General features: G+C 44.5%; 7 protein-coding genes, 5 non-coding genes and 1 pseudogene across 17 annotated transcripts; 8 read left to right on the plus strand and 5 right to left on the minus strand.

Moving 5' to 3' along the window:
- The first annotated feature begins 6092 nt into the window (after window positions 1–6092).
- LOC115141971 (calcium-binding protein 39-like) lies at window positions 6093–17942 on the plus strand. Of its 4 annotated transcripts, none has more exons than XM_029681408.2 (9): window positions 6093–6278; window positions 9632–9791; window positions 10718–10882; window positions 11501–11619; window positions 14178–14346; window positions 14489–14548; window positions 14982–15047; window positions 15431–15574; window positions 15678–17942. In XM_029681408.2, exons 2-9 carry the CDS (start codon window positions 9678–9680, stop codon window positions 15864–15866), a joined length of 1026 nt encoding a protein of 341 aa, XP_029537268.1. In that variant the 5' UTR covers window positions 6093–6278; window positions 9632–9677; the 3' UTR covers window positions 15867–17942. The 4 variants fall into 4 exon arrangements, with proteins under 4 accessions (XP_029537268.1, XP_029537270.1, XP_029537269.1 ...); XM_029681410.2 differs by having other exon boundaries at window positions 6093–6273; XM_029681409.2 differs by having other exon boundaries at window positions 6093–6220.
- Window positions 17943–18288: 346 nt separating this feature from the next.
- Window positions 18289–24639, plus strand: LOC115141973 (integral membrane protein 2C-like). Its single transcript, XM_029681411.2, has 6 exons — window positions 18289–18509; window positions 20350–20496; window positions 21956–22144; window positions 22255–22365; window positions 22956–23103; window positions 23220–24639. The coding sequence occupies exons 1-6, from the start codon at window positions 18414–18416 to the stop codon at window positions 23309–23311; spliced, it is 783 nt and encodes a 260-aa protein (XP_029537271.1). The 5' UTR covers window positions 18289–18413; the 3' UTR covers window positions 23312–24639.
- A 1235-nt stretch (window positions 24640–25874) lies between these two features.
- On the minus strand, window positions 25875–27271 carry LOC115141314 (lysophosphatidic acid receptor 6-like; annotated as a pseudogene).
- A 274-nt stretch (window positions 27272–27545) lies between these two features.
- Window positions 27546–31403, minus strand: LOC115141970 (lysophosphatidic acid receptor 6-like). Its single transcript, XM_029681407.2, has 2 exons — window positions 31013–31403; window positions 27546–28775 (listed from the first exon to the last, which is right to left on the minus strand). The coding sequence occupies exon 2, from the start codon at window positions 28769–28771 to the stop codon at window positions 27668–27670; it is 1104 nt and encodes a 367-aa protein (XP_029537267.2). The 5' UTR covers window positions 28772–28775; window positions 31013–31403; the 3' UTR covers window positions 27546–27667.
- A 9511-nt stretch (window positions 31404–40914) lies between these two features.
- Window positions 40915–64140, plus strand: LOC115141969 (ephexin-1-like). The gene is made up of 15 exons (XM_029681406.2): window positions 40915–41412; window positions 45642–45756; window positions 46154–46528; window positions 47257–47342; window positions 48628–48863; window positions 49009–49169; window positions 49385–49537; window positions 53627–53756; window positions 53915–53989; window positions 56643–56732; window positions 58073–58236; window positions 58431–58589; window positions 58727–58806; window positions 62334–62438; window positions 62625–64140. Exons 1-15 carry the CDS (start codon window positions 41211–41213, stop codon window positions 62873–62875), a joined length of 2382 nt encoding a protein of 793 aa, XP_029537266.1. The 5' UTR covers window positions 40915–41210; the 3' UTR covers window positions 62876–64140.
- Window positions 64141–73243: 9103 nt separating this feature from the next.
- On the plus strand, window positions 73244–73317 carry trnai-aau (transfer RNA isoleucine (anticodon AAU)). Its single transcript has one exon. It is a non-coding gene; the product is annotated as a tRNA-Ile (tRNA).
- Window positions 73318–73736: 419 nt separating this feature from the next.
- On the minus strand, window positions 73737–73808 carry trnap-ugg (transfer RNA proline (anticodon UGG)). Its single transcript has one exon. It is a non-coding gene; the product is annotated as a tRNA-Pro (tRNA).
- A 3148-nt stretch (window positions 73809–76956) lies between these two features.
- Window positions 76957–78468, plus strand: LOC135559697 (uncharacterized). Its single transcript, XM_065000496.1, has one exon. It carries the CDS (start codon window positions 77022–77024, stop codon window positions 78390–78392), a length of 1371 nt encoding a protein of 456 aa, XP_064856568.1. The 5' UTR covers window positions 76957–77021; the 3' UTR covers window positions 78393–78468.
- Window positions 78469–81260: 2792 nt separating this feature from the next.
- On the plus strand, window positions 81261–81332 carry trnap-agg (transfer RNA proline (anticodon AGG)). The gene has a single exon. It is a non-coding gene; the product is annotated as a tRNA-Pro (tRNA).
- Window positions 81333–81665: 333 nt separating this feature from the next.
- On the minus strand, window positions 81666–81737 carry trnaw-cca (transfer RNA tryptophan (anticodon CCA)). Its single transcript has one exon. It is a non-coding gene; the product is annotated as a tRNA-Trp (tRNA).
- A 4477-nt stretch (window positions 81738–86214) lies between these two features.
- Window positions 86215–86286, plus strand: trnag-ucc (transfer RNA glycine (anticodon UCC)). Its single transcript has one exon. It is a non-coding gene; the product is annotated as a tRNA-Gly (tRNA).
- Window positions 86287–86518: 232 nt separating this feature from the next.
- LOC115141968 (EF-hand domain-containing protein D1-like) lies at window positions 86519–109172 on the plus strand. 2 transcript variants are annotated; one of them, XM_029681405.2, is made up of 4 exons: window positions 86575–86994; window positions 100051–100198; window positions 106467–106601; window positions 108280–109172. In XM_029681405.2, the coding sequence occupies exons 1-4, from the start codon at window positions 86687–86689 to the stop codon at window positions 108409–108411; spliced, it is 723 nt and encodes a 240-aa protein (XP_029537265.1). In that variant the 5' UTR covers window positions 86575–86686; the 3' UTR covers window positions 108412–109172. The 2 variants fall into 2 exon arrangements, with proteins under 2 accessions (XP_064856569.1, XP_029537265.1); XM_065000497.1 differs by lacking the exons at window positions 106467–106601; window positions 108280–109172 and adding an exon at window positions 105858–106460 and having other exon boundaries at window positions 86519–86994.
- A 1858-nt stretch (window positions 109173–111030) lies between these two features.
- On the minus strand, window positions 111031–119033 carry LOC115142211 (inward rectifier potassium channel 13-like). 2 transcript variants are annotated; one of them, XM_029681669.2, is made up of 4 exons: window positions 118734–119033; window positions 115096–115354; window positions 114499–114835; window positions 111031–114250 (listed from the first exon to the last, which is right to left on the minus strand). In XM_029681669.2, the coding sequence occupies exons 2-4, from the start codon at window positions 115294–115296 to the stop codon at window positions 113676–113678; spliced, it is 1113 nt and encodes a 370-aa protein (XP_029537529.1). In that variant the 5' UTR covers window positions 115297–115354; window positions 118734–119033; the 3' UTR covers window positions 111031–113675. The 2 variants fall into 2 exon arrangements, with proteins under 2 accessions (XP_029537529.1, XP_064856570.1); XM_065000498.1 differs by lacking the exon at window positions 118734–119033 and having other exon boundaries at window positions 115096–116518.
- Window positions 119034–142016: the final 22983 nt, after the last annotated feature.

The following is a 142016-nucleotide window of genomic DNA, read 5'->3' on the forward strand; positions in this document are numbered from 1 at the left end:
GCATATGTTTTAAAGGCATTTTCAATCGGTGCTTGAAATCACTTTGAGCCTTTGGTCCGCACTCCAAGGCACAGCCTAACTACATAGCCGTCACAGTTAGCATCTATTCACGTCTATTCACCACGCTGTTTTCTGCATTGAAACCCAAAATATATTTATTTCCCGTGCCTATTGTAGGTGGTCTCTTTTTTTATTGATTCCATAAATACACATTGAACTTGTAAATAGTCATTCATTTCTGTTGTAATATATAGGCCAGCCTAGAACAGCCCTGACCCAGTAAACTTGAAATTAGGTTTACATAATTTATCCATTAGCCTATCAGAGTCAGCTGTCCATTATTTAGAAGATGCACACAGAAATGTAATACATTGTTGCATGTTCCTGTGTTGGCCAAAACTCAGCCATGTGATGACACTGCATCTGTGCATAATAAATACATTATTCAAGAGTGTCATAATAACAAGTAGAACATTACAAGAGTTCTAGAACACTACATTGTAGGTTACTTGCTTGATTTGTGATGGCAGTAGAGAGGGTCAATTTTAAAGTAAGGCAGTGAATGTATTATTTGTTGCCAAATTTGAACAAGGTGTCTTTAGAGAATATTTAAGTAAGCAAATGTTGTTGTTTTTTCATTAACAAATTTTGTCTGTCCGGAATGTAATTTGGGGCCTTCTTCTTCCCTCCAGTGATGCAGACAGATGCTTGTAAGGAAGGGTACTGTAAGTCAGTGCGCAGACCCCGTCGTCGCTATATGGTAATTAAGAGCAATATAACGTGGCATATAGGCCTACAACTACCTGCCTATGTTCTAAATGTATGTTGTTTTTGTTGTATATCATTTCTGTAATGTTTTTCCTTAGTAGAGCTTTGAGATAACTCTGTAATGAAAGTGCTATCCTATTTAAATATAGCCTACTATTATTATTATTATTATTATTATTGAACATGTGTCATTTACACATGGATTTCCTTATTACCCTATCAGGTAAGCGGACCTATGCTATGGCTTAAAAACAAAAAAATGGTGTTCAAATGCTAGATACATGGATTTGAGTGTAATGTTCTCATGTCATTGTGTTCCCAGTTAGGTCATCTGGTCAGGAACCCAGACTTTGAACCCAGACAGTGTGTGTCCAGAAACAGGAACAGGAGACCTCAGGTGACTATGACACCAACGGGTGTTCTGCAGCCCATCGCTAAGAACCGAGACCCAGGGGAACAGAGCCCGAGACCACCCTCACCTGACAGGACCACCATCAACTGCCTGCCACACACACAGGTAGGACTCCAGTCCTGCAGCATGACCTTATAGTTTGTGTGTGTGTGTGTTCCACTGTGTTCGTCAACTTTAATGTGGCTGTAACTATTTGCATAATACCATAGTAATGTGTATGATTGAGTATTTTTATTTTATTTTGTTATATCCACCTCATTATAATAATTTGTACATTGCAAATTGACCACAACCAAACCCTAAATAGATTTTATTTGAAAAGAACAGTAATTTCATACCTTGATTACATTGAGACACAATCACATACAGTATGTCTCTTATTTTATTAGTGGGAATAGTTGGGAACAAATTCCCTGAATTAAACACATTTTTAGCTGAATTCCTGATGATTTTAGTATTTTTCACCAAAAACTAAACTACCTGTTGCTGACCCCTGTGTGTGTGTGTGTGTGTGTGTGTGTGTGTGTGTGTGTGTGTGTGTGTGTGTGTGTGTGTGTGTGTGTGTGTGTGTGTGTGTGTGTGTGTGTGTGTGTGTGTGTGTGTGTGTGTGTGTGTGTGTGTGAATGATACAGACAGTCCCCCTATGTGAGGAGAAGGAGAAAGAGAAGGCCCTGTTGGTTAAAGCCAGAGAGAGAACCATGAGATACTTGAAGGAGGATGTGGCGTACTACCATGAGAAGGTCACCAAAGACCTGGGATCCCTAGGCCAGACCCTGGACAGAGCTCTGGAGGTGAACAAAAATGAAGAGGAAGCTAAGCTGGAGGAGAGGATTGATTTTGAAAGGATGGTTAGGAGGTTTGGGAAGGGTGAGAGATTGATGAAGCCAGCGCTAGAGGTTGCAGGAAGAATAGAGAGAAAAAGATCAAGACACCCAAAAGTAAAGAAGGTAATGAATGGGAGAAGAGCTGGCCAAATAGTGAAGGTGGCAGAAGACGAAGAGAGTGAAGCAGGTCAAAATGCGCAGCCAGTGAAAATTGACAAGGAAACGGCTGCGGAGTTCATGGACAAAGTCCAAAATGTGTTTGTAGGTTTTGAGAAAGTACAAGACATCGACATGTGTCACATGATCAGAAAGCAGATCAAGCAAGACCAGATGATGTTGGATGCTTGGAAGCTCCAGCAGGAGTTAGTCGTGGGCTCTTTCAGAAACTACTGGAGAGAGCTGGAGGAGGGCATCGAACCCATGCTGGACAGAGTGCAGGAAATAGCCACTGTGGAAGTTGAGGTAACACCACACACCACAGCATGCTGTAGGTCAGCTGGCATAATGGCAAGAACAAGGAGGGAAGAATAGCATTCAGGTTTCTTTACAATTCACATTGTGAACTATAATAGCCTTCAGTATTGCAGCAGTATTTTGGATAGGGTTAACTCACAGCCTTCAGTATTGCAGCAGTATTTTGGATTGGGTTAACTCATAGCCTTCAGTATTGCAGCAGTATTTTGGATTGGGTTAACTCATAGCCTTCAGTATTGCAGCAGTATTTTGGATTGGGTTAACTCATAGCCTTCTGTATTGCAGCAGTATTTTGGATTGGGTTAACTCATAGCCTTCTGTATTGCAGCAGTATTTTGGATTGGGTTAACTCATAGCCTTCTGTATTGCAGCAGTATTTTGGATTGGGTTAACTCATAGCCTTCAGTATTGCAGCAGTATTTTAGATTGGGTTAACTCATAGCCTTCAGTATTGCAACAGTATTTTGGATTGGGTTAACTCATAGCCTTCAGTATTGCAACACTATTTTGGATTGGGTTAACTCATGTTGGAGGCTTGTTAGGTTTTTATAAATATGCATTGTGCATGTTATGTTTAGCCCAGCCAGGTCACCCATTATACAAGTTAGTATTCAATGTCCATCCATGTCTGAGGATGTCAGGAGATGACGTGGAAACCAGCCACTAGAGGCAACATTGATCACTGTTACCTTCAACTAGGTTTCGGTTTTGCTAGGGTGTTGCGGACAGGAATGGCAGATAGGTGTAAGCATCTGATTCCGAAGGTTGCAAGTTTGAATCCAGCGATAGAAAGTTGTTTTTTATATTTTTGTTTTAAGCCTATCCCAAACTTTACCCTTACCTTAACCGTTTGGAGTTAATGCCTTACCTTAACCATTTGGAGTTAATGCCTTACCTTAACCGTTTGGAGTTAATGCCTAAACTTAACCTTAAACATTTCAAAATGTGACATTTGGAACAACTTTGAAAGTTGACGTTTGATAAACATGGATGAACGTCTAATTCTGACGTGAGACTGTGAGAGTTGGTAGGTTTAGCCACATAATCTAACCCTGCACCTCTGTCTCGCCTCTCATGCAGAATGACTTCGCTACACTTGAGTCAGTGGTAGGTTGTTTACTGGATTCATACAGTATTAATACAGACATATATTAATGACTGGTTCATTACTGCAGCTACAATATTCTCCCAGCATGTGAGACCTGTTAGGTTTTGATACACATGTACTCCCACTGGACACACACTGGTTAAATTACCGTTGTTTCCATGTCATTTCAAGACAATTATGTTGAACCAACATGGAGTAGATGTTGAACTGACGTCTGTGTCCAGTGGGCTGTATCTTGTCACTGTGATCTTGTGATTAATAATGTGAACTAATCTTATACCTCTAATCTTCCCATCAAGAGTCAGAACTACAGGTCACCTACTCCAGTGACTATGACCTCCTTGACCTCTGTCTCTCTGACCGCTGCACCACGGACCGCTACTACAGCCACTGCCCCCCTCTTCCTCCCCGTTATCATCCCTCCTTCTAGCCTCCAGACCACCGCCGCTCCACCCCTCCCTCTCCCCCATCGCCTGCCCCCACTGAAGGTTCCACTGTCCACCCTGGCATGGCCACAGACCACGCATCTGCCACCCATTTCCACCCAGACTGAGGGAGGGCAGACAGGCAACACCGACAGGACTGAAACCCCGGTACTGGTAAGACGCCTGATAAGAACCAGGCTCCCACTCTCTCTGTCAGTCAGATCCACACACATGGTGTCACGTAGAGGAAAGCTAGTGTAGATTGTCAGATTATAGCTGCACTGGAAAGATGTTTCAATGTTGTATTGTGTTTCTCAGGACACTAATGGAGATCTGACAGGAGAAACCAATGAGATTGATGTTGAGGTAAAGGAGATTATCATCCTGCCTGATGAGATTGATTATGTTGAGGTAAAGGAGATGATCATCCTGCCTAATGAGACTGATTATGTTGAGGTAAAGGAGATTATCATCCTGCCTGATGAGGAAAGGTTCCAAGTGAAGCAAGAGAAGAAGGAAGAAGTGAAGGTAAAGGAGAAGAAGGAACAGGAGAATGAGACAGAGGAGCGGAAGAAATGCCGCAAGACCCTCGAGAAGAAGTGAGATTTAAGTAGACAGAAGATAATTATATAGTGGAGGGAGGGAAAGATAGCAGACAGACAGACACATAAAAGGAGGTCGTAAAGGATGGTGTGACCACAGGAAACGGCACGGGAGGACAGGCTTGAGTTAATGGTTGGAGCAGAATCAGTGGAATGGTATCAAATAAATAAAACACAAGGTTTCCATGTGTTTGATGCCATTCGATTCGCTCCGTTCCAGACATTATTATGAACCGTCCTCCCTTCAGCAACCTCCACTGGGTGTGACTCACAATTTTGAAGTGTTGTAGTAGTGTCCGTATTGTTACATTCATGTCAGTGGTTACTGTCTCCCTCACAGCTTTATCAGATGTCTGAGGAAGATGTTTTGCTGTGGAGGCTGCTCTCAGAAATGTTGCAACTGAAATCTTCATCACACTGCAACCAGAGACCCAAAAACATGCACACACACACACACACAAATGTGCGCACACAGACATACACACACACACACACATACACACCAGGGATTTATTTCATCCTATTTTTCAATAAACATAAAATCCCATCCTGTTGTTTGTTTTGTTCAGATTGGCAGGTCTTGTCAATTTGTTTTTTTTTGTCCAGGGTTGGTTTTGGGAAGGCTCCAAAGCTAGTAGAATAGAGTGGTCCTATTCATTCATTACAACTTTATAAGATTTAGCCTCTTCACTCTGGGAGACCTGTACACATTTGTCTCCTGGAGCCAAGAGGCTTTATAAGGTTGTGCCTGAAGGGAAAGACAAGTATGAAGAGAAAAAGCTTGCATGCAGAATTGCTCACCAAACATACTTTTTGTCTAGGGTGTGTGGATTCAACATAGCCCTCTTTAGTTGTGCGTGGATTCCAATCATTTATATATACACCACAGGAGGTTGGTGGCACCTTAATTTGGGAGGATGGACTTGTGGTAATCAAATCAAATTTATTTATATAGCCCTTCGTACATCAACTGATATCTCAAAGTGCTGTACAGAAACCCAGCCTAAAACCCCAAACAGCAAGCAATGCAGGTGTAGAAGCACGGTGGCTAGGAAAAACTCCCTAGAAAGGCCAAAACCTAGGAAGAAACCTAGAGAGGAACCAGGCTATGTGGGTTGGCCAGTCCTCTTCTGGCTGTGCCGGGTGGAGATTATAACAGAACATGGCCAAGATGTTCAAATGTTCATAAATGACCAGCATGGTCGAATAATAATAATGGCTGGAGCGGAATGGTACCAAATGCATCAAACACATGGTTTCCATGTGCTTGACACCATTCCATTAGCGCCGTTCCAGCTATTATTATGAGCCATCCTCCCCTCAGCAGCCTCCTATGATATACATACAGTATGTTTATATACATAATTGGAGTCATTCATGCACTCTTCCTTGTGCATGAGCGCCTCCCTGTGGACACTCGCGAGGCCCCATGTGCAGATGTTATAGCGTTACACGACCAGCGTGGGGCGGTAGACCTCGATGCCCAACACATTGCTAAACCAGTCGCACTCGTACACATAAAGGACTAGGAAATATACAACATTTCAAACAAGGGGAGGCGACAAATAAGGAAAACAAAGGAGCCTCTAATCCAACAAGACGAACCGGTACATAGTCGTTAGCGTTTCAGACATCCGTGGAGAGTGATAAGATCGAGTTTGTAAGGTTTGATATTGTATTTGTCATTTGGATGACACAATTAGCTGGCCTGCCTGCATTGGCCAATGATGTTCGCTAACTCCAGGCAGTTATCTGTCTAACTATCGACGTTAGCCAGCTAGCGGAGGCCTGTTAAAGCTTTCAAGCGTATCACGTTATTTGTTAGCTGCTACACGAGACCTTGAATTTAAAAAATAGCAAGCAAATTTTGTGATCTTCCTAACTATCTTCAACTACAGTAGTTAATACAGTAACTAGCTAGCTGGCGCTGTTATAGCCAACTAACTAGATGTATGGTTAACGTTAGCTAGTCAGACAGCATTGCCGTTGTGGTAGTTAAGTTAGCAAGCGAGCTAACTAGTACTATTTAAAGGCCTGTTGTGTATTTAGGCCTCCCGTATGGACCACAATATGAGACGTCAGTTGGCAGGATTGCACGACTTTGTGGACACTACCGAGCAGTTTACAATTAGCCAACACGAAATACTGTGCGCAGACGCTGGCTGACATCTGCACCACACACCCTATTTTGAGGCTCCATGGCATGGATAACGAGGGCGGTTCCCTGTTTTAGGGCTTGCTGATGTTAGCTAAGTTACATTAGCAATGAGCGAGTGATGCAAGAATGTTTTGGTAGTTCATAGTTAGTTCGCAACTGCACACGTTGTCTTCCAACTTGCTAGCTACACTACTCTTCTTTCCAATGTCTATCTCCAATGCTAGCCCGTACTACTAGTTAAATTAGGGACCAATACCAGTCTAGTAGGCTACCATTATCGCACGAGTTGAACGTACTATTAACGTTACCAAAATCATAATGGAAATGCACCATGATCGTTTCCAAAGACACTCGGCTTGCTAGTTGGCTATGTATGCAATCTGCACAGATACAATTGTGAATTCGTTATTCTCTATCTAGTACTTAACCAACAGCCTTAAACATTTTACATCGGTGTTGTCCGCTTATCTACATCATTCTAATAACTAAAGGGGGTCACGTTGGAATAGAGCAGGGTTGGCCAAATTCGGATCTGGGGCCTCCCCTTCATCCACGTTTTGGTTTCTGACCTAACACTACACAGCTGATTAAAATAACCAACTAACCAAGGTTTGATTATCTGAATCCACTGTGTAGTGTTAGGGCAAAAACCAAAACGTTTGGGAAACCCTGGAGTAGAGGAGTGCTGCCTACATTAATTAACTTTAGCCTGCGAGTGAAATATGGATTGACCACTTGGTGAAGTTGAAAGGTGCCCAGAGATTCAGTTCAAACCAGGGGCGGGTGTCTGTGTTTCTATTTTAATCTGTTAACATGGGACACATCAGATATGACCAGGCTAGGTCTTGCTTTAGTGCTGGTTGGTTATATTCTTGGCTCCAGTGCTGGGTTCTAATTCTAAATGTAGATGCCAAGACAGGTCAGAGACTGAGCAAGACTGTGCCAGAGTTTGGGTTCACAGGTCAGGGGAAGATCACATCTGGAAACAGGTTGCCAAAGTAGACTGACTGGTCTGGTACATCACCCTGTGTCTCGTTCATTAACTGCTATATTCTGGGAGTAACTTCACTGGTCTTGGCTGTACACATAACAGTGCTATTGGAATCCATGTTGGGTTTTGATAGCTGAGGAATGCTCAACTCTTCTCTTTTATATCGAGGAGAAGTTGATTATTGATAACATGTTGTGTGATTTGACGGCAACAACTGAGTTGCCATCAATATTTTTATTGACTACAACCACCTACTTTCCTGATTTGTTTTGCTCAACTCTGTGTGAAAGCGCTTGTGCCAACTGAATCTGTTTTACGTAGTACATCAAGGCTGTTGCGTCTCCAGTTAAGCAACAACGAGGAGAAATTAGGTTGTATTCAATGAAAGTATGAATTTCAGTGTTCCCCGTGAAAGGACCACAGTTAGTTACAAACTTAGGTACATTTAAAAACGCCTACAAGTATCGACTGACGGGACTATTTATTTATTTTGCTCCTTTGCACCCCATTATTTTTATTTCTACTTTGCACATTCTTCCATTGCAAAACTACCATTCCAGTGTTTTACTTGCTATATTGTATTTACTTTGCCACCATGGCCTTTTTTGCCTTTACCTCCCTTCTCACCTAATTTGCTCACATTGTATATAGACTTGTTTTTTTACTGTATTATTGACTGTATGTTTGTTTTACTCCATGTGTAACTCTGTGTCGTTGTATGTGTCGAACTGCTTTGCTTTATCTTGGCCAGGTCGCAATTGTAAATGAGAACTTGTTCTCAACTTGCTTACCTGGTTAAATAAAGGTGAAATAAAAAATAAAAAAATAAACTCAATGGTGTTGCTATCAAATCAAGCAACCTGCTATTAATAACTCAACTCCATAATATAAGGGACTTGAGTGTTGTCATTGCATTGTCATGGATGTTCTAAAATGGGGGACATTTCCATTGAAAATAAGAATTTGTTCTTAACTGACTTGCCTGGTTAAATCTGGGAATTCGAGGGCCGCCAGTTGCCCATCCCTTGCCCTAGATAAAAGCTCAGTGAGAGAAGGTCTGACGTGTCCCACTGGGGGGCTCATGTATTCCCCCGGCTCTCACTGCTCTAGATACGGTTATAAGCACCTTACAGTTTGTCTGGGGAGGGGTGTGTGAGAGGATATGTGGTGGGTTTGTGTTTACACTAGTGGGGAGAGGCTGGAAAAGGGGAGAAGTACCAGTAAATGGAGGTTTCTGTGACCTTAACAACACTAGAAGGGGTCATGTAGAGTCCCCTTTGGAGTAGGATAGGGCAGTGGACGTTCTACCTCTGTAATCATTGACTACCACTGACCAATCAGTCATGTCTCCATGTCACCTCCTCTTATGATGCAACTGGTCAGTAAACCAATCAATTTGATCCATAGTTAAAGTAAAAACAACCCCCGCAGTTAGCCTGCCCTTTCAACAACCTTATGCACAATTAGAGTAATGCTTAATATCAAATCTCAGTATGGATCAACATTTTGCTTCCACCTCTTTTAGCTGTTTCCTGTCTTCAGATCAATCTGTTTAGCCTGCCCCTCTACATCCTGTTGTTTCTTAGCACTATGAATCTTGGTGTCAGTGTGACTTATGAATTGTGAGTCAGTAGGTTATGAATTGTGGGTGAGTAGTATCTTTGTATCAGTATGATTCATGATGAATAGTGAGTCACATTGTTAGTGCCTTTACTGATTTGGCTCCTCCTCACTGAGCTCTCTGAGTCTGTACTGATGCAGTTTGAACAACTGTCACAGTTTGGTTTAGTCTTTCTCTGCAGAGCCCTTTCTTTCTCTCTTTCTCATTTATCATCTCCAGTTTATATTTTCTCTCTCCTCTGTGGATAGGTAGGACTGTGCACTCGCTGCTTGGTCGACCACGGTAACCACCACCATGCCGTTCCCCTTTGGCAAGTCCCACAAGTCGCCGGCGGACATCGTCAAGAACCTGAAGGACAACATGACTGTGTTGGAGAAACACGACATCTCTGACAAGAAGGCTGAGAAGGTAAACACAAAGACAGACAGTACCTCCTAGTTACACCTCTCTCCCACTACTCTAACTTGATTAGTGAGCTCAGAAATTCTATGGAAGCGATGGAGTGGGGAATTTCAAACCCCTCCCTCTAAGAGTTTGAATTGACTACAGTGTAAATAAATGAATAGGCAGGCCTCTCCAACTCTGTTCCTGGAGAGCTACCCTTCTGTAGGTTTTCATTCCAACCCTAGCTGTAACTAACCTGATTCAGCTTATCAACCAACTAATTATTAGAATCAAGTGTGGTAGATTAGGGTTGGAGTGAACCTACAGGACGGTCGATCTCTGGGAACAGGGTTGGAGTGTGAACCTACAGGACGGTCGCTCTCTGGGAACAGGGTTGAAGAGTGAACCTACAGGACGGTCGCTCTCTGGGAACAGGGTTGGAGTGAGAACCTACAGGACGGTCGCTCTCTGGGAACAGGGTTGGAGTGTGAACCTACAGGACGGTCGCTCTCTGGGAACAGGGTTGGAGTGTGAACCTACCGGACGGTCGCTCTCTGGGAACAGGGTTGGAGTGTGAACCTACCGGACGGTCGCTCTCTGGGAACAGGGTTGGAGTGAGAACCTACAGGACGGTCGCTCTCTGGGAACAGGGTTGGAGACCCCAGGTGTAATATGGTATCTGTGTTTCGAAAATATATATGAACAAAAAAAATTGCCTGTCATGTTTGACTAGAGACATTGGTCCCAACAACCTGTTGAGGGTTTCCTTTCATAACAAGCCATCTCTACACTCTGAAGAAAGTGTATGATGGGATAATCTCAGTGTACCATGGGATGGTGGGTGTTAAGGGTTAGCTAGGTCAGAGGAAACAGTATGGTGACTGATGGAGAGCTAGCTTATATAATGTAGAGAGCTCATTTCATCTGTGTCTGGCTCTGTGTGTGTCCAGGCCACGGAGGAGGTGTCTAAGAGCCTCGTGGCGATGAAGGAGATTCTGTATGGCACCAATGAGAAGGAGCCCCAGACAGAGGCGGTGGCCCAGCTGGCCCAGGAGCTTTACAACAGCGGCCTGCTCAGCACCCTCGTAGCTGACCTGCAGCTCATCGACTTTGAGGTGAAACACTTTTACACTGTGTTTGTTTGTCTTTGGGACAGATGCAGGAATATGAGAGATTTCTTTTGAGATGCTGACTAGAAAGGTGGGTCTCCTTTGGGAGGAGTGATATAGATGAGAGAGACCGATTTGTGTCGCTGTACAGAAAGAGTCAAGACTGACTGTGTTCAGTTTCTTCTACTGGCACATGGACATGCTTTCACAGGGACATGTTTTTTTCCTCACTGCAATGTGTGTGTGTGTGTGTGTGTGTGTGTGTGTGTATGTGTGTAGACTTCACTGGGTCAATGTGGTGTGATTCTCCTCTTCCTCTGACACGCTCAACCTCCACATCCTTCAGTTGGTCTGGGTCATTTTCACCCATCAGAAGAGACATCTGTCTTAGCTATTCCTGCTATAGGGAGGCTGAAATTGATAATGGGTGCAAAAACAACGCAATGATACTAATATGAAATGTTACAATTCACCAATGGTGCTAATAGGTGAATGTTTTTATCACCATAACATGTATAAGAACATTGAATTCAGAATTTCGGTTCAGAAAACCTTTCTGGCTGACCCTTTGTGATTTTTAACCCTTTTCTGACATTGCTTCATGTCATTTCTGTACAACATCAGGGTAAGAAGGATGTGGCTCAGATCTTCAACAACATCTTGAGGCGTCAGATCGGGACACGGACGCCCACGGTGGAGTACCTCTGTACTCAGCAGAACATCCTCTTCGTGCTGCTCAAAGGGTGAGGCCTGGGGTGCCCAAACTCACACTACAACCTGTCATTTACAATGTTGGGGTGTCGTGTTTTTGTGTTGGTTACCACATTGTCTCAATACAAAATAATTAAATGCATCGAAATAGAAAGATAACTATTGCAGAAGTTGACAGAAAGCCGATATTGATAGTAATAACTGGAGACTTAACAAAGTCCTATATCAGGGATCATCAACTAGATTCAGCCATGGGTAGATTTCTTTATTTTTTATTGAGTGGATGGTCGGGGGTCAGAACATACTTACAAATCATTTCTAGACTGCAAATTTACTGAAAGAAACCCAAACAGATGTGTGTGACTAATACACAATCATTTCAAACCTTGCTTACATTTGTATACGATGTGTCTCTATTATGTGTGGGAATACTTAAACAGATTTCTTATAGTAAAATCACTTGGAACTGATTTTCTGGTGTTTTTACAGTCAGAATGGATCATTATTTTTTGAAGTACCGGACACTCCTGAACTATCTTGTGCTTAGCTGTTTTTAAAAAGATTAGCCTGTATTCTCTTCTCTTTCTCCATTTGATAGGCTATATGAATGACTTTTGGCAATGCTTCATTGTTTTATGTATGGCTTTCTCCCGATCAAACAATGAATGTGAAGGAGTTCCATTTCAAAGTAATTTTTCTCGCCTAATAACACAAGTTAGCCAGAGGACTAATAATGAGGGAGAACAAAGCATATCAATATCCTATAGAAACATCTAATAACCAGTTTAAGCTTAAGTAATGATCAGTGCAGACCATGAATATCCCTCCAAGCGAGGTTTAAACGCTTTACGACAACTTAGTTAGAAACACCAGCTTATTTCCCAAATATTCTAGCCTACGAAGGAGTTGTCCTAAAGTTGTGTCTTTCATAAATAACACAAATGAATGTCTATAGCCTAAGACTAGGCATAGGCTATTTTCAATCACAGCTTTATGATAGATAGAAGAAACAATGTTTATTTTCCTATTTTATGAGGCAATTATTATCCAGTTGTGAAGACGGTAGACTGTTTCTATCCAGCCCATGTTGTAGTCCTATAACCTACACTACATGACCAAAGTATGTGGACACCTGCTCGTTGAACATCTCATTCCAAAATCATGGGCATTAATATGGAGTTGGTCCCCCTTTGCTGCTATAACAGTATCCAGTCTTCTGGGAAGGCTTTCCACTAGATGTTGGAACATTGCTGCAGGGACTTCAGCCACAAGAGCATTAGTGAGGCCGAGCACTGATGTTAGGCCTGGCTCAAAGGCGGCGTTCCAATTCATCCCAAAGGTGTTCGATGGGGTTGAGGTCAGGGCTCTGCAGGCCAATCAAGTTCTTCCACACTAATCTCAACAAACCTTTTCTGTATGGACGTCGTGTTGTACACGGGAGCATTGTCACGGTGAAACAGGAAAGGGCCTTCTCCAAACTGTTACCACAAAGTTGTAAGCACAGAATCATCTAGAATGTCTTTGTATGTTGTAGCATTTAAGATTTCCCTTCACTGGAACTAAGGGGCCTAGCCCGAACCATGAGAAACAGCCCCAGAACGTTATTCCTCTTCCACCAAACTTTACAGTTGGCACTATGCATTGGGGCAGGTGTTTCCACTGCTCCAGAGTCCAATGGCGCCGAGCTTTACACCACTCCAGCCGATGCTTGGAATTGCGCTTGGTGATCTTAGGCTTGTGTGCTGCTGCTTGGCCATGGAAACCCATTTCATGAAGCTCCCGACGAACAGTTCTTGTGCTGACGTTGCTCCCAGAGTCCGGTTGGAACTCTGTAGTGAGTGTTGCGCTTCAGCACTCGGCGGTCTTGTTCTGTGTGGCCTACCACTTTACAACTGAGCTGTTGTTGCTACTAGACATTTCCACTTCACAATAACATAACTTGTGCCCCAGTTGACCGGGGCAGCTCCTGCAGGGCAGAAATTTGACGAACTGACTTGTTCGGAAGGTGGCATCCTATGACGATGTCATGTTGAAAGTCACGGAGCTCTTCAGTACGGGCCACTCTACTGCCAGTGTTTGTCTATGAAGATTGCATGTCTGTGTGCTCAATATTTATATACCTGTCAGCAATGGGGGTGGTTGAAATAGCTGAATCCACTAATTTGAAGGAGTTTCCACATACTAGTGTAGCTCACTACAGTAAGACAGCCCGTTCCTCATGACAGTCAGTCACTGCTCCATCACAGCACACACACCTGCTCCTTGCTAGAGCTCCTCCACAATAAAGGAATGTTAGAAAAGATGTACCTGCTATTAGCCTCTGTCCAGGCGTTCAATAACATTCTCTTTTGTCATGATTCATCCCGTTGTATTGGATTTCACGCTGTAGCCCGACTGTCGTTTTAACTGTTTTCTTTTTCCAACAAGATTTTTTTGTTGTTGGGGGGGGTTGGCCAATAGGGGGCGATAGCATCGTATGTCAATGTTTTATGGGTACATAATTACGTTAGGACAAAGGTTGACATCGCCCAACCCTACTTGCGTCTTAATAACGGGATACCTCCTTCCTATTCAAATGTCCACCTGGTAGGTACGAGTCTCCAGAGATCGCTTTGAACTGTGGCATCATGCTGAGGGAGTGTATCAGGCACGAGCCGCTGGCCAAGATCACTCTGGGGGCCGAGCAGTTCTACGACTTCTTCAGATACGTGGAGATGTCCACGTTCGACATCGCTTCAGACGCATTCGCCACTTTTAAAGTGAGTTTTCCAAAATGACTGCTGTTTTTCTCAGAACTGTAACATCTCAGACCCCCTAGGACCGTGGGTTTCTTGGGACCTAAATAGAGGGCCTGCATTTTTAGCTCATTGGTTAAAATACCTGTATATTTTCCTCTTCCAGGACTTGCTAACGAGACACAAGATTCTGAGTGCAGAGTTCCTGGAGCAGCATTACGACAGGGTAAGTCCTCCACATCGTGCTGAGGTGTCCTCGCCGGGTTACATATCTCCATGACGCGTTTCTTTGAATTCTCCTTTTTCTGAATAGCAACCTGTCCTGGTTAACGGAGCTTTTTAAGACTGAGGTCACGCCAGGATAAGCTGAGTTTATTTGCGCTAAACCCCAGCCTGACAACGGAGTATTTCAGAGACATCTGAGATCCATGAAAAGTATACCAGGGAATATGGAAATTACCTTGGCAGCACAGTACTCAGTACCTAACAACAAAAAAACAGGCATTCGACACTGTGGCTGTTTTGAATACAAGGCAGCTCCCTGTCTATCGGTGTGAGAATGTCACTAGTTGGCTTGTCACCGAGTTTGCAAACAAGCAGATGCACTCTGAAATAGCGCTTGACATTCATTATGATTCTTTCTCCTCCCCTCCCTCCAGTTCTTCAGTGAATATGAGAAGTTACTCCACTCTGAGAACTACGTGACTAAAAGGCAATCCCTCAAGGTAAGAACGTTGGTTCTGTTGTCGTAAACCGCTGTCAATTGTATTTGGATGTATACCTGTTTTTCAGGGCTAAGTATAGATGGTCTCTTACATGGTGTTTGGTTACTGAATATCACCAAGCTGACTGATATCGCATCAGTCTGTAGATGTAGTAGGTTTTAGTTACATTTCATCTGCCTGGTAACGTCCTCTTATTTTTGCCAATGCATAGCAGTATCTTCACTTTGCCTTGTGTAAACCCAACTATAATGACTATCTGTTTATATAGTTTTAGCTGAATCTTGTTTCAAACCTGGAATTTAAATGAATTATTACTTTATCACCTACCACAGACTAATTGCAATTATTCCTTCATGTTTTTTTGTCACACTGAAACAATCTAGTTGCTGGGAGAGCTTCTTCTCGATCGACACAATTTCACCATCATGACGAAATATATCAGCAAGCCAGAGAATCTCAAGCTAATGATGAACCTTCTTCGAGACAAAAGCCGCAACATCCAGTTTGAGGCCTTCCATGTCTTCAAGGTAAAATAAAAAAACGAGAGACTAGCATAAGGCTATAGCAGGCGGTGCAATTTGACGAGTTTAATTAGATTGTAAGAATAATTTGTCCTTCCTTCCCCTGTAGGTGTTTGTGGCCAACCCCAACAAGACACAGCCCATCTTGGACATTCTTCTGAAGAACCAGACCAAACTCATCGAGTTCCTCTCCAAGTTCCAGAACGACAGGACGGAGGACGAACAGTTCAATGATGAAAAGACGTACCTGATCAAACAGATCAGAGATCTGAAGAGGCCGTCCCCCCAGGAGGCCTGAGGGAGGGGCTTAAGGGGTCCAGACAACATCTGGATAACGGACTCATCAGCAGCCGCTGCTGTTCTGGTTTTTCCACCATTTTGAGGAAGAAAAAAAATAACGCGCCCACATCAAGTCATCAGGAAGTCTCCCGCTCATTCTGCTGTTCAACGCAATGGACATTAGATGTATTTTTTTCTATTTTTATTTCTAGTATCTCCTTTTAAAAAGATGAACATAATAGATGATGCTTGTTTCTTCCACATTAAGACATGTGGAAGGGTAACATCAACAACACAACAAAGGTCATTCAAACATAGTAACATCGAAATCTACATTTGAGTGCTATGCAGACTTCTGACACACACGTAGTGCTATAATATCAACATAAACCTTGAGGTGAAAAGGTACTAGCAAAGTGAGCATGGTTGCATGCCTTGTTCGAATGTGACAGATCAATCGCTGTACTTGGCTAAACGCTGGCCCTGTCTACTTAGTGTCACAGTCTGCAAAAAGCACGTACCAGCTACAACTCTTATCTATGCTTTCATCGTATACAGCAGCAACAGTGATACATTTTCAAATGGGCTCTCCAATGGCCTCATACCAAACCATGCAGCTATTGGTGTGTTGTGAAACAGCACAAAGCGAATGATATGGGTAAAATGCTAGATATTATTTCGGTACAGGCCTGACTTGTTCTGGGACAGGGTGAACATGTACATATTACTTTTATTTTTGCTTTGTAGATTTTGTTGAAACATTGACAAATGAATATATATATTTTACCTTAAATCAAGTTTTACGGTAATTCTAATCAAATTCATTTTTAAGAGGAAAAGTCTGTCTTTTTTTTTTTTTTGCATTTAATTTGACTGCTGAATTTAAATGGTGGCTGGTTTTTCTTTGTACATAATGTCCAGCCAGGGCCAGCTCTTACATTGTTAACCTAGAGGACATTACTAATAATTAGTACAGCTGGGGAATGTAATGGTATTAGCCCAGATCTCTTAATCCTCTTATCTTTCCGTCTGTATTTCAGTAACTCGGACGACTAAAATGTGCTGGGGTGCCAGGACAGTGGGGTGGAGGGGAGGCCTGGAGGGAATGGGATGGGGCAAGGTGATAACTAAAACATCAAGCCTGTGTGTTTGTGCTGAGCAGCCAGCCAATGGTCACCTTCCCCTGCTCAGACATTGCATGTATCAACCAATGGTTGCATGCCACGTCATCCACTGAGAGATTGCTATAACATATGTGGTTAGCTGATACGTAAAATATATCCTATACAAGCATTGTAAGATCTGGCAGGTGTCAGCAATGCCTGGGTAGAGGAACACGCCCTCCATCACCCAACTGGAATCTGATCCGGGAGGGGGATTTCAGAGGATCACATCATTCTTCCCCCCCACTCATCCACTCTGGTTTATTATGATATTCACTGCTTTCTGGTGGTGTTGCACCATATCTAGTGAGCTTCAGGAGTTGACAATTATTTGGCACATTCAAATATTTCCCCTTTACCACCCAGTTTGAGCCTTTTTCATTGGGGTTGAAATTCCAGTACAATTCCAGAGCATTAAGTATGTTCTTTGGAGATTGTTTAAATGTTTACTTTACACTGACTGAGCTAATCTGCCATTTGAAACACCGTATTTATTTGAGGGATGGAGTTGATTGGATAATATGAATATATTGCATATATACCACTCAAAAGACATGTTTACTTGCAGTGAAGGATATGTTCCGAGAGTGATGTTGAGCCAAGTGCTTTTGACTGAAAGCTCAAGATATCCCAATAGATGGCAGATCAACCATTTCATTGTGCAAACCAACAGAGACCAGTATTCCTCAATGCATACTTAAATTGCATGTTCCTCTACTGGCTGCATGGTACTCTCTACAAGCAATGTTGTACTGGAATTTTCTTCCAAAAATAACAAATGACCATTTGAGAGAGCTTGAAATTATTTGGCTATGTCTAACCTTTGACTCTAGTCCCAGCACATTGAGTGTGTGGGTGCTTTCAGTAGTGTCAAAGGCTTTGGCCTTACCATCTAAACATAAATAAATGAAAAACATTTGGAATAAATTTAACCATTGCTCAGTGTTAATTGTTTCTCATTGTCCTTTCCTGTATCTGTCTGCTGAATGTATGGAAGAGTAAAATCTTTATTTTTATTTTTTTATCCAGCACTCAATTTACGGTATATACCCTATCCTGGATGTTGACGACGTGTGCGTTATTTAGCTATATGGATACTTGGCTATTGTAGCCTTTTCTTTTTATAAACAGAATGTGCTAATGATACCGCATAATTATCAGTTCCCCTTTTCTCTATTTTTTTCACAGGCGGTACTCTTCACACACTACTCATCATCACGTAGACGTAACTCATTCCAGTGCCTGTGCCTTTAAGTGGGCTTAAAAGTCAAACTTCCGGTAGATTGATACCACCAGCTATATTGTATCAGTAACAACAGAAGAGGCTCGCATACGAAAGGGGATCTAGCTGCTGTAGCTAGAAGAATCGAAACCCACCCGAACAGTCTTTGACAGGGACAGCCATGGTCAAGATCACTTTCCAGCCCGTCGCGGGACAGAAAGCCGAGAAAGAGCAGAATGATGGCGACAAGACCGACATTCTCATAACCCATCCAATGGTAAATTAGTGATGCATTTCTCTGTTGTGGTTGGCAACATATATCGCTTTCTGTGCTGTGCCCTTCGATAAAAACATAGCTAGCTAGCGCTACCTCCAGCAATTATGAAGTTACGCGCGGTGGGCTGTCAAGCGTCTGCAGGGCATTTTACCGGTACAATCATCGACGTAACAGGAGCATTTTTAACGTTATTTGTCAGCAGAGCAGCCATTGTCATTTATAAGGAAATAAAACGATGCTGTGCGGCTAACGAGCTCTTAGTGGACATTTTGCCAAATAGTCTACGGATAAAGGGGAACTGCTAACATTACTATTGAACATAGTTAAGTGGATGTTCTTAGACCGATTAGCTTTATTGACATAAATTATTTAGGCCATCGTTAGCCTCTGAGAATTTAACTCTAATGTTGTCAATATTGGAGTTATATTCTTAGCTGTAAGAACCTAAACCAAGAAGGATCAAATTGTTATTTAAGCATAGGCCTATAATGTTGGCTGTGGGTTATGAATAATTATTATATCTCTTGGGAAATGTGAATGGATTACAATAAAAACATGTTTACCAAACGCAGACAAAATGGCAGATGGAGGTTACTGCTGGCCATGCAAGTTCATATTTAATAAGTAGCATCACTGCCAGCAGTAGGCTACATTTCTAAACTTGTGATGCAGTCGTTCAAGGAAAGCTTGGCTTCTCAGCATCCTGCTGTTTCAAATCCAATAAAATAATGAAATATGCGTTTCTTTCAGTCAGCCCCTGCATTCAGTAATGAACTACAATGAAAGCCTGAGACAAGTATTTGATCAAATCAAATCAAATTTATTTATATAGCCCTTCATACATCAGCTGATATCTCAAAGTGCTGTACAGAAGGTTTGAAATCTGCATCTTCACCAATTAGGCTGTATGTGTGCCTGTTTTTATCTCAAGGGTAAGTTGGCAGTGACCTTCTATAATATAGTGTTTGTTGGAAATGTAGACAGACTATCGTCGCATTTTCAGTCAACCTAAGGCCCTCCTATCTCAATCAGCAGGGAAGAACACTGGTAAAAATCTGTCACACACAGACAGTGAAAATGATGCCTAGTCTATCCCTTCATCCTTGTGCATCTTATCTCCTAGTTTATCCTTCACCACAGGTTGTCATAACACTTAAGATTTTTGCTTTGATAGTCTGTGAGCTGTTTTCATACATAGGCAATAGCTGCGTCAGGAGATTTTTCAAGTACCAGCTAAGAATAGCTTGCTTTGTTGTCTCCTATGCACAGAGCTCATCCTCCAGGATAAATGTACCTGTACACCCACCTATCCACCCACGTAGTTGCACATATACGGTAGAAAGGATTTCCGTTCACATCCGTCACATGTTATGTTAATTATCATAAATGGTTACGTGAGCGGTGTAGGCTACAATCGTGCGCCTATTGCCAAGCCGTGCCACCCTGCCAACAAACAGGTTGAGCGTGTGACAGAGGCAGATGGGGTGAGAGACTGGGGGTGGTGTTACTCTCTGTCTTTAGAAGTGCCATGTTACTAGCCACTCTGTTATCCATCTCTGCCTCCCACGTTGCTGTTCCCCTGCTAAAACATGCAGATTTATTCTATCTAAGACCAGGAACATAATGCACTCTTAACCCCACCTGACTTAGTCTACCCTGTTCTGATGTGCCTCCATATAATATCTGTGAAACACTAGCTTTTCACCAAGTACCAAAGCCTTACCAGTAAGATTTGTCTGAGCTTCTTCTGTAGTGTGAGGCAGCCTGCTGTAGAAGTACACTGCCTGGACAGGACACTAGCCTGTGTTTAAGTATGTGGCCCTGTGTCTCTCCCTGTCAGGAGGATGAGGAGGAGCTGGTTCTGCCTCTGCGCTCAGGGAGATCTCCTCTGAATGGCCTATGCTGCTTGACCTTTGGCCTGGTGGTCTTCATGTCTGGTCTGGTGTTGGCCTCCATCTATGTCTACCGCTACTACTTCATACCCCAGGTACCTAGAATCTACATCCAGTGACGGCATGAGACAATACTCTGATATCGCTCTGTCCTCTATGGTCCTACACTATATATACTATATATACAAAAGTATGTGGACACCCCTTCAAAATTGTGGATTTGGTTATTTCAGCCACCCCGTTGCTGACTGGTGTATCAAATGGAGCACACAGCAATGCAATCTCCATAGACCAACATTGGCAGTAGAATGGCCTTACTGAAGAGCTCAAGGACTTTGAACGTGGCGTCTTCAGAGGATGCCACCTTTCCAACAAGTCAGTTCGTCAAATTTCTGCCCTGCTAGAACTGCAACGATCAGCTGTAGTGCTGTTATTGTGAAGTGGAAACGTCTGGGAGCAACAGCGGCTCAGCCAAAAAAGTGGTAGGCCACACAAGCTCACAGAACGGGCCGCTAGAGCGCATGGCATGTAAAAATTGTCCGTCCTCGGTTGCAACACTCACTACCGAGTTACAAACTGCCTCTGGAAGCAACATCAGCACAATAACTGTTCGTCGGGAGCTTCATGAAATGGGTTTCCATGACCGAGCAGCCGCAGACAAGCCTAAGATCACCATGCACAATGCCATGTGTTGGGTGGCGTAAAGCTCACAGCCATTGGACTCTGTAGCAGTGGAAAGTCCGACGGACAAATCTGGGTTTGGCAGATGCCAGGAGAACGTTTCCTTCCGACTGCATTGTGCCAACTGTAAAGTTTGTTGGAGGAGAAATGGTGGTCTGGGGCTGTTTTTCATAGTTCAAGCTAGGCCCTTTAGTTCCAGTGAAGGGAAATCTTAACGCTACAGCATACAGTACGATGACATTCCAGAGGATTCTGTGCTCTCAACTTTGTGGCAACAGTTTGGGGAACGCCTTTTCCTGTTTCAGCATGACAATGCCCCTGTGCACAAAGCGAGGTGTGTACAGAAATGGTTTGTCGAGATCAGTGTGGAAGAACTTGATTGGCCTGCACAGAGCCCTGACCTCAACCCCATCAAACACTTTTGGGATGAATTGGAACACCGACTGTGAGCCAGGCTTAATCGCCCAACAGCAGTGCCCGACCTCACTAATGCTCTTGTGGCTGAATGGAAGCAAGTCCCTGCAGTAATGTTCCAACATCTATTGTAAAGCCTTCCCAGAAGAGTGGAGGCTGTTATAACAGCAAAGGGAGACAAACTCCATATGAATGATTTTGGAATGAGTTGTTGATCGAGCAGGTGTCCACATACTTCACATGTAGTGGGTCTTCTGATGTTGAATTTCTAAAGGTGCATCCTGGTTTAACTGTCTCTGGTGGTGGTATAACGTACATTTTGAGGTCAGTTGTTTATCAGACATTGGTCCTTCTTTCCCAGTCTGAGATCATGAAACGTTCAATAATAGCAGTGACTGTGATAATGCGGATGGTAGTTAGTGATAGCCTTGCTAACGGTTCCCCTGGGCCTTGACCTAGATCCCAGAGGAGAGTCTGTTCCACTGCAGGGTTCGTTATGAGGACTCTGTGTACGCCCCTCTGAGAGGCAGACAGGAGCTGGAGGAGAACGTGGGCATCTACCTGGAAGACAACTATGAGCAGATCAGCGTGCCTGTGCCCCACTTTGGAGGAAGCGACCCTGCTGACATCATCCACGACTTTCACAGGGTGAGGAGGACTAGGCACATCCACGCACGTACCCACACACCTGATGTAGTCAATCGGCCAGGTTTTTGACATGCATAGTTTTATTTAGTTTAGTTTCTGTCTGTCACCAGGGACTGACTGCCTACCATGACATCGCTCTGGACAAATGCTATGTCATCGAGCTCAACACCACCATCGTTATGCCCCCACGGAACCTCTGGGAACTGCTGGTCAATGTTAAGGTAACATAAAGCCTGTCTCTCTCACTTTCTGTTTGAGATGCCATCTCCCATTTTCCACAGCTTATTATTCCCTCTTTGTCCCTGTCTCTCTCTGCCTCTGTCTTTCTGTCTCTCTCAATTCAAGGGGGTTTAATGGCATGGGAAACATGTTTACAAAGGGCTTTATTGGCATGGGAAACATGTTTACAAAGGGCTTTATTGGCATGGGAAACATGTTTACAAAGGGCTTTATTGGCATGGGAAACATGTTTACAAAGGGCTTTATTGGCATGGGAAACATGTTTACAAAGGGCTTTATTGGCATGGGAGGCATGTTTACAAAGGGCTTTATTGGCATGTTTACAAAGGGCTTTATTGGCATGTTTACAAAGGGCTTTATTGGCATGTTTACAAAGGGCTTTATTGGCATGGGAAGTGAAATGGATTATAAACTAAAGTGAAATAAACAATAAAAAATGAACAGTAAACATTACACACAAGTTTCAAAGGAATGGAGCCATTTGAAATGTCATTGTGGCTATATACAGTGTTATAATGTGTAAATAGTCTCTCATTCTCTCTAACCCTGTCCACCCCCCCTCTGTGTTTAGAAGGGGACATACCTGCCCCAGACCTACATTATCCAGGAGGAGATGTTTGTGACAGGGAAGGTTCACAACATGCGCCAGCTGGGGCCCTTCATCTACCGCCTGTGTAACGGCAAGGACACATACCGCCTGAAACGCCGCGCCCGCAGACGTGAGTCGGGGAGGGGGCGGTTCAGAGCTTTGTATAAGGTTGTGTGGGTCATTCAGGGTCTGAATGGTCTACCTATTCTCTTGTCTAATAAAAGTCTTTCACTGTCTGACCTGTAGGCATCAACAAACGGGAAGTGGCGAACTGCCATCGCATCCGCCACTTTGAGAACACGTTTGTGGTTGAGACAGTCATCTGTGATGGAGTGTAAACTGTTACCTCAGCATGACCTTCTGGCACGACACCTTAAGGCACAGCCACCTCTCCAGCCACTGTAGCGCATCCCTGTGTAGATACTTAGAATGACCTTTCAGTTGCACTTTAACTATGGTTTTGTTATTTTTTCCATATGTTTAACTCTCCTCTTTATAAACTATTTTAGGAATTGTCAGTAGTGAGGTTTTCCTTATGTTTCCTGGCTGCAATAATACATGTTTTTCTCTGTAATTTACCTTGGATGAAATAGTTTCATGTAGCAGAACCACTAAGCCAATTATGATGGGGAGGTTTTTCCACTTAAGAGAACTGTGACGGCCTTGGTTGTCAGGGAAGACAACAGTTTCCATGTGTTGTCATGGCGACTACTTGATTTCCCTGCTCTTGAAATTACTGGGCGTGTGAAATCCTGCTACTGTCAGCCACCACCTGACCTAATGTTGTCGCATCGCCCTCCGCTTTCTCTTGCTCGCACTGTTTGTCTGTCACAACCCCCCCAGCACACCTCATGCTTCTCTTTTGTATTTCTTCATCTTTAGCTCAGTCACCCTATCAAAGTAAAGGAAAACATGAATGTGAGTTTAAGAACCCTACAAAGTGAGTTAAGAACCAGTGTCCCTACAAAGTGAAGTAGACAAATTGGCCATTATTAGTCTTTGTGTGTGTTTGCACCTGTATGTAAGGCCTCAAAAGTATAGAATCATGTACATGACACTTAATGTAGTTCTGTAATATTATAGCAGATTATTTCCAGCCAAGCTGCCCTTCTCCCTGTGAACGTGTCAGACTGTTTCTCCCTCCTTATTGATGCCCCTCTCATCACCTCTTCTTGTTTATATTTCAGGGGAGGTCGAGCTTCTCCCTGTGAACGTGTCAGACTGTTTCTCCCTCCTTATTGATGCCCCTCATCACCTCTTCTTGTTTATATTTCAGGGGAGGTCGAGCTTCTCCCTGTGAACGTGTCAGACTGTTTCTCCCTCCTTATTGATGCCCCTCTCATCACCTCTTCTTGTTTATATTTCAGGGGAGGTTGAGCTTCTCCCCCTTCATTTGCACTCTTTATCAATGCTTTTGTGAGTCATTCTAGTAGAATTCTGTCATCTATTTTTCACCCTGCATGTGTGTTTCTCTAAGGATAAACCGCAATGTTAGAATCTTTTCTAAGAGCACGTTTAAAGCCTTGGTCCAGAGTCAGAGACTGGACTAAAGTAATGATTGCTGTGAGGGAGTTTATTATATCATATGCTAATATATACCTTAGACAGGTCTGTATATTTTGTCTGCTGGTGAAGTCTTATCTGTGAATAAAGTAGTTAAAACACCCAGGGGCTTCTATCCCTTGTTCTTTCTAAATAACTGTTACCACAAGGCACTACAGAGGGTATTGCGTACGTCCCAGTACATCACTGGGACTCATTTTCCTACCATCCAGCACCTCTATACCAGGCGGTGTCAGAGGAAGGCTCTAAAATTGTCAGACTCCAGCCACGCTAATCATACTGTTCTCTCTGCCACCGCATGGCAAGTGGTACCGGAGGGCCAAGTCTAGGTCCAAGAGGCTTCTAAACAGCTTCTACCCCCACAAGCCATAAGACTCCAGAACATCTAATCAAATGGCTACCCAGACTATTTTCATTTGCCCCCCCCCCCCCCCCCCTTTTAACGCTGCTGCTACTCTGTTACTACTATGCATATAGTCACTTTAATATCTCTACTGCACATTGACTGTGTACCGTATATAGCCTCGCTATTGTTATTTTACTGCTGCTGTTCAATTATTTGTTACTTTAATTTCTTATGTTTTATTTTAAAACTGCATTGTTGGTTAAGGGCTTGTAAGTAAGCATTTCACTGTTGTATGTGACACAACATTTGATTCGTTGCGGGCCTTCATGGAACATTTCGCTGTCCCGATTCTCTTTGGTTCTGTGTGTGTGTCACCAGCCTTGTTTCAGTGTCTTGACTCTAGAGGTAACGGATCATATTTTTAAGTGTTAGTGGGTGAAAGTGTGAATCTAGGTTACTTAAAGTGGAGAGTTGTGGTATGCTCTGAGCTGTCTTTTAGTAAGGGAAGGTGTAAATAATCTCATGCACTGACCTGGTTTGGGCATAGTGGAAAAGCAACTTTGTTTTGCACACAGTTAAGTGTCGCATAGGAGAGGTGCCACCTGTCGGAAGACAATGACTCATTGGATGAATTTATTTGAATGGCACCTTTACACTGGCTTTCCCATACTAGACTCCATAGTGACTTTTTATGTCCTGTCTGCCATATAGCCTGTGCACAGATGTCCCTCCATATGGCAGGGCTCTGAGCCACAGAGCTGTTGGATGGCTGCTGCTGGCTCTTCAGCCAGAAACTTCATGAATTATCAACAAAGTCACATGACTATCTGATGGTCGAACCAATCAACAAAGGGAACTGTTGGGCACCCGGCTCCGCATGTGAATGAAAGCCTTAGTAAATCTTAGTACTTTTGGGGAAATGACAGTGTGGTCGCTGTACAAAACCTATATACAGTAAATGTCAATGACTTCAGTCTTATTAACCATCAAAATCACGATAAGAGGTAAAATGTTTATTCTATAAAACAATTGTATTGGCACATCTTAAAAGTACAGATGAGCTCAATTCATCTTACAGAAGAAGAGATGAACTGTTACCACAAAAAAACTATAACATGTCATTTGACAAAATATCATTCTATATTTAACTATAAATTGTGGTATATTTAGGGACCCATTTTGATGCTGTTACCTCAAACTTTCTCCACTGGTAGTGGTTTCTCACTGTGTTCTCACCTTTCATCTACTTTCATGTGATGTGTCCTGAGAAACCTCCATGTCAGAACCCTCTTCTTTCAGAAAGCATCTAAAGAGAAGTACTACAACAGTGGATCTAGACAACAGTTGACGCTGGCCAGACAGAACATGGGCATGATAGCCTGCCTGATTTTGAACGTCACGACGATGGAGGAGGGCAGGAAGAAGACAAACAGAAGGGTGATGGTGAAGATCAGCATGACGTTCATCTTGTTGACCCTGGCGGCATCACAGACGTTAGTGGCATCACAGCTCTGAATCTAACTGATTTGGTAGAGGCTCTCTGGAATGATGCCTGCCACTATCAGGACCCAGATGAAGACGCAGGCCTTCCAGGCGTTGGTGGTGGTGCGGAGGCTGCAGGACCTCAGAGGGTGGACCACAGCCTGTCCAGGCCAATGAAGGTGATGAAGACGGTGCTGGAGCGGATGTTGTTGTGGAACAGCATGGTGGTGGCTGTACAGGCCTGGATGCCCAGGGGCCAGGTGCCCGTGACGTAGAAGTAGACCCGGGTGGGCAGGGACAGGACCAGCAGCAGGTCGGACAGAGCCAGGTGGCTCATGGAGACAGCGCTGGAGGATTTGAAGCCATGGCGGCAGAGCAGAACCCACAGTGACACGGCATTGAGCGGCAGGCCCAGCACCACCACGCAATGGCAGAGACTGTCACATAACTCCCCTCATAGGAGAGGGCTCCTAAACTATCATTGTTGTTGTTCATGGTGTCTGTGCGTGTAATTTGAAAAGAGACAGAAACCACTCCCAAACCACTCACTCAATATTCTGGTTGCCACTTCCTGTCAGAACAGTCTGCATAGAGGTTGAGCTGTTCTTAACTTCCGGAATGAAAGTGTTGAAACAGGAAGTTAGGCATATTTTTTTTCTCAGGAAGGTCCTCCCATCCTCTCTGCTGATAAGGTTGAAGACTCTTGACAACATGAATCATGTCTGAGTAACAAACTATCAACATGAATAATCTCCGATCTCTGACCTATACAGACAGTCTGATCATTTTTTTAAACGAAAAGTTAGTTATTTGTAGTGAATAGTTATAAACAAACATGTTGATCAAGAGCAACTGTCTAAAAAATGTAAATACCGTTTTATATTTGAAATGGTCTGGATGTACACATCTTTACTGTCTAGATTGAGAGTGGGTGGATTGCATCTAAACAGTCCATATCTGAACAGTGTATAATTATGTAGAAGCTTCTATTCAGTATGAATAAATTACAAGACTCAGGGTTGTAAATCCCATGCCTTTTGTTGATCAGATCAGTTAGTGTTAGAATGTGCCCTCTGAGATATTCTGTGGAACCTCTGAATCTCAGCCTCCTAAAGGTAAGAGGTAAGACTAGGACCAAAGGCCACGTGTGATGAGTGAGAATACAACGGAAGGCTGGATGATTGATTTAAAAACATTTATTCCAGGTGCTGGCCATTCATTCAATCTTCGAGCAACTTGTCTCCTCTGTCTGCTGTGGGGATCTGAGTTTTCCATTTCCCAGGTAGAGGTGATAGCCATCCATCTACAGGGGAAATGTCTCCACCCTGCTCTCTACTCTGCAGGCACCAAGAGGGGATAAGCCACATCTATCTAGCAAGTCCAATTGATCTCCATTGACCTGGGTGTCTGATCCTGTCTCTCCAGGTTCCTTGACCTTGATGTTGTCCATTGGATGCTGGTTGATTTCCCTGAGCCTCGCCACTGCGTTTCCTCTAGTGGACATCCTCCTCCTCTCCTTGCTGGCAGTCAGCAGGTTCTCCTTCAGGATGAAGTAGTAGCAGACCCCGTCCGTCAGACAGTTGATGCTGCCCAGACACATGCTGATATGGACGAAGTCTCTGAGGGGGTTGATGACGTTCGGGTCCTCCGTGCGGTTCTTGGCCAGGAAGTAGACGACTGCGGCCACGTGGTAGGGGATGAAGCACAGCAGGAAGGCCACCAGGTTGCTCAGGACGATTTTCACAGACTTGTTGTTCCTCAGCTTATCGTCCAGCGGGTTCAGTCGCCGCATGCCACTCAGGATCTGCATCACGCGCACCGAGAAGAACACCATGGCAACCGTGCTGATTGAGAACACTGTCTCTATGGCGATGATGATCCATTTCTTCTTCCAGGTTTCGCTGGAGAACTTCTGGAAACACTTGGTTTCGTTGCCTTTGTGCATTCTGGTGTCGTTGTTGTTTTTGTTGTGGAGCTCATAGACGGGTGTGGTGAAAGCGAATACCATCACCCACACGGCCAGGCATACCAGGGCAGCCTTCCGTGGTGAGTGCAGACGCTTGCCATTGATTGGAAATCGCAAATAAACATAGCGGTCGCCAGAGATGCACACGATCAGTATGATGCTCCCATAGATGTTGACGAACACCAGGCTCTCCAGGAAGGTGCAGAATCCCATGCTCAAGCCCCAGTTGTGTTCGTAGGCGTACATCTTGAAGGGCAGAGAGAAGATGAGAAGGCTGTCGTTGATGATCAGACTGCTGAGGTACACCGTGGACTCAGTCCATCGACGCATCCTGAAGAGGAGGAGCCACAGAGCGGCCAGGTTGAGGGGAAGACCCACCATGAACGTGGGGACATAGACAATCCACTGTATATAGCACACTTTGCTGTCACACTGTACCATTTTACTGCAAACAGAGAGGGAAATACATACACATGAATGTAATTTCACTTATGACTCAATCATTTTTAACCAATACTAGAGGCATCAATCGGGATGGTCACTGTGCAAGAGTAAAGAGATGTATAGGGATAGCTCGGGATTTTGACAGTCTTCAGGAACCACATGCTAGCTGTTAATTAGCTAATTAGCAACTTACTTCTAACTGAGCACAGAGACATAAAAATTGAAATATATCATTCTCTATACTATTATTCTGACATTTCACATTCTTAAAATAAAGTGGTGATCCTAACTGACCTAAAACAGGGAATTTTTACTGGGATTAAACGTCTGGAAGTGTGAAAAACTGAGTTTAAATGTATTTGGCTAGGGTATATGTAAACTTCCGACTTCAACTGTATGTCCACTGTTGACATGGAAACAAGGAAATAGTTGCCCACCAAGAGGTTAAAGGAAAACTCCACCCAAAAACAATATTTTGGTGTTTGTTTTATAAGTCCATTGTTGACATAGTCCCAAAAGGTTGTGTAACTTTTAAAACACAGAAATCGTCCCTGATGATGTATTTTGCATCATATGATGTAAAACGCAGCATCATATGGTGCTTCCGAGTGGCGCAGCGGTCTAAGAGGCGTCACTACAGACGCTGGTTCAGCGGTCTAAGGCACTGCATCTCAGTGCAAGAGGTGTCACTACAGACCCTGGTTCAGCGGTCTAAGGCACTGCATCTCAGTGCAAGAGGCGTCACTACAGACCCTGGTTCAGCGGTCTAAGGCACTGCATCTCAGTGGAAGAGGCGTCACTACAGACCCTGGTTCAGCGGTCTAAGGCACTGCATCTCAGTGCAAGAGGCGTCACTACAGACCCTGGTTCAGCGGTCTAAGGCACTGCATCTCAGTGCTAGAGGCGTCACTACAGACCCTGGTTCAGCGGTCTAAGGCACTGCATCTCAGTGCTAGAGGCGTCACTACAGACCCTGGTTCAGCGGTCTAAGGCACTGCATCTCAGTGCAAGAGGCGTCACTACAGACCCTGGTTCAGCGGTCTAAGGCACTGCATCTCAGTGTTAGAGGCGTCACTACAGACCCTGGTTCAGCGGTCTAAGGCACTGCATCTCAGTGTTAGAGGCGTCACTACAGACTCTGGTTCAGCGGTCTAAGGCACTGCATCTCAGTGCTAGAGGCGTCACTACAGACCCTGGTTCAGCGGTCTAAGGCACTGCATCTCAGTGTTAGAGGCGTCACTACAGACCCTGGTTCAGCGGTCTAAGGCACTGCATCTCAGTGCTAGAGGCGTCACTACAGACCCTGGTTCAGCGGTCTAAGGCACTGCATCTCAGTGTTAGAGGCGTCACTACAGACCCTGGTTCAGCGGTCTAAGGCACTGCATCTCAGTGCAAGAGGTGTCACTACAGACCCTGGTTCAGCGGTCTAAGGCACTGCATCTCAGTGCAAGAGGCGTCACTACAGACCCTGGCTTGATTCCACACCCGGCCGTGATTAGGAGTCCCATAGGGCGGCGCACAATTGGCCCAGCGTCATCCGGGTTAGGGTTAGGCTGGGGTAGGCCACCATTGTAAATAAGAATGTGTTCTTAATTGACTTGCCTGGTTAAAAAAAAAAAAAATGTTGCAAAATGCATCATAAAAGGGTGATTTAGAGCTACATACCTTGAAAACTTGAGTGCTGACAAGCTAAATATTTTGGGACTATGTCAACAATGGGCGAATGAAACAAATACCAAAAGATCGTTTTTGGGTGGAATTATCCTTTAAAGCGTGATGGTCTGCTATAACTGTTTATTCAACACAATAAGAAAATGATCAAATACATTGTTTGTTTGCATCCTACTAAGATGAACATTTACTGTATATTAAAGTAATAATGAGTTCAAATCCATTGTTGATATACATACGTTTTTTAAAAACTAATTTGAATGTCGCAGGTTTAAATTTAACATGTCTGAACCAATGACTGTATAGGTCTGAACAGTGTGATTTTTTCCCCCCCTTTGTAGAATGTGCATGAGTTTAAAATGTGTTTCCATTGTTGTAGGGATCATGACATATGAATTTGTCTAGATGATTTACGATTATATGGCACAGTATCTCACAACAGCATGGCAGAAACCTCAGGTGATTGTAAAGATAAAATTAGGTTAACTAAGGCATGCACAGTGAAGAACTGGGTGCAAAACTCCAGTCCAAAACCATTACAGTAGGCTACTTTAAAAAAACACTCACCGAAATCGCTTGGGATAATTGTCTCCTCTCAACTGGAGCCGAACCTCGTGTCTTTGAGTCCTTGTTTGGTAAAACAGACTTTAACCTACAGTAAATAGCCTATGTCGTGCCAATATGTATTCCTCTGATTGATAGTGAAACCCGTTGTGCACGCTGTTTTCCAAAGAGCACTACACAAACCACACTGGACCTGCAATCTGCTCGAGGCTAGTACCGCTTTGATTGACTAGTTTGCATTGACTAGGTTAAACGAAGCAGTGTATTTTAAATGAAACTAATATAATCAGATATACACATACAGTAGCTAAAAGAAGACACTCTTCACTTGTTGTGTGTATTGCACACACACATACCCACCACTTCTGCTTAGGCCACAGACGTGGTTAATCACGCTCAGTTTTTTTTGTATGTAAAACTTTTCACTACCTTTGTTAGATATGTAGGTTAACAGAAGGCGTTTCCCCTTTGACATATATACGTTTCCCACGCAGGTTTGAGGTTTTCATTTCGTCTTTTCTAGAAAGAACCAAGCTGTAGATTCAATTGTAAATCTTTTTAATCATGATTCCATCAACTGTCATTGCTCATGCACACATTCACATACGAGTGGGTGACTGTCTGGAAAATAGTCTGAAACAGTGAAATATAATGTCGCTGTTTCGTATAAAGTTGCACTAGACGGTCCCCAGTAAGGGCACATTTTGAGTACTCTGTCAGGAGCCAATTCAAATTCATGTGTGTGTGTTTGAAATATCATTACTAGTGGTGAAATCTAGCTCTCTGGAAACTGCCCCTTGTTCTTGCCTGAAAGTACAAGTAGACTTTTGACTGTGAAGTCTGTCTGATAATGTAGGCCAGAGAAAAAATGTCGTTATGGCATAGAGTACAGTACATCACCACCACAGCCACATCCTCAGTTCTTTTCCATCTTCACTTTTCATACTTTGAATGAGTGATCTTCCAGTCATTGTCAAACTAGTCATCATTGCCTGGGCCCCCCGTACTTTTTAATGAATCCTCTACAGATCAGTAATCCATATTTGGTCTAGAAAAGCAATTAAGGCCTACTCTACATGTCTCATGTCACATTTCCTCTCAGCCTAGTGTACAGTGCATTCGGAAAGTATTCATACCCCTTCACTTTTTCCACATTTTGTTACTTTACAGGCTTATTCTAACATGGATTAAATCGTTTTTTCCCCCCAAATCAACCTACACACAATACCATATAATAACAAAGAAAAAACAGGTTTTTAGAAATTTTGGACAAATGTATAAAAAAAAAGTAATATCACATTTACATAGGTATTCAGACTCTTTACTCAGTAATTTGTTAAAGCACCTTTGGCAGCGATTACAGCCTTGAGCCATCTTGGCTATGTCACAACAAGTTTGGCACACCTGTATATGGGGCGTTTCTCCCATTCTTCTCTGCAGATCCTCTCTAGATCTGTCAGGTTGGATGGGGAGTGTCTCTGCACACCTACATTCAGGTCTCACCAGAGATGTTCGAACGGGTTCAAGTCCGGGCTCTGGCTGGGCCACTCAAGGTCATTCAGAGACTTGTACCGAAGCTACTCCTGCGTTGTCTTGGCTGTGTGCTTAGGGTCATTGTCCTGTTGGAAGGTAAACATTCGCCCCAGTCAGGTCCTGAGCGCTCTGGAGCTGGTTTTCATCAAGTATCTCTCTGTACTTTACACCGTTCATCTTTCCCTCGATCCTGACTAGTCTCCCGGTCCCTGCCGCTGAAAAACATCCCCACAGTATGACACTGCCACCACCATCCTTCACTGTAGGGATACTATTGGCCAGGTGATGAGCAATGGCCACTCTACCATAAAGGCCTGATTGCTGGAGTGATGGTTGTCCTTCTGGAAGGTTCTCCCATCTCCACAGAGTAACTCTGGAGCTCTGTCAGAGTGACCATTGGGTTCTTGGTCACCTCCCTGACCAAGGCCCTTCTCCTCTGATTGCTCAGTTTGGAACCACCAAGAAGAGTCTTGTTGGCTCCAAACTTCTTCCATTTAATAATGATGGAGGCCACTGTGCTTTTGGGAACCTTCAATGCTGCAGACATTTTTTGGTACCCTTCCCCAGATCTGTGCCTTGACACAATCATGTCTCTGAGCTCTACGGACAATTCCTTTAACCTCATGGCTTGGTTTTTGCTCTGACACGCACTGTGAACTGTGGGACCATTATAGTCCAGGCTGTATCACATCCGGCCATGGTTGGGAGTCCCATAGGGTGGCGCACAATTGACACAGCGTCGTCCAGGTTTGACCGGGGTAGGCCATCATTGTAAATAAGAATGTGTTCTTCACTGACTTGCCTAATTAAATTAAGGTAAAACATTTTTTTAAATTAAATAGTCAGGTGTGTGCCTTTCCATATCCGAATCAATTAAATTTACCACAGGTGGTCCAATCAAGTTGTAGAAACATCTCAAGGAGGATCAATTGAAACTGGATGGACCTGAGCTCAATTTCAAGTCTCATAGCAAAGGGTCTGAATACTTATGTAAATAAGGTATTTTTAGTATTTTATTTATTTATTTATTTTCAAAATTTTTCTAAAAACCTGTTTTTGCTTTGTCATTATGGTGTATTGTGTGTAGATTGATGAGGAAATAAAATCATTTGATACATTTTAGTATAAGGCTGTAATGTAACAAAATGTGGAAAAAGTGAAGGGGTCTGAATACTTTCCTAATGCACTGTATGTGTGCATTGTGCAATAGATACAATATACTGAATGTGGTAACACATTTGTCAAATTAATGAAGCAAGCTGTAAGCCTACGGTCATATTGCAAGACCATGTACAACACAGACAGCGATTGAGAGACCTACTGAGTTTTTGTCACCTGCGGTGATACTTGAACTTTAACACGATTAACCAAACATTTTGTTTGATTAGCTACGGTACATAACCAAGTTAACACTCCTTGTGTCACAGTTCCACACAGGCTGCCAAGACTGTGACATTAATAACATGATCCACCTGCCTCCTGTTACAGGAGCAATGGATGCAGGTGGAAGGTAAACAGTAAATTAGGCTTAATTATATTTAATTAACTAATTATCACCAGGGGTTTGCCAATATATTACTCTATTTTTATTTTATTAATATTTTAATGTCATGTAATATTATTTTATGTTGTTCTTGTCCGTAACTGGTCCTTACTCAATCATGTGTTTGTACATTTTATGTGGACCCCAGGAAGAGTAGCTGCTGCATGTTCAATAGCTAATGGGGATCCTAATTCAATTATAGTGAGCTTCAAAAGTATTGGGACAGTGACACATTTTTTTGTTGTTTTGGCTCTGTACTCCAGCCTTTTGGATTTGAAATGATACAATGACGATGAGGTTCAAGTGCAGACTGACATTTGAGAGTATTTTCATCCATATCAGGTGAACCGTTTAGAAATTACACCACTTTTTGTACATAGTCCCCCCATTTTAGGGAACCAAAAGTATTGGGACCAAAAGTTTAGTATTTGGTCCCATATTCCTAGCAAGCAATGATTATGTTAAGCTTGTAACATTACAAACTTGTTGGATGCGTTTGCGGTTTTTTGTATTTCAAATTATTTTGTACCCAGTAGAAAATAATGGTAAATAATGTATTGGGTCAATTTGGAGTCACTTTTACTGTAAATAAGAATAATATATGTTTCTAAACACTTCTACATTCATGTAGATACCATCATGATTAAGACAAAACATCAGCTATGCTGGTTAATGCTTGACCTGATTGAATCCAGGCCTGAATTTAACCAATAGTAATGCTTTTTGGTTAGTCAATAGCATATGGAAATTGTGACTTTAATCTTTAATGATTGTAAAAAACTGTTTTGCACAATAAGATTATTTAACAGATGTGTCTGTTGGGGAAAGGTTTCCCTTTGGTGGATAGATTAGTAAATCAGATCAGAATAAATTAGGTTTCCCTTTGGTGGATAGATTAGTAAATCAGATCAGAATAAATTAGGTTTCCCTCTAGTGGATAGATTAGTAAATCAGATCAGGATAAATTAGGTTTCCCTTTGGTGGATAGATTAGTAAATCAGATCAGAATAAATTAGGTTTCCCTTTGGTGGATAGATTAGTAAATCAGATCAGGATAAATTAGGTTTCCCTCTAGTGGAAGGATTAGGAAATCAGATCAGAATAAATTAGGTTTCCCTTTGGTGGATAGATTAGTAAATCAGATCAGAATAAATTAGGTTTCCCTCTAGTGGATAGATTAGTAAATCAGATCAGGATAAATTAGGTTTCCCTCTCATGGATAGATTAGTAAATCAGATTAGGATTAATTAGGTTTCCCTCTAGTAGATAGATTAGTAAATCAGATCAGAATAAATTAGGTTTCCCTCTAGTAGATAGATTAGTAAATCATATTAGGATAAATTAGGTTTCCCTCTAGTGGGCAGATTAGTAAATCAGATTAGGATGAATTAGGTTTCCCTCTAGTGGATAGTTTAATAAATCAGATTACAGTAGGATAAATGAGGTTTCCCTCTAGTGGATATATTAGTAAATCAGATTAGAACAAATTAGCTTTCCCTCGTGTGAATAGATTGGTAATGAGATTAGGATAAATGAGATTTCGCTCTAGTGAATATATTAGTATATCAGATTAGAATAAATTAGATTTCTCTCTAGTAGATAGATTAGTAAATCAGATTAGGATAAATGGGAGTGACAATCCCTCATATTAGTAGGGGAGAGTGGGGTAAATTGTGCAAAAGGGTTCAATTGTGCTAAAGGGGTAAATTGAGGGTCCCTTCCCACTGGGCACAGACGTCAGTTTAAAGGGGTAAATTGAGGGTCCCTTCCCACTGGGCACAGACGTCAGTTTAAAGGGGTAAATTGAGGGTCCCTTCCCACTGGGCACAGACGTCAGTTTAAAGGGGTACATTGAGGGTCCCTTCCCACTGGGCACAGACGTCAGTTTAAAGGGGTACATTGAGGGTCCCTTCCCACTGGACACAGACGTCAGTTTAAAGGGGTAAATTGAGGGTCCCTTCCCACTGGACACAGACGTCAGTTTAAAGGGGTAAATTGAGGGTCCCTTCCCACTGGACACAGACGTCAGTTTAAAGGGGTAAATTGAGGGTCCCTTCCCACTGGGCACAGACGTCAGTTTAAAGGGGTAAATTGAGGGTCCCTTCCCACTGGGCACAGACGTCAGTTTAAAGGGGTAAATTGAGGGTCCCTTCCCACTGGGCACAGACGTCAGTTTAAAGGGGTAAATTGAGGGTCCCTTCCCACTGGACACAGACGTCAGTTTAAAGGGGTAAATTGAGGGTCCCTTCCCACTGGACACAGACGTCAGTTTAAAGGGGTAAATTGAGGGTCCCTTCCCACTGGGCACAAACGTCAGTTTAAAGGGGTAAATTGAGGGTCCCTTCCCACTGGACACAGATGTCAGTTTAAAGGGGTAAATTGAGGGTCCCTTCCCACTGGGCACAGACGTCAGTTTAAAGGGGTAAATTGAGGGTCCCTTCCCACTGAACACAGACGTCAGTTTAAAGGGGTAAATTGAGGGTCCCTTCCCACTGGACACAGACGTCAGTTTAAAGGGGTAAATTGAGGGTCCCTTCACACTGGGCACAGACATCAGTTTAAAGGGGTAAATTGAGGGTCCCTTCCCACTGGACACAGACGTCAGTTTAAAGGGGTAAATTGAGGGTCCCTTCCCACTGGGCACAGACATCAGTTTAAAGGGGTAAATTGAGGGTCCCTTCCCACTGGGCACAGATGTCAGTTTAAAGGGGTAAATTGAAGGTCCCTTCCCACTGGACAGAGACGTCAGTTTAAAGGGGTAAATTGAGGGTCCCTTCCCACTGGACACAGACGTCAGTTTAAAGGGGTAAATTGAGGGTCCCTTCCCACTGGACACAGACGTCAGTTTAAAGGGGTAAATTGAGGGTCCCTTCCCACTGGGCACAGACGTCAGTTTAAAGGGGTAAATTGAGGGTCCCTTCCCACTGGGCACAGACGTCAGTTTAAAGGGGTAAATTGAGGGTCCCTTCCCACTGGACACAGACGTCAGTTTAAAGGGGTAAATTGAGGGTCCCTTCCCACTGGACACAGACGTCAGTTTAAAGGGGTAAATTGAGGGTCCCTTCCCACTGGACACAGACGTCAGTTTAAAGGGGTAAATTGAGGGTCCCTTCCCACTGGACACAGACGCCAGTTTAAAGCACAGGGTTTAAATTGAGGGTCCCTTCCCACTGGGCACAGACGTCAGTTTAAAGGGGTAAATTGAGGGTCCCTTCCCACTGGGCACAGACGTCAGTTTAAAGGGGTAAATTGAGGGTCCCTTCCCACTGGACACAGACGTCAGTTTAAAGGGGTAAATTGAGGGTCCCTTCCCACTGGCACAGACGTCAGTTTAAAGGGGTAAATTGAGGGTCCCTTCCCACTGGGCACAGACGTCAGTTTAAAGGGGTAAATTGAGGGTCCCTTCCCACTGGACACAGACGTCAGTTTAAAGGGGTAAATTGAGGGTCCCTTCCCACTGGGCACAGACGTCAGTTTAAAGGGGTAAATTGAGGGTCCCTTCCCACTGGACACAGACGTCAGTTTAAAGGGGTAAATTGAGGGTCCCTTCCCACTGGGCACAGACGTCAGTTTAAAGGGGTAAATTGAGGGTCCCTTCCCACTGGACACAGACGTCAGTTTAAAGGGGTAAATTGAGGGTCCCTTCCCACTGGACACAGACGTCAGTTTAAAGGGGTAAATTGAGGGTCCCTTCCCACTGGGCACAGACGTCAGTTTAAAGGGGTAAATTGAGGGTCCCTTCCCACTGGGCACAGACGTCAGTTTAAAGGGGTAAATTGAGGGTCCCTTCTCACTGGACTCAGACGTCAGTTTAAAGGGGTAAATTGAGGGTCCCTTCTCACTGGACTCAGACGTCAGTTTAAAGGGGTAAATTGAGCCAAAGGGGTACATTGAGGGTCCCTTCCCACTGGACACAGACGTCAGTTTAAAGGGGTAAATTGAGCCAAAGGGGTACATTGAGGGTCCCTTCCCACTGGACACAGACGTCAGTTAAAAAAAAAGGTTACGTATAAAGTGTGTGTTAGGTGTTAAATCTGTATTAAAATTGGCTTAAAATTAGAGGATTGCGATTGTGTTGAATTGTGTTTTGGAAATAAAGAAGACATGTTTTTAAAAAGGTAGTGGAAATATTTAATTCAGTACAGAAATGTGTAGGCGGCTTAACTTACCCTTTCCCGTTGTGCCACTAAGACCACTTGCTTTGGACAAGCTATGTTTGTTAGAAAGAATACTACATTTCCCTTGATGGAGTGATTCTGAATGTAAAAATGGCTCAACTAAGCCCACTCTCCCTTACAGCTTTGATTGAGTTTAATTATTTCAGTCCCTTGTGAGGTGAAACACTAGCAAGCATCTCTCTCTCTCTCTCTCTCTCTCTCTCTCTCTCTCTCTCTCTCTCCTCTTCCTCCCCACTTCTCACCTATACAAAAAGCTGATACGACACTTTAGCCAGAGGAGTTGATATATATTATGACTGAGTCCATAAAAGCACTTTGTAGACATGTTCTATCCTGGAGCATAAGTTAATAGTTAACCAGTAGGTGTCATATTATTATCAACAGGCTTCAGGTGTGGAATTTTAACAATGCCTTGAGCAGGCAGATTAAATCCATCGCTCGACTCAGATAACCACACTGTGGTTGGAGTTTACAAACGGCACTCTTAACCTGTGAACTAGAAAGACAGGGCTTGGAGAGTGAGAGCAGAAATATGTCCAACCAGGTTACACAATACTGCATCCTCAGGGAGGGACATATTGCATACCTCAGATGTCTGACTTGAGCTCAAGGAAAATTCTCAGTGGACAAAACGCATTCCGCCCCGAAACCCATCAACTCTCTCTCTCTCTCTCTCTCTCGCTCTCTGTCTCTCTCTCTCTCTCTCTCTGCCTCTGCCTCTGTCTCTCTCTCTCTCTCTCTCTCTCTCTGTCTCTCTCTCTCTCTCTCTCTCTCTCTGCCTCTGTCTCTCTCTCTCTCTCTCTCTCTCTCTCTCTCTCTCTCTCTCTCTCTCTCTGCCTCTGTCTCTGTCTCTCTCTCTCTCTCTCTCTCTCTCTCTCGCTCTCTGTCTCTCTCTCTCTCTCTCTCTCTCTGCCTCTGTCTCTGTCTCTCTCTCTCTCTCTCTCTCTCTCTCTCTCTCTCTCTCTCTCTCTCTCTCTCTCTCTCTCTCTCTCTCTCTCTCTCTCTCTCTCTCTGTGTGTGTTCAGAAACCAACCTGTTCAATATACTGTTGACAAAGGGAGAATAAGAGTACTGATACAGTCACTATAAGTAAACATTCCTATTTTGATCACTGATTTGAGAAATCCTTTACACTTTCACTTCTCTCTCTTTTCTTTCTACTGTACCTCTCCTCCCTATACACGTTCTCTATACTGAAACATTACTGTAATAGAGATCTATCTGATTGGTTGGGTAGATCCAGTCAACAAAGCTGTGTGAATCACACAAACACGCCCGTCTGAGGAGAGGAGTCAGTAGGGTGAGTCTGGAAAAGTGTGGTGCCTTGCTCAATCTGCATTGTTATTTTGTCAGTGTGACGTGAGATTGTTTCTGTTGTTATTGAGATGTCAAGAAGATCTGTGTGCCTTATTGCGCCTCTAATATATTATTAGATATGAGAATCTTTCCCATTGTAGTTGGATGATCAAGACAGAAACAGTTCTGTATAAGACATGCAGCTTCAGAGAGCTTGTGTTGTTACTCTGTCAGCATCCCTCGATTATCTTTTGGATGTTGTGTAAATGTGTTTGACCCCCAGACCCTCTCCATCTGGTCTGATTAGAGGGAAGGAGTTTGATGGTGCGAGGCGAACACTCTGCTCATACAACGAGGCCTCACTTAACCATTCTCTGCATAAAGGAGCCCTGGAATTCTCTCTCCAGCTGCTGCATGAACTGTACTGATCAGACAGCGGGGCGCAGGTTTACAGAGACCATCATCCACCACAGACAAGCAGGACAACAGGCTACATATCATCTGAACACACAGTTCTGTACCACACTGGATGACCTACAGGAGAACTGGCAGGTGTACTGGCTTTTAGTGTGTTCTCTGAGGTGTGACTAACCCCTATACAGGAGAATACAAGGTATACACCACTGGGGAACACACTGAAGATCTTGAGAGGAGGGATATAAAGAAAAGGAGTACTAAAGGAGTGATCAGTGATCGCCATGAGGCTGAATTCCCTGGCACAGGTAAGTGGCTTTTCTGGTTCTCCAGAGCACAGAAGAGCAGAGCAGAGAGAGATGGCATGCAGGTGAGGCCAGGCCGGGCTCTGGAATATCTTTCAGCAGGCCCCATACAGACAGTACAGCAGTGTTATTCAAAGTCGGGGTCTGCAGTGGGGTCAGCAAATTAAAAATTAAGAGAACAGATTGTTGTATGGGACAATATACAAATGTTTTTGAGAAAGATTATTAGAAAAAAAACATGTTGAGTAAGTGTATTATTTGGTTTCTTTTCATTTTGATAAGAGATGAAAATGTAATTAATTAAAGGATATTTGTTGATGTAAAAATAGAAATGTAACTATTTTAAGGTTGTGTCATTATATTTGGAGTGAGGTGGGATCATGAGAAAGAAATGGTGTTCCCAGAAATTCTGGTGGAAGAAATGTGGTCCCTGCTGCAAAAGTTTGAATACCACTGCAGTGCAAGGCGGTACACAGAGGGTGAGAGGGAGGGAGAGGGCGAGTCATACACAGAATCATTACAGCTTAGGGAGAGAGAGGGGGCTGACTCTGATTGGCTCCATGGCTGTTTGAGTAACTAACAACACTCCTGCCCCCCAGGCAGGGGGTGGAGGAAGAGGGAGGAGTAGAGAGAGAGGGGAGAGGAGAGAGAGGAGGAGGGACTAGGGAGAGCTACTTTGGCCTCACTGTGCCGGGCAGTCGCTAACCTATGTGAGACTGAGCCCTGAAGTGTGTGTTGTGTTGTTGTTGTTGTGTTGCCTCGCTGGGACGTGAGATTGACAGAAATGGATTTTCTCCTGGATTCTGGCTAACATTTGATGGATTCTACGCTCTCCTCTGCCCTGAAGCCAAACCCGACAGGAACTACCACACCATCCCGGATCTGAGAACAGGAGGGGGGGACACACCCCACGGAGCCTGGAGCCCATTGCCATGGCGATGACGGCCCTGTTCAGGGGCAAGTGGGGACAAAAGTCGCAGGAGCCACCTGAGAAGCAGCCCGCAGCATCGGTGCACTCCACCAACCACGAGGAAGAAGAGGAGGATGACAGGGTCATCGCCCCCATCCGCAGGAACTCCCGCTTCTACCGTTCCATGAGGAAGAAGAGGCTGGCCTCGTCAGAACAACTTGAAAGTAAGAATAGAATACCCCCCTCTTCCCTTCCGCTCTGAATTTCACCAAGCAGAGGCTACCTGAGGCAGCAGGGAGCCTAGAGTGGTTAGAGTGTTGGGCTAGTAACTGAAAGTTTGTTAGATCGAATTCCCGAGCTGACAAGGTACAAATCTGTCGTTCTGCCCCTGAACAAGGCATTTAACCTACTGTTCCTAGGCCGTCATTGAAAATAAGAATTTGTTCTTAACTGACTTGCCTAGTTAAATAAAGGTTAAAAAATCTGTCTTTTGTCTGCTACAGTAGAGTGTCATTAAGTTTGAGAATACAATAAAGCATTCAGTTTGAAAATATCTGTGATTCAGGTAGCATGGAATGCTGATAATCTATGTGTACAGCAGTTTTACCACAAAAAAATGACTTCAAAGTATTTTTACTTAGTTACTTTACACCACAGATCTTTATATCCCATTGATGGACACAGGAACCCCTGACCTCTTTCCTAAAATCATCCAGCCAGTCTGTCTGGGGTATCATTGTTGTTATTCTGTGGTGTTTTATAGACCGCAGAACAGCAGCGGTTGTATTGTTCCACAGAGAACATAGGCTTGACGGTCGGACGGTCCTGAGAGCTAATGAAAGCTAATGAAACCAGAGGAACCGGTTCCATTGTTTTATAATATGTGTTGTTTTAACAAATCTGTATGAGCGATGCCTGTTCTTCTAGCCAACCACCTTTAACCTCCAGCCTACACACTTCATATAGCCTGAGGCTGGAGAAGAGGAGAGCTGCCGTCACGGAAATACACCCTTCCCACTGTGCATAAACTGGTTGAATCAACATTGTTTCCACATCATTTCAATGTGATGACGTTGAATCAACTTGGAAAAGTGATTGGACTCTCAAAAAGTCAGCAACCCGGAAGGGTGAAATGTTTTGTTGATTTCACGTTCAATTCACATTAGTTGACAACTCAACCAAGTGAAAATCAAAACTAGACGTTGAACTGACATCTGTGCTCAGTGGGTTGTTACACACCCTAATATATCGCTATTGTCAACAAAGTATTCAGATACATGAATGTATAGGCCAATGGACTAAGAACTGTGTGACTACACCAGTGCATTCTACCACAGTTATGGTATGCTGTTTTTATTTCAGCCATTCCCCTTTTTGTTTTTTTACCCCAAATAAAGGTGACACCTGTACATGGTGCAGGCTTCCAAGAATAGACACAGACAGTTCATTTCTCCAGGACTCTTTCCTGGTCCCTGGTAGACTTTGCCCAGCCTGTGAGATAGGCTTTTAGGGTGTGAGGGACATTTCTTTATATATGACCAGTTAGGTCCGGAGAGTCAAGCGCCCTAGTTAAACAAGAGCACGTTGTAAAATTTTGTGGGACCATTATAAAACAGGATGAAAAGAGATGATGCTCTTCAAAGACTGTAACCCTTGATATTTTTTGGAGTCAAAGTCAAACCAGTATTCAACCTCTAGTGAAAGCTGTTTACATTTTATTTTAATTTAACTACGCAAGTCAGTTAAGAACAAATTGTTATTTACAATGACGGTCTAGGAACAGTGGGTTAACTGCCTTGTTCAGGGGCAGAACAACAGATTTTTACCTTGTCTGCTCAAGGATTCGATCTTGCAACCTTTGCGGTTACTGGCCCAACGCTCTAACCACTAGGCTACCTGCTGCCCCAAAGTTGGTTACAACTTTCAGTTTGGTAGATAACCTTATCTTATCTGATCAATTGCTTTTTCTTATAGGAATAGTACAATTGTTGATTAACTTTTTCATTCCTCATACTCTCTCAAAACAATCTTGAATCTACAGGAATGATATACAGTAATGGGTCGATGAGTTTAAAAAGATAAGTAGATTTTTGTGTAAACGACCTACATGAGGTGTATGGGACTGGATTGGCTGTTCCATAGTTATTGAGGTGTATGGACTGGATTGGCTGTTCCATAGTTATTGAGGTGTATGGACTGGATTGGCTGTTCCATAGTTATTGAGGTGTATGGGACTGGATTGGCTGTTCCATAACTACTGAGGTGTATGGGACTGGATTGGCTGTTCCATAGTTATTGAGGTGTATGGACTGGATTGGCTGTTCCATAGTTATTGAGGTGTATGGGACTGGATTGGCTGTTCCATAGTTATTGAGGTGTATGGGACTGGATTGGCTGTTCCATAGTTATTGAGGTGTATGGGACTGGATTGACTGTTCCATAGCTATTGAGGTGTATGGGACTGGATTGGCTGTTCCATAGTTATTGAGGAGTATGGGACTGGATTGGCAGTTCCATAGCTACTGAGGTGTATGGGACTGGATTGGCTGTTCCATAGCTACTGAGGTGTATGGGACTGGATTGGCTGTTCCATAGTTATTGAGGTGTATGGGACTGGATTGGCTGTTCCATAGTTATTGAGGTGTATGGGACTGGATTGGCTGTTCCATAGTTATTGAGGTGTATGGGACTGGATTGGCTGTTCCATAGTTATTGAGGTGTATGGACTGGATTGGCTGTTCCATAGTTATTGAGGTGTATGGGACTGGATTGGCTGTTCCATAGCTACTGAAGTGTATGGGACTGGATTGGCTGTTCCATAACTACTGAAGTGTATGGGACTGGATTGGCTGTTCCATAGCTACTGAGGTGTATGGGACTGGATTGGCTGTTCCATAACTACTGAGGTGTATGGGACTGGATTGGCTGTTCCATAGCTACTGAAGTGTATGGGACTGGATTGGCTGTTCCATAACTACTGAGGTGTATGGGACTGGATTGGCTGTTCCAAAGCTACTGAAGTGTATGGGACTGGATTGGCTGTTCCATAGTTATTGAGGTGTATGGGACTGGATTGGCTGTTCCAAAGCTACTGAAGTGTATGGGACTGGATTGGCTGTTCCATAACTACTGAAGTATATGGGACTGGATTGGCTGTTCCATAGCTACTGAGGAGTGTGAATGTAAACTGAACTCGCTGTTCTGTGGGTGTAATAAATACAACAGATGTTCAGTGGAGTGTGTGGTAGATGTGTGCCCATAGTATTAAATGGCCTTATTTTGCTATTGCATCACAACTTATTAGAAGACTAATGGCCAATGTAATGCATAATACCTCCAGCAGTCTTTAAGTACAAAGTCTGTTTTGAAATATTTTTTTATTTTTCACTGGAATCCTGCTACAAATACCTGAACAGGGATAGATTATCTCAAAGGATTCTATTATATTTTATATATAGAACATCATGTGACTTTGGCCAATGTGGTGTTAGATCAGCAGAAAAGGGTGGCGCTTTGCAACTCCGCTGAACTGAAGCATATAATTCCTGACTTAATGGGTGGGTAGATCTTCTGTTACAACAATAACATTGAGCATATGGAAGCACTTGCCCCCGAATAAACAGGTGGTCATCTCAGAAAAGCAGAGGGGAATTTACCTGAGTTTGAAGGCTAGCTATCTCCATCGGTCATATCTTTGGGACATCCCTACCCCATTGAAGTTGAAATTTAAAATGGTTAAGGTAAGGGTTAAGATTATGGTTAAGGTCAGGGTAAGGGTAGAGGATTCACACAGCTGTTTATCAAGAGCTTATAACTGACTAATTCAAATGTCACTGTGTGAGTGTTCTCATGAGATAATCAGTCTCTTAACTCGCCCTCTTAATGCCAGTTTGCCAGAGGGAAATCAAGTGCTTGCAGGTCTGGGCGGTGTTAGTCAGTGGTGCAGGAGCTTATATAGAACCAGAATGGAGCTGCCAGGCAAACAGTGCCATTGAAAAACAATTCCTAAGTAGACTAGTTTAGCACTGGGAGGAAAACCCAGTTATTCACGTGTCCCAGGGTACAGTAATCTGCTGAAAACACACTCTCTCTCAATCCAACTCAGGAGACTCCCCTAGCAACACATTCTTCTGTCTAAAGTGGGTTTCAAAGTCATGACTACCTGCATATCAGCCCTGTACTCTAAATAGTCACTGTGTGTGTGTGTCTGTGTTTAATATAGGAAAATAGAGATACATTTAATTTCCTTGTCCCTAACTCATTGTTCACTCTTTGCCCACTTACCCTTTCCCTTAAACCCTTAAACCCTTACTTATCATCTCTCTCTCTCTCTCTCTCTCTCTCTCTCTCTCTCTCTCTTTCTCTCTCTCACACACCATCTCTTCTCTCTATCTCTCTCTCTCTCTCTCTCTCTCTCTCTCACCATCTCTTTTTCTCTCTCTCCCTCTTCCAGGCCCTGCAGTCTCTCTGAGGCCTGGTCCAGAGCCCAGCCCAGGCAGCAGGTCAAGCAGCAGCTCCCTCTGTGTCCCTGATCTCCAGAAACCTTCGCAATCTCCCCGGGCACAGCGGTGAGCCTTGCCGTAACCCAGCCCAGACTGATTCAAACACACACACACAGACACACACTCAAACTGAGGAGCAACCAGGAGCAACCATTGTCTTTTATGAGCTGCTTTTCCATTGAGTGACATGTGAGCCTAGAGCAAGACAATACAGGACACTGTTCTTTGTTGCATATATTGTGTAAAGGAATATCAGTGTTCTGAATGCGCTACAGTTATATTTACATGTTAGTCATTTAGCAGACACTCTAATCTAGAGCAATTTACAGTATTTAGTGCATACATTTTCATACTATTCCGTTACTCTAATACAGTTAAATTTGCCTCCTCATCTTCAAGAAGAGATATCACTCTTGCTTATTGTTATTGCAGCTGCTTATTACTGTGTACCTCTTTTATGTAGTATGCCAACCTCTCCACGCCAACTCCATTCCGGAACTGCGTTGCCGAGCAACGGGGAGCTCAGGAGCCCACACACACTTACTAGCGCGGCCTCTTCCCCTCTTTGGACTAGGAGAGGAGGAGGAGGGGGAGGAGGAGGGAGGAAGGGTGCAGATGCTTCTCCAGCTAGTGGTCAGTGTGGAGGGGGCTCCACTTCCTCCTCCTCTGTTTCTAGCGCTCGGTTGTACCGGACACACGGCATGCACACACACACTGAAGACATGGAGAGCCTCTCAGAACGCACTGCAACCGCCTGCTCCGTACGGGAGCCCGGAGGGGGGACACAGTCACCGCAACCAGCGGAGGAGGAAGTCAATGAAGAGGGCGTCAAACTCAGGTAAAAATATGTGGAGTGGGGTGGGGGAGAGAGGAACTGTTGGGTTCCGCAATAGTTGATAAGTGGTAATTATGTGCTAATTGGTAATTGATTATTGAAAGTGCACTATGTTGCAGGTGATGTATTTCTGTGTAATAATATGCTGAAGAGGGTGAGCTTTTTGAAGAGGTGCTCAGTGAAGTACTAACAGTGTGTAGTGAGCTAGGCAGGCTGGAGATAGATGTGTAGTCCTCTCATTTTTCTTTCCGCATTTCAACAAGTGTGTCGAGAATGAGAGGAAGTGGGAGTTGCAGCATTTCTGCACCTTCTATCAAACCCATCTTGGTAGAAAAAAGGAGTCCCTGGTTAAAATATTGGGCCATGAATATATGTCTTGTTTTATGAGAACGTGTCTTTTAAAACACATATTAATGATCTTGAGTATGGACTCTCTCATAATATAAGGAAGGGGGAGAACCAGAATTTCTGATAGTCTGTTGAGATGTGAATATCTAATATTTCTAATGTGGTGTTAGTCAGCCCACACAAAATTAACAGATGATATTTGACAATGTGAAATGAAGTGCTCTCAATCTGACTCCCATAGACCTCCGCATGATCCAATGAGTGTCCTTGAATTGTTGTAAATTATAGGATGAATAGTGGTTTGTCGTTGACTTCAAGGCATCTCCTTGCTCATCTCTCATCTTCATTTTTCTATCTTTCTTTCTCTCATTCTCTCTACTCAGGTTGGTGAGCAACAGGGAAAGAGCGAGCTCAACACCATTGAAAGTAGAACCCATCTGCTACAGTCTCAACATTGTCAAGAACGTTGGTGAGAAAAATATAGCCAGTAGAACTGTCAATTCCATGCAAGGTGGAGGCAACGTATGTATTCCACCCACACTACAGTCTCCAGAGCTGCTGCTGCTGCACTGACATAATGATCTTCTCTGTTCCACCACCTACACACGCACAGGTGGTGGTACACACAAACATATGCAGGCACATACACACACACACACACTGCTGTTAACAACAACATATCCCATAATATTGCCTTAAAAAGAACAAGATTTGCCTGAAGTTGCATCCATCTATCACTTAAAACTTCACTGTGCATCCGTCAAGGTTGAAGGCTGAGTTTAGTGTGTGGTGGGCTCTGTTCTCTGTACTTACAGTAATGGGTATAGATGAGTTGAGATACTGATGTTCAGAGCAGTGTCACACCTAATCTGTGGATGTAAATAAATGGATGTCCTTTGAAAGGATGCATTAATGGAATAACTCAGCAGAAAGTGCTTTTTGTCAACATGTTGGTTCAAGCATGCCTCCCTCTTTCTCCTCTCTCAATCTCACCCTCTCTCCATCTCTCGCTCGCCCTGTCTTCTATATCCCTCTTTCTTTTCTTTCTCTCCCTCTCTTATGTAAGTGTCAATACCATACACCCACCTACAGTAGGTGAGCATTTGAATTTGACTGAGGGGGCTTATGCAACCATTTCCTGTTGTTCAACATGACCTTAACGTCTATGTAGTGTGAGAGGACAGAACATACACATGCACACACGCACAGTGCTAATGTTCTCCTCCGCAACTAACCACCCTGCTTATCAATGTGCAAGTATCCAGCCCTCTTTCACCTGAAACTGGCTGAGAGAGAGGTAAAGAGAAATAAAGGAGAGGACTGATAGAGAAATGTGAAGGAGATGAGATCCATTATTTCAAATGAGATGAGATCCATTCTTTCCAAATTGACTCTACACAATAACTAATGTAGTTACAACTCCACAATGTCACACAAATATGAAGGGAACGTTTTAGTTCTGGGTCACGGGGGTCAGTGTAAAGACAACAAAGAGTGGTTGTGAGTTATAAGTTTGATTCCCCCATGGGCCACATATACTGTGTGATGTGGCCTCAGAATAAAGTTCTGCTAAATAACCCTAATCATATTTTATTGTTATCAAACAAACATGACCATGTGCTCAGACTAAAGTTCTGCTAAATAACCCTAATCATATTTTATTGTTATCAAACAAACATGACCATGTGCTCAGACTAAAGTTGTCTTGCTCCTGTCCTTTTTCATTTCTATTTTGTCCCTTTTTGTCCCTCCAGCCTTCCTGTACCAGGAGTACCGGGACACATCCAAGCAGCAGGAAATCGAGCAGCGACGGCAGCAGGATGGGTTGACCTCGGGGGTCAGCGCGGGGTTAGGGGTGACGTCCCCACCGGCCCTGCAGCTGCAGCTGAGGAACAACTCTCGCTCTCTGAGTCTGTGGCAGAACCTGGAGGTCGTGCAGCAGAGCGGCCTGCTCACCCAGCTACCGCAGAGAGAGGTCATCATACAAGAGGTGAGGGGTAAAGGCCATACAGTAGAGAGAGAGAGAGAGAGAGTTAAAAGGTTATACTGGAGGGTGAAAGGTCAGAGAGGTCTTACTGGATGGTGAATGGTAAGTGAGAGCCTTACATGACCTGTGTCCTTGCTCTGTTCTCAAGGCCATGTTTGAGCTGGTGACCTCAGAGGCATCCTACTACAAGAGTCTGGAGGTGCTGGAGACCCACTTCCTGAAGAACCCTATGCTGGTCAACACACTCAGCCAATCAGACATGCACTTCCTGTTCTCCAACATTGAGGAGGTGATGAAGGCCAGTGAAAGGTAAGAGAAGCCTGTGTGTGTGACTAATCAGCCCCCCTATCCTCTCTGCAACGTGTGATTACTGATCCCTCTAAACTGCTGTGTTAAGCTTCCTGAAAGTAAAAGGTAAACAAGTCCTTATTCATCTTTCATTCCAGATCATACTGTAATACTTGTATGGTGACCTTTATTCAACTGTCCCCTGCTGATGATGTCATACTATACATCTTCCTTAGGTTCCTGATGGACCTGGAGAACCGCATCGAACAGTCCCTCCAGATCTCAGACGTGTGTGACATCGTCCACGACCACGCAGTCAATCACTTCCACGTCTTTATCACCTACGTCATCAACCAGGTGTATCAGGAGAAGAACTACCGACGCATTCTGTGAGTACCCCTCTAACTAATGTCTACAGTAGCATGATATGTGGGTTAACCTCTCTGTGAGTACCCCTCCAACTAATGTCTACAGTAGCATGATATGTGGGTTAACCTCTCTGTGAGTACCCCTCCAACTAATGTCTACAGTAGCATGATATGTGGGTTAACCTCTCTGTGAGTACCCCTCCAACTAATGTCTACAGTAGCATGATATGTGGGTTAACCTCTCTGTGAGTACCCCTCCAACTAATGTCTACAGTAGCATGATATGTGGGTTAACCTCTCTGTGAGTACCCCTCCAACTAATGTCTACAGTAGCATGATATGTGGGTTAACCTCTCTGTGAGTACCCCTCCAACTAATGTCTACAGTAGTACCATATATGTTGTGTAACCTCTCTGTGGGTACCCCTCCAACTAATGTCTACAGTAGTACCATATATGTTGTGTAACCTCTCTGTGAGTACCGCTCCAACTAATGTCTACAGTAGCATGATATGTGGGTTAACCTCTCTGTGAGTACCCCTCCAACTAATGTCTACAGTAGTACCATATATGTTGTGTAACCTCTCTGTGGGTACCCCTCCAACTAATGTCTACAGTAGTACCATATATGTTGTGTAACCTCTCTGTGAGTACCCCTCCAACTAATGTCTACAGTAGTACCATATATGTTGTGTAACCTCTCTGTGAGTACCGCTCCAACTAATGTCTACAGTAGCATGATATGTGGGTTAACCTCTCTGTGAGTACCCCTCCAACTAATGTCTACAGTAGTACCATATGTTGTGTTACCTCTCTGTGGGTACCCCTCCAACTAATGTCTACAGTAGCATGATATGTGGGTTAACCTCTCTGTGAGTACCCCTCCAACTAATGTCTACAGTAGTATGATATGTGGGTTAACCTCTCTGTGAGTACCGCTCCAACTGTCATCTACAGTAGCATGATATGTGGGTTAACCTCTCTGTGAGTACCGCTCCAACTAATGTCTACAGTAGCATGATATGTGGGTTAACCTCTCTGTGAGAACCCCTCCAACTAATGTCTACAGTAGCATGATATGTGGGTTAACCTCTCTGTGAGTACCCCTCCAACTAATGTCTACAGTAGCATGATATGTGGGTTAACCTCTCTGTGCAGTAGTACAATAGGGATGGTGTTGTGGTTGGTATTGTAGCTGTGCTAAACTGTTGCCCATCACAGATCATTATCAATTTAGAATTGACAGTTCAAATCATGCTTTAACTGAGTAAGACCATCTATGTGATTTATGCACAGTAGGCCTATGTACTGTGTGTACTGACTGAATAAGATGAAGGTCTGTGAGTTGTATGACAGCATACCTGACAGACTAACATGTGACTTTCAGCACAATGGGAAGTGGCTGTCTATCAAAGTAACTGAACAGAAAGAACCTTAAGAACCTTGAGCTGTGGCTATGATAACAACAGAACACCTCTGCATTGAATAACATTATGTTCACCTGTCCTGATCTGGGTGAAGCACACATTTCCCTCTATATGTGTATATATCTGTGTGTGTGTGTGTGTGTGTGTGTGTGTGTGTGTGTGTGTGTGTGTGTGTGTGTGTGTGTGTGTGTGTGTGTGTGTGTGCGTATATATGTCTCTGTGTATGTATACGTACAATATGTGTCCCTGCTTGTGTCTGGGTGGATTTGTCTCTGTGCCTATATATGTACAATATGTGTGTGGGTCAGCCTGTATTAGTGTTTTTAATGAGAGAACACAACAGGGTTTGTATTGATAATGATGGCAGGTTGATCGTGTGTGTGTGTGTGTGTGTGTGTGTGTGTGTGTGTTTGTGTGTGTGTCAGCCTGTATTAGTGTTTTTAATGAGAGAACAGAACAGGGTTTGTATTGATAACGATGGCAGGTTGATTGTGTGTGTGTGTGCGTGTGTGTGTGTGTGTGTCAGCCTGCATTAGTGTTTTTAATGAGAGAACAGAACAGGGTTTGTATTGATAACGATGGCAGGTTGATTGTGTGTGTGTATTAGTGTTTTTAATGAGAGAACAGAACAGGGTTTGTATTGATAACGATGGCAGGTTGATTGTGTGTGTGTATTAGTGTTTTTAATGAGAGAACAGAACAGGGTTTGTATTGATAACGTTGGCAGGTTGATTGTGTGTGTGTATTAGTGTTTTTAATGAGAGAACAGAACAGGGTTTGTATTGATAACGTTGGCAGGTTGATTGTGTGTGTGTATTAGTGTTTTTAATGAGAGACCAGTACTGGGTTTGTATTGATAACGATGGCAGGTTGATTGTGTGTGTGTATTAGTGTTTTTAATGAGAGACCAGTACTGGGTTTGTATTGATAACGATGGCAGGTTGATTGTGTGTGTGTATTAGTGCTTTTAATGAGAGAACAGAACAGGGTTTGTATTGATAATGATGGCAGGCTGATTGTGTTGCGTAGTAGCAGCAGAAGGGTGTGGTTGTTTGTCAACGTAGATGTCTGTCCTGTCCCTCACCACCATCACCACATACCTGAGAGAAAGACTGTGACGTTCCCACGCAGGCAGCCCTACAGGACAGACCGCATGGATGGTAGAGACGCACTGAGAGCTAAGCCAGTTACCAAACACCAGACGCCCACTGGAAAAAACATACCATGGAGTTTAGAGCTGTGAAGCAATTCCAAAATATGACACACTGTAGGTCTGTATCAAGAGATTTATGGTAGGAAACTCCATGGCATTGGGGCCAGATTTGAGGAACTCCATCACCTACATCACCTAACATATCATTACATTTACTCACACCTTAGTGATGTACATGTAACTGCCAAAATAAAGGAAACACCAACATAAGTATCTTAATAGCACATTGGGCCAACAGGAAACAGAACAGCTTCAATGCACCTTGGCATAGATTCTACATGTGTCTGGAACTCTATTGGAGGGACGCGACACCATTCTTCCACAAGAAACTCCACCATTTGGTGTTCTGTTGATGGTGCTGGAAAACGCTGTCTCAAATGCCGCCCCCGAATCTCCCATAAGTGTTCAATTGGGTTGAGGTCTGGTGACTGGATGGCCATGACGACATATGGTTTGCATCGTTTTCATACTCATCAAACCATTCAGTGACCACTCGTGGCCTGTGGATGGGAGCATTTGTCGTCCTATGGGGGCATACCATGGTAGCCCAAATAATGGCCTGCCCAGCATTTTTATACATGACCCTAGGCACGATGGGATGTTAATTGCTTAGTTAACTCACCAACCACACCTGTGTGGAAACACCTGCTTTCAATATACATTGTATCCCTCATTTACTCAAGTGTTTCCATTATTTTGTCAGTTACCTGTATGTACTGTGCTGACGTGTTCCATATAATGTGATATAGCGATCATCGGCATAGCATTAATAACCATTAACAACAGAGAGTCAGTGACGGTGCTGTGAGTCACCTAGGTATTGGTGACAGTGTGAGCAGCTGTTTTGCTCTGCAGTGAGTGCATTCTCCCCTCAAGGCTGGCTGGGAGATTCTTAAGACATTTTCACTGCTGCTTCTCATTCCTAATCAGATTATTGATAGACTCCACACAGAGAGGGCAACAATCGCAAAGTCGATGCCAAAAAACACCTCTCATTCTTATAAAACACTATGGGAAAGAACTAAAGTTGCTGAGCTCGAGATAAGGCTAACTTTAGAGAGGGAGACCTCTGCTGGGCAGTTGGTTGTACTGTCAAGACAGGGTGACATCATAGTCAACAGGCGGCTGTGGTTTTTCGCAGGACACATGGCATTGATGGATGGATCTGTGTGGTCGGTGTGTTTGGACCTGCCTGGATGACGTCAGTGTGGTGATTTGTTGCTCTGAGTAAAAGTTCCGCTAACATCATAAAGCATTAGTAATAGTAGTCTGCTGCAACATCTAGCAGTTCTGTGAAGCGTGTCTACTCTCTGCGTAGAATGTCTGTGGTCAGACAACCTCATTGATTCAGTCTGTGGTGGTTTTAACATGCATGTGTTTTGTGTTGGCTGTCTTTGTGGTGGTTCGAACATGCCTGTGTTTTGAGTTGGCTGTCTTTGTGGTGGTTCGAACATGCCTGTGTTTTGTCCAGACAGGGAAACCAGTCATTCCGTGAGGCCATGGCTCATCTGGAGAACCAGCCGCATGTCCGAGGCCTCTCCTTCACCTCCTTCCTCATCCTCCCCTTCCAGAGGATCACACGACTCAAAATGCTGGTCCAGGTAAGTAGAGCAAGAGAGTGGGCTGAACCAAGATGGGGGAGCATAGCATTTCTGAATCAGGAATAATAGTTATGATAATGCTTTACTCTGTGCTAATATATTGCAGTATCCAGGATGTAAGTTTTGCGTTGAGCTTCTGCTGCTGTGTTTGCTTGTAGAACATTCTGAAGAGGGCAGAGGAGAATTCAGATATGGAGGCCAATGCCATCAAGGCTCACCATCAGCTGGAGCAGGTACGGTAACAGTACCAAACCGTTTACAGTACTAAACCAGTTTACAGCACTAAACCAGTCTGGGAGAGATGACAGAGTACTGGATTTGGTTCAGTACTGCGGGTTGTGATTATGGGCTCAGGGCCTGTCATGGTGTTGAGTGTTGCATTAAAAACAATCATCACCATCATCATGTTGGGAAGACTTAGTCTTGCCACGACTCTCTACGCTTTGTAAGGAATGATGACTGTCATGATGAGGTTAGTTGTAGTTGCCACAAACAAAGGAATGTGGTTTTAATTGGAGCATCAAGTATAGCCTCTACATAAATATTTGGTTCTCTCTAAAACAGGTCTAGCACTCTTTCCTTTGGACTCACAATCTGAATATATTCTTTGCCTCCCAGTAATGTTTGTTAAAGAGATTCTCTGGTACTTTTATATAATATTTTGGAAGTAGTTCTGAAAGTGGCACTCATGAGCCACTCAACCTCGTCCCGGGCCTAACACCTGTGCCAATACATCCTCCAAACACCGGCTTCTTGGGCATGATCGCTTAATTATACCATGTCATTGTTGAATACTCCTTTCTGATTGACATGAATGTCATTCTAGAATGTGCATTATTTCCCTATAACGCATGGTCTATTTGCACGGTAGAATTCAATGGCTATAGTTCATTTTTACATGTTTTGTTTGAGCTGCTTTTGAAAGCAAAAGTATAATTGAAAACATATTGGTATTATTGAATTTGATTTTCTTAATAGAAAGCTAGAACTGATGATTTGGTTAAGCAAGTCTGTTTGTTGGGTTACCACGGCAACTACTGTAGCTACAGTTGAAGTCAGAAGTTTACATACACCTTAGCAAAATACATTTAAACTCAGTTTTTCACAATTCCTGACATTTAATCCTAGTAAAAGTGTCATGTCTTAGGTCAGTTAGGATCACCACTTTATTTTAGGAATGTGAAATGTCAGAATAATAGTAGAGAGAATGATTTATTTCAGCTTTACCTTCTTTCATCACATTCCCAGTGGGTCAGAAGTTTACATACACTCAATTAGTATTTGGTAGCATTGCCTTTAAATTGTTTAACTTGGGTCAAACATTTCAGGTTGCCTTCCACAAGCTTCCCACAATAAGTTGGGTGAATTTTGGCCCATTCCTCCTGACAGGGCTGGTGTAACTGAGTCGGGTTTGTAGGCCTCCTTGATCGCACACACTTTTTCAGTTCTGCCCACAAATTTTCTCTAGGGTTGAGGTCAGGGCTTTGTGATGGCCACACCAATACCTTGACTTTGTTGTCCTTAAACCATTTTGACACAACTTTGGAAGTATGCTTGGGGTCATTGTCCATTTGGAAGACCAATTTGCGACCAAGTTTTAACTTCCTGACTGATGTCTTGAGATGTTGCTTCAATATATCCACATAATTTCCGTCCTCATGATGCCATCTATTTTGTGAAGTGTTCTTCGGCATTGCAAGCCTCCCCCTTTTTTCCCTACAAACATAACGATGGTCATTATGGCCAAACAGTTCTATTTTTGTTTCATCAGACCAGAGGACATTTAAAAAAAACGTACAATCTTTGCCCCCATGTGCAATTGCAAACCATCTGGCTTTTTTCCTTGCTGAGCGGCCTTTCAGGTTATGTCGATATAGAACTCGTTTTACTGTGGATATATACTATTGTACCTGTTTCCTCCAGCATCTTCACAAGGTCCTTTGCTGTTGTTCTGAGATTGATTTGCACTCTTCGCACCAAAGACAGAACGCGTCTCCTTCCTGAGCGGTATGATGGCTGCGTGATCCCATGATGTTTATACTTGCATACTATTGTTTGTACAGGTGAACGTAGTACCTTCAGGTGTTTGGAAATTGCTCCCAAGGATGAACCAGACTTGTGGAGGTCTTCAATTGTTTTTCTGAGGTCTTGGCTGATTTATTTTGATTTTCCCAAGATGTCAAGAAAAGAGGCACTGAGTTTGAAGGTAGACCTTGAAATACATCCACAGGTACACCTCCAATTGACTCAAATGATGTCAATTGGCCTATCAGAAGCTTCTAAAGCCATGACACAATTTTCTGGAATTTTCCAAGCTGTTTAAAGGCACAGTCAACTTAGTGTATGTACATTTCTGACCCACTGGAATTGTGATACAGTTAATTATCAATTAAATAATCTGTCTGTAAACAAAACTATAGTTTGTTAGTGGTTGAAAACGAGTTTTAATGACTCCAACCTAAGTGTATGTAAACTTCCGACTTCAACTGTATATAGTAGACTTGCTAGCTACTTCAGTGGATGTTGAACAAATTTCTATTGGCAAATGAACACATTTCTAGTAGCAAATGTGATAAATTATAGCCAAGGTATAAAAGGGATAATCAACTTGGGGCTCTTTGTGTTCTCTGGAAAATAATGCAACTCTGTAGGTCAGTTCCGAACACACCTTCTACGTCGTTCATTATTTTCCATAGAGCGCATAACCCTCGTTGATTATCCTTTACATAAACTACACATTGACACATCCAGCCCAAAGTGGGTGATTTAAAAAACACTTACTAGTCGCCAAAGTTTCGGAGCATGTCTTTAACATATACAATATACAATTCCAAGGGAGTGTTGGGATGTGTTCCTTATATAATGGTTTGTTTGCCCGATTGTCAGATTGTGAAGGAGTGCAACGAGGGTGTGAGGAAGATGAGTCGTACAGAGGAACTCATCAGCATTGAGAAAACACTGGAGTTCAAGTCTAAGGTACCTGCAGTCACCAGTCATGTGACAACATGTCTATATTCTATATAGTCAGTGAAATTGCCAGACCGGCACAGACAGACTTGGTCAAAGGTTATCTATCTCAGTTAGGTTCCAAGCATTTGGCGACACCCTCAGTAACATCTGCTAAATATATGTATGTGAACTATGAAATTTGATTTGATTGCTTGTTTGATTCCTTTAACCTTTCTGGGAAGCGGGTTCCGCTAGCGGAACACCTGGCCTACAGCCAGTGAAATTGCAGGGCGCCAAATTCAAACAGAAATCTCATAATTAAAATTCCTCAAACACAAGTATTATACACCATTTTAAAGATAAACTTCTTGTTAATCCAACCACAGTGTCTGATTTCAAAAAGGCTTTACGGCGAAAGCACACCATGCGATTATGGTAGGACAGCGCCTAGCCACAAAAACCAAACAGACATTTTCCAGCCAAGGAGAGGTGTCACAAAAGTCAGAAATAGCGTTAAAATTAATCACTTACCTTTGATAATCTTCATCTGGTGGCACTCCCAGGACTCCATGTTACACAATAAATGTTTGTTTTGTTCGATAAAGTTAATCTTTATGTCCAAAAACTTCCTTTTTGTTCATGCGTTTAGTTCAGTAATCGGTATGCACAAAATCCAGATGAAAAGTAAAAAAAGTTCCATTTAAGTTCATAGAAACATGTCAAACGATGTTTCTAATCAATCCTTAGGGTGTTTTTATCATAAATATTCAGTAATGTTTCAACAGGACAATGCTGTTTTCATTAGAAAGGAAAGGGAACGAATGTCGCGCTCACGGCCACCCGCGATAAACAACTCATGCTTTCGACTGAGCCACTTACTCTGAGTGCTTGTATTCTCTCCCCTTTCACAATAGAAGCCTCAAACAACTTCTAAAGACTGTTGACATCTACTGGAAGCCTTAGGAAGTGCAATCTGACCCCACAGACACTGGATATTCGATAGGCATTCACTTGAAAACTACAAACCTCAGAATTCCCACTTCCTGGTTGGATTTTTCTCAGGTTTTCGCCTGCCATATGACTTTTGTTATACTCACAGACATTATTTTAACAGTTTTGGAACCGTTAGAGTGTTTTCTATCCAAATATAAGAATTATATGCATATTCTAGCTTCTGGGCCTGAGTAACAGGCAGTTTACTCTGGGCACGCTTTTCATCCAAACTTCCCAATGCTGCCCCCTATCCCAAATTAAGGAGGTCGAAAGACCAAAATGTTGGCATTTCAACAGCAAATAAACGGATGTAAAAAAGAGATCTCTATGATCTATAATAACCCTGAGTTGAACCTGTGACCCTCTCCCTCCAGTCGGTGCCGGTGATCTCCCACTCCCGCTGGCTGCTGAAGAAGGGTGAGGTGCAGCAGATGGCCGGGCCAAAGAGCACTAGGACCATGCGGAGCAAGAAGCTCCACCACCCTGTCTACCTGTTCCTCTTCAACAACCTGCTGCTCATCACCAAGCGCAGCTCCAGGTCAGCACATGACATCACCACACAGAGACAGCTAGTGGTCATTGGGGGTCGCAGTGCACAACCACTTTCAGTCTGGGACTTTCTATTGCCCTCCCCAACACATCATTTTGTATACAGGCTGTTTTGAAGTCTACTACCTGCCAAACTGCCCTTTGTCACATGAGGCTTTGTATATGTGTGTGTCTCTTCGTCAGTGGTGAGAAGTTCCAGGTGCTGGACTCGTGCACGCGGGCCATGCTGAGGACTGAGGACATGGAAGACCAGGGTCAGATGCTGGCTAATGTGTTCAACCTGAAACTTCTGGAGAACCAGGAGGAGAGGCATGTCAGCTACATGCTCAAGACCTCCAGCATGTAAGTGACTACAACTAACAGCATTATTTAAGAGTCTCAAGCCCCCTCGGCACCTAGTGTACTCAGTACAGTACTTCTCTGTATGTAATTGATCTGTTATTAACAATCTCCAATGTGTTCCTGTGTGCTGCTGCTAGGAGTGACAAGCTGCGCTGGATATGTGCTCTCACGCCAAACCGCCGCACGCGATTCATGTCCACCAGCGCCCACCAACCAGGTGAGACGTACACAAAGATGACACACACAGACACAGAGATGACATCCACTACTAACAGCTGAACTTTTAGGTACCAAATAACAGGTGGTAAACACTACCACTCAAAAGTTTGGGGTCACTTAGAAATGTCCTTGTTTTCCATGAAATGATTTGCAATATGAATAGGAAATACAGTCAAGAGGTTGACAAGGGTTTCCCATGATGTCAAGCAAAGAGGCAGTGAGTTTGAAGGTAGGCCTTGAAATACATCCACAGGTACACCTCCAGCCTATCAGAAGCTTCTAAAGCCTTGACATAATTTTCTGGAATTTTCCAAGCTGTCTAAAGGCATAGTCAATTTAGTGTATGTAAACCTCTGACCCACTGGAATTGTGATACAGTGAATTATAAATTAAATAATCTGTCTGCAAACAATTGTTGGCAAAATTACTTGTGTCAGGCGCAAAGTAGATGTCCTAACCGACTTGCCAAAACTATAGTTTGTTAACAAGAAATGTGTGGAGTGGTTGAAAAACGAGTTTTAATGACTCCAGCCTAAGTGAATGTAAACTTCCCACTTCAACTGTATCTAGTAAACTTGCTAGCTACTTCATTGGATGTTAAACACATTTCTATTGGCAAATGAACACATTTCTAGTAGCAATTGTGCTAAATTATAGCCAATTAACATTCCTCAAACATACAAGTATTAAACACAATTTTAAAGATAAACTTCTTGTTAATCCAACTATATTGTCCAATTTCAAAAATGCTTTATGGCGAAAGCACACCATGCGATTATGTTAGGACAGCGCCTAGCCACAAAAACCAAACAGACATTTTCCAGCCAGGGAGAGGTGTCACAAAAGTCAGAAATAGCGTTAAAATTAATCACTTACCTTTGATAATCTTCATCTGATGGCACTCCCAGGACTCCATGTTACACAATAAATGTTTGTTTTGTTCGATAAAGTTAATCTTTATGTCCAAAAACCTCCTTTTTGGAAAAAAGGGATAATCAACTCGGGGCTCTTTGCGTTATCTCTGGAAAATAATGCAACTCTGTAGGTCAGTTCTGAACACACCTTCTACGTTGTTTCTTATTTTCCATAGAACGCATAACCCTCGTTGATTATCCCTTACATAAATTACACATTCACACATCCAGCCCAAAGCGGGAGATTTAAAAAATACTTACTAGTCGCCAAAGTTCCGGAGCATGTCTTTAACTGCCTATATACAATTCCAAGGGAGTGTTGGGATGTGTTCCTTATATAATGGTTTGTTTGCCCGATTGTGAAGGAGTGCAAAGAGGTTGAGTTTGAGTTTATTTTTATTTTTACAGGGACAGTGCACATTAATCAACGTTTCAGTAAAAGTGCCGGTTTTAGCCAGCCGGCTAATTTTCAACCGCAGTCCCTGGGCAGGTTATTAAAAACAATTACAATATAGACAATAGCAACATAGAACAAGCAAGACATAGCAACATAGGACAAGCAAGACATAGCATACAGACAGAGCAACATAGGACAAGCAAGACGTAGCATACAGACAGAGCAACATAGAACAAAAAGCAGCAAGACAAAATTCATAAAAGCAACAAAGTGTTTCCACAAGCTACAGACAACAGACAACATGGAAAGCGGCAATACACAGCTAGGGACCATGTTCACAAATCTGATTGACCTTTAGCCATGTCTTCAAGCATTTTGTGAAAGTGTGATATGTGGTGCAGTTATGTGTGTCTGATGGCAGTGTATTCCAGACATGGGAAGCTCTCACAGAGAATGCAGATTTACTAAAGGTGCTTTTCCTTGGGGGAACTATACAGTCACCTCTCATGGCAGACCTTGTGGATCTGCTGCCATATGTCTGGGTTTTCTGTTTAACAAAAATATTGAGTGGAGGGGGGGTTGTGAGGAGGATGAGTCGTACCTAGGAAATCATCAGCATTGAGAAAACACTGGAGTTCAAGTCTAAGAAATGTCCTTGTTCTCCATGAAAGCATACATGAAATGAGTTAAAAAATTAATAAGAAATATAGTCAAGATGTTGACAAGGTTATAGATAATGATTTTTAATTTAAATAATAATTGTGTCCTTCAAAATTGCTTTTGTCAAAGAATCCTTCATTTGCAGGAATTACATTTTTGCAGAACTTTGGCATTCCAGTTGTCAATTTGTTGAGGTAATCTGAAGAGATTTCACCCCATGCTTCCTGAAGCACCTCCCACAAATTGGATTGGCTTATTGGGCACTTCTTATGTACCACAACAGCTCAATAGGGTTGAGATCCGGTGACTGCTGGCTACTTCATTATAGACAGAATACCAGCTGACTGCTTCTTCCCTAAATAGTTATTGCATAGTTTGGAGCTGTGCTTTGGGTCATTGTCCTGTTGTAGGAGGAAATTGTCTCCAATTTTAAGCGCTGTCCACAGGGTATGGCATGGCATTGCAAAATGGAGTGATGGCCTTCCTTCTTCAAGATCCCTTTTATCCTGTACAAATCTCCCACTTAACCACCACCAAACCATCCCCAGACCATCACATTGCCTCCACCATGCTTGACAGATGAGGTCAAGCACTTCTCCAGCATCTTTTCATTTTTTCTGCGTCTCACGAATGTTCTTCTTTGTGATCCGAACACCTCAAACTTAGATTCGTCTGTCAATTTAAAAAAAATCTGTCCAGTGTCTGTGTTTTTGCCCATCTTAATCTTTTCTTTTTGTTGGCCAGTCTGAGATATGGCTGTTTCTTTGCAACTCTGCCTAGAAGGCCAGAATCCCGGAGTCGCCTCTTCACTGTTGACATTGAGACTGGTGTTTTGCGGGTACTGTTTAATGAAGCTGCCAGTTGAGGAGTTGTGAGGCGTCTGTTTCTCAAACTAGACACTCTAATGTACTTGTCCTCTTTCTCAGTTGTGCACCGGGGCCTCCCACTCCTCTTTCTATTCTGGTTAGGGCCAGTTTGCCCTGTTCTGTGAAAGGAGTAGTACACAGCGTTGTACGAGATCTTCAGTTTCTTGGCAATTTCTCGCATGGAATAGCCTTCATTTCTCAGAACAAGCATAGACTGACGAGTTTCAGAATAAAGTGCTTTGTTTCTTGCCATTTTGAGCCTGTAATTATACCCATAAATGCTGATGCTCCAGATACTCAACTAGTCTAAAGAAGGCCAGTTTTATTGCTTCTTTAATCAAAACAACCGTTTTTAGCTGTGCTAACATAATTGCAAAAAGGTTTTCTAATGATCAATTAGCCTTTTCAAATGATAAACTTGCCATTGGAACACAGGAGTGATGGTTGCTGATAATGAGTCTCTGTACACCTATGTAGATATTCCATTAAAAATCAGCCGTTTACAGCTACAATAGTCATTTACAACATTAACAATGTCTACACTGTATTTCTGATCAATTTTATGTTAATGGTAAAAAAAAAGTGTTTTTCTTTAAAAAACAAGGACATTTCTAAGTGACCTCACACTTTTGAATGGTAGTGTGTATGTTCTTAATGTTCCTGTGTGTGTGCCTGCGTGTGTGGTCAGCCTCTCCTCAGGTCCAGTGTATTCAGTCGTATTCGTCTCAGGAGCCAGATGAGCTGTCCATTGAGATGGCTGATGTGTTGAACATCCTGGAGAGGACAGATGACGGTGAGATCAGACAACATATCTCCTGGGAGATCTTAGTACTAGGAGCTCTAGTGTAGATTCAACAGGCTGCCTGTTAGTTAATATCTCTCCCTTTACTCCCTCTCTTTCTTTACCTACACTCCTCTTCCACTCTTCCCTCTCTCTCCCCCTCTCTCTCTCTCTTGCTCCTCTCTATCACCCCCTCAGGCTGGATGATGGGTGAGAGGCTCCATGATGGAGAGAAGGGCTGGTTCCCTTGTCGGGTAGTAGAGGAGATCAAGAACCAGGAAGTGCGGGCCCAGAACCTCAGGGAGTGCCAGAGGATCCACTTGGCCCAGGAAGGGGGCGCTTCCTCAGGGTCCAGGCTGGGCTCCAGGGGTGGCAGACGCACCCCCAAAACCCCCAAAGTCTCAAATTTCTTCGGTACCTGGACTGACCAGTCAGAGGAGGAACAGTGAAGCACATGATATTCCACACTGAAAGTGATTGGTTGGAACCCCCTGGCATCGATTTTTACTGGACCACATGGATCAAATGACAGAGATCATGTGATTTGAGCATGGGATTGCATTGGAAGAAAGTGACATCATGCAATGACATTATTTCCTATTAACTGTTTCCCTTTCTCAAGTGGTTTTGGTGTGCCAGGGTTTAGGGTTCCAGGCTCCATGGTTTAGGGTCCCAGGCCCCAGAGTCCCAGGCTCCAGGGTTTAGGGTCCCAGGCTCAATGGTTTAGAGTACCAGGCCCCAGGGTCCCAGGCTCCAGGGTTTAGGGTCCCAGGCTCCAATGTTTATGGTCCCAGGCTCCAGGGTCCCAGGCTCCAGGGTCCCAGGCTCCCAGGCCCCAGGGTTTAGGGTCCCAGGCTCCCCTGATCGGTCCTACGATCAGAGCACTTCTTCCATAACTCCAACAAACTGCATGTCTTACAGTACTTCCAGTGGAATGATTCAGCACTACCAGTCTAACTGAAACAAGGCTCCGGTGGAACAGGAGCTATGCATGTGATGGGAGAAGATGACAACCACAGAAACAGTTCTCAAGGGGATGGTAACATGTGAATACATCGTAACCTTGCCTCAACTGCATGGGCCAATTTTTTTCTTAATTTTTTTAAAGCGCTTCTGTGCTAGAGATTTAATTACCCCAGAACAACGGCTTGACGATCCACCCTTTTGTAAAGAGCAACTCCTCCATTGAAACCATACAAGAAGCACGTTTTAAAATCCACCCACTAGCACTGAATGGAAATTAACCGTGAATGTTTCATGATTCTGTACAGTAAATAGAACAATCACATGACAGAGTGCTCAGTATTGGGCAGGAAGTAATTGACTGGAGAAGACGAGCCCTACAGAATCACAGGCCTTGCTTAATCAAGGCCAATACTGATATGCCACTTACACATGCACACTGACATACGCGCGCGCACACACACACACACACACACACACACTTGGGGAAATCTAGCACAACTTCTCCAACTTGAAAAACCCTCCACAGACACCTGGTCCTGAAGCATCTGCACAGAATGTGCCAACACACCGACAGCACTGGAATGGCATGCGAGTGACAAAACATGTGGGTGTATGATGAGTATGTGTACGTGTGCATACTGTATGCCTTGAATGTTCAATATACAATTAAATAATTACTGAAACATTGTGTAATTTAATTATGTAAGAAGTAATTTATTGTTAATAAAATCTAAATCTGAAATTGAAATGGACATGATTTGTGTATTATGTTGACAACTGGTTTGACTGGTATTTAACCCACCTGTTAAGCCCTGATTTAGGTTCATCTCTGAATGAATCCCTGGTAATATGGAGATGTCATTTAACCTGCATAAAGGTTGGTGAATAAGAACCCTGTCTTGCTGACACAATATTCTTGTTTACAAAACATTAGATTAAACATTAAACCATCTTTTAACATATTACCTGAAAAATTGAGCATTACTATATATACACTACATGAACAAAAAGTATGTGGACACCTGCTTGTCGAACATCTCATTGCAAAATCGTGAGCATTAATATGGAGTTGGTCCCCCCTTTGCTGTTATAACAGCCTCCACTCTTCTGGGAAGCATTTCCACTAGATGTTTTGAACATTGCTGCAGGGACTTACTTCCATTCAGCCACAATAGCATTAGTGAGGTCGGGCACTGATGTTGGGCGATTAGGCCTGGCCTGCAGTCGGCGTTCCAATTCATCCCAAAGGTGTTCGATGGGATTGAGGTCAGGGCTCTGTGCAGGCCAGTCAAGTTCCTCCACACAGATCTCAAGCCATTTCTGTATGGAATTCGCTTTGTGCATGGGGGCATTGTCATGCTAAAACAGGAAAGGGCCTTCCCCAAACTGTTGCCACAAAGTTGGAAGCACAGAATCATCTAGAATGTCATTGTATGCTGTAGCGTTAAGATTCCCCTTCACTGGAACTAAGGGGCCAAGCCCGAACCATGAAAAACAGCCTCAGACTATTATTCCTCCTCCACCACACTTTACAGTTGGCACTATGCATTTGGGCAGGAAGTGTTCTCCTGGCATCCGACAAACCCAGATTCGTCTGTCAGACTACCAGATGGTGAAGCATAATGAATCACTCCAGAGAACACATCCACTGCTCTAGAGTCCAATGGCGGCGAGTTTTACACCACTCCCACCAATGCTTGGCATTGTGCATCATGATCTTAGGCTTGTGTGCGGCTGCTCTGCCATGGAAACCCAGTTCATGAAGCTCCCGACTAACAGTTCTTGTGCTTCCAGAGATTTTTACGTGATATGTACTTTAGCACTTGGCGGTCCCGTTCTGTTAGCTTGTGTGGCCTACCACATTGCGGCTGAGCCGTTATTGCTCCTAGACGTTTCCACTTCACAATAACAGCACTTACCGTTGACCGGGGCAGCACTAGCACGGCAGAAATTTGACGAACTGACTTGTTGGAAAGGTGACATCCTATGATGGTGCCATGTTGAAAGTCACTGAGCTGTTCAGTACAGGCCACTCTACTGCCAATGTTTGTCTATGGAGATTGCATGACTGTGTGCTCGATTTTACACATCTGTCAGCAACGGGTGTGGCTGACATAGCCAAATCCACTCATTTGAAGGGCTGTCCACATACTGCTGTATATATAGGGTATATAATAGGGTGGCACTGAATTACATTTACGTAAGTATTCCGACCCTTTACTCAGTACTTTGTTAAAGCAACGATTACAGACTCGACTCATCTTGGGTATGACGCTAAAAGCTTGGCACACCTGTATTTGGGGAGTTTCTCCCATTCTTCTCTGCAGATCCTCTCAAGCTCTGTCAGGTTGGATGGGGAGCGTCGCTGCACAGCTATTTTCAGGTCTCTCCAGAGATGCTCGATTGGGTTCAAGTCTGGGCTCTGGCTGGGCTACTCAAGGACATTCAGAGATTTGTCCCGAAGCCACTCCTGTGTTTTCTTGGCTGTGTGCTTAGGGTCGTTGTCCTGTTGGAAGGTGAACCTTCGCCCCAGTCTGAGGCCCTGAGCACTCTGGAGCAGGTTTTCATCAAGGATCTCTCTGTACTTTGCTCTGTTCATCTTTCCTTCGATCCTGACTAGTCTCCCAGTCCCTACCACTGAAAAATATCCTCACAGAATGATGCTGTCACCACCATGCTTCACTGTAGGCACTGGTGGAAAAAGTACTCAATCTCATAATTGAGGAAAAGTAAAGATGCCTTGATAGAAAATGACTCAAGTAAAAGTGAAAGTCACCCAGTAAAATATTACTTCAGTAAAAGTCTAAAAGTATTTGGTTTTAAATATACTTAAGTATCAAAAGTAAATGTAGTGCTTAAATATACTTAGGTATCAAAACTACAAATAATTTAAAATTCCTTATATTAAGCAAACCAGACGGAACAATTTTCTTGTTTTTTATTTACATTTACGGATAGCCAGGGTCCCACTACAACACTCAGACATAATTTAAAAATAAAGCATTTGTGTTTAGTGAGTCCACCAGATCAGAGAAGTATCCCAAATGTACCCAAGTGGCCAAATTGGTGAAGGTATACATTTTGAAACAAATAACTATATACAAAATACCAAAATGGTATTCTAACACAACCCCCCCAAACAAAATTGAGAAAAAAAATGAAATAAACAAACATTTACACATTTACAAAATAACATGGGTAACTATTTACACACTTTCAATATTTGGAAGACCCTCAGTCCTCTATCAAATCAAATCAATTTATATAGCCCCAGCTTAAAACCCCAAACAGCAAGCAATGCAGGTGTAGATGCACGGTGGCTAGGAAAATCTCCCTAGAAAGGCAAAAACCTAGGAAGAACCAGGCTATGAGGGGTGGCCAGTCCTCTTCTGGCTGTCCCGGGTGGAGATCACAGTGGTTGTAGAGGGTGCAACAGGACAGCACCTCAAGAGTAAAAATTAACAGTTTAGGGTTCCATAGCTGCAGGCTGAACAGTTGAAACTGTAACAGCAGCATGGCCGGGTGGACTGGGGACAGCAAGGAGTCATCATGGCAGGTAGTCCTGAAGCATGGTCCAAGGGCTCAGGTCCTCAGAGAGAAAGAAGGAGAGAAAGAGAGAGCAGACTTAAATTCACACAAGACACCGGATAAGACAGGAAAAGTACTCCAGATATAACATACTGACCCTAGCCCCCACCCACTTTGCCATATAACCCCACCAACTTTGCCAAAACTTTAGACAATATATATATATTTTTTCACCTTTACTTAACCAGGTAGGCTAGTTGAGAACAAGTTCTCATTTGCAACTGCGACCTGGCCAAGATAAAGCATAGCTGTGTGAACAGACAACACAGAGTTACACATGGAGTAAACAATTAACAAGTCAATAATACAGTAGAAAAAAGGAGAGTCTATATACATTGTGTGCAAAAGGCATGAGGAGGTAGGCGAATAATTACAATTTTGCAGATTAACACTGGAGTGATAAATGATCAGATGGTCATGTACAGGTAGAGATATTGGTGTGCAAAAGAGCATAAAATAAAATAAAAAACAGTATGGGGATGAGGTAGGTAAAAATGGGTGGGCTATTTACCGATAGACTATGTACAGCGGCAGCGATCGGTTAGCTGCTCAGATAGCAGATGTTTGAAGTTGGTGAGGGAGATAAAAGTCTCCAACTTCAGCGATTTTTGCAATTCGTTCCAGTCACAGGCAGCAGAGAACTGGAACGAAAGGCGGCCAAATGAGGTGTTGGCTTTAGGGATGATCAGTGAGATACACCAGCTGGAGCGCATGTTGCCATCGTGACCAGTGAACTGAGATAAGGCGGAGCTTTACCTAGCATGGACTTGTAGATGACCTGGAGCCAGTGGGTCTGGCGACGAATATGTAGCGAGGGCCAGCCGACTAGAGCATACAGGTCGCAGTGGTGGGTGGAATAAGGTGCTTTAGTGACAAAACGGATGGCACTGTGATAAACTGCATCCAGTTTGCTGAGTAGAGTGTTGGAAGCAATTTTGTAGATGACATCGCCGAAGTCGAGGATCGGTAGGATAGTCAGTTTTACTAGGGTATGTTTGGCGGCGTGAGTGAAGGAGGCTTTGTTGCGGAATAGAAAGCTGACTCTTGATTTGATTTTCGATTGGAGATGTTTGATATGAGTCTGGAAGGAGAGTTTACAGTCTAGCCAGACACCTAGGTACTTATAGATGTCCACATATTCAAGGTCGGAACCATCCAGGGTGGTGATGCTGGTCAGGCGTGCGGGTGCAGGCAGCGAACGGTTGAAAATCATGCATTTGGTTTTACTAGCGTTTAAGAGCAGTTGGAGGCCACGGAAGGAGTGTTGTATGGCATTGAAGCTCGTTTGGAGGTTAGATAGCACAGTGTCCAAGGACGGGCCGGAAGTATATAGAATGGTGTCGTCTGCGCGAGAGGTGGATCAGGGAATCGCCCGCAGCAAGAGCAACATCATTGATATATACAGAGAAAAGAGTCGGCCCGAGAATTGAACCCTATGGCACCCCCATAGAGACTGCCAGAGGACCGGACAGCATGCCCTCCGATTTGACACACTGAACTCTGTCTGCAAAGTAATTGGTGAACCAGGCAAGGCAGTCATCCGAAAAACCGAGGCTACTGAGTCTGCCGATAAGAATATGGTGATTGACAGAGTCGAAAGCCTTGGCAAGGTCGATGAAGACGGCTGCACAGTACTGTCTTTTATCGATGGCGGTTATGATATCGTTTAGTACCTTGAGCGTGGCTGAGGTGCACCCGTGACCGGCTCGGAAACCAGATTGCACAGCGGAGAAGGTACGGTGGGATTCGAGATGGTCAGTGACCTGTTTGTTGACTTGGCTTTCAAGACCTTAGATAGGCAGGGCAGGATGGATATAGGTCTGTAACAGTTTGGGTCCAGGGTGTCTCCCCCTTTGAAGAGGGGGATGACTGCGGCAGCTTTCAATCCTTGGGGATCTCAGACGATATGAAAGAGAGGTTGAACAGGCTGGTAATAGGGGTTGCGACAATGGCGGCGGATAGTTTCAGAAATAGAGGGTCCAGATTGTCAAGCCCAGCTGATTTGTACAGGTCCAGGTTTTGCAGCTCTTTCAGAACATCTGCTATCTGGATTTGGGTAAAGGAGAACCTGGAGAGGCTTGGGCGAGTAGCTGCGTGGGGGGGGGGCGGGGGGGGGCTGTTGGCCGAGGTTGGAGTAGCCAGGCGGAAGGCATGGCCAGCCGTTGAGAAATGCTTGTTGAAGTTTTCGATAATCATGGGTTTATCGGTGGTGACCGTGTTACCTAGCCTCAGTGCAGTGGGCAGCTGGGAGGAGGTGCTCTTGTTCTCCATGGACTTCACAGTGTCCCAGAACTTTTTGGAGTTGGAGCTACAGGATGCAAACTTCTGCCTGAAGAAGCTGGCCTTAGCTTTCCTGACTGACTGCGTGTATTGGTTCCTGACTTCCCTGAACAGTTGCATATCGCGGGGACTGTTCGATGCTATTGCAGTCCGCCACAGGATGATTTTGTGCTGGTCGAGGGCAGTCAGGTCTGGAGTGAACCAAGGGCTATATCTGTTCTTAGTTCTGCATTTTTTGAACGGAGCATGCTTATCTAAAATGGTGAGGAAGTGACTTTTAAAGAATGACCAGGCATCCTCAACTGACGGGATGAGGTCAATGTCCTTCCCAGATACCCGGACCAGGTCGATTAGAAAGGCCTGCTCACAGAAGTGTTTTAGGGAGCGTTTGACAGTGATGAGGGGTGGTCGTTTGACTGCGGATACAGGCAATGAGGCAGTGATCGCTGAGATCCTGGTTGAAGACAGCGGAGGTGTATTTGGAGGGCCAGTTGGTCAGGATGACATCTATGAGGGTGCCCTTGTTCACAGATTTAGGGTTGTACCTGGTGGGTTCCTTGATGATGTGTGTGAGATTGAGGGTATCTAGCTTAGATTGTAGGACTGCCGGTGTGTTAAGCATATCCCACTTTAGGTCACCTAACAGAACAAACTCTGAAGCTAGATGGGGGGCGATCAATTCACAAATGGTGTCCAGGGCACAGCTGGGAGCTGAGGGGGGTCGGTAGCAGGCGGCAACAGTGAGAGACTTATTTCTGGAGAGAGTCATTTTTCAAATTAGTAGTTCGAACTGTTTGGCTATGGACCTGGAAAGTATAACATTATTTTGCAGGCTATCTCTGCAGTAGACTGCAACTCCTCTCCCTTTGGCGGTTCTATCTTGACGGAAAATGTTATAGTTGGGTATGGAAATCTCAGAATTTTTGGTGGCCTTCCTGAGCCAGGATTCAGACACGGCAAGAACATCAGGGTTAGCAGAGTGTGCTAAAGCAGTGAGTAAAACAAACTTAGGGAGGAGGCTTCTGATGTTGACATGCATGAAACCAAGGCTTTTTCGATCACAGAAGTCAACAAATGAGGGTGCCTGGGGACATGCAGGGCCTGGGTTTACCTCCACATCACCCGCGGAACAGAGGAGGAGTAGTATGAGGGTGCGGCTAAAGGGCCTGGGTTTACCTCCACATCACCCGCGGAACAGAGGAGGAGTAGTATGAGGGTGCGGCTAAAGGCTATCAAAACTGGTCGCCTAGAGCGTTGGGGACAGAGAGTAAAAGGAGCAGATTTCTGGGCATGGTAGAATATATTCAGGGCATAATGCGCAGACAGGGGTATGGTGGGGTGTGGGTACAGCGGAGGTAAGCCCAGGCACTGGGTGATGATGAGAGAGGTTGTATCTCTGGACATGCTGGTTGTAATGGGTGAGGTCACCGCATGTGTGGGAGGTGGGACAAAGGAGGTATCAGGGGTATGAAGAGTGGAACTAGGGGCTCCATTGTAAACTAAAACAATGATAACTAACCTGAACAACAGTATACAAGGCATATTGACATTTGAGAGAGACATACAGCGAGGCATACAGTAATCACAGGTGTTGAATTGGGAGAGCTAGCTAAACAGTAGGTGAGACAACAACAGCTAATCAGCTAGCACAACAACAGCAGGTAAAATGGCGTTGACTAGGCAGGGAGGGTCGGATTAACTACACACAGAGCCTGAGTGCGACTGGGGCCGACAGATAAAACATAAACAAGCAGAATGGAGTACCGTGATTAATGGACAGTCCAGCATGCATCAGCTATGTAGCCAAGTGATCAGTGTCCAGGGGGCAGCGGTGGATGGGACTGGCGAGTATTATCCAGGTAAAAAAACTGGCTGGCTGTGCAGAAGGTAAAGCCACTAGCAGTGGCTAACAATGACTAAATAGCTTGTAGCTAGTTTGCTGGGTAGCTTCTGGAGGTTAATTAAATTTAAAATAATAGCGATTCCGTATCACATTGGGTGAGGCAGGTTACCGGAAGGTATAATCGAATTAAAAATCGAAAAGAGATTGAAAGTAAATATGGGTCCAGTGAGTGGTTGGGCTGGCTGGGGACGCGGCGATTCAGACAGTTAGCAGGCCTGTGCTAACAAGCTAACAGTTAGTAGGCCGGGACTGAGCAAGGTAGCAGTTAGCGGACCGGGGCTAAACAAGCTAGCAGTTAGCAAGAGCTAGAAAGTTGGTCTTTGGGGGACGTCGCGATGGGGTGAGTCTGTTTATGCCTCTTCATGCGGTGACATCGATAGACCAGTCGTGGGTCCGGATATTTTAGCCCAGGAGTATGCTTCGGTGGTAGCACAGGAGCTCTGGCCGGGCTAGCTTCAAGCTAAGTGGATGGAAACGCTAGCCAGGAGTAATCATCCGGGGTTGCGGTTAGCTAGTTGTGAAGATCCAGCTGAAAATGTTCCGTTTGCGGTGGGAATCCGGGGATAAAAAAATAAATAATAATAGGTCCGTTATGCCCTGGTTAGAGTCGCGTTGTTCGAACTGGCGAGAGCTTTCCGAGCTAAAGGTTAGCTGATGACCAGTTAGCTGATGACCGCTAGCAATGATTTTCTGGTAGTTAGCTGGCTAGCTTCAGTTGAGGGGTTCCGGATCCGAAGTAAATATAAGTACTTTAGAAAAAAAAGCAGATCCGCGCTACATTGGGTGAGGCGGGTTGCAGGAGAGTAATTTCGAAGTTGAGGTTTAGCAAAATGTTTTAAAAGATATGCGAAGAAAAATATGTAAAAAAAATATATATATGTAAAAAAACGATATATTTACAAGGGACACGACACGACAAGACGTCCGACTGCTACGCCATCTTGGATTCAAAAAAAATATATATATATACAGTGGGGCAAAAAAGTATTTAGTCAGCCACCAATTGTGCAAGTTCTCCCACTAAAAAAAGATGAGAGAGGTCTGTAATTTTCATCATAGGTATACTTCAACTATGACAGACAAAATGAGAAAAAAATTCCTGAAAATCACTTTGTAGGATTTTTAATGAATTTATTTGCAAAGTAAAGTTCAGATACCCCCCCAAAATTACTTAAGTAGTACTTCAAAGTATTTTTCACTTAAGTACTTTACACCTACTGACCGTAGGGATGGTGCCAGGTTTACTACAGACATAAACAGGTTTCCATCCAACCTTTTTGTCAGATAAAAACAATGTAATGACAGGCCTAATGTAAACAGACTTGATATTTTCCAAATGTCGACAAAACAAAATAAACTAGACAAAGTGGGATATTTTCTTGTCGGTAAAATTAAGTTTTCGAGACATTTCGTTGGAAAAGCTTTTATGCACAAATATTTATATAATAACCATCCGATTGACGTAAATTTGAAGTCAGGCGATGACATATTGTGTGGTCCTCCCACTACCACTCGTCTGGAAAGCAATCAAATCATGCAGTAGGCTACCGATTAATTAAATGATAATGGACTTCACATCGTGGTGTAAGTGCACGGTGATGTGTTTGATGCTTCTTTCAAATAAATATCGAGGGCTCTTATTCTGGAGACATGATCAGCGATGCTTGGCTACCGTTTGACAAATAAAAATAATCTTGCTCTTTTGTCCATAATCCCACCATGTAGGGAAGGCTATTACTACGTGCCCTCTAGCCAACAGAGCTACAGAACACGTCCCAATACCAGAGTGGGCACACTCGCTATATTTCTCCATGTTTTTGTGAGTTAAAAATGCGATGGAAACCCATTTCACATGTTTTTGTTACACGTCATCACGCACAGCCTCTTATCTGCAACAATTTTGATGTTAACCTGTGTGAAAATGCACACATTGTTTCTAGGCGGATTTTTGAAATACACATGAAAATCTGTTGTCAATTGGGTGGAAACCTAGCTATAGTGGTGAATAGATTAGTGAGAACTACCCTCCAGTAGCTGCACGGATTATCACTATATCGTCTACAACAGCTGGGGTGTGGAAGGCCGGTTAGCTCAGTTGGTTAGAGCGTCGTGCTAATAACGCGAAGGTCGCGGGTTCGATACCCGTACTGGCCAGTATCTTTTACCACAGTTTTACCATAGCCAGAGGCCATCTAATGAAGTACCCGTCTCGGCATTTTGAAAACAATGAGAACAAGGGTAGGCTAACTATGTCTGTATTAACCAATTCATCAAAGAATTTTTACAATCTGTCATATCAATATATAATTCAGTGAGTACTAGCTAGATTACACTAAATCTGAATTTGTCCTGCTTGGTGACCTATACTGGGACATGCTTTTAAACCACCTGACCAGGTCCTAAAGCAATGGGACTCCATAAATCTTTTGTGAATTGTTGTTAGATATTACTGCATTGTTGGAGATAAGAACACACGCGTTTCGCTATAGTCACTATAATATCTGCTAAACATGTGTATGCGACCAATAAAATGTGACTTGAACTGACCGAAAAAATACAAAATCTGAAAATGAGGGCTCGTCCGGGATTTGAACCCGGGACCTCTCGCACCCAAAGCGAGAATCATACCCCTAGACCAACGAGCCGCTTCAGTTATACTTACACAACCCACAATTTGAAACATTGGTATTGAATATTTACAATATGCGTAAAATAATCGAAATACATCCTCGGTATGGCCACACAACACAAAACGTAGCTAGCCGATTGTATAGCTGCTAGGGAGAGACAACATAAATGTATCTATCGCCTGGTGTCAAGATATTCAAGAGTTTCTAAACGTTCTGCAACGTATTGTAGCGACCCGCACAGACAGCTGTGTGTTATGTGCTAGGCTAGGAGGTGGTTGTGTTGTACTGACCAGTACCCGGTGTTCGCGGGGTCCGACATGTCAATCAACCTGCTATCTGCCAATCACGGGAATGCCTGGAATGTTCTGATGCCGGGCATCCTGGTGGTTGGCGGAGTGGCGTGGAGGGGGGTTGGGCATTGGAAGTTAAGACCAGGTTCAGCCTTTGTTCTCTCTCTCTTACGTCTGGGCTTCACAAGGGAAGGTCACGATTGGCTTGTGGGTTATCTGTCATCTATTTGGCGTGTGCTACGGCCCAAACAGTAGCCTGTGTAAAGTTGGTTCAATAAACCGTCAATTCGCAAACTCAAGCCTCTGTCTGGACAATTGTTCATTTATGATCTAGTCAGGTCACTACATTGGTGTCAGAAGTAAAAACGTTGATACAAGTTAGCCAGCTAGCTAGCTGACTTATGTGGCTAGCTACCGTAGGTGAGAACGGGATTGAAAATGCTTCGAGGAATCCAAAGTGAAGGTGGAGGTAGGGGACGATTATGGCCAAGGAGGTGCGTGTGAATGGACGTCGGGGTTCTGTCTGAGGAGATCGCCAGGGCGTCGGAGCGCAGAGGCCGCTTGAGGGAGGACGTTAGAGTGATGGCCGCTGAAGCGGGCATGAGTGCTTCGTCGAGTGTATTTCGCGCGGATTCTGGTGGGCGGACCGAAGTGGCGACGTCGACGCGGGGTGACGAGGAATCTGGGGCTCAGGATGTAAACAAACATGGCGGCGCCCAGTATCTGTTAAGACCCCAAAGTATTCCGGTAAGGCGGATTGGGAAGCTTTTCATGCTCAGTTTGAACTGTTAGCTCATTTTAGGGGGTGGTCGGATGAAGAAAGGGCACTGCAGTTGGCTTTATGCCTCACGGATGAAGCTCTGGCCTGTTTGATATTGATTAGCCCCGAGGACAGGCATGATTATGGTGCTCTAGTGGGAGCACTGAGGAGGCGCTATGGACAGTGTGTACAGCCCGGGCTACTGCGCTCCGAACTGAGGAATAGACGCAGGCAGCCTGGAGAGCCTCTACGGGTGCTAGCTAATGACATTGAGAGCCTCTCTCGGCGGGCATATGCTCACATGCCCCCTCCGTGCAGAGCGAGCTAGCACGGGACCAGTTCATACAGGCGCTCTCCCCTACGGAGCTGCGCATACAGACCCAGCTGGCTCATCCTGAGTCATTGCAGACAGCCTTGGAGATGGCTTTGGAGAGGGAGCTGGTGTGGGCTGGGGCTTCAGCTGGGGCTTTGGTGGGGGTGCAGGGAGACACACCCTCTGTGCGAGCTGGGGGCAGAGCAGCCCGGAGCCGGAAAAGCCTGCTTGGGTGGCCGAAATGACAGAACTCATTCGGGCTGTGTCGCTACAGGCGGCACGAAACACAAGCCCTGGTCCCAGGGTCTGCTGGGGTTGTGGCCAGCCAGGCCATCTGCGCCGAGATTGCCCCATGTCCCCAGAGCTCAGGGAAACGGCTCGGGGTCCGCATAGACCGGGTAGTGCGGACCCCTGGCTTTCTATCCCAACCACCATCATCTTCAGGAGGAGCCCACCGGCACAGACGGGGAAGCAAGGCTCCACTTCCCCAGAAGCAGACGAGGGCAAGCGGATGGAGCCTGTTGTTGTGGTGGGCCGGACCTGTGTTGGGGACTTTTGTCATGTCCCTGTCACTGTGGAGGGGGTGCCCTGCTCCGCCCTGGTGGACACTGGGTCCACAGTAACCCTGGTGAGGCCAGATATTGTGCCAGGTTGGACTCAGTGTGAGCCTACAACTGTGCAGCTCCGCACAGTCACAGGTGAGCTGGCACCCATGAAAGGGAAGGGAATAATGACTCTGACAGTAGGGGCAGGACTGTGCGTCATCCTGTGTGGGTGGCGGCTGTGCAGGACCCTTGTATCCTGGGGTTGGACTTTCTTAGGAGCACAGGCTGCCAGTTAGACCTAAATAGGGGCACACTGAGCTTCCAGGGAGGGACGGAAGTCACCATGGCCCCCCCTAATGTCACATTCACTCAACCCAACAAACCCTTTACTCCAACAGTTAAAGCAGCAGAGACTCATGGCTGCGCCCTCCCCCACAGCTGTGTGTGACTTTTCCCCAGTCCCCCTGTCACCTACGGCGGTGTGTTACATTCCCCCAGCTACCTCCATGACACAGCCCTCTGTGAGCCCGGGCCGCACCCCCCAGCCCAGCTACCCCAGATGGGAGAGGAGAGGACACTGTCTGCAGTGAGGGAGATATGGGGGAGGAACTGTGTTGGTCTTGACCCCGAGCAGCAGGGACGGTTGTGGCAGTTGCTGTTTGAATTCAGAGACAGCTTTGCGTTGAGTGAGGAAGAGGTGGGTCAGACCCATCTGGTGCAGCATGAGATCGACACAGGTGATGCTCGACCCATCAAGATGCGTCCCCGCCGTATCCCGCTGGCACGCCAGGAGGCGGCAGACAAGGCTGTGTTGGAGATGCAGCGGGCAGACTTCATTGAGCCCTCAGACAGCCCTGGGCGGCGCCAGTCGTCATGGTTCCGAAGAAGGGGGCAAGCTGAGGTTCTGTGCGGACTACAGGCGGCTGAATGAGGTAACCAGGAAGGACTCATACCCCATACCACGTATCGATGAGTCGCTGGACCTGGTTAGGGGTCCTCCTGGTTCTCCTCACTAGACCTCCGCAGCGGCTACTGGCAGGTGCCCCTCTCCCCAGAGGCCAGAGCCAAAACTGCGTTCTCCACTAACAGAGGACACTGGCAGTTCAAGGTCCTGTGCTTTGGCCTGTGCAACGCTCCAGCTACTTTTGAGCGTTTGATGGACAGGGTGCTGGATGGCATCCCCCGACAGCAGTGTCTGGTATACCTCGATGACATCCTGGCCCATGGCAGCTCCTTCCAGTCAGCCCTGGGGCGCTACGGCGTGTGCTGGAGAGGGTGGCTGCCGCAGGTCTGAAGCTCCACCCCGAGAAGTGCCACTTCATGAGGAGAGAGGTGTCCTTCTTGGGCCACCGAGTGGGGAAGGAGGGGATCAGCACCATGGAGGACAAGGTAGGGGCTGTCAGAGACTGGCCCACCCCCACCGACCAGCGTCAGCTGAAGAGCTTCCTGGGCCTGGCCTCGTACTACAGGAGGTTTGTACGGGGCTTCTCAAGCATTGCTGCTCCACTGAACCGCCTGCTGCCGAAGGACAAGGCTTTCACTTGGACAGTGGAGTGTGAGGAGGCGTTCAACACCCTGAAACGTGCACTGATCGAGGCCCCCATGCTCGCCCCCCCTGACCTCACCTTGCCCTTTATCCTGGACACAGACGCGAGCAATGTGGGCATGGGTGGGGTGCTGGCCCAGGTGGGGCCAGAGGGGGAGAGAGTGGTGGCGTACTTCAGCAAAACATTTGACAAACATGAGCGCCGCTACTGTGTCACCCGGCGGGAGCTCTTGGCTGTTGTGGCTTCCGTCAAACACTTCAAGTACTACCTGTCTGGTCTGCCCTTTACTGTAAGGACTGACCACTCTGCTCTCCAGTGGCTCATGTCTTTCAGAGAGCCAGAGGGGCAGGTGGCACGCTGGTTGGAGGAGCTTCAGCCGTATGACTTCACGGTGGTGCACAGGGCAGGGGCACGCCACTCCAACGCCGACGCCATGTCCCGTCGGCCCTGTACTGCAGACGGCTGCCGCCACTGTGAACGGAGAGAGGGACGGGAGAGAGAGCTGCGGGCAGAGGAGGGTGTCTGTGCCACAGTGTGTCGGGCGAGCGGGCCTGTCTGCTGTGAGCTGCAGACTGTCGACGTGGCTGAATGGCGGCAGCAGCAGGGACGGGACACAGACCTACAGCCAGTGCTACAGTGGGTAGAGGCGCAGGTGAGGCCACCATGGGAAGAGGTGACAGCGCTCTCACTCGCGACCAAAGGGTTGTGGTCGAAGTTTGAGAGACTGCGGCTGGCTGATGGCGTGCTACAGCGGGCATGGAAGGAGTCAGCTACGGGAGAGGAGAGGTGGCAGGTGGTGGTCCCAAAAGCATTGCGGGAGGCTGTGCTCCAGAGTACTCATGGGGGGTGGGGACTGGACACTTTGGGGTCACAAAAACACTGCGCCGTCTCCGTCAGGGCTTCTACTGGGGGCAGCACAAGAGGGATGTGGAGGACTTTTGTCGCCGCTGTGACAACTGCACAGCGAGAAAGGGCCCCCAGGCCGCTCTCATGCTCAGCTCCAACAGTTCCCAGTGGGGGCTCCCATGGAGAGGGTGGGAGTGGATGTAGTTGGGCCGTTCCCCACCACAGACAGTGGAAACCGCTGGGTGCTCACGGCCATGGACTATTTCACAAAATGGCCCGAGGCCTATGCTCTGCCTGACCAGGAGGCAGAGACCATCGCCGACGCCCTGACAGCGGGGATGTTCAGCAGGTTTGGAGCTGCAGAGTCCATCCACAGCGACCAAGGCAGAAACTTTGAGTCCCGTGTGTTCGCCACCATGTGTGAGAGGCTGGGCATGCACAAGACCCGCACTACTCCTCTCCATCCTCAAAGTGATGGCCTTGTGGAGCGCTTCAACAAAACGCTTGGACAGCAGCTGGCCATCGTCTCTTCCAAACACCAGCGTGACTGGGACAAGCACCTGCCTATGGTCCTCATGGCATGCCGCTCCGCTGTCCAAGACTCCACCTCCTGCACGCCTGCCCTCCTCATGCTGGGGAGAGAGATCCGCACCCCTGCGGAGATGGCGTTTGGTCGGCCCCTGGATAGCCCTCATGTTCCTCCGGGGCCGGAGTATGCCCGGAGACTCCAGGACCGCCTGAGACAGCCCACACCTTCGCCAGAGAGCAGCTGGTGAATGCAGGTGTGAGGCAGAAAAGGAACTATGACGTGCACACCCGGGGAAGGCACTTTGTGGCTGGGGAGCTGGTCTGGGTCTACAGCCCCCTAAGGAAAAAAGGCAGATGCCCCAAGTTGGACAGTCACTGGGTGGGACCCTGCAGTGTCCTGGAGAGGGTAGGGGAGGTTGTGTACCGGGTGCAGCTTCCTCCCAGGGGGAGAAAGGTGGCACTGCACCGGGACAGGTTAGCCCCATACAGAGGGGCCTCTTCTCCCCAAACCCCAGGAACCCCACAATTCCCCTCTCTGGCAATGACATTCTCCAGGCACCCACCCTCAGGTGCCGCAGACAAGGCTCCAGACAGCCCACTCCCCCTGTCTCCCCCCCTGTGTCACCGCGTGGTTCCCCAGAACCACGGACTGTATTACCCGTTCCCGCTTCCTTGTCCCCCATATCCCTGCCTTCATCCCCTGGTTCCCAGAGGGGCACTCTGCGACCATCACGGCCACGCAGGCAAAGGAGACCTCCGGGTCGCTTCAGAGACTTTGTTTGTTCCCTCGGGGACGAGGGACTTTGTGGTGGGGGGGCTGTGTAGCGACCCGCACAGACAGCTGTGTGTTATGTGCTAGGCTAGGAGGTGGTTGTGTTGTACTGACCAGTACCCGGTGTTCGCGGGGTCCGACATGTCAATCAACCTGCTATCTGCCAATCACGGGAATGCCTGGAATGTTCTGATGCCGGGCATCCTGGTGGTTGGCGGAGTGGCGTGGAGGGGGGTTGGGCATTGGAAGTTAAGACCAGGTTCAGCCTTTGTTCTCTCTCTCTTACGTCTGGGCTTCACAAGGGAAGGTCACGATTGGCTTGTGGGTTATCTGTCATCTATTTGGCGTGTGCTACGGCCCAAACAGTAGCCTGTGTAAAGTTGGTTCAATAAACCGTCAATTCGCAAACTCAAGCCTCTGTCTGGACAATTGTTCATTTATGATCTAGTCAGGTCACTACAGTATATTTCAATTATATTTGGTGTACCTGCTATAGTAACCTAACAGGCATAAAAAGACGCCTGTGCGAACTCACCACATTCGTTTATCAGGGTAGACAGGGCGTTCCTGCCTGTAGGCCACCCTCGAGACACCGTATGCTAACTAGCTGGCAGACTAGCCAGCAGACCAGCCAGTAGACCAGCCAGCTAATACGCTTTTTGACGGCTCTGCGGAGAGTGCTGCCACAGATAGAACAATGAGATAGATATTTAGTTTAAAAAATCTTTGGTGCTGCCTGACTAAAGCTGAATTGTGGCAGTAGCTAGCTAGATACAGTAACCTAGCTACAATTTTGTATTCTACCATCCCACTATTCCAACACAATCTCACACTCGATTTGTGCAAATATGTACAAAAAGTATTTCACCGTTTTTGTGTGGCTTAATTCATGTAAGAATACACCAACTTTTGTTCCAATTCATTTGTAGGAAAAGGCCCACATTTTTGTGCTACTTCATTCATAAGAAAATACACTTTTGGGGGGCAAACTTTGGAACAATCTTTTTAAAGTTATTGCAGCAATGCATTTTGGCCCTTTTTTTGAGTCCCACATTTATTTATATATGCTTTGTAGGAAAACCTGCAAAATCGGCAGTGTATCAAATACTTGTTCTCCCCACTGTATATACATACATGTATGGCTCCCAGCAGTCTTATGGCTTGATTGAAACAAAATAGGCTAACAAGTTTGTTAACACCATCTGCTTTAATTTGCCCACAAAACAGTAGTTACAGTAGATCTAAGTACATGTTCCCATGAAACTGATTGAGATCAAATATTTTCTAACAATATGTGTGGGCACTTAGCATAGGAAAATGTTGCGATTGGAGGATGCATGTTATACAATGATATGCAATAGGCTACAGCTGTCTGTACAAACTTTGATTGAGAAATTATGACATAAAAAATGTATATGTTTGTTCACTCACCTAAAAAAATAGCACTACATCACTGGGCAATATGGACAGTATATGAAGAAAGGTAGACGTTAAATAGTAAATGAAGATCCAAGACAGTCAAATTATATAGTTTGAGGAGTACTTCTGTCTATAATAATGCCCTTTTGTGGGGAAAAACTAATTTTGATAGGCTGGGCCTAACTGCCCAGTGGGTCAGCCTGGCCCAAGTGGGTTGACCTATGCCCTCCCTGGCCCACCCATGGCTGCGCCCCTGCCCAATCACGTGAAATCCATAGATTAGGGCCTAATGAATTTAATTAAATTGACTGATTTCCTTATATGAACTATCACTCAGTAATATCGTTGAAATTGTTACGTGTTGTGTTAATATTATTCTTCTGTACAATTGATGAGCCCTGCATTACAGCTTTCAGTTATAAAGCGAAATATTTCAAGTTTCTTCACGGCTCGTTGGTCTAGGGGTATGATTCTCGCTTAGGGTGCGAGAGGTCCCGGGTTCAAATCCCGGACGAGCCCTAATTTTATTAATGTGTACTATAGGCTAATCTTTTTCCATGAAAAGCATGCAGATCTTCAACTATAATATCTGCCAATAGCAGAGACAAAACGATGCAACACAGTCGAACGCTGTTGTGTAAATGTGTTTTTCTTTTACAAGGTGGATGGCGGATAGGGCTCTCTTCTCATTTAGCTTCAAACTGCAACCTAGGAACAACGATAGTTACAAGGTGGATGGCGGATAGGGCTCTCTTCTCATTTAGCTTTCAAACTGCAACCTAGGAATAATGATAGTTTTACAATCAAGCAACCCGGAGTTTATACAAAGACAACACATACTAAGAAAAAGAATGACCCCGACGTGATTTGAACACGCAACCTTCTGATCTGGAGTCAGACGCGCTACCGTTGCGCCACGAGGTCTTATAATATGCAGTTGTACATCGTCTGTAAAAACAGTTGTACAATGTCTCTATTTCGCTACATTGATTGTAATGCTCTAGGGAGCTGATGTGATATGGCAAGAACTAACCTGCACTACAACAATGTCACAAAATTGTTGCAAAACACCCCTTTGCGTGTTACAAAATGCCCGCATTGCCTTTAGCCTATGACCAGACAGAAAAAAAAATATTTAAAAAACCCACAGGTCAGGTGTATTCAGGATGCTTTGAAAATTAAATGAAACACTCAAAAATCAACTACTTGTTATTTTGAGATTTTGGAGGAATTACATTTTATCTACAGTAATCAGGGAATCACCCGCAGCAAGAGCGACATCATTGATATATACACAGGAAAGAGTCAGCCCGAGAATTAAACCCTGTGGTACCCCCATAGAGACTGCCAGAGGTCCGGACATCAGGCCCTCCGATGTGACACACTGAACTCTGTCTAAGAAGTAGTTGGTGAACCAGGCGGGGCAGTCATTAGAGAAACCAAGGCTTTTGAGTCTGCCGATAAGAATACGGTGATTGACAGAGTCGAAAGCCTTGGCCAGCTCAATGAAGACGGCTGCACAGTACTGTCTTTTATCGATGCCGGTTATAATATTGTTTATTAGAGTATGGCTGAGAGTATGGCTTGAGCGTGGCTGAGGTGCACCTGTGACCGGCTCGGATACTGGATTGCACAGCGGAGAAGGTACGTTGGGATTCAAAATGGTCAGTGATCTGTTTATTAACTTGGCCTTCGAAGACTTTAGAGAGGCAGGGCAGGATAGATATAGGTCTATAGCAGGTTGGGTCTAGAGTGTCACCCCCTTTGAAGAGGGGGATGACCGCGGCAGCTTTCCAATCTTTAGGGATCTAGGACGATACGAATATTGATGTGGAATAGAGTTCCATGTAGTCATGGCTCTATGTAGTACTGTGTGCCTCCCATAGTCCCATGTGTGGCTCCCATAAATTTATTTGCGATTTCCAACTTGTTATGTGTAATGTTTGTGTAATGTTTATGTCCAATGGCCGATGAGCACCTATTTGTTTTAGCTATCATTTTTCTTCATTATTTCTCTTCATATGACCCGTATTAAAAAAGGATTTGCCAGTAGATTGTTGACTTGATTCATGACTTCTAACTAAGATTATGAAAGTATGATGTTGACATGATTAGTCCTATCAAAGCTACGTGATTTGACATTTTATGGCCAATGACCTTGAGCCTTCTTGGATGGGCACTTCCAATGAAACTCTATGGCACCACTGAAGGGGCTTGAATTTTTGAGCTCTACCCTTTGATTTGGCGGTGACATACTGTCCCCATGAGTGACAGAGCACTGAGCCTATCACGTTTTAGGGAAGACCCAGGTGCAGTCAGTGTCGAGGTAACAAAAGTGAATTACTAGAACAGAGGGCAGGCAAAACCACAGGTCAAGGGTAGGCAGAGGTCAGTAATCAAGGTACAGGACAGCAGGCAGGCAGGGTCAGGGCAGGCAGGGTCAGGGCAGGCAGGGTCAGGGCAGGGTCAGGGCAGGCAGGGTCAGGGCAGGCAGGGTCAGGGCAGGCAGAATGGTCAAACCCAGGAACTACAGAAAAGACAGGCGCAAGGGGAAAATCAGAAGTTTTAGAACACCTACTCATTCAAGGGCTTTTCTTATTATTGCTATTTTCTACGTTGTAGAATAATAGTGAAGACATCAAAACTATGAAATAACACATATTGTCACCCCCATGATCTGTTTCACCTGTCTTTATGATTGTTTCCACCCCTATCCAGTTGTCGCCCATCTTCCCCATCATCCCCTGTGTATTTATACCTGACTTGCCTAGTTAAATAAAGGTTAAATAAATTCATTATGTACTAATCTATGGATTTCACATGACTGGGAAAACAGATATGTAATCTGTTGGTCACAGACACCTTAAGAAAAAGGTAGGGGTGTGGATCAGAAAACCAGTCAGTATCTGGTGTGACCACCATTTGCATCATGCAACGTGACACATCTCCTTCGCATAGAGCTGATCAGGCTGTTGATTGTGGCCTGTGGAATGTTGTCTCACTCCTCTTCAATGGCTGTGTGAAGTTGCTGGATATTGCCGGGAACTGTAACACGCTGTTGTATACGTCGATCCAGAGCATCCCAACAATGCCTAATGGGTGATATGTCTGGTGAGTATGCAGACCATGGAAGAACTGGGCCATTTTCAGCTTCCAGGAATTGTTTACAGATCCTTGGAACATGAGGCCGTGCATTATCATGCTGGCAGTGCCCCTGTGACAACAACCCCCTTGTGGCCCCCCTAAATGTGGAGTATGAATTTTGTTTTACATAACACATTTTTGCTATCGTTCTTTTTTTACATCCGTTATTAGACAGTGGCAACGATGATGATTATGAACATGGTCTTTTGCCTGCTAATGCCTGCAATGCAGTGAAGAAAACGATAACAACAATAACTTCTAATGTAAATGGCCCCTCTAACAGTACAACTGGCCTCAGCTTGGCCCCCCCAGTTGAAATGGTCTAGAACCACCACTGCAGGTAGGCCAGTTGAAAACAAGTTCTCATTTACAACTGCGACCTGACCAAGATAAAGAGTTACAGATAAACAAATGTACAGTCAATAACACAATAGAAAAATCTATGTACAGTCTGTGCAAATGTAGAAGATTAGGGAGGTAAGGCAATAAATAGGCCATAGAGGTGAAATAATTACAATTTAGCATTAAATACTGGAGTGATAGATGTGCAGATGATGATGTGCAAGTAGAGATACTGGGGTGCAAAAGAACAAAGAGATAAGTAACAATATGGGGATGAGGTAGCTGGGTGTGCTATTTACAGATTGGCTGTGTACAGGTACAGTGATTGGCAGAGGTGTGGACTTGAGTCACATGACTTGGACTCGAGTCAGACTCGAGTCACAAATATGATGACTTGCAACTTGACTTTGACTTTAACCCCAATGACTCGTGACTTGACTTAGATAAGAAGAAAAAAATCCAGAAAATCACATTGTAGGATTTTTAATGAATTTATTTGCAAATTATGGTGGAAAATAAGTATTTGGTCACCTACAAACAAGCAAGAGTTCTGGCTCTCACAGACCTGTAGCTTCTTCTTTAAGAGGCTCCTCTGTCCTCCACTCGTTACCTGTATTAATGGCACCTGTTTGAACTTGTTATCAGTATAAAAGACACCTGTCCACAACCTCAAACAGTCACACTCCAAACTCCACTATGGCCAAGACCAAAGAGCTGTCAAAGGACACCAGAAACAAAATTGTAGACCTGCACCAGGCTGGGAAGACAATAGGTAATAGGTAAGCAGCTTGGTTTGAAGAAATCAACTGTGGGAGCAATTATTAGGAAATGGAAGACATACAAGACCACTGATAATCTCCCTCGATCTGGGGCTCCACGCAAGATCTCACCCCGTGGGGTCAAAATGATCACAAAATCCCAGAACCACACGGGGGGACCTAGTGAATGACCTGCAGAGAGCTGGGACCAAAGTAACAAAGCCTACCATCAGCAAGGGCATTGAAGATGAAACGTGGCTGGGTCTTTCAGCATGACAATGATCCCAAACACACCGCCCGGGCAACGAAGGAGTGGCTTCGTAAGAAGCATTTCAAGGTCCTGGAGTGGCCTAGCCAGTCTCCAGATCTCAACCCCATAGAAAATCTTTGGAGGGAGTTGAAAGTCCGTGTTGCCCAGCAACAGCCCCAAAACATCACTGCTCTAGAGGAGATCTGCATGGAGGAATGGGCCAAAATACCAGCAACAGTGTGTGAAAACCTTGTGAAGACTTACAGAAAACGTTTGACCTCTGTCATTGCCAACAAAGAGTATATAACAAAGTATTGAGATAAACTTTTGTTATTGACCAAATACTTATTTTCCACCATTATTTGCAAATAAATTCATAAAAAATCCTACAATGTGATTTTCTGGATTTTGTTTTGTTCATTTTGTCTGTCATAGTTGAAGTGTACCTATGATGAAAATTACAGGCCTCTCTCATCTTTTTAAGAAGGAGAACTTGCACAATTGGTGGCTGACTAAATACTTTTTTGCTGCACTGTATAGGTGGGAGGCAAGGGGCGCCTTTTTCCTGTCATGCATGTTGGTTTGTTTTGCACAGAACATGGAAGCAGATGGCAACCTTTCTTTATTTAGCTAGATCATACATCTTTATTGGCAGGCTGAGATTTAGCTAGTTCGCTAGGCCATTACTATTTTAGCCGGTCCTCGCTATTAATGTGGCCAACGTTACTGTTTTGTTTGTCAATCCAGCCCACACTTGTTTGACTGACACTATACTCCGCTATTTCAGTAATGGGAGTCGTGCTATTTGAGCACATAACATATAAACATAATGGCAACCAATAAATAATGTCCAGATCAACTCCAATGCTTCTGTGAAGTTAGTAAAGATTCATTTGGTAATGGTCGAGCGTTGGTGGTATAGTGGTGAGCATAGCTGCCTTCCAAGCAGTTGACCCGGGTTCGATTCCCGGCCAACGCAGTTAGTTTTTCCTCCGTAGTTCCTTTTTTGATGGAGGCTACATTTTAGTACCTGCGTCACAGGTATAATAATTAGGTTCGATAAAAAAGGATGACCAAGTAAACATACCAAGTATGTCTCTCAAATACTAGCTAAAATCAAAACAATTATCCATCAACACCTTGACTGCTCGTGTTGCACCTTTTATGCTCTTATTTGTTTGGGCTCGCCTGTGGTTGGTTTCAGATGCTGTAATATAGCTCAATTTATGTTTTTATGCTGATGTTCGATTGTGTTCCGCCTCCTCGAAACTGTCCAGGGTGAGAGGAGCTCTGAGTCACGAGCTGACAGACACAGCTGACCACCCTGAGTGCTAGGCACACGCTCCCATCGCATCAAGTCCGAAAGTATCCTACGCACCATGGCATCGGACGAATTAGCGAGGAAACTGCAGCCCAGGATGGCCGCAGAGCAGGCTCCCCAATTCATCCGGTGTGCACCAGAGGAGACCCCGGTGAAACCGAGCGACTCTGTCCCTGAGCCGCAGGAAAAAGCGGTGGTGGTCATTGTCAATGATGCCACATCGGAACTCACGGCGAAACTCAACCGGAGACTGGACATCAACGATGGGAACGCGGCGCCCAAGCAAGCCAAGGTATTCAACCCCTACACGGAATTCAAAGAATTCTCCCGCAAACAGATCAAAGAGATGGAGAACATTTTCAAACGGTAGGCTAATCATTTGTTTTTATTTGAATGTCATTCTTGTGGCAATGGTTATAGCCTATGTTGTGACTTGACTTGATAAAGAGGTGTCCTTAGTTTTGTCTGCAGGGGAGACCAGGGAACAAAGTAACAGCGGATCAGTTGTACTGAAACAGTTTAATAACTGAAATTAGAGACTATTTAGAAAGATGTTAGTGCTTAGTGTGTATATATGCCTAATGCGTTTAGTTCAAATCAATCAATGATGTATTGTCTTTTTAAATATACTTGCTGCCTCTCTTTTGTTGGTAATAGACCTGTGGAACCATTCTCCATGTATTTATACATGTATACTTGTATCAGTAAGATGGGGTCTTTTGATTGGTATAGTTGATGCCAATAATTGTTATTGTATTTTGTGGAGGGTGTTTTTATGTAACACAGTACTTAAAATCGTACATAATATTTATACACATTCACATAATTATATAAAATGTCACTTCTTTATATCAAGTTTAGCAGTACAATTAAGATAATACATTAGAATTTAAAAAAGTCTAATTCTTCGAATGCTAAAAAGATCTTTATAAATATATTCATTTTGGCTACTCCTTTTTGGTCAATGTGACCTGCCTAAAAGATCAAATGGAAATATTTATTTTACATTTTTTGTGTATTTTCTTCAAAATATCAGTTTCAAATCATCCTTTTTGAATTGCCCATCATTTTTTACCATTGAAGACGGTGTTACATTTAACTTTGCAGCCTGTTATGTTTCATCCTGGATACGGTGTCAATTGTAATGTTTTACTTTCGGCTGAATTGTAAAACTTGTATGTCTTAGAAATGTAGTTAATCTATCTATGTTGTTTGTATAAAATATTATGAATCTAACATGAATAGCCTTTTCATAATAAGAAAAAGCCCGAAAAGTGTTACTTTGTTCCCTGGACTCCACTATGCATGTTGCAGGCTAGTCACATCCAGGCAAGGTATTGAGTGAGCTTGAGGGATTGATGTCAGAGACAACTTACTGAACACAGAATTGACAAGGTGAACTGAGATTGCTGAGTGACCTCTGTCTACTGCTTGTGGAGTGAAATTGTTGTGGAACTTCAGACTGAATGGTCTTCATCTAGCCTTCAACACTTTTCATTTCTGCCATGAATAGATATGAATAATATATAGCCCTATGTTGCTTACATGACAATAATTCATCTCTAGGTTGTTAACCTAGTGTTATTATTGTATAGGGCGAATCCCCCCTTTTTTCTCTACCTCTCATTTAATCCGCTCATAGACTATGTACTGTAATAACCTGCTGTGTGTGTGTGTGTGTGTGTGTGTGTGTGTGTGTGTGTCTAGAGCCTGCTTTGTCACTCCATTCTCTGCAGCACCAATCCTTTAGGATATTTGTGGACCCAGTGGGGGGATATGGGGCTATACTGGGCTTTACTCACATCCTCTGTACCAGGCCAAAATAATGTTTTCTCCTGGGCCAATGGAACTGTACAGTCATTGTGCAACAGTCTTTTTTCACTGGAGGGACAAGGGCCACTCTTCTCAAACACTGGGTCCCCAGTGACACCCCCTCTCCTGTGCGATAATGGTATCTTTGTGTGTGTGTGTGTGTGTGTGTGTGGGGGGGGGGGGGGGAGCTGACGAGAGTAGATTTTACTGTATACAGTGTTTCTCTGGTGAGGGAGAGAAAGGGGAGATTGAGACTGGACAGCCTTTGCTTGTGAGACTAGTAGTGTCCATGTACTGTATTTGCTCAGAGCTATAGGGGAAACTATTTCAGAGCTATAGGGGAAACTATTTCAGAGCTATAGGGGAGGCTACTTCAGAGCTATAGGGGAGGCTACTTCAGAGCTATAGGGGAGGCTACTTTAGAGCTATAGGGGAGGCTACTTCAGAGCTATAGGGGAGGCTACTTCAGAGCTATAGGGGAGACTACTTCAGAGCTATAGGGGAGGCTACTTTAGCTATAGGGGAGCTACTTTAGAGGGAGGCTACTTTAGAGCTATAGGGGAGGCTACTTCAGAGCTATAGGGGAGGCTACTTCAGAGCTATAGGGGAGGCTACTTCAGAGCTATAGGGGAGACTACTTCAGAGCTATAGGGGAGGCTACTTCAGAGCTATAGGGGAGGCTACTTCAGAGCTATAGGGGAGGCTACTTCAGAGCTATAGGGGAGGCTACTTCAGAGCTATAGGGAGGCTACTTCAGAGCTATAGGGGAGGCTACTTCAGAGCTATAGGGAGGCTACTTCAGAGCTATAGGGGAGACTACTTCAGAGCTATAGGGAGGCTACTTCAGAGCTATAGGGAGGCTACTTCAGAGCTATAGGGGAGGCTACTTCAGAGCTATTGGGGAGGCTACTTCAGAGCTATAGGGGAGTTTACTTCAGAGCTATAGGGGAGTTTACTTCAGAGCTATAGGGGAGGCTACTTCAGAGCTATAGGGGAGGCTACTGCAGAGCTATAGGGGAAACTACTTCAGAGCTATAGGGGAGGCTACTTCAGAGCTATAAGGGAGGCTACTTCAGAGCTATAGGGGAGGCTACTTCAGAGCTATAGGGGAGGCTACTTCAGAGCTATAGGGGAGGCTACTTCAGAGCTATAGGGGAGGCTACTTCAGAGCTATAGGGGAGGCTACTTTAGAGCTATAGGGGAGGCTACTTCAGAGCTATAGGGGAGGCTACTTCAGAGCTATAGGGGAGGCTACTTCAGAGCTATAGGGGAGGCTATTTCAGAGCTATAGGGGAGACTACTTCAGAGCTATAGGGGAGGCTACTTCAGAGCTATAGGGGAGGCTACTTCAGAGCTATAGGGGAGGCTACTTCAGAGCTATAGGGGAGGCTACTTCAGAGCTATAGGGGAGACATTGAACTTGAGGACATTTAATACTTTTGTTCCAGTTCATCTGTGGCTTTGTAGCTACAGGTGCGTGTGAAAACAGTGTAGAGATGGATATTGATTGGTGGATTGATGCAGTATCACTGCAGTTTTTCCAGGTCTATTTATTTCAACTTGAGTTTTGCATTTGAGTTTGGCCTAATTTAGCTCTCAGCACAGTTGGAATGGAAGACTCAGTAAGTAGAGGGGGATATGGTTCACAGAGGAAGGGGGCTTGGTATCAACCTATTTCTTTAGGAGGACGTTGGGTTGATTGAGGGAATTTACTTGAACATGCCTCGCAGTGACAAACATGCACTTAGATGCACTCATGAAGAAACATTTTGTAATCATGCCTCTCTCTCTCTCACCCACACACACTGCCCCAGATTCTCTATTCTGTTGGGTGTTGGTTGAATGTGTCCTCTATCTCCATCGCTTTTGCCCCCCTCTCTACTTCCTCTCTCTGACTCTCAAGCTGTTCTGCCTGGGGCAGGTTTTATCCATCTCTCCTATAGCCAACACTGGGGCACTTCCTAGACATATGTCCGTGATTGACATGTGTTGCAGCATTACCCACCCATGATAAACACGTGTTGCAACATTACCCACCCAGGATAGAAATGTGTTGCAGCATTACCCACCCAGGATAGACATGTGTTGCAGCATTACCCACCTGTGATAGACATGTTGCAGCATTACCCACCCAGGATAGACATGTGTTGCAGCATTACCCACCCGTGATAGACACGTGTTGCAGCATTACCCACCCAGGATAGACATGTGTTGTAGCATTACCCACCCATGATAAACACATGTTTCAGCATTACCCACCCAGGATAGACATGTGTTGCAGCATTGCCCACCCGTGATAGACACGTGTGGCTGCATTACCCACCCATGATAGACACGTGTGGCTGCATTACCCACCCGTGTCGTAATTGTCATAAGTATAGACTGTCGTGCTTTAGAGTTTGGTTTCAGTGCAAAGCTCAGACCTTGATGATTAATTAGACCACAATGAGTTGAAGTGCTGCAAACCTCCATTTCCTTAGGATATCCTATCGTCTCTCTGTAGGCTTTTCATTGGCTGAAGTGGAGAGGTCAGATGTGCTGTCTTTGCCTGACTCATTATTTTCTGAGTGGACACTGCTTCCTTTATCTACCCAATCCGTCTTTCATCTCCCCCTGCTGTCCTTAGCTTTACATGCAGGGTACTTGACCTTCTGACCTAGCCACTGGTGGGTAACCTAGATATGGGTCAGCGGGGGCACACTGATGCTGACAATGGCCAGTCTATCTGTGTCCTAAAGTTTGCTTGAATGCAGTCCTGGTGGCAGAGCCTAGTTGGGATGAGGGCCAGGGAGGGGGTACTTTGGAATGTTCTAAGCGGGGGTAGGCTAGATTGATGGCAGGGCCGGGCCATTCCATCCTAAATTATGCCTCTTCTCTCACCCCTTTATACTCTGCCTCACCCCATCATCTTTTGGTCTACCCTCCTCACACTCTCTCTCTCCTCACACTCTCTCTCTTCCCTGATGCTGTACCTGCCCTCCTCACACTCTCTCTCTTCCCTGATGCTGCACCTATGCCACTCACTCAAATCAAATCAAATCAAATTGTATTTGTCACATACACATGGTTAGTAGATGTTAGTGCGAGTGTAGCGAAATGCTTGTGCTTCTAGTTCAGACAATGCAGTAATAACCAACAAGTAATCTAGCTAACAATTCCAAAACTACTACCTTATAGACACAAGTGTAAGGGGATAAAGAATATGTACATAAAGATATATGAATGAGTGATGGTACAGAGCGGCATAGGCAAGATACAGTAGATGGTATTGAGTGCAGTATATACACATGAGATGAGTATGTAAACAAAGTGGCATAGTTAAAGTGGCTAGTGATACATGTATTACATAAAGATGCAGTAGATGATATAGAGTACAGTATATACGTATACATATGAGATGAATAATGTAGGGTATGTAAACATTATATTAGGTAGCATTGTTTAAAGTGGCTAGTGATATATTTTACATCATTTCCCATCAATTCCCATTATTAAAGTGGCTGGAGTTGAGTCAGTGTGTTGGCAGCAGCCACTCAATGTTAGTGGTGGCTGTTTAACAGTCTGATGGCCTTGAGAAAGAAGCTGTTTTTCAGTCTCTCGGTCCCAGCTTTGATGCACCTGTACTGACCTCGCCTTCTGGATGATAGCGGGGTGAACAGGCAGTGGCTCGGGTGGTTGTTGTCCTTGATGATCTTTATGGCCTTCCTGTGACATCGGGTGGTGTAGGTGTCCTGGAGGGTAGGTAGTTTGCCCCCGGTGATGCGTTGTGCAGACCTCACTACCCACTGGAGAGCCTTACGGTTGTGGGTGGAGCAGTTGCCGTACCAGGCGGTGATACAGCCCGACAGGATGCTCTCGATTGTGCATCTGTAGAAGTTTGTGAGTGCTTTTGGTGACAAGCCGAATTTCTTCAGCCTCCTGAGGTTGAAGAGGCGCTGCTGCGCCTTCTTCACGATGCTGTCTGTGTGGGTGGACCAATTCAGTTTGTCTGTGATGTGTACGCCGAGGAACTTAAAACTTACTACCCTCTCCACTACTGTTCCATCGATGTGGATAGGGGGTGTTCCCTCTGCTGTTTCCTGAAGTCCACAATCATCTCCTTAGTTTTGTTGACGTTGAGTGTGAGGTTATTTTCCTGACACCACACTCCGAGGGCCCTCACCTCCTCCCTGTAGGCCGTCTCATCGTTGTTGGTAATCAAGCCTACCACTGTTGTGTCGTCTGCAAACTTGATGATTGAGTTGGAGGCGTGCGTGGCCACGCAGTCATGGGTGAACAGGGAGTACAGGAGAGGGCTCAGAACGCACCCTTGTGGGGCCCCAGTGTTGAGGATCAGCGGGGTGGAGATGTTGTTGCCTACCCTCACCACCTGGAGGCGGCCCGTCAGGAAGTCCAGTACCCAGTTGCACAGGGCGGGGTCGAGACCCAGGGTCTCAAGCTTGATGACGAGCTTGGAGGGCACTATGGTGTTAAATGCCGAGCTGTAGTCGATGAACAGCATTCTCACATAGGTATTCCTCTTGTCCAGATGGGTTAGGGCAGTGTGCAGTGTGGTTGAGATTGCATCGTCTGTGGACCTATTTGGGCGGTAAGCAAATTGGAGTGGGTCTAGGGTGTCAGGTAGGGTGGAGGTGATATGGTCCTTGACTAGTCTCTCAAAGCACTTCATGATGACGGAAGTGAGTGCTACGGGGCGGTAGTCGTTTAGCTCAGTTACCTTAGCTTTCTTGGGAACAGGAACAATGGTGGCCCTCTTGAAGCAGGTGGGAACAACAGACTGGGATAGGGATTGATTGAATATGTCCGTAAACACACCAGCCAGCTGGTCTGCGCATGCTCTGAGGGCGCGGCTGGGGATGCTGTCTAGGCCTGCAGCCTTGCGAGGGTTGACACGTTTAAATGTTTTCCTCACGTCGGCTGCAGTGAAGGAGAGTCCGCATGTTTTAGTTGCGGGCAGTGTCAGTGGCACTGTATTGTCCTCAAAGCGGGCAAAAAAGTTAATTAGTCTGCAAGACATCCTGGTCCGTGACGGTGCTGGTTTTCTTTTTGTAATCCGTGATTGACTGTAGACCCTGCCACATACCTCTTGTGTCTGAGCTGTTGAATTGAGATTCTACTTTGTCTCTATACTGACGCTTATCTTGTTTGATTGCCTTGCGGAGGGAATAGTTACCCTGTTTGTATTCAGTCATGTTTCCAGTCACCTTGCCCTGATTAAAAGCAGTTGTTCTCGCTTTCAGTTTCACGCGAATGCTGCCATCAATCCACGGTTTCTGGTTTGGGAATGTTTTAATCGTTGCTATGGGAACGACATCTTCAACGCACGTTCTAATGAACTCGCACACCGAATCAGCGTATTCGTCAATGTTGTCGTCTGACGCAATACGGAACATATCCCAGTCCACGTGATGGAAGCAGTCTTGGAGTGTGGAATCAGATTGGTCGGACCAGCGTTGAACAGACCTCAGCGTGGGAGCTTCTTGTTTTAGTTTCTGTCTGTAGGCAGGGATCAACAAAATGGAGTCGTGGTCAGCTTTTCCGAAAGGAGGGCGGGGCAGGGCCTTGTATGCGTCGCGGAAGTTGGAATAGCAATGATCCAAGGTTTTTCCAGCCCTGGTTGCGCAATCAATATGCTGATAAAATTTAGGGAGTCTTGTTTTCAGATTAGCCTTGTTAAAATCCCCAGCTACAATGAATGCAGCCTCCGGATATATGGATTCCAATTTGCAAAGAGTCAAATAAAGTTTGTTCAGAGCCATCGATGTGTCTGCTTTGGGGGGAATATATACGGCTGTGATTATAATCGAAGAGAATTCCCTTGGTAGATAATGCGGTCTACATTTGATTGTGAGGAATTCTAAATCAGGTGAACAGAAGGACTTGAGTTCCTGTATGTTTTTGTGGCCACACCACGTCACGTTAACCATAAAGCATACGCCCCCGCCCCTCTTCTTACCAGAAAGATGTTTGTTTCTGTCGGCGCGATGCGTGGAGAAACCAGCTGGCTGCACCGTCTCCGATAGCGTCTCTCCAGTGAGCCATGTTTCCGTGAAGCAAAGAACGTTACAGTCTCTGATGTCCTCTGAATGCTACCCTTGCTCGGATTTCATCAACCTTGTTGTCAAGAGACTGGACATTGGCGAGGAGAATGCTAGGGAGTGGTGCACGATGTGCCCGTCTCCGGAGTCTGACCAGAAGACCGCTTCGTTTTCCCCTTTTTCGAAGTCGTTTTTTGGGGTCGCCGGCTGGGATCCATTCCGTTGTCCTGGGTGAAAGGCAGAACACAGGATCCGCTTCGCGAAAGTCATATTCTTGGTCGTACTGATGGTGAGTTGACGCTGCTCTTATGTTCAGTAGTTCTTCTCGACTGTATGTAATGAAACCTAAGATGACCTGGGGTGACCAATGTAAGAAATAACACGTAAAAAAAACAAAAAACTGCATAGTTTCCTAGGAACGCGAAGCGAGGCGGCCATCTCTGTCGGCGCCGGAAGTTCGTGACTCTCTTTCCCTCTTTCCCTTTCTCGTGACACTCACCCACTTTCTCTGCATTCCAGGGGCCTTAACCCTTCCCTGCCTATTAACTCTGCATAACTCATACTCATCACTCCTAAAAAAAATGTGCTATCTAGAACCTAAAAGGGTTCTTCGGCTGTCCCCCATAAGATAACCCTTTTTGGTTCCAGGTAGAATACTTTTGAGTTCTATATAGAACCCTTTACACAGAGGGTTTTACATGGAACTCAAAATAGTTCTACCCGGAACCACAAATGCTTATCCTATGGGGACAACAGATGAATCCTTCTGGAACCCTTTTTTTCTAACAGTGGAGTCAGAATTCTGACTTTTGATCGAGTCACTGATCGAAAAGCAGCCTCTGATGGTAATGCGTTAGTCACTGTGATTTCTGAGGGATGGCTTATTCACAAATTTCTCTGTTTTCTCCCTCAGAGTCCACAAGTATCTCTGTGTCTGGGGTGAAAATGCACAGACACATGCACTAGCCTGACGCTTGTTTAAAACAGGCTGCATTAGAGATGAGGATGTAGCTCTATCAGCCGGCTCTTACCTGCTCCATCTTCACTCTGACACTAGAATGCCCTATAGCAGCAGGAGTGACCTGAATACACTCCGAGACGGGGAGAGAGACGAGGAGAGAGACTGGGAGAGAGCTGGTGAGAGGGAGAGGGAAAGAGGGGGTGAGAGGGAGAGGGAAAGAGGGGGTGAGAGGGAGAGGGAAAGAGGGGGAGAGGGAGAGGGAAAGAGGGGGAGAGGGAGAGAGAAAGATCCAAAAATACAATGTCCATGCCAAAAGCCTTGGTATCTATAATTACTGCAGGAAGTTAGCTGTGGGACAATAAGTCCTGACCATGGACCGTAGCTGTGGCACCACTCCCTTACAAAGGAAGACATTCCATAACACTGTTGTTTTCTTGCCACATTTCACTTTTGAGTTTTTTGATAGCCAGACAGCCTTTCAGTCTTATCTAAGTTACGTCAAAGCCTTCGTCAGACTCTTGGTCGGTAGATTGTGGTAGAAAGCTGGGCCGGTAATAGCAGCCCAGAGTAGTATTTTAATGATCATAGTACTGCCTCTGACTAGGCAGCTTTTCTGTTCTTTCAGCATAACATGTTGTTGTTGTGAGACACTGACTTGCCCCGCTGAGGAGCTGGACTAGGACCTGTCACTAAGCTGTGGAGTGGGTCCTGTATGTACAGGTGACAGTTGCTAAGCTGCTCTGTGGTCATCAGTTGCTGTGAACAGTTGTCATACTGGTCAGCTGTGGAGGACCAAACAAAACCAACTGTCCTAGAACACAGATGGTTCTGTCTGTGTGTGTGTGTGTGTGTGTGTGTGTGTGTGTGTGTGTGTGTGTGTGTGTGTGTGTGTGTGTGTGTGTGTGTGTGTGTGTGTGTGTGTGTGTGTGTGGTAACAGTGTTGGGTGGGTCACAGTGTTGGGTGGGTTACAGTGTTGGGTGGGTAACAGTGTTGGGTGGGTTACAGTGTTGGGTGGGTAACAGTGTTGGGTGGGTAACAGTGTTGGGTGGGTTACAGTGTTTTTAGGTTACAGTGTTGGTTGGGTAACAGTGTTGGGTGGGTAACAGTGTTGGGTGGGTAACAGTATTGTTTAGGTTACAGTATTGGTTGGGTAACAGTGTTGGGTGGGTTACAGTGTTGGGTGGGTTACAGTGTTGGGTGGGTAACAGTGTTGGGTGGGTTACAGTGTTGGGTGGATAACAGTGTTGGGTGGGTTACAGTATTGGGTGGGTTACAGTGTTGGGTGGGTTACAGTGTTGGGTGGGTAACAGTGTTGGTTGGGTAACAGTGTTGGGTGGGTTACAGTGTTGGGTGGGTTACAGTGTTGGGTGGGTAACAGTGTTGGGTGGGTTACAGTATTGGGTGGGTAACAGTGTTGGGTGGGTTACAGTGTTGGGTGGGTTACAGTGTTGGGTGGGTTACAGTATTGTTTAGGTTACAGTATTGGGTGGGTTACAGTGTTGGGTGGGTTACAGTATTGTTTAGGTTACAGTATTGGTTGGGTAACAGTATTGTTTAGGTTACAGTATTGGGTGGGTTACAGTGTTGGGTGGGTTACAGTGTTGGGTGGGTTACAGTATTGTTTAGGTTACAGTATTGGGTGGGTTACAGTGTTGGGTGGGTTACAGTGTTGGGTGGGTTACAGTGTTTTTAGGTTACAGTATTGGTTGGGTAACAGTGTTGGGTGGGTAACAGTATTGGTTGGGTAACAGTGTTTGGCGCGGGTTACAGTGTTGGGTGGGTAACAGTGTTGGGTGGGTTACAGTATTGGGTGGGTAACAGTGTTGGGTAGGTTACATTGGTTGGGTATTGGGTGGGTAACAGTGTTGGGTGGGTAACAGTGTTGGGTGGGTTACAGTATTGGGTGGGGTTGGTGGGTAACAGTGTTGGGTGGGTTACAGTGTTGGGTAACAGTGTTGGTTGGGTAACAGTGTTGTTTAGGTTACAGTATTGGTGGGTAACAGTGTTGGGTGGGTTACAGTGTTGGGTGGGTTACAGTGTTTGGGTTACAGTATTGGGTTAACAGTGTTGGGTGGGTTACAGTAACATTGTTGGGTGGGTTACAGTGTTGCGGGTTACAGTATTGGGTGGGTAACAGTATTGTTTAGTGTATTGGGTGGGTTACAGTATTGGGTATTGGGTTACAGTGTTGGGTGGGTTACAGTGTTGGGTGGGTTACAGTGTTGGGTGGGTTACAGTGTTTTTAGGTTGTATTGGTTGGGTAACAGGTGGGTGGGTAACAGTATTGTTTAGGTTACAGTATTGGTGGGTAACAGTGTTGGGTTACAGTATTGTTTAGGTTACAACAGTGTTGGGGTATTGGGTTACAGTATTGTTGGGGTATTGTTTAGGTTACAGTATTGGTTGGGTACAGTGTTGGGTGGGTACAGTGTTGGGTGGGTTACAGTATTTTTAGGAGTATTGGGTGGGTAACAGTGTTGGGTTGTGGGTTACAGTGTTGGGTGGGTTACAGTGTTTTTAGGTTACAGTATTGGTTGGGTAACAGTGTTGGGTACAGTATTGGTTGGGTAACAGTGTTTGGGTGGGTTACAGTGTTGGGTGGGTAACAGTGTTGGGTGGGTTACAGTATTGGGTGGGTAACAGTGTTGGGTAGGTTACACTATTGGGTGGGTAACAGTGTTGGGTGGGTAACAGTGTTGGGTGGGTTACAGTATTGGGTGGGTTACAGTGTTGGGTGGGTTACAGTGTTGGGTGGGTAACAGTGTTGGGTGGGTTACAGTGTTGGGTGGGTAACAGTGTTGGGTGGGTAACAGTGTTGGTTGGGTAACAGTGTTGTTTAGGTTACAGTATTGGTTGGGTAACAGTATTGGTTGGGTGGGTTACAGTGTTGGGTGGGTTACAGTGTTGGGTGGGTTACAGTGTTGGGTGGGTTACAGTATTGGGTGGGTAACAGTGTTGGGTGGGTTACAGTATTGGGTGGGTAACAGTGTTGGGTGGGTTACAGTGTTGGGTGGGTTACAGTGTTGGGTGGGTTACAGTATTGGGTGGGTAACAGTATTGTTTAGGTTACAGTATTGGGTGGGTTACAGTGTTGGGTGGGTTACAGTATTGTTTAGGTTACAGTGTTGGGTGGGTTACAGTGTTGGGTGGGTTACAGTGTTGGGTGGGTTACAGTGTTTTTAGGTTACAGTATTGGTTGGGTAACAGTGTTGGGTGGGTAACAGTATTGTTTAGGTTACAGTATTGGTTGGGTAACAGTGTTGGGCGCGGGTTACAGTGTTGGGTGGGTTACAGTATTGGGTGGGTAACAGTGTTGGGTGGGTTACAGTATTGGGTGGGTAACAGTGTTGTGTGGGTTACAGTATTGGGTGGGTAACAGTGTTGGGTGGGTAACAGTGTTGGGTGGGTAACAGTATTGTTTAGGTTACAGTATTGGTTGGGTAACAGTGTTGGGTGGGTAACAGTGTTGGGTGGGTAACAGTGTTGGGTGGGTTACAGTATTGGGTGGGTTACAGTGTTGGGTGGGGTTCAAATCAGTGGTCCTTTGTGCTACTGAGCACAAAGGCTGATTGTTAGGATGTTAATAGTCCTAAATCAGGTTGTTTTTAAGGGAGGGGTGTTTAGTTCCTATGGACCTTTGAAGAGTTAGCCTGAAAAAATGACCTCTCTCTCTTTTTGGTCTCTGGTCTGACCAGATTACACTCCTACCATTCAGGCGTCGGCAGATAGGAGCACATGTGTGTTTGTGTGTGCGTTTGAGTGAGTGTTTGTGTGAGAGAGAGAGTGTGTGTGTGTTCCCTCACTCACAACCAGATCCAGTGCCTGTCGAACAGCTGTGTGAAAGGATCTATAAATACGTATTGTGTCAGATAGACAGACTCCTTGCAGCCCCCCACACACACACATACACACACACACACTTCTGCTCTATCTCCATCTCACTCAGTCATCTCTCTCTGTTTTTCAATTATTCCCTTGATCTGTTTATCTAGGCCTCCCAACACCCTTGATTCATCTGTTGTTTTTCTGATGACAAATGAGTGGGTTGTGTTTAACTGTGATTGATCAGGGAAAGTTGGTGTTTGTGTGTGTCAGTCAAGCAAAGGTAGCTGTTTGGTTAGTGTCAACCACTTGCATCACTATTCCCGACATCATAACATGTTTGTCTCTCCTCTGTGTGTTTTAATGTCATTGGCAGGCTTAGTGCCTGTATCTCTATGTCTAGATGTGGCCGTCTGGTCAGACTCAGGGTATAGATGCCTTTCACCACATTGGGACTGTCAACCAGTCTAGGCTGAACTTAGAAAAGGTTTGGCACATATCTTACTAGATCCATGAGGTTTTTTTGAGCATTTGACCTGACCATGAGAAACACCTCTAGTTGTTGGCTATATAACTATCTGTGGCCACCACTTTTGTCCTTTATGACAGACTTAACATGTTTCCTCTCCTGGTAATTTAATGTGAGTTAGTGTAATGTCTGTGTACCTTCCTTTCTCCCTGGCTGTATGTAGACACAACTCTCTGACCGTTTGACAGTGGGAAGGAGGGCTTCATAAAGTTGTGATGTTATAATGTAAGTTCATTGATCTACCCTCCTCTCTCTGTAGGTTTGACAGTGGTAAGGACGGATTCATAGACCTGATGGAGCTGAAGCTGATGATGGAGAAGCTGGGAGCTCCTCAGACCCACCTGGGCCTCAAGAACATGATCAGGGAGGTGGATGAGGACTTCGACAGCAAGCTGAGCTACAGAGAGGTGTGTGTAGTGTGCTGTCTACTTCCATGTCAATGTCCTTGTGTGTGTGCCTGAGTGAGTCAATGCCTTACAAGGCCTGTTAATTACAGTGTGTATTTTTTAACTGCAGTAACGCATAGAGAACCTTCAGAAGGTATTCACTCTCCTTGAGTTTTTCCACATTTTGTTGTTACAGCCTGAATTGTGTTTTGTCACTGATCTGCACAAAATACCCCATAGTGTCCAAGTGGAATTATCTTTGTGAAATGTTTACAAATTAATAAAACATTTACATCTGAAATGTATTGAGTCTATAAGTATTCAACCCCTTTATTATGGCAAGCCTAAATAAGTTCAGGAGTAAAATTGTGCTTAACAAGTGACATAATAAGTTGCATGGACTCACTCTGTGTACAATAATAATGTTTAACAAGATTTTTAATTGACTACCTCATTGATGTAGCCAACACATACAATTATCTGTAAGGTTCCTCAGTCGAACAGTGAATTTCATACACAGATTCAACCACAAAGACCAGGGAGGTTTTCCAATGTCTCGCAAAGAACGGCACCTATTGGTATGTAGATGGGTAAAAAATTTAAAAAGCAGACATTGGATATCCCTTTGAGCATTGTGAAGTTTTTAATTACATTTTGGATGGTGTATCAATACACCCAGTCACTGCAGAGATACAGGCGTCCTTCCTAACTCAGTTGCCGGAGAGGAAGGAAACCGCTCAGGGATTTCACCATGAGGCCAATGGTGACTTTAAAATAGTTGCAGAGTTTAATGGCTGTGATAGGAGAAAACTGAGTACCTCATATACATTTCTTGTCATTTTAATTGATGACGGCCTCTCTTTTAAATTGCATACTCAACAACTTACAAAAAAATTGAAGCTGAAATTGGGATTTTATTTTAGGAATAAGGCCTGTTTTTCTTTTGAAGCCAGAAGTAGGCTTGTATCAGCTACATTTATGCCTTTACTAGACTATGGGGATATTTCATATATGAATGCTTCCGCTCAGTGTTTGAGATCAATTGACACTCTTTACCATGGCACTTTGAGATGTATTTTAAACTGCAAAACCCTTAAGCACCACTGCACTTTGTATACCAGTGTTGGCTGGCCTTCTCTAGTCACTCGTAGGCTCAGTCACTGGTATCTACAAAGCCATTTTTACTACCTTTTTATTTGGGCATTTTTATTGTTCAGAAATGTGGTGGGTACTCTCTTCGTTCGCTGGACTTTATCCTCCTAACTGTTCCAAATGTCTGAACTGAATTTGGTAAAAGGGCTTTTATGTACTCTGCTCCATCGTCTTGGAACGCCTTACAAAATACTTTTAAACTGGAAGAACTTGTCTCGATTGGTGTTTTTAAATCACAGATGAAGGATTTTGAGGCTGATTCCCTGACCTTTAATTTGCTGTTTTTGATTTTGTTATACTCTTGTGAATTCAATGTTTTTTTACTAGGTTACTTGTAGTTTTTCATGTCTGTAATTTTTGTAATGACTTGCTGCCTATCTTGGCCAGGACGCTCTTGAAAAAGAGATTTTAAATCTCAATGAGCCCTTCCTGGTTAAATAAAGGTTAAAAAACATAAAATAAATAAAACTAAAGTAATACTGAAAAAAATGTGACAAAGCAATCCAATACAACACATGACTGAGTACCACTCTCCATATTTTCAAGCATAGTGGTGGCTGCATCATGTTATGGGTATGCTTGATATCGTAAAGGACTGAGGAATTTTTCAGGATAAAAAATAAATGGAATGGAGCTAAGACCAGGCAAAATCCTAGAGGAAAACCTGGTTCAGTCTGGTTTCCACCAGATACTGTGACGTGAATTCACCTTTCAGTGGACAATAACCTAAAACATAAGGCCAAATCTACACTGGAGTTGCTTACCAAGAAGACAGTGAATGTTCCTGAGTGGCCGAGATACAGTTTTGACTTAAATATGCTAGAAAATCTATGGCAAGACCTGAAAATGCTGTCTAACAATGATCAACAACCAATTTGACAGAGCTTGAATAGGGTAACTAGTGTACTCCCTTCAGGACAGTCTGTAAAAGGGTATGTCTCATTATCACTCTGCGAGTGTACGGGGAGGAGGAGGAGGGGGGGGGGGGTCGATACAGAGAGAACCTGGAGAAGAGTCCCCTCTGCCAGCTGGTTTGGAGACTACTTACAAACAGATTCCACAGAGCCCCCGGACAGCAACGCAATTAAACAAAAAGATAATTATAGTACTTGACACATTAGAAAGAATAATACAAAAAAAAACAGAGCAAACTGGATTGTTATTTGACCCTAAACAGAGTACACAGTGGCAGAATACCTGACCACTGTAACTGACCCCAAATTAAGGAAAGATTGACTATGTACAGACTCTGTGAGCATGGCCTTGCTATCGAGAGAGGCCGCCATTGGCAGCTCTCAAGAGAAGACGGGCTATGTGCCCACTGCCCACAAAATGAGCTGAACTTCCTAACCTCCTGCCAAATGTATGACCATACCAGCGACACATACAGTGGGGCAAAAAAGTATTTAGTCAGCCACCAATTGTGCAAGTTCTCCCACTTAAAAAGATGAGAGGCCTGTAATTTTCATCATAGGTACACTTCAACTAGAATAAACTCCCATATCTACAGTGTGCCATCACTGCAGTCATATTTGTGCCCTGTTGCCACAAGAAAAGGGTAACTAGTGGAGCATAAACACCATTGTAAATACAACCCATATTTATGTTTATTTTCTCTTTCATACTTCAAGTATTTTCACATTGTTATATAATTTGCCTATTATTTTAAAACTTTTGGGTGTGATGTTTACTGTACATTTTGTATTGTTTATTTCCCTTGTATTTCTTGTCTATTTCACTTGCTTTGGCAATGTAAACATGTTTCCTATGCGAATAAAGCCGTTTGAATTGCATTGAATTGAGAGAGAAACTGATTACGACAAGTAGCACTTCTGCATGACTTAGGTCATGAGAGGGGGGCCCCTTCTACCTCCAACTCCCCTCCCTCTCTCTCCTTCTATTTCCTACCCCCTCCTACCCCCTCTCTCACCCTTCTTACTCCCCTCCCCCTCTCTACTTCTATTGCCTACCCCCTCCCTCTTTATCTTTCCTACCCCCTCTCTCCGTAACTTTCCTACCCCCCCCCGTATCTTTCCTACCCCCATTCTCTCCGTATCTTTCCTACCCCCATTCTCTCTGTCTCCCCCACTCTGCATATCTTTCCTACCCCTCTCTCTCCCCTCTCTCTCACATACTCACAGGGTTTAACAGGTGATAGGGGCAGCTGAACAGAGATACAAAGACTGTTTGGTTTGAGCTCTGAGGCATTGACTAAAGCCCAATCCTTGCTTCTCTCTGCCTCTCATTCTCCTGATTGGAGTAGCTGAGTTTCACACAGACATATCCCATTACACAGCACAGTCCCTAGGACCACTAGTGGTCAGGCTAGATGGGGGATTCTATCAACCTTCTGAGCCTGGTTCCTTTCTAGGTGTCTTCCTAGGTACCTGCCTTTCTAGGGAGTTTTTCCTAGCGACCATGCTTCTACATCTGAATTGCTTTGTGGTTTTAGGCTGGGTGTCAGTATAGCGCTTTGACAACTGCTGATGTAAAAAGGGCTTTATAAAATCCATTTGATTGATTGATATCAGGTCGCTACATCAAGGTCACACACAGAAAACACATCTCATAGGAGGACAGTTTTGACACTAAACCCACAGACATGAACAGTTATAACATCTATATGATGTTATGATATTACAAGGACCAGTTATCACTTCTATATGATGCTAAAAAGTCCCTGTCTTAGGTCAGTTAGGATCACCACTTTATTTTAAGAATGTGAAATATCAGAATACTAGTAGAGAGAATTATTTCATATTTTATTTCTTTCATCACATTCCCAGTGGGTCAGAAGTTTACATACACTCAATTAGTATTTGGTAGCATTGCCTTTAAGTTGTTAATTGTTTAACTTGGGCCAAATATTTCAGGTAGCCTTCCACAAGCTTCCCACAATAAGTTGGGTGAATTATGGCCCATTCCTCCTGACAGAGCTGGTGTAACTGAGTCAGGTTTGTAGGCCTCCCGACAGAGCTGGTGTAACTGAGTCAGGTTTGTAGGCCTTCTTGTTCACACACACTTTTTTAGTTCTGCTCACAAATTTTCTCTAGGATTGAGGTCAGGGCTTTGTGATGGCCACTCTAATACCTTGACTTTGTTGTCCTTAAGCCATTTTGCCACAAATTTGGAAGTATGCTTGGGGTCATTGTCCATTTGGAAGAACCACTTGCGACCAAGCTTTAACTTCCTGACTGATGTCGTGAGATGTTGCTTCAATATATCCACATAATTTTCTTTCTTCTGAATTTAATCTATTTTGTGAAGTGCACCAGTCCCTCCTGCAGCAAAGCACCCTCTCACAACATGATGCTGCCACCCCGTGCTTCACGGTTGGGATGGTCTTCTTCGGCTTGCAAGACTCCCCCCTATTTCCTCCAAACATAATGATGGTCATTATAGGCAAACAGGTTTATTTCAGTTTGATCAGACCAGAGGACGTTTTTCCAAAAAGTACAATCTTTGTCCCCATGTGCAGTTGCAAACCGTAGTCGGGCTTTTTTATGGCGGTTTTGGAGCATTTGCTTCTTCCTTGCTGAGCGTCCTTTCAGGTTATGTCAATATAGAACTTGTTTTACTGTGGATATAGATACGTTTGTACCTATTTCCTCCAGCATCTTCACAAGGTTCTTTGCTGTTGTTTTGGGATTGATTTGCACTTTTCGTACCAAAGTACGTTCATCTCTAGGAGACAGAACGCGTCTCCTTCCTGAGTGGTATGATGGCTGCGTGGTCCCATGGTGTTTATACTTGCGTACTATTGTTTGTACAGATGAACGTGGTACCTTCAGGCGTTTGGAAATTGCTCCCAAGGAGGAAGAGACTTGTGGAGGTCTACAAAAATTTTTCAGAGGTCTTGCCTGATATCTTTTGATTTTCCCATGATGTCAAGCAAAGAGGCACTGAGTTTGAAGATAGGCCTTGAAATACATCCACACGTACACCTCCAATTGACTCAAATGATGTCAATTAGCCTATCAGAAGCTCTAAAGCCATGACATAATTTTCTGGAATTTTCCAAGCTGTTTAAAGGCACAGTCATCTTAGTGTATGTTAACTTCTGACCCACTGGAATTGTGATATAGTGAATTATAAGTGAAATAATCTGTCTGTAAACAATCGCTGCAAAAATTACTTGTCATGCCGACTTGCCAAAATTTTCTAACCAACTTGCCAAAACTATAGTTTGTTATCAAGAAATGTGTGGAGGAGTTGAAAAACAAGTTTTTAAATTACATCAACCTAAGTGTATGTAAACTTTCGACTTCAAATGTATGTATAGTTCTGTTTGAGCCTCTCTCCCCCACCCTGATGTTTCTCTCTTTCCTCCACCCTGATGTTTCCCTCTCTCCCCACCCTGATGTTTCTCTCTTTCCTCCACCCTGATGTTTCCCTCTCTCCCCACCCTGATGTTTCTCTCTTTCCTCCACCCTGATGTTTCCCTCTCTCCCCACCCTGATGTTTCTCTCTTTCCTCCACCCTGATGTTTCCCTCTCTCCCCACCCTGATGTTTCTCTCTTTCCTCCAGCCTGATGTTTCCCTCTCTCCCCACCCTGATGTTTCCCTCTCTCCCCACCCTGATGTTTCCCTCTCTCCCCACCCTGATGTTTCCCTCTCTCCCCACCCTGATGTTTTCCTCTCTCCCCCACCCTGATGTTTTCCTCTCTCCCCCACCCTGATGTTTCCCTCTCTCCCCCACCCTGATGTTTCCCTCTCTCCCCACCCTGATGTTTTCCTCTCTCCCCACCCTGATGTTTTCCTCTCTCCCCACCCTGATGTTTCTCTCTTTCCCCCACCCTGATGTTTTCCTCTCTCCCCCACCCTGATGTTTTCCTCTCTCCCCACCCTGATGTTTCCTCTCTCCCCACCCTGATGTTTCTCTCTTTCCTCCACCCTGATGTTTCCCTCTCTCCCCACCCTGATGTTTCCCTCTCTCCCCACCCTGATGTTCCCCTCTCTCCCCACCCTGATGTTTTCCTCTCTCCCCACCCTGATGTTTTCCTCTCTCCCCCACCCGGATGTTTCCCTCTCTCCCCACCCTGATGTTTCTCTCTTTCCTCCACCCTGATGTTTCCCTCTCTCCCCCACCCTGATGTTTCCCTCTCTCCCCACCCTGATGTTTCCTTCTCTCCTCCAGTTCCTGCTGATCTTCAGGCGAGCAGCGGCAGGCGAGCTGCAGGAGGAGAGCGGTCTGGTGGCTCTGGCCAGACTGTCTGAGATAGACGTCTCCACAGAGGGAGTCATGGGGGCACGGGACTTCTTCGAGGCTAAGGTAGGAGTGGGTTGGAGGAAGAGGAGAGAGTGTGTCTGTGTATGTATGTGTGAGAAAAGGGTTGGCTGTGTCAACATTATAGAATCAATGCCCATGATGAACCAGGGTGATTGGACAAGGGCAGGGTGTGTGACGTGTGTTAAGTTTCCCAGATGTATAGTTGTGAATACTTGAGGAAATGCAGGTCACAGTAGGTGGGCCACAAGAGCTCAGCTATTTTAAGACCTGACGTGCATTAGCTGGCCTGATTCATTCCTCGTCTCTCCCATCGTAACAGGATTGTACACGAGCATGTCTTAGGCCACATCTACCTCTAGTGGACAGAAAGAGAAATACAGTGACTGTGTGTGTGTTCTGTGCTGTTTTTGAGTCTGCAGTGTAGATTGAAATGATCTAATGTTTCAGGTACAGATTCAGTAGTGATGGAATTCAGAGTGGTGTTATACAGTGCATTCTGAAAGTATTCAAACCCCTTGAGGTTTTCCACATTTTGTTACCTTTCAGCCTTATTCTAAAATAGATTAAATAGTTTTTTCCCCCTCATCAATCCACACACAATAGCTCATAATGACAAATCAAAAACAGGTTTTTCAAAATCTTTGCAAATGACGCTGCAAGTTTGGCGCACCTGTATTTGGAGAGTTTCTTCCATTCATCTCTGCAGATCCTCTCAAGCTCTGTCAGGTTGGATGGGGAGCCTCAATACATAGATATTTTCAGGTCACTCCAGAGATGTTTGATCAGGTTCAAGTCCGGGCTCTGGCTGTGCCACTCAAGGACATTCAGAGACTTGTCCCGAAGCCACTCCTGCGTTGTCTTGGCTGTGTGCTTAGGGTCGTTGTCCTGTTGGAAGGTGAACCTCTGTACTTTGCGCTGTTCATCTTTCCCTCGATCCTGACTAGTCTCCCAGTCCCTGCCACTGAAAAACATCCCCACAACATGATGCTGTCACCACCGTGCTTCACAGTACGGATGGTGCCAGGTTTCCTCCAGAGGGAACGCTTGGCATTCAGGCCAAAGACTTCAATCTTGATTTCATTGGACCAGAGAATCTTGTTTCTCATGGCCTGAAAGAAAGACTCCAAGCGGGTTGCCATGTTTCTTTTACTGAGGAGTGTCTTCCATCTGGCCACTCTACTATAAAGGCCTGATTGGTGAGTGCTGCAGAGAAGGTTGTCCTTCTGGAAGGTTCTTCCATCTCCACAGAGGAACGTTGAACCTCTCTCTGTCAGAGTGACCATCAGGTTCTTGGTCACCTCCCTGACCAAGGCCCTTCTCCCCCGAATGCTCAGTTTGGCCGGGTGGCCAGCTCTAGGAAGTCTTGGTGGTTCCAAACATTCTTCCATTTAATAATGTTCTTGGGGATCCTCAATGCCACATAAATGTTTTGGTACCCTTCCCCAGATCTGTGCCTCGACACAGTTCTGTCTCTGGGCTTTTATTTTAGACATTTTTATACATTTTTTTAATACATTTACATTTCGAAAAACCTGTTTACACTTTGTCATTATGGGGTATTGATTGTAGATGGATGAGGAAAACAATTAATTTGGTCAATTTTAGAATAAGGCAGTAGTGTAACAAAATGTGGAAGAAGTCAAGGGTTCTGAATACTTTCCGAATGCACTGTATAATCCCTGGCTGTACTGTAGATCTAATATTGTGTTGTATGGTGCAGGTGCAAGCTCTAAAGGTGGGCAGTAAGTTTGAGGCTGAGATCCGAGAGGAGCAGGAGGAAATGAAGAGGCAGGCGCTTGATAGGAAACAGAGACGGGCTGCCTTCAAAGAGCTGCAATCTGCCTTCTGCTAATAATACAGTGCACACACACTGAAACACGCACACACTGAAACACGCACACACTGAAACACACACACACTGAAACACACACACACTGAAACACACACACGTGCACACTGAAACACACACTGAAACACACACAAACACAAACTAAAACATGCATGACCATGCTCATACTCACACTCACTTGCACATTAAGGGATGTTTTAAAGTAGTTCCATAGCTTCCCTGAATACACACATAATAATATTTGATTGAATAATGAAAGTTTGATATTAAGGTTATTGTTATGATATGACTGTTGTGATTTATTGTTATTATTGTTCTGATTAACATGATTGTATTAGCTATTATACACAATATTCTCACTTAGTTTAAAACAGTGAGGTCATACCTATTTTAAGAAAATAGATTTTTCTATTTCCCATCAATAATTATATTGTTTGATGTACATTACAGAAAAGGTTATGTGGATCAATGTATTGACCAATTTATGTGTAGAAGGCAAAGGAATGTTAAAATACCTGTGTCCAAAAAAAGTCGCTAGCCACCTTTTTTTCCTGTTGAAACCTTTAAAAATCACTGAATATACGTGTTTACTATTGGCATATTATAGGTGGTGCTGTTATATTGAATATTGACCTGTAATCCATGTTTGTTTAATTTCTAGAAACATACCATCATGTAACACTAGCATTATGTTGTCTTGTGTCCCGAAATAAAAGGAAATGGATGAATTGTATTTTTCCATAAATAAAACAATGGTAATCACATTCTGTCTGCTTTCTCAATAATGTGTGTATTCTAGTGATCTGATTTGCTGGTCTGGTCAGTTTCAAACAGCTGTGGTACAGTACTGGTGAGAAAAGACAGGAGGCTGACTTGATGCATTTGGAAAGTATTCAGACCCCTGGACTTTTCCCACATTTTGTTACATTACAGCTTTATTCTAAAATTGATTAAACTTTTTAGAATTTAATCTATCTACACACAATACTCCACAATGACAAACTAAAAACAGTTTTTTTTAGACATTTTTGGAAATTTAGAATAAAAAAACAAAACTGAAATGTCACATTTAAGTATTCAGACCTTTTACTCAGTACTTTGTTGAAGCACCTTTGGCAGTGATTATAGCCTCGGGTCATCTTGAATATGACACTTCAAGCTTGGCACACCTGTATTTGGAGAGTCTCCCATTGCTCTCTGCAGATCCTCTCAAGCTCTGTCAGGTTGGATGGGGAGCGTCGCTGCACAGATATTTTCAGGTCTCTCCAGAGATGCTTGATCGGGTTCAAGTCCGAGCTCTGTCTGGGTCACTCAAGGACATTCAGAGAATTGTCCTGAAGCCACTTCTGCATTGTCTTGACTGTGTGCTTAGGTTCGTTGTCCTGTTGGAAGGTGAACATTTGTCCCCAGTCTGATATACTGAGCACTCTGGAGCAGGTTTTCATCAAGGATCTCTCGGTAATTTGCTCCGTTCATCTTTCCCTCATCTCTGACTGGTCTCCCAGTCCCTGCCGCTGAACAACATCCCCACAGCATGATGCTGCCACTACCACTGTCACTCTGTAGGGATGATGCCGGTTTCCTCCAAATTGTTCAATCTTGGTTTCATCAGACCAGAAAATGTGTTTCTCATGGTCTGAGTGTTCTTTAGGAGCCTTTTGGCAAACTCCAAGTGGGCTGGCATGTGCCTTTAGCTGAGAAGTGGCTTCCATCTGACTACTTTCCCATAAAGGCCTAATTGGTGGAGTGCTGCAGAGAAGGTTGTCATTCTGGAAGGTTCTCCCATCTCCACAGAGGAACTCTGGAGCTCTGTTAGAGTAACCTTCAGGTTCTTGGTCACCTCCCTGACCAAGGCCCTTCTCCCCAGATTGCTCAGTTTGGCCGGGCGGCCAGCTCCAGGAAGAGTCTTGGTGGTTCCAAACATTCTTCCATTTAAGAATGATGGACACTGTGTTCTTGGGGATCTTCCATGCTACAGAAATGTTTTGGTACCCTTCCCCAGATCTGTGCCTTGACACAATTCTGTCTCGGGGCTCTACCTACAATTGCTTTGACCTCATGGCTTGTTTTTGTTCTGACATGCACTGTCAACTGTGGGACCTTATATAGACAGGCCTTTTACAAATCATGTCCAATCAATTGAATTTACCACAGGTGGACTCCAATAAAGTTTTAGAAACATCTCAAGGATGGTCATAAGTACATTTTTGAGTCTCATAGCAAAGTGTCTGAATACTTATGTAAATCAGGTATTTCTGTTTTTTAAAATAAATGTGCAAACATTTAGAAAAACCTGTTTTCACTTTGTCATTATGGGGTATTGTGTGTAGATCGAGAATGTATTATTGAATCCTTTTTAGAATAAGGCTGCAATGCAAGAACATTTGTAAAAAGTCAAGGGGTCTGAATACTTCCTGAATGCACTGTACTAACAGGAGGCAGCATGGTAGCGAGGCTGACTTGGTGTCGTACCGTACACACCCAGCTGTAAAACCACGGTCATACAGGATTACATTTTGTAGCCAATTGCCATCCACAATCAACGTGTATATAACATTGTGTTATTGTGAGAGAACCTGTGAAATGAAGTATGAGAATGTATGAACAAGTAATGTTTCTCCATTTGAATTGTTCAGAAAATATTATTTTATTTCATGTAATGTACACTGTACAAGCCATTGGAACATGTATTATGTTACAATAAGATTTTATCTCTGAAAATCAGGGCTTCCCATAACATTATTTCCATTTTCTTTTTAATCTTTGTGGTTTGCTGTTGACTCATGCATACATGCATGATGTAATAGTGATTTTGGTCTTTACAGAAATTCAAAGGGAAAACGTAAAGATGATCTACTGACATCGTTCTCCAAACCTTTAACCTATCACTAAAGTGCTCAATCTAGAGTCATAGCATTTTACATATTGAACATGTGTAATCAATGTATAACAAATTATTACATTTAATCTTTGGCTAATATTTGGTGTAAATAGGCACACTGATTTCAGTGAAGACTTTTTTATAAACATTTAAGGCAGTAATCTAATATATTTTCAGTTAAATCAACTGATATTTTCTAATGCATGACTGAAATTTCTGACAGTTCAATATTATATACCTCAGTTTAAAATGATTGAAGACATTGAGTTGTCACCTTTCAAAGTAGGCTCCTCTAGACTACAGAGGCTGCGTTTACACAGACAGTCAAATTCTGATATATATACTGTACCAGTCAAAAGATTGGACACACTTACTCATTCAAGGGAGTGAAGACATCAAAACTATGAAATAACACATTTGGAATCCTGTAGTAACCAAAAAAGTGTTAAACAAATCAAAATACATTTTACATTTGAGATTCTTCAAAGTAGCCTCCCTTTGCCTTGATGAAAGCTTTGCACACTCAAATCTAAAATAAAATATTTTCACTATTATTTTACAATGTAGAAAATGGTAAAAATAAAGAAATACCATTGAATGTGTAGGTGTGTCCAAACTATATATATATTTTATCACAAGTTGGGATTTTGTCCAATCAGATAAGCTCTTTTGCCAATAATTGGACAAAATATCAGATTTGGGCTGCCTGTGTAAATGCAGCCAGAGTGTATTCCATAGCAGCACGGTGTTATTGATTGTGGAATATCATCCTTCATGGCAGTGAATGTGCCTGTTGGTTCTAGAGATCACAGGTAACTAGAACATGCTCTACAATTTAGTGATCTTCAATCGACTGGATAAATGCCCTTTGATATGGATGGTTGCTTAACCAGGTAGCAGAGCCATAGAAACCTGTCCCTCCCATTTTGCCCCTAACCCACAATTTTCCGCCCCTATCTCTATCCCTGTGTTACTATACAGTACCAATTAAAAGTTTGGACACACCTACCCATTGAAGGGTTTTTCTTCATTTCTTACACATTTCTACATTGTAGAACAATCGGGAAGAACTCAAAACTATGAAATAACATCATGTTGTCACCAAAAAGGTGTTTAAACAAATCAAAATATATTTTATATTTTAAATTATTCAAAGTACCCACCCTTTGCATTGATGACAGCTTTTCACATTCTTGGCATTCTCTCAACCAGCTTCACTTGGAATGCTTTTCAGACTGTCTTGAAGGAGTTCCCATACAGGCTGAGCACTTTGTTGGCTGCTTTTCCTTCAGTCTGCTGTCCAACTCATCCCAAACCATCTCAATTGGGTTGAGGTCGGGTGATTGTGGAAGGCAGGTCATCTGATGCACCACTCCATCACTCTCCTTCTTAGTCAAATATCCTTTACACAGGCTGTAGGTGTGTTGGGTCATTGTCCTGTTGAAAAACAAATGATAGTCCCACTAAGCGCAAACCAGATGGGATGGCGTATCGCTGCAGAATGCTGCAGTGGCCATGCTAGTTAAGTGTGCCTTGAATTCTAAATGAATCTCAGACACTGTCACCAGCAAAGCACCTCCACACCATCATACCTCACATGCAGAGATCATCCGTTCACCTGCATCTCACAAAGACACGGCGGTTGGAACCATAAATCTGAAATTTGGACAGATTTCCACCGGTCTAATGTCTATTGATCGTATTTCTTGGCCCAAGCATGTCTCTTCTTATTATTGGTGTCCTTTAGTAGTGGTTTCTTTGCAGCAATTCGACCATGAAGGACTGATTCACGCAGTCTCTCAACAGTTGATCTGGAGATGTGTCTGTTACTTGAACTCTGTGAAGCATTTATTTGTGCTGCAATTTCTGAGGCTGTTAACTCTAATGAACGTATTCTCTGCAGCAGAGGTAACTCTGGGTCTTCCTTTCCTGTGACGGTCCTTATGTGAGCCAGTTTCATCATAGCGCATGATGGTTTTTGCGACTGCACTTGATGAAACCTTCACAGTTCTTGACATTTTCAGAATTGACTTGTCTTAAAGTAATGATGCACTGTCATTTCTCTTTGCTGACTGTGAAACTTTGAAGAATCTCAAATATAAAATATATTTTGATTCCATGTGTTATTTCATAGTTTTGATGTCTTCACTATTATTCTACAATATAGAAAATAGTACAAATAAAGAAAAACCCTTGAATGAGTAAGTGTGCCCAACCTTTTGACTGGTACTATATATATAGATATTCTAAACCCCGGAACCCACCCATCCCACGTTGCTCTCTGTCCCTTACTCCTCTCACCTATTACCCTCTTCCCCTTCTCCCATACCTCATTCTCCATTTCTTCCTGCCCATCCTTCCCTTCCACCCTCCTCCTTCCCCACCCTTACTCCATCCTGTCACTCCCATCCCCGTTGATTTGCACCACACACTCCTTGTCCAGAGGCTCATTGCAGTGGGCAATGCCAAAGTGCTGACTGCTCACCTGGTACCTGCCTTGCTTGTCCAACCCCACAGCGGGCACAAAGCGCCGCTCAAACTGGATCTCCTGGCGCAGGTAGGACGTCCTCTTCTGGCAGGCGTCACCCGTGCCCTCCTGGGAGGCGGAAAGAAACACCACTAGCTCAAAAGGGCTGGCGCTGCCCTCACGCAGGGCCGGGTAAAGGGGGCTGTGGCGGTCCAGGACGTGGTAGAAGGTGAGGGGGAAGATGAAGAAGGGGCAGGGGCGTGGGCCCAGCCGGTCCAGCTGGAAGTCCAGGTTGGTCTGGTGCAGGACTTGGTTGTCTCTCTGTTCGTACAGCACGGCACTGACCTCCACGTCCACCAGGGGGCGTCGCAGAAGGTTGGTGGCCCGGAACATGAGGCAGGGCTGGCCCTGGTGCTGACTTACCAACGCCTGGGGGCTGAACTGAATGGCCCCCGCACGCTTCTGGGGACGGGCGATCTTAGCCACAAACGCACCTGAGAGTGGGGAAGGGAGAGAGAGAAAATGTAGATATCAGTAGTTTTCCTCAGAAATATGTATGTTGTGTTGTTTTTTTTATCTCTAGAGACCCAGGTGAGACAGATTGAGTATTAACAAGAAATTAAAATAATAGAATAAGAAGAAAAAAATGCAAGATGAAGAACACCAAACAGCTGTACCCTCAGCATTGAAACGGACAACAACAACCTGAGAAAGAGAAGTGCTCCTCTCCATTAGAAAGTACCTGTGATGAAAGCTTCCAGCATGAGCCCCAGCAGCATCTGAACTGCCAGCAGGGCTATAGCACTGGGACAGTCCCCACTGGGGAACATGGTGCCGTACCCTATGGTCAGCTGGGTCTCCAGGGAGAAAGAGAAGGCTGCGGTGAAGCTGGTGATGTATTTGACACACACTACGTGTCCCTCTGGAGGAGCGTCGTGGTCCTCCACCGCCAGGTCTCCATTGAGGTGGGCCAGTAGGTACCACAGGCAGGCGAACAGCAGCCAGTGGGCCACGAAGGAGGTGCAGAAGGCCAAGAGGACCCAGCGCCAGCGCAGGCACACCACTGCCCCCCACAGATCCTGCAGGGGAGAGCCAGGGTGTATATACCCATTCAATTATTGCTGGTTTCCCAGACAGAGATAAAGCCTGATCCTGGTCTTATAATCAAGTTCAATGGATATTCTCAATTGAGAGTTTAAATTCAAGGCTAGTCTTAATCTATGTCTGCAAAACTGTCCCATAGAGTGTCTGTGTGTAACCTTTTATGTTAAGTTTACATTTCCGTTTAGTCAGCAGCACCTCTTCAACTATTGTGTGTGTGTCAACTGATTTATTTTACCTGTAGGGCTAGCAGCCAGGCAGAGGCAGATGCCCAGGAGGGCCACAGGCCAGGGGAGGGAGGGGAGGACCGCAGGGCGCAGTGACCGTCCTTGGTCACTAGGCGCTGGCAAGACAGGTAGGACGGGGATGATGTGGACAACAGGAGAGGGGAGGAGGAGACCTTGTTCCCGTCCAGGACATTGGTTGTTTTGGTCGTCATGGTTACAGGGAGGTGAGGGGTCGAGGGCAGGCGAGTGGGCAGGTCAGGATGAAGGTATCTGGAAACAAGGACAATCATGCCAAGAATCATAGTAGACCGTTTATTATAACTTTGTAAACATGGACAACTTTGACTTTACAAATCCACTTTGACATTGTTATGTAGTTAGTTATGTACATAGGGGGACAGACAGAGAGAGACAGAAACTTCCAGAAACGTCTAGAATGTTGTTGCAGGTGATTAGAGATGTGCTCAGTGGGGTATCTGTCAGTGGAACACAGCGACATGCAGAGCAGGAATGTGGTGAGTTTAATCTTGGAGGAACAGACTCAGTAACAATCACTACAGTACCAGACTGGGACTTCTCTCTCCCATCTGTTCTCTAGTCTTGTTCAGCAACATGTTAGAATGCTTTATGGATGATCACTGTGATAAATAACACACACCCTCCTCATGTACTGACTGTAGACTATATGATGGGACGTTTTTACAGTGTGATGATGTTTGAGGTATATATGAAAATATATGTCATTCTGTGAGATGAAAGATGTTTTTTATGAACCCATGAAGTCTCTTGTTTGCATTGTGTATGTACAGTATTTGCTAGCTGCAAGAGATGAGCTGAGAAAACATTGCACATACATTTTACAAACAATTATTTTAAGTGCTGTATCTAACTCACATCATGGACCAGAATGACTTATAGGGATGCACGGCTCAAAATGGCTCCTGTTTATAACTTTAGCCTGTAAATTGTGCACCATATACTGTCTGTAAGTATACATGGAATATACAACTAACAAAGTTATTCTGTTGAATCAAACACACTTCAATAAATGTAATTTTCAAAAGCTGTGCAATGTTTGTACAGCTAACGAAGTAGAAAATCAGCTGGGAAATTGTGTTGTTGTTCTTTTCTGTGTATTAGACGCATACAATTACAGTCGGTAGTAAAAATGAGCCCTGAGCCTTGACTACACACGAGGGCAGTCACAAAAGTCCTGGGAATCTCACTGGAGTAACTCTATGTTTCTAAGGGGTTTTATTCATCAACAATTTAATTGGGGAATATTGAGGCACTTATGTTGGCTAATTCAATTACAGATTCGTTACAGTCAGAACCAGTGGTGGAAAAAGTACCCATTTGTCATACTTGAGTAAAAGTAAAGGTACCTTCATAGAAAAAGACTCAAGTAAAAGTGAATATCACCTAGTAAAATAATACTTGAGTAAAAAGTCTAAAAGTATTTGGTTTTAAATATACTTAAGTGTCAAAAGTAAATGTAATTGCTAAAATATAATATTTTCCAATTCCTTATATAAAGCAAAGCAGGCAAAGCCAGGGGCTCCAATCATTTATAAATTAAACTTGTGTTTAGTGAGTCTTCCAGATCAGAGGCAGTAGGGATCACCAGGGATGTTCTCTTAATAAGTGAGTGAATTAGACCATTTCGCTGTCCTGCTAATCATTCAAAATGTAATAATAAGTACTTTTGGGTGTCAGGGAAAATGTATGGAGTAAAATGTACATAATTTTCTTTCGGAATGTAGTGAAGTAAAAGTAAAAGTAGTCAAAAATATAAAGAGTTAAGTACAGATAGAAAAAAAATGACTTAAGTGGTACTTTCAAGTACTTTACACCACTGGTCAGAAATAATCACTGGCACGGGCTAACAAGTCAGGCTGCAGCGGCTTGCTGCTAGCTACCACTTCTGTTCTCTAGGCCAAGCATGGGACTGTTATTACAGAAACAATATAGGGTAATGGGTAAGCATGGCTATGTGTTAGTGCAGTAAGAAGTGCTTCATTGTCCTGAGGTGGGGGGATGCCAGCTTGAGAGAGGCCATCAGAGAGGCCGTCACATGAGGGGCATGCGGCGTGCAGGGGAGGCAAAAACACACACACACAGTGGTTACAAATCGCCAATGTCCCCCACAGTCTGTTGGGCCTGGCGGCCATTTTCTCCTCAGTACGTGTGTGAGATAGTGGCGGCTATTAGATGATGCTAACAGCAGCACTCTTTCTGTGGGCTCTCTCTGTGGATGGATGAGGAGGCTCAGTGGCTGCTGGGATAGTTTGAGGTTGTTGTTTGGGGTTGTTGGTTGGAGATAGCTTGGCTACATTGCTCCCTAAGCTATAGCTTAGTTTAGCCAACAATGATACAATCATCAGAGGGCCATCTATCACTGTGAAGTGCGGTGCAGGAGAGTTTGCCATTTTCCAGCGGATACGTTCATTGTAGATAATACATTACCAGCATGTTATTGAGTGTTTGTCTTAGGTGCCAAAGTTTAAGGGGGTATAGGTATATGTAGGAGGAGGCTGTTTTACTTGTCCTCTGATTTATCCCTCCACTAGCCTCCACTGGTGTTGATTACCGCATCTTACATATGTGGAAGTTTAATATTACAACCTGTCCACCTCTGTTTCATAACCACAGAGAAAGGATTTACAGGATTTATCTATAATATAACTGAGTCTATAACTGTTTAGCTCCAGATGGTTAACAGGGTCTCCCTCTAACGTCCAGCTTTACCCCCATCCCCATAGAGATCCAACGAGTACAAGAGGAGAGAACCTGATAACCACCTGGAGCTAAACAGTTATAGACTCAGTTATATTATAGATACATCCTGTAAATGCTTTCTCTGTGGTTATGAAACAGAGTAAGACAGGTTGTGCAAGTTGACCTCCCTTTGTCCTACTTAGGCCTATATCTAACGTGTTAAAAATGAAAAGAAACACCCATTTTGTTACTTCAAGCTGGAAAAAGTTGACCTGTTATTTGACTTCTTCAGTCTAGGGTCTCCGAGGGTACAAGCTGTGTTTATGTATTCATTTACATGTACATGATTGACAGTAGACACAGTCTTGGTTAAGTTTTGCTGCCATGGGCGATTCGGCTGGTCAATTTCTTGCACATTGTTCAATAATGTTGCACAAACTCAATCTTGCAATTTGAATTTGAAAGTCTAACTTTTTTGGGACAGATTTGACAGCTTTTTCTGTTGTGATGCACCATAGTCTCATCTCTCTGTCTCCCTCTCTGTCTCTAACGCTGTGTCACTCTCTGTCTCGCTGTCTGACTCTCTCTCTGTATCCCTCTCTGTCTCTCTGTCTGTCTCTCTCTTTGTCTCTCTGTCTGTCTCTCTTTCTGTCTCTCCCTGTCGCTCACTCTGTCTCTCTATCAATGTCTCTCTCTCTCTCCCTCTCTGTCTGTCTATGTCTCCCTCTCTGTCTCCCTGTCTGTCTCCCTCTCTGTCTCTCTGTCTCCCTCTCCCTCTCTCTCAATCTGTCTCTCTATCGATGTCTGTCTCTCACTGTGTCTCTCTCCCTGTCTCTTTGTCTCTCTCACACACAGTCTCGTATCACCCTCTCTCTCTTCCTCTCAGTGGCCTGTGTCGTCTGACTCCCAGTCCATCCGTAAGGTTACTCACCGTAGTATAGCACCAGGGCCAGCGATCACCCGTCTGATGGTGCCCTTTTCACCCGAGCGCTGATCCGAGGGCGGGCAGGAGGCGAGGCCAGGGGCGGGAAAACCACCAAATCCGTGGGATGAGAAGATGGGGGGTAAATCCCGAGGTATTCCCAAGGTAAAGGAAGGAAAAGATAGTGTCACCCCAGGAACTCTTCGGCGTGGGAGCCGGACTGAGCCCAACGCTCTGCTCTTCCGATCTGCAGCTCCGGCTCTCTGCCGAGGATGATTCGATTGGTCACATTACTCTGCATGTGGCCAATTAGTGTTCCCGGAAGGCGAGAGAGGGAGGAGAATAACCCAAAGAACAACACCTTGTCACAGTTCATTGACAGAGCCAGTTGTAGCTCCTCTGAGTCCTGTGGTTGGTAGGAGTAAATTAGTATAGGAATGATGATGAGAGAGAGGCTCTGGAGGGGGAGTGTGACAACAGGGTGTCTTTGTGTGTGTGTGTGTGTGTGTGTGTGTGTGTGTGTGTGTGTGTGTGTGTGTGTGTGTGTGTGTGTGTGTGTGTGTGTGTGTGTGTGTGTGTGTGTGTGTGTGTGTGTGTGTGAGAGAGAGAGAGAGAGAGAAAGCGAAAGAGAAAGAGAGAGAAAGAGAGGGAGGGGGTGGAGAGAGAGAGAGAGGGAGAGAAGGATGGATTGTTCCATTGTAAAATCTACCTTCACATTACTATCTACCCTCACTCTTTAATAGTCTTTCTGTTTGAAATGTTGCAGAAGTTCAAAGTTCAAAGAAAGAGACTTGGCAAAATGGGTGGGGCTATATCTTGCCTGGTTGGCCTTGTCCGGGGGTATTGTCGGATGGAGTCATAGTGTCCCCCGAACCTCCCTGTCTCAGCCTCCAGTATCTATGCTGCAATAGTCTATGTGCTCGGGGCTAGGGTCAATCTGTCCTACCTGGTGTAATTCTCCTGTCCTATCTGATGTAATTCTCTGTCTCTGTCTCTGTCTCTCTCTCTCTCTCTCTCTCTCTCTCTCTCTCTCTCTCTCTCTCTCTCTCTCTCTCTCAGGGACTTTATTGCATGGGAAACATATGTTTACATTGACAAAGCAAGTGAAGTAGATAATAAACAAAAGTGAAATAAACAAAAATTAACAGTAAACATTACACTCCTAGAAGTTCCAAAATAATAAAGACATTTCAAATGTCATATTTTGTCTATATACAGTGTTGTAACAATGTGCACATAGTTAAAGTACAAAAGGGAAAATAAATACACATAAATATGGGTTGTATTTACAATGGTGTTTGTTCTTCACGGGTTGCCCTTTTCTTGTGGCAACAGGTCACAAATCTTGCTGCTGTGATGGCACACTGGTATTTCACCCAGTAGATATGGGAGTTTATCAAAATTTGGTTTGTTTTCAAATTCTTTGTGCATCTGTGTAATCTGAGGGAAATATGTGTCTCTAATATGTTCATACATTTGGCAGGAGGTTAGGAAGTCCAGCTCAGTTTCCACCTCATTTTATGGGCAGTGTGTACATAGCCTGTCTACTCTTGAGAGCCAGGTCTGCCCGTCGCAGCCTTTCTCAATAGCAAGGCTATGCTCACTGAGTCTGTACATAGTCAAAGCTGTACGTTGTCAAAGTTTGGGTCAGTCACAGTGGTAGGGCCAAGTAGCATTCTGGTTTTCTTGTGTTCTCTGTTTTCTTGTGAATAATTATCTTTTTGTTTTCTCATGATTTGGTTGGGTCTAATTGTGTTGGTGTCCTGGGGCTCTGTGGGGTCTGTTTGTGTTTGTGAACAGAGCCTCTGAACCAGCTTGCTTAGGGGACTCTTCTCCAGGTTAATCTCCCTGTAGTTGATGACTTTGTTATGGAAGGTTTGGAAATCGCTTCCTTTTAGGTGGTTGTAGAATTGAACGTCTCTTTCTGGATTTTGATAAATAGCGGGTAACTGCCTAATTCTGCTCTGCATACATTATTTGGTGTTTTACGTTGTACACAGAGGATATTTTTTCAGAATTATGCATGCAGTCTCATTTTGTGAATTCTTGGTTGGTGAGCGGACCCCAGAGCTTACAACCATGGAGGGCAATGGGTTCTAGAACTGATCCAAGTATTTGAAGATCCTAATTGGTATGTGGAATATTTGTAGGGGGTGTATTGGTGCCAATTTCACCTCATTCTACCCCTTCAACCAGAGTGGTAGTTGCAAATTTTCCTCTGTTTATTACGGATGATCAAATCAGGAAAGAGATGAGTAATTTCAGTAAGTTTGCTAGCAGATGCTGTTAAACACGTTGTTTCGCACCGCAGGCAAGTGTTCATGTTTCTGAACAACAATGAGCAACAGCTAAATGTTCATTTTAAAGTGAGGCATGGGGAGGGGCTCTATGCAGGGTTTGCCATAGATAGTCTACAGTGTTTTGAGTGTGGGGATTTGGGGCATAAAAGCTTTGCGTGACCACATAAAGGCCGTAGACAATGTGAGGGTACAGGGGTCAGTGGGGAAATTGAGGTCAATGTGCAGGGGGGCAATGAGACGCAGGCAGCAGAGGCTGGGCCTAGTCATGCTAGTGATGGTGGTGTACATGAGGCTGAGCCTAGTCAGGCTAGAGATGGTGGCATAGCTGAGGCTGGGCATAGTCATGCTATGGATGGTGGTGTAGATGAGGCTGGGCCTGGTCAGGTTATGCTAGTGGAGGGGGGGGTGTCAAGCGGAAAAGGAAAAAGGGGGAGAAGAAAGGAGGTGGAAGGGGAGAGGCTGGTATGGTTAAAGGCACCATGGAACCTTTGCCTGGTGCTGGGGGGAGGCCCTGACCTGAGAGGAAGGGCAGGTGGTCAGGATGGGAGATGGAGATGAGGAGGAGGAAAGTCAGTCTGAGGAAGAGGATGATGCGGAGGCCTATTTTTCAGACTCCTCTTCATTGGGTCTGGAGCTGACAAGCAGAGGGGACAAGCAGAGGGGTCAAAGTATACGGTGAGGGAACTGACAAGCTTCCTGAATGAGACCAAGAGGAGAAAAGTACATTTTGAGGCTTTTTTTTCTGATCCGAGAAGGTTTGTAAGATTAGTACAACATTGTTGTGTCTTTGGCTATGCCGGCTATGACATGCTATTCTATAAAATCCTTTCTTTGTAATTAATATCACCTGATTGAGCTAATCATGTAAATGCAATTAACTAGAAAGTTGGGGCACCACAAAATAATATTTATAGTGCTATTATCTCCCCGAATAAACTTTTAAAGATCTAGTAATATTTTACATCAATAGCAATCAATATTAATCGTCACCTTACTTCAGTCTCATCTGAAAGTTGTAAATTCTTGGTTATCTTCACGAACCCTGGCTAACAAGTCGAATCAGCAATACAAAATTGGGTTTAATTCTTTATTTAGTAAATACCTAACTAATCAAACAGAATTACACATACACAGAATGAATCATACCTTGATTACAAATTATGTCATAAAGGAAAACGTCCCTAGCGGACGGAGCAGATATGACAGCTGGTTACACAAAGGAAAATGGGTTGGGTTTGACTGAAAGAGCGGGAAGACTGAGGAACAAAGGGAGAAGCTGTGCTATCATAAATACAATATTCTATGCATTCTAAATTACCTCCCATTTGGAAAAGGAAAATGCAATAAATATTTACTCTGAGCTGCGCTTCAATAGGTTGGTGGTAGATGGAAGGCCGTGTTGCCCAACAGAGTCCTTGTCCTTTGAAGAGTGTCTCTGGTGGTGATCGGGAAACGTTGTAGTGTCGTCGTTGGGTGGTAGGCGGGATACTCTGTCTGTACTTTCCTAGCCCACGTTTTTAGCTGCTGTTGCTAACTCAATGGCTAGGATGTCTCACTTCTTTAGTGAATAAGAGTTCAAAGTTCATACCATTCACACCCAAAGCTCACGCTGAGGTTGGCTTAGTTCTGTAGTCGACCTGCTAGTCCTTTTTAACGTATGGACCATCGTCCCCACATCCTCGGAACAGGAGGTTACATTTTCGTCAAGGCTTATATAGTGGAGGGAGAAGTGTGTGTTTTCATAGTTTTATAACCCATGTCTCTTCACAGGGGCGGGCCACTGATTGAGCAGAGCCCTAACCTTATGAAAACCCAATTCTCTCATTTGGAAGCTAAAATTACATTTAATCTTTTCACCAATAATTTTATATTCAAACATTTAAATTGCACAAAAATTCCATGTGAATCTGACGTGAAAATATATAATGTGTAGACTTTCCACTGTACCGTTTATGTCATCCTATCATTGATGAGAATGTCTCAGATGACAACCGAACTGACATCATATTCATTAAGTACCAAAGCATATGTTCAACTGGTCGGATTACCAAAATATGGTTCATTTCCCCCCACCTTCTGATGTTCCCAGAATCTCTATGTTAACCAAGGGATTTTCAATAGTCACATCAGTAGGGTAGAGAGAGGAAAAAGGGGGGGAGAGGTATTTATGACTGTCATAAACCTACCCCCAGGCCAGCGTCATGACAACATGCTATGAAAAATGAGGAGCATGGTGTCCTCACCCAGGAAACGGTTTAGGTTGAAGAAGTGTGTCACAACAGTGTGTAAAGGTCTACCTTCAGACGCTGTTTAGATGAATAGTTTCTTTCTGGCACTGTGGCTTTTTGAGCTTTACTATTGGTCTCTTTCTTTTCTGGTGTCGTGACGTTGTATTAGTTAATGTGACGACGAATGATTAAAAATGTCTAATTGCGTGATTAACTGAATCAAGCAATTATTAACTCATTAACCTGGGGCACCATGGGAAAACTAGTTTTTATTGAGTTTCTATTTCCCAAATTAACTCAAAGAATATCAGAATATCGATTTTACAACAGCCGCTAATTAACCAGTTACCTCTACAATCTCGTTCTGAACGTCGTATAGTCCGTGAATCTGCACGGCCCCGGGTCTCACCAATGAGTTCGTACCACACCAATCTTAGTTAAATATTTACTAAATAGCTAAAATGATGATAAAAGATACACATAGACAAAAATGTTATAGGCTATTGATTAGAACTTAGTATAACGGGCCAACACACTATGGTGCGTGTTATCCAAAATGGGGATTTCAAAGAGAGAGAAAAAGAGAAAGTACACAAGATAAATATACATTTGGGTGAATTTGTCAGCTATGCTTATTCTAACCCTAGCCTTGCCCCAAACTGCCGCTCTTATGGGTCAGAATATAATGATGTAATTACGTGGGGAAGTTCTCTGTGGATTCTCTGCGTAGATCGTTCAGGCTGCTCGATGACGCACTTTTCCGTCACACCTCTCAGGTCGTCCTCACGATGTGAGTGTACTTTTGGCTTAGGAGTCTGTTCCCTCACCCTTGCTCTGAAGGAGTCTTCAGAGGACAGACAACTCTGTAGCTCAGAGCTCACAGCGTTGGAATGAAACAGTGTAGATACCTCAATTCGATGGGAGATGGAGGCTAGGTAGTTCGACTTGAATTCACCCGCTTAGACATAGCTACTCATCTGTAGCTTGGGTAGAAAAATATTTCTTTGTCTTCAAACTTGTGTTGCGTTCTGGGTTCGTTGACTTTTTAGACTTTGGCTGCAGCTTGGGTCACGTAGTCTTGTCTGTAAATTCTTTACTAACCGCCTTAAGAGCAATTCTCTGGGCGTACCAAGTTATGAGGGCAAGGTCTAGATTTGACTCAAATCCAATTTTAGACAACTAACTTCACATTTCATCTTTCCCAAAACATTCTCTTTGATTTGGATATTTTTCATACAACGTACAATGTATAAACATCAAACATATACTAGGAAAACTCTTCACGTTACAATGTTTTCGTAATAACGTCATCTATTAACCTTTAATAACAAAACAAAAATGACATACATTTTCATATTTCATCTATCGTCATGACCACCTTTGTGGCTGACGGAAACCATTGTTCCAAAGTCCCTTTATTTCATGTTTAATGTTCTGGGGCTGGTTCTCCATAGTAACAGGACAAATGAATTTGTCTGTGGCCTGAGATTTACCAGGGGCGTGAGGGGTCATAAAAAACCCACATCTTCAGACCCCTAGATCTCTCCTCCTCTGTTGGGGTTGAGAGATAATCTGTAGGGTTGTGGTCTCCTGTAACCTGACCTGATCAGGACAGTCATGACACTGGCTTTTCACCCACTTTTTATGGAGACTCTTTGGGTAGGTTCACTTAATATAAACGACGTCAGAGATGTGAAAAGAGGAGTATGTTGGGTGAATATGTAAAACAAAAACAAAAAGTACAAGTGTTGTTTCTGCAGGAGACGCATAGTGATGTGGTGAATGAAGTTGATTGGGGGCCCTGGTGGAAAGGGGCAAGTGTGTTGAGCTATGGGACAAATTTTAGTGCAGGGGTGGCAGTCCTTTTTGTACCGGTCTGTCTGTAAAAATGTGCTCGTCAAAAGAGGTGTGTAGGGGTAGGCTGCTTGTTCTAAAAGCAGAAATTAACAACATGGGTTTTGTCTTAATAACTTTGTATGTGCCTAACACAGGGAGAGAGAGAGGGTTTCTATTTGGGTGTCTTAGACAGGAACTCTCACAGGTTGTGCCTGAGGACCACGCTGGTGGTCGGCGGGGACTGGAACTGTACAATGGATTTTTACAAAAGACAGAAATGGGGAAGAGCCCTATTAAGGGTCAGTGGGAGTGTTAAGGGACATCATTAATCAGTTCGATTTAGTGGATGTTGGGAGAAGTAAACATCCAAACACAAGACAGTATACATGGGTGAAGGTTTTTGGGGCTAGGGTGAGTGCAGCCCGACTTGATCGGTTTTACATGTCTAGGAATCGGAGCAATAGGCTGCTGGGCGCTACCATTCTCCCAGTGGGGTTTTCGGATCACCACATAACCATGGCTCGGCTGTCTATTTCACCAGGGCCTCAGCATGCATCCTATTGGAAGTTTAATGTAAAGCTCTTATAATATGCTACTTTTTGCTCAGGTTTCCAGATTTTTTGCGAAAGGTGGAGGCAGCAATTAGAGGAGTATGAGTCTCTGAGTCAATGGTGGGATGTGGGGAAAGTCCAAATTTGGCTTTTCTGTCAACAGCATACATCTTTCTCATCCTCAGAGGCTAGGAGAGTATTGGGGGAACTTGAGCGTCGTATAGTGAGATGGAGGTAGCGATGGTGGGGCAAAGCATTGTAGGCCTCCAGGCTAATTTAGCTGAATTACGTAGGGACCTGGGCAGTTTTTTCCAGGTTAAAGCAAAGGGGGCACTTGTAAGAGCTAGGTTCTCCATGCTCAAGGAGATGGACGCTCCCAGCTCCTTCTTCTTTGTTTTGGAAAGACAGAGTGGTGAAGCCAAGAGTATGCATTGTCTACGGCTGTCTGATGGGTGGATGACCTCTGTGGTGGGGGAGATGTGGGAGTGGTCTGTGGAGTACGATACTGAGTTGTATAGGGCAGAACTGTGTTATCCTATGTGTCTTGTTTGCAGAACTCCCTAAGCACTCTCTGGCACAGAGGGATGAAATTGACATTCCTCTGTTGTCCCATGAACTGGCAGAGGCCGTAACCCAGATGTCCCCCAGTGGAGTTTTGTAAGAAATTCTGGGGAATAATTGGACTGGACTTCTTTTGTGTGTTACGTGAATGCTTCGGGGTAGGATAGTTGCCGATGAGCTGCCATCGGGTGACTCTGACTCTCCTGCCCATAAAAGCAGACTTGTGTGAACTTAAGAACTGGAGGCCTATGGCATTGCTCTGTGCGGACTATAGGATATTTGACAAGGTCCTCTCTAACAGACTGATGTCCCATCTGGACTCTATAGTACACAAGGACCAAACATATTGTGTACTGGGACGATCAATCATGAACAATTTGTTCTTAATCAGGGACATGTTGGACTTGTCGAGAGGTTCTAATGTGAACTTTGGACTGCTCTCTTTAGATCAAGAGAAGGCCTTTAATAGAGTGGACCATGAGTATATGTTTGATATGTCTGTTTTGGGGTTTGGGAAATGTGTTTTGACCTGTGTGAAGATGTTGTATGCAGGGGCATGATGTATGGTCAAGGTGGGAGGGGGGCTCAGTAGGCCAGTCTGGGTGAGACGGGGCATTAGACAAGGATGCGCTCTATCGGGGCAGTTATATACACTAGCCATTGAAACTTTTTTTGGCCTGCTACGCAGGAGACTGCAGGGAGTGTGCTGGACAGGCATGGGTGTGTTGACAGGCATAGCATTGTCGGCGTGTGCAGATGACATTTCTGTGATGGTCAGGGATGATCAGGATATGAAGGCACTAGAGACTGATATGAAGGTGTATGAGGGAGCTTCATCAGCTAAGGTAAACTGGGGCAAGAACAAAGCTCTGTTAAGTGGGGCATGGGGGGATAGGGCCCCTCCTCTGTTTCCAGGAGGTTTGCAGTGGGGTTGTGAAGGGCTTAACATGTTGGGGGTGTACCTGGACTCAGAGAGGTGGGTCAGAAAGAACTGGGAGGGGCTGTAACAGTCAATGGTGTCAAGACTTGCCAGGTGGAGGTGGTTCCTGTCCCAAGTGTCATATAGAGGGAGGGTGCTGATAATCAACAACCTGTGGCATAAACTGGCTGTCCTCAACCCCCCCACCGGTCTGCTCACAAGCTGGTGAATTTTGCAACACAAGCTGGTGGATTTTTTCTGGTCGGGCCATCACTAACTGAGGATGGCAGTGTTGTACATGACCATCCACAAAGGAGGACAGGGCCTGGTGGAACTGGAGAGCAGGGTGTCTGCTTTCAGACTAAAGGCGGTGCAGAGACTGCTGTACCATACTGATGTTGGCTGGAGGGAACCAGCGTGCACGCTGCTGAGGAGAGCCGGCTGATTCGGTTTGGACCGGCAATTGTTCCTCGTGAAGCTGGAGAGGCTGGGTACAGCAGGTTTTACTCTGCAGTGCTAAGGACCTGGCAGCTGCTAAGGCCCACACGAGAAGGGGGTGTGGAGCCTGGGCTGTGGGAGGAGCCTGTCTTCCACAATCCAGCCATCCTTTTGAGATCGGTTCAGTCTGCCACCCTGCAGAGGCAACTGATGGCAATGGGTTTACTAAGGCTGGGTGACCTGAGACTGCTGGGAGACGAGGGGTGGAAAACCCCGGAAGTCCTGGCACAACAAACAGAAATAATGTCTTTTAGGCTGCTGGAGAGAATCCTGGAGGAGGTCCAGGAGGCACTGTCTGAGCCGGTAAGGGGGTGTTTGTGTGGCCAAAGGGGGAGGATACACCAATGTTTCTGTCACTGCAGGTGACGGCAGAGACTGGGGACTGGCAAGGAGGACTTGTTCGATTTTAACACTCCGAGCCTGGGGGAGTTTGAGGATGTGGGAGGTAAAGCCCTCTACAACCTCTGCGTTAAAGTGAGGAACATTAGGAGCCTAACAGGAGTGAAGGCACATCAGTGGCAGGGTGTATGTGGGGCGGACAGTGTGGTGGGTTTTAGGTGGAGGGGGCTCTACAAACCCCCAGTACCAAAGAGGTCAGGGGACCTCCAGTGGAGGGTTCTACATGGAGCCCTGGCCACTAACCGCTGGTTGGTACGGTTTGAACCGGCAATCGGGCAGTGGTGTCCTTTCTGTGTTATGAGAGAAACTGTGATGTGTTTTCTGTGTGCGCCAGTTTAATGCCTTTAATGTCTCTGTTGGAATGTTTGTGTGAGAGGTTGGGAGTGGTTTTTACTGTTGGGATGTTTATAATGGGGTACAGGTATTCAAGTAAGGAGAAGGCCAAATGTGTTTTGTTGAATTTTCTGTTTGCTCAGGCAAAGTTGGTTATTTGGTTAACAAGGAGGAACAGGGTCAAAGGTAGTGTGATGACAGACCATTTACTGTTATTTAATGGGATGGTCTCTGCATGCCTTAGGGTGGAATTTGAGTTATATTAAATGATAAAAAGTGTGGAGATGTTTCAGGAGATATGGTGTGTTGGGGGGGGGCTGTTTGTATAGCTGGGGAAAATGTTTAGGATATACGGTTGTAGAAGTGGTGAGGTTTTTGGTTATTGTGGAGTTGTTTTGTATCGTGGGTGTCACACTGCTATACGAAGACCAAACAAACACTGTACAAAAACACAGGGTTGAAGCCCAAACAAAAATGCGAGGAGTACCTTGAATAAATAACACACGCGTACAATGATTAACACACGGGACGAGACCCGTAATCATCTGCGCAATCCACAATGGCAAGAAAGCCAGAACACACAGCACAGGTACTCACACACACCAACGGACATAGTAACAATAATCGACCAGACCATGGAAACCAAAGGGTACATATATACAAATACTAATCAGTGGAAATAGGGGTCAGGTGTGCGTGATGAAAGTTCCCGGAGGCATCCGTGACAGTGGGGTAGAGGGCATGGTGAGTATGGTACATGTATGCAGTACAGGATATATTTTGGTGTTTTATTTGAAGGGGGTGAGGTTTTAATTAAATTAGATTGTTTCATTAAAGAAAGACCAAAAGTCTCAATCTCTCTCAACCTCTGAATGCTCGGCTATGAAAAGCCAACTGACATTTATTCCTGAGGTGCTGACCTGTTGCACTCTCTACAAACACTGTGATTATTACGATATGGCCTTAATGGCCATGTATTCTTAGAAGCTCCACCGGGCACAGACAGAAGAGAACTTAGGTTCTAGCCTTTCATGGGAGTTTTTCCTCACCCCCGTGCTTCTACATCTGCATTTCTTGCTGTTTAGGGTATACGCACTTTGTGACATCTGCTTTACAAATATAGGGCTTTATAAATACAGGTGTCACGTTCTGACCTTTATTTCCTTTGTTTTGTCTTTATTTAGTATGGTCAGGGCGTGAGTTGGGGTGGGCAGTCTATGTGTGTTTTTCTATGTTGGGGTTTTGAGTTCAGCCTAGTATGGTTCTCAATCAGAGGCAGATGTCGTTAGTTGTCTCTGATTGAGAATCGTACTTAGCCTGGGTTTCACTTTTGAGTTGTGGGTGTTTGTTTCCGTGTGAGTGTTTGTTGCCACACGGTACTGTTTCGGTTTTGTTCGTTTCACGTTTATTGTTTTGTAGTGTTCAGTTTATGTCTTTAAATAAACGTTATGGACACTTACCATGCTGCGCATTGGTCCTCCGATCCTTCTCGCTACTCCTCCTCAGAAGAGGAGGAATGCCGTTACAACAGGGCTTTATAAATACATTTGTTCCTAGGGAGGAGGGGTTAGGGTTTCTTCTGGAAAGGGCCTAAATACACTGGCCCAGCGTACTAGCAGCAGCGTGTGTGAAAGTGTGTGTGTGGTGTCAGTATGCATGTGTGCACATGTTATGTGTGTGCTGGAGTTTCAGTGTTAGTATGTGTGAGTGTGTGGGTCGAGTCCAGTGTGTGTGCATAGAGTCAGTTCAAGAAATGTAGTGTAAAAATGGGTTAATGCAGATATTCCAGGTAGCCATTTGATTAGCTGTTTAGCAGTCTCATGGCTCCCGCCACCCTTTTGCCGCCTCTTGGTCTTTCAAGTCCTGGGGATTAGAGCTGCTCTGGAGTAAACAGAAAGTACAGAGCTGCCCACTAGTTGAAGTAGATGTCCAGAAACTGTTTTCAGTCATAGGAAATGATAGCGGAGACATTATGTACAAAAAAAAGTTAAGATCAGTGTAAAAAAAACACCCGAAATCGTTCCGAATCCTGTAAGACGGCTGTTATCCACTGCACACGGTAACATGCCCCATCTAAGTTACACAACTATCCAGAAAGCCCTTCAATTGCTGAAATTAGTTAATCAAATCAATGATGAGAATAGTCAGATTAACCAATACCTGACATGGTGGCGTAGCAGGAAGCTCAGAGTACCATGTACCAAGAGGTTGTGAGTTCAAATCCCAGGTGAGAATATGTTGAATAATTATTACTGTATCAATGAACATGCACAATGTAATCATCTATGTCAAATATTTAAATTGAAATCACTGTGTAAGTATCCCTAACCTTGCCAACAGAAAAAGAGCTAGGAATGGATCAATGGTTCACCAATCAGGGCCTTGATTGGCTCATCAAGAGTAACAAGCTTTTTTTTTTGGAGAACGTTTCTTTGGGACCTTCAGGCGACATCCTGACAACTGATACACATAAATGTTCTTGCAACGTCCCATGAAACATGTCTAGAACATGAACGTCTTATATAATGAGAACATGGCGACCGCGTTCTGTATATGTTTGCTGGGACGTTGCATCAGCCTCCTGTATTTATGCTGCAGTAGTTTGTGTTCGAGGCGTGCAGCTCGAGGCGTGCAACTGTTCTGCCTGCAGCTATGGAACCCTGACCTGTTCACCGGATGTGCTACCTGTCCCAGACATGCTGTTTTCAACTCTCTAGAGACAGCAGGAGAGGTAGACATACTCTGAATGATCGACTATGAAAAGCCAACTGACTTTACTCCTGAGGTGCTGACCTGTTGCACCCTCGACAACCACTGTGATTATTACTATTTGACCCTGCTGGTCATCTATAAACATTTGAACATCTTGGCCATGTACTATTATAATCTCCACACTGCACAGCCAGAAGAGGACTGGCCAACCCTCGTAGCCTGGTTCCTCTCTAGGTTTCTTCCTGGGTAAATTCTCCTAACCCACAGAAAACTGAGAACGTTTGTTAGCTGGGTTGTTCCATTGCCAAATCTACCTTCACATTACTATCTACAGCACTCACACTTTCATAAGGTCTTTCTTGGCGTCTTTCAAAACTGCAAACTGAGATGTGTAATGTATGTTTTGGCTTGTTTCAGATCAAGTCTTTAGATAGAATGTCATGTGGATGTGTTGTTATACCTGCTGTTGGCTCTGACTGACACTCTAACCCTCATTCAGTCTCATTAGTCTGAAGACAGAGGTAAGGTAGAGAGACAGAGAGAGAGAGAGAGAGAGAGCTAGAGAGGAGAAAGAGAGAGGGCAGACTCGGGTCATTCACCTGCTGCTGGGCAAAATGTTGCCGCCCCTCCATCTCCCCCTTCTTCTTCTTCTTTTCAGTAACACTCTCTCTGTGTTTCTTTCTCTATCCCCCTTTTCTCTGTCACTCCCTCTTCCCCTCTCTCTTTTTCCCTCTGGTCTGGTTGGGCTGTGTTCAACTATGCCAGTACAACTCCTTTCCTCCACTGTCCCACTACAACACAAGTGTTTCCTAGTGGAGAACAAGCTGCATTGTGTAGTGGTTACCACTAGAGAGCAGTTTACCCTTTTTTAAAATCCGGATATTCTCAGTGGTTTGTAGAGTGGTTTGGTAGTGGTTTTGGCGTTATGGTGTGACAGAGCTGCTGCATAAAAGCCTGACTGTGTTTCTGTAAAAACGCTCACTGCTAAGACAGTATGCTGTGAATCCTTAGGTAACACGCTTTGTGTTCACACAGACATAACTCACTCCCGCTCTCTTTCTCTCCCTCTTGCTTTCTATTTTTGCTTTTTCAGTTTTTCTCCTGGTTGGTGTTAGCTGACAGTGTGAATTAAATGCCTCATTCGTACTCCAAAGAACATACTGCTACTGAATGACCATAAAACACCTTATAGCTGTAGCTAACAACAAACGTGCCCACAACGAAATACAAGATTGTGTAGTTCAGGAAAGAACTAGTATACAGTCAATGTAAAAGAGTCAGTATGCAACATCACAGTGCTAAAGTGAACAATTACAAACCTCCACATACTCATGCCGCAGCCGTTTGACCCTCTCAAAAGGCACTCGATAAAGCTGTTTCATTTGAACCTGATGTCTTTTCAGGATGCGTGCCAGTGTTGACTGAGACCTGATGGACATTATTGAAAATGGCATGGTCACTGATAATGTCGGCTTGTAGTTCTCTGAGCCTGATGGCATTATTGGCCAAAACCATGTTTATTATCTCTATCTCTTGTTTTTGCGTGAATATGGCCCCCTTCCTCCTTGTCATTCCCGACCCTCAATCCTATGTAGAGAATAATACATGTAACTTACTGTACAATGTCACAGGAAGGTGTATCACAAGTGCTGATATGGTGCAGACAATAAGCAGCTGATTACTGTAACTGTAGACAGATCTTCTACCGGTTTTCCTGTCGAAAAGTCCTTATGACAGATGCCACTGTATATCTGCTAAGATTGGGCTGAACTCTCAGTCCAGCCTCCCTCAGCGTCAATCCGTGGTTCACAACATGGTCCACTAGTGTTGCACGAATGTCATTTGATAAGTTTGGTCCTCTTCTTCTTTGTGCATGTTCTCCTCCTGCTTAAGGTCTTCCTCGACCTCTGGCTCGGCCTCTGCCTCTACCTCCTTCTCCTCCTCTTCTGTGTACTCCTCCTCTCACCCTCACTCTTCTTCTGACTCCTTCCATTTTGGTTGAAGGCAGGTGAACCTACCTGCTGCATTTTTATAGTGCTTAAACCTGATTGGTGCGTCTACAATTTAGCAATCATGTGTTTGTGCACCTGATGGCTGTGTTTAACAGCTTGGCTCATAGGTGTGGTAATTTGACAGTCAGTGATTTGGAATTGCAAGGAAGTGACATCATGATATACTTCTGTGTCTGATGTATACAAGTGTGTTTAGAGTTTTGCAAATCACTGTGTGTAATGTTTTGCAAATAGTCTGAAGCTGACAATGTCCTTACAGTTGTGCAAATCTAGCCTTGTGTTTTGCTCCTTGAGTGTAAGGTTTTGCTAATTGTGGGAAAAGTTCAATTTTAGTGTGTAAGCAATCGTAAAAAACTGTAAGACATGAAAGTCAGTCAATTTGAACTTTGAAAGTTTCTTCAAGTGCAGTCGCAAAATCCATCATGCACTATGATGAAACTGGCTCTCATGAGGACCGCCACAGGAATGGAAGACCCAGAGTTCTCTGCTGCAGAGGATAAGTTCATTAGAGTTACCAGCCTCAGAAATTGCAGCCCAAATAAATGTTTCACAGAGTTCAAGTAACAGACATATCTCCAGATCAACTGTTCAGAGGAGACTGCATGAATCAGGCCTTCATGGTCGAATTACTGCAAAGAAGCCACTACTAAAGGACACCAATAATAAGAAGAGACTTGCTTGTGCCAAGAAACATGAGCAATGGACATTAGATCGGTGGAAATTTGTCCTTAGGTCTGCAGTCCAAATTGGAGATGTTTGGTTCCGACCACCGTGTCTGTGAGACGTGGTGTGGGTGAACGGGTGATCTCTGCATGTGTATTTTCCACTGTGAAGCATGGAGGAGGTGTGATGGTGTGGGGGTGCTTTGCTGGAGACAGTCTGTGATGTATTTAGTATTTAAGGCACATTTAACCAGCATTGCAACCACAGCATTCTGCAGCGATACGCCAACCCATCTGGTTTGGACTTAGTGGGACTATCATTTGTTTTTCAACAGGACAATGACCCAACACACCTCCAGGCTGTGTAAGGGCTATTTGACCAAGATGGAGAGTGAAGCTGCTTGAGAGAATGCCAAGAGTGTGCGAAGCTGTCATCAAGGCAAAGGGTGGCTATTTGAAGAATCTCAAATATAAAATAAACAAATTTAAATATAACACTTTTTTGGTTACTACATGATTCCATGTGTTATTTCATAGTTTTGATGTCTTCACTATAATTCTATAATGTAGAATTTAAAAAAAAAAAAATAATTCAATGAGTAGGTGTTCTAAAACTTTTTAACGGTAGTTTAGAGAAACAGGCACAGCAATAAATCAATCTACCTTACTATTTGAACAAATCAATGATTTCACAAGTTTCTGTGAAATGTCAATGTTTAATATACAGTAGTGGCAATCAGATCAAAAACTTTTGGAAAAGGATCGTCATAGGATATTTAACTAAATCCTAACTCAATTGACCTGAATGAACTGTCTGTTGTGTAAAAATCTCTCTCTCCCTCGATCTCCTCCTTCTGTTCTTGATTTCAGTCTTAGAGATGGGTACAACCTCCCTACTTCCGGGTTGGAGCGAGCGGTCGCATCTGCACTCGGTCCGCAGGTAGTATTACATTTCATTACATTTCATTATAGTACAACGGTTTGATTTGTCTAATCTTAGCAATTTCTTCTTAGCTAGCTACATAGCCGTCTTTGTATCATAGATAATTGCGTAATTATCGTATTTCGTCGTCCTAACGCAGTCTACACTGCCCTGCAGCTAGCCAGCTAGCTAACGTCCACCGTTAGCTAGTCCACCGTCTACCGATTAGCAGCACAACTATTACACTCAACTGAACGACTTGATTAGTGTAGTGTTAGCTAGCTACATAGTTGTCTTTGCTGTCTTCGTACCCAAGATAATTGTGTAGTTTAGAGTGTGTAGTTTTATGTCGTCCTTAACATAGGAGACTCTGCTAGCTAGCCAACAGCTAGCCAACGTCCACCGAACAGAACTTCTGCACTCAACAATCCGGTCGCATTTCGCTTCGCTCCACAGGTAGTATCACATTTTTCATTTCATTTCATTACAGTACAACGGCTTGATTTGTTTGATCGTAGCTAGCTACATAGCTAGCTACATAGCCGTCTTTGTATCAAAGATAATTGTGTAGTCTAGAGCGATTTCCTAGGTTAGCTAGCCAGCTATTGTCGTTCTTTTAACGCAACGTAACGTAATCAACACTGCTAGCTAGCCAGCTAGCCCCGAATAGCAGCACAGTAGAAACTATTACACTCAACGGAACGACTTGATTAGTGTAGTGTCAACAACGCAGCCAATGCCAGCTAGCCTACATAGTCAACAACGCAGCCTCTGCCAGCTAGCCTACTTCAGCAGTACTGTATCATTTTAATCATTTTAGTCAATAAGATTCTTGCTACGTAAGCTTAACTTTCTGAACACTCGTGACGTGTAGTCCACTTGTCATTCCAATCTCCTTTGCATTAGCGTAGCCTCTTGTGTAGCCTGTCAACTATGTGTCTGTCTATCCCTGTTCTCTCCTCTCTGCACAGACCATACAAACGCTCCACACCGCGTGGCCGCGGCCACCCTAATCTGGTGGTCCCAGCGCGCACGACCCACGTGGAGTTCCAGGTCTCCGGTAGCCTCTGGAACTGCCGATCTGCGGCCAACAAGGCAGAGTTCATCTCCGCCTATGTCTCCCTCCAGTCCCTCGACTTCTTGGCACTGACGGAAACATGGATCACCACAGACAACACTGCTACTCCTACTGCTCTCTCTTCGTCTGCCCACGTGTTCTCGCACACCCCGAGAGCTTCTGGTCAGCGGGGTGGTGGCACCGGGATCCTCATCTCTCCCAAGTGGTCATCTCTCTTTCTCCCTTACCCATCTGTCTATCGCCTCCTTTGAATTCCATGCTGTCACAGTTACCAGCCCTTTCAAGCTTAACATCCTTATCATTTATCGCCCTCCAGGTTCCTCGGAGAGTTCATCAATGAGCTTGATGCCTTGATAAGCTCCTTTCCTGAGGACGGCTCACCTCTCACAGTTCTGGGCGACTTTAACCTCCCCACGCCTACCTTTGACTCATTCCTCTCTGCCTCCTTCTTTCCACTCCTCTCCTCTTTGACCTCACCCTCTCACCTTCCCCCTACTCACAAGGCAGGAAATACGCTCGACCTCATCTTTACTAGATGCTGTTCTTCCACTAACCTCGTTGCAACTCCCCTCCAAGTCTCCGACCACTACCTTGTATCCTTTTCCCTCTCGCTCTCATCCAACACTTCCCACACTGCCCCTACTCGGATGGTATCGCGCCGTCCCAACCTTCGCTCTCTCCCCCACTACTCTCTCCTCTTCCATCCTATCATCTCTTCCCTCTGCTCAAACCTTCTCCAACCTATCTCCTGATTCTGCCTCCTCAACCCTCCTCTCCTCCCTTTCTGCATCCTTTGACTCTCTATGTCACCTATCCTCCAGGCCGGCTCGGTCCTCCCTCCCGCTCCGTGGCTCGACGACTCATTGCGAGCTCACAGAACAGGGCTCCGGGCAGCCGAGCGGAAATGGAGGAAAACTCGCCTCCTGCGGACCTGACATCCTTTCACTCCCTCCTCTCTACATTTTCCTCTTCTCTCTCTGCTGCTAAAGCCACTTTCTACCACTCTAAATTCCAAGCATCTGCCTCTAACCCTAGGAAGCTCTTTGCAACCTTCTCCTCCCTCCTGAATCCTCCTCCCCCCCTCCTCCTCTCTGCAGATGACTTCGTCAACCATTTTGAAAAGAAGGTCGACGACATCCGATCCTCGTTTGCTAAGTCAAACGACACCGCTGGTTCTGCTCACACTGCCCTACCCTGTGCTCTGACCTCTTTCTCCCCTCTCTCCAGATGAAATCTCGCGTCTTGTGACGGCCGGCCGCCCAACAACCTGCCCGCTTGACCCTATCCCCTCCTCTCTTCTCCAGACCATTTCCGGAGACCTTCTCCTTACCTCACCTCGCTCATCAACTCATCCCTGACCGCTGGCTACGTCCCTTCCGTCTTCAAGAGAGCGAGAGTTGCACCCCTTCTGAAAAACCTACACTCGATCCCTCCGATGTCAACAACTACAGACCAGTATCCCTTCTTTCTTTTCTCTCCAAAACTCTTGAACGTGCCGTCCTTGGCCAGCTCTCCCGCTATCTCTCTCAGAATGACCTTCTTGATCCAAATCAGTCAGGTTTCAAGACTAGTCATTCAACTGAGACTGCTCTTCTCTGTATCACGGAGGCGCTCCGCACTGCTAAAGCTAACTCTCTCTCCTCTGCTCTCATCCTTCTAGACCTATCGGCTGCCTTCGATACTGTGAACCATCAGATCCTCCTCTCCACCCTCTCCGAGTTGGGCATCTCTCGGCGCGGCCCACGCTTGATTGCGTCCTACCTGACAGGTCGCTCCTACCAGGTGGCGTGGCGAGAATCCGTCTCCACACCACGTGCTCTCACCACTGGTGTCCCCAGGGCTCTGTTCTAGGCCCTCTCCTATTCTCGCTATACACCAAGTCACTTGGCTCTGTCATAACCTCACATGGTCTCTCCTATCATTGCTATGTAGACGACACACAATTAATCTTCTCCTTTCCCCTTCTGATGACCAGGTGGCGAATCGCATCTCTGCATGTCTGGCAGACATATCCGTGTGGATGACGGATCACCACCTCAAGCTGAACCTCGGCAAGACGGAGCTGCTCTTCCTCCCGGGAAGGACTGCCCGCTCCATGATCTCGCCATCACGGTTGACAACTCCATTGTGTCCTCCTCCCAGAGCGCTAAGAACCTTGGCGTGATCCTGGACAACACCCTGTCGTTCTCAACTAACATCAAGGCGGTGGCCCGTTCCTGTAGGTTCATGCTCTACAACATCCGCAGAGTACGACCCTGCCTCACACAGGAAGCGGCGCAGGTCCTAATCCAGGCACTTGTCATCTCCCGTCTGGATTACTGCAACTCGCTGTTGGCTGGGCTCCCTGCCTGTGCCATTAAACCCCTACAACTCATCCAGAACGCCGCAGCCCGTCTGGTGTTCAACCTTCCCAAGTTCTCTCACGTCACCCCGCTCCTCCGCTCCCTCCACTGGCTTCCAGTTGAAGCTCGCATCCGCTACAAGACCATGGTGCTTGCCTACGGAGCTGTGAGGGGAACGGCACCTCAGTACCTCCAGGCTCTGATCAGGCCCTACACCCAAACAAGGGCACTGCGTTCATCCACCTCTGGCCTGCTCGCCTCCCTACCACTGAGGAAGTACAGTTCCCGCTCAGCCCAGTCAAAACTGTTCGCTGCTCTGGCCCCCAATGGTGGAACAAACTCCCTCACGACGCCAGGACAGCGGAGTCAATCACCACCTTCCGGAGACACCTGAAACCCCACCTCTTTAAGGAGTACATAGGATAGGATAAAGTAATCCCTCTCACCCCCCCTCCCCCTGAAAAGATTTAGATGCACTACTGTTCCACTGGAGGTCATAAGGTGAATGCACCAATTTGTAAGTCGCTCTGGATAAGAGCGTCTGCTAAATGACTTAAATGTAAATGTAATGTTAAATGTACAATACTTTCTAAATAAGGCAACAGGCATGTACTCTCTTGTGTCAGACAGGTCTCACACACACACAAGAAAATCTAATATAATCAAAATGTAAATCAAAAGGGAGGGAGACAAGAGGGCAAAAATATTTATTTTAACAGTGTAGAGGGAGCAGCTAGAAAGGGAGGAAACTGTGCCAGACAGATAGGAGGAAGCTGTCAGCCTGTCTATAACAGCCCTGCACAGGCCCCAGGGATACCCCTTGTTATCATCCTCTGCTCTTGTCTGACAAGGTTGTCAGAACAGTGATGCAATCAGAGAGGCTCAAAGTAGGCTACTTATTTCCAGTAATAATGGGGATATGGGGCACCTGGTAAGAACTAAGCCCTGTCTGCACCAGCTAAAGACAAGAAGACACTGCAGGCACATCCATGGACAAATCCACACTGTCCAGGCCCATCCTAACCGGAATAGGAACGTCATCAGGACTGGAAATAGAAACACAGAGTTCAATACCAGGATACAAAGAAAAGAAAATCATTAACTTCTTGCGTCAAGCCATCCCGGATCGTGACTACAGCCTCAAGCCCATTACCATAACGCAACGTTAACTATTCATGAAAATCGCCAATGAAATTAAATAAATATGCTATCTCTCAAGCTTAGCCTTTTGTTAACAACACTGTCATCTCAGATTTTCAAAAATATGCTTCTCAACCATAGCAAAACAAGCATTTATGTAACAGTATTGATAGCTAGCGTAGCATTTAGCGTTAGCATTCAGCAGGCAACATTTTCACAAAAACCAGAAAAGCATTCAAATAAAATAATTTACCTTTGAAGAACTTCGGATGTTTTCAATGAGGAGACTCTCAGATAGCAAATGTTCAGTTTTTCCAAAAATATTATTTATTTAGGAGAAATCGCTCCGTTTTGTGCGTCATGTTTGGCTACCAAAAAAAAAAAAAAATTCAGTCATCAAAAACGCCAAACTTTTTTCCAAATTAACTCCATAATAGCGACTGAAACATGGTAAACGTTGTTTAGAATCAATCCTCAAGGTGTTTTTCACATTTCTCTTCGACTATATATCGTTCGTGGAAGTCTCCTCTCTGCCCTGAATCACATGGATGAATGCGTGCAGCTTGGAGATTACGCAGCAATTTCGACAAAGGACACCGGGCGGACACCTGGTAAATGTAGTCTCTTATGGCCAATCTTCCAATGATATGCCTACAAATACATCACAATGCTGCAGACACCTTGGGCAAACGGCAGAAAGCGTAGGTTCGTTCAGGGCACATTCACAGCCATACAAGGAGACAATGGAAAACAGAGCCTCAAATTCTGCTCATTTCCTGTTTCAGATGACCAAGTTTCATCTTGGTTTCGCCGGTAGCATCAGTTCTGGGGCACTCACAGATAATATCTTTGCAGTTTTGGAAACGTCAGAGTTTTTCCTTTCCAAAACTGTCAATTACATGCATAGGCAAGCATCTTTTCGTGACAAAATCTTGTTTAAAACGGGAACGTTTTTTATCCAAAAATTTAAAGAGCGCCCCCTATCGCGAAGAAGTTAAGGAACACTGGAGTGGATGGAGAGGAAGGGTGGATGGGGAGGGAGGGTTTAGACACCAATTCTCTGCCATAAGTGACCATACTGTTCTTTTCTCTCTTTCCTGTCTTGAATATTACGCCATCTTGGAACACAAATCAGTTACTATATAACTATTCATGATGATATTATACATTGTTTATAGATACACATTAAAAATGTAGATAGATATATATATATATATATATATATATATATATATATATATATATATATATATATATATATATATATGTGGAGTCACACTCAAAATTAAAGTGGAAAACCACACTACAGGCTGATCCAACGTTGATGTAATGTCCTTAAAACAAGTCAAAATGAGGCTCAGTAATGGGTGTGGCCTCCCTGTGCCTGTATGACCTCCCTACAATAACCGGGCATGCTCCTGATGAGGTGGCGGATAGTCTCCTGAGGGATCTCCTCCCAGACCTGGACTAAAGCATCTGCCAACTCCTGGACAGTCTGTGGTGCAACGCTGGTGGATGGAGCGAGACATGATGTCCCAGATGTGCTCAATTGGATTTAAAAAAAATAAAGGGAACACTTAAACAACACAATGTAACTCCAAGTCAATCACACTTCTGTGAAATCAAACTGTCCACTTAGGAAGCAACACTGATTGACAAATATATATATATATATATATGTTACGAATCCCTTTTGGCCCGACAGTCTAGGGGGGATGGAGATGAGACCCGTAACATAACTCATGCAAATTATAATAGTGACAAAGTAAAAGTGTGAACGAAATAACCAGGACAACTGAAATCTACCGTCAAACTCAAGGTTTATTTGAAAACACACGGTAATTGGGGGGAGCAGGAAAAAGGGGCTGAGCTGGACCCAAGGAAAGAAACAATAAGTATTCAAAAACACCCCTAAGCTAGACTAGCCTACTTTAACAACAGCTAACTAACTAACCAAAAATACAGTGGGTGATCCACCCAGTTCTAACTAGTGTATTTAACAAAGTCTACCTACGGGTACTGTATGCCCATGGGCGACTTGTCTTGTTTCCCCCTTTTCCCACCAGCAAACAAACACCATAACCAAAAACAATACTCATAGGTGATGACAAAGTGCTATGGAGGTGCTCAAACAAGAGGTCAATACACAAAGAGAGAGTGAAACAGAGAGACCTACAGACATGGCATTTACAGAGAGATTGAGCTCTAGAGCAAACTACTGACAGGGTTTTTAAACCAAAGGGAAAGGAACTGTGATAGGGTAGGAAACAGGAGGAGGTGTGTCTTCTGATTGATGATTGGATTGGTGACTGATTGGGGAGTGATGATTTTCACCTGTGAGGAGAGAATGAGAGAAAATAACACAGGATACACACACACACACACACACACACACACACACAGGATACTGGTATCCGTAACAATACATATATATAAATAAATAAATAAATATATATATATATATATACATATATACATACATATATATAGAAGCAGCTCTTCTGCATACCTGTGGACTTCCTGATAATGGATGTTCAACCTTAATACTAAACCACCTAATTGCATGCAAACAACGTGTGCGCACACACACTACAGAATCCAACGTTTGTCCATAAATATCACATTGAGGGTTAAGTTTAAACGTCTGTCGCAAATGGTTAAGTTAAGGGTTAAGGTTTGGGATAGGGTTCAAATATAATAATAAATAATACTACAAAATACAAAATGCCTTGCACTGGGATTGAAAACACGACCCTCAGAGCCAGATCTCGCGGCCTACGCCTGTCTACCAATCTCATC

This window comes from Oncorhynchus nerka, linkage group LG14, assembly GCF_034236695.1.
Source record: "Oncorhynchus nerka isolate Pitt River linkage group LG14, Oner_Uvic_2.0, whole genome shotgun sequence".
Lineage (NCBI taxonomy): Eukaryota > Metazoa > Chordata > Actinopteri > Salmoniformes > Salmonidae > Oncorhynchus > Oncorhynchus nerka.

Coding starts and splice junctions, on each gene's coding strand:
- LOC115141973 (XM_029681411.2), top strand. CDS start 18,414: ATGGTCAAGATCACTTTCCAGCCCGTCGCGGGACAGAAAGCCGAGAAA. Junction 22,145..22,254: donor TCATCCACGACTTTCACAGG/GTGAGGAGGACT, acceptor GTCTGTCACCAG/GGACTGACTGCCTACCATGA. Junction 22,366..22,955: donor AACTGCTGGTCAATGTTAAG/GTAACATAAAGC, acceptor CTCTGTGTTTAG/AAGGGGACATACCTGCCCCA.
- LOC115141971 (XM_029681408.2), top strand. CDS start 9,678: ATGCCGTTCCCCTTTGGCAAGTCCCACAAGTCGCCGGCGGACATCGTC. Junction 9,792..10,717: donor CTGACAAGAAGGCTGAGAAG/GTAAACACAAAG, acceptor GTGTGTGTCCAG/GCCACGGAGGAGGTGTCTAA. Junction 15,575..15,677: donor AGGCCTTCCATGTCTTCAAG/GTAAAATAAAAA, acceptor CTTCCCCTGTAG/GTGTTTGTGGCCAACCCCAA.
- LOC115141968 (XM_029681405.2), top strand. CDS start 86,687: ATGGCATCGGACGAATTAGCGAGGAAACTGCAGCCCAGGATGGCCGCA. Junction 100,199..106,466: donor GCAAGCTGAGCTACAGAGAG/GTGTGTGTAGTG, acceptor TCTCTCCTCCAG/TTCCTGCTGATCTTCAGGCG. Junction 106,602..108,279: donor GGGACTTCTTCGAGGCTAAG/GTAGGAGTGGGT, acceptor TGTATGGTGCAG/GTGCAAGCTCTAAAGGTGGG.
- LOC115141970 (XM_029681407.2), bottom strand. CDS start 28,771: ATGGTACAGTGTGACAGCAAAGTGTGCTATATACAGTGGATTGTCTAT.
- LOC115141969 (XM_029681406.2), top strand. CDS start 41,211: ATGGCGATGACGGCCCTGTTCAGGGGCAAGTGGGGACAAAAGTCGCAG. Junction 49,170..49,384: donor GTGATGAAGGCCAGTGAAAG/GTAAGAGAAGCC, acceptor CATCTTCCTTAG/GTTCCTGATGGACCTGGAGA. Junction 58,807..62,333: donor CACCAGCGCCCACCAACCAG/GTGAGACGTACA, acceptor GTGTGTGGTCAG/CCTCTCCTCAGGTCCAGTGT.
- LOC115142211 (XM_065000498.1), bottom strand. CDS start 115,386: ATGATTCTTGGCATGATTGTCCTTGTTTCCAGATACCTTCATCCTGAC. Junction 114,836..115,095: donor CCTGGCTGCTAGCCCTACAG/GTAAAATAAATC, acceptor TCTCCCCTGCAG/GATCTGTGGGGGGCAGTGGT. Junction 114,251..114,498: donor GCTGGAAGCTTTCATCACAG/GTACTTTCTAAT, acceptor CCCCACTCTCAG/GTGCGTTTGTGGCTAAGATC.
- LOC135559697 (XM_065000496.1), top strand. CDS start 77,022: ATGAGGAGAGAGGTGTCCTTCTTGGGCCACCGAGTGGGGAAGGAGGGG.